The 141635-nt window shown below is 50.2% G+C and overlaps 4 protein-coding genes and 2 long non-coding RNA genes across 12 annotated transcripts in view; 4 read left to right on the forward strand and 2 right to left on the reverse strand.

Moving 5' to 3' along the window:
• Nucleotides 1–3434: 3434 nt before the first annotated feature.
• col5a3a (collagen, type V, alpha 3a) lies at nt 3435–59667 on the reverse strand. Of its 5 annotated transcripts, none has more exons than XM_035525797.2 (67): nt 59422–59666; nt 44813–44977; nt 44356–44569; nt 43287–43449; nt 37005–37127; nt 34823–35242; nt 33854–33973; nt 33648–33776; nt 33340–33393; nt 33213–33254; nt 32831–32893; nt 31846–31920; nt 31404–31487; nt 31217–31273; nt 30414–30467; nt 30189–30242; nt 29892–29945; nt 28885–28938; nt 28630–28683; nt 27854–27898; nt 27176–27229; nt 26606–26650; nt 26300–26353; nt 26165–26209; nt 25300–25353; nt 24476–24520; nt 22628–22681; nt 21524–21568; nt 21205–21258; nt 20991–21098; nt 20778–20831; nt 20424–20477; nt 19793–19837; nt 19666–19719; nt 19442–19486; nt 19000–19053; nt 18847–18900; nt 18544–18597; nt 18314–18421; nt 17977–18066; nt 17668–17721; nt 17440–17547; nt 17227–17334; nt 17070–17123; nt 16904–16957; nt 16517–16624; nt 16356–16409; nt 15508–15561; nt 14427–14480; nt 14220–14273; nt 14027–14134; nt 13686–13739; nt 13518–13571; nt 13369–13422; nt 13235–13288; nt 13025–13132; nt 12828–12881; nt 12659–12712; nt 12347–12454; nt 12149–12202; nt 11974–12009; nt 11355–11408; nt 10748–11057; nt 10247–10359; nt 10057–10125; nt 6924–7157; nt 3435–6044 (listed from the first exon to the last, which is right to left on the reverse strand). In XM_035525797.2, exons 1-67 carry the CDS (start codon nt 59504–59506, stop codon nt 5898–5900), a joined length of 5646 nt encoding a protein of 1881 aa, XP_035381690.2. In that variant the 5' UTR covers nt 59507–59666; the 3' UTR covers nt 3435–5897. The 5 variants fall into 5 exon arrangements, with proteins under 5 accessions (XP_035381690.2, XP_035381689.2, XP_081572567.1 ...); XM_035525796.2 differs by having other exon boundaries at nt 44813–44980; XM_081716441.1 differs by lacking the exon at nt 32831–32893 and having other exon boundaries at nt 44813–44980; nt 59422–59667.
• A 42-nt stretch (nt 59668–59709) lies between these two features.
• LOC145658622 (uncharacterized) lies at nt 59710–63394 on the forward strand. Its single transcript, XR_014124277.1, has 3 exons — nt 59710–59835; nt 62417–62539; nt 62694–63394. It is a non-coding gene; the product is annotated as an uncharacterized LOC145658622 (long non-coding RNA).
• A 2421-nt stretch (nt 63395–65815) lies between these two features.
• On the forward strand, nt 65816–71112 carry rdh8a (retinol dehydrogenase 8a). Of its 2 annotated transcripts, XM_027017307.3 has the most exons (6): nt 65818–66139; nt 67967–68128; nt 69171–69350; nt 69558–69651; nt 69756–69939; nt 70293–71112. In XM_027017307.3, exons 1-6 carry the CDS (start codon nt 66034–66036, stop codon nt 70518–70520), a joined length of 954 nt encoding a protein of 317 aa, XP_026873108.1. In that variant the 5' UTR covers nt 65818–66033; the 3' UTR covers nt 70521–71112. The 2 variants fall into 2 exon arrangements, with proteins under 2 accessions (XP_081572570.1, XP_026873108.1); XM_081716444.1 differs by having other exon boundaries at nt 65816–66139; nt 69171–69651.
• A 31591-nt stretch (nt 71113–102703) lies between these two features.
• On the forward strand, nt 102704–135115 carry notch3 (notch receptor 3). The gene is made up of 33 exons (XM_035525042.2): nt 102704–103053; nt 104797–104857; nt 114997–115139; nt 115379–115714; nt 116210–116332; nt 116465–116698; nt 116790–116945; nt 117261–117446; nt 118552–118665; nt 119675–119788; nt 122166–122399; nt 122498–122608; nt 122903–123095; nt 123315–123460; nt 123847–124080; nt 124190–124342; nt 124586–124814; nt 125358–125559; nt 125866–126022; nt 126150–126334; nt 126440–126572; nt 126671–126925; nt 127056–127168; nt 127321–127856; nt 128273–128599; nt 128688–128836; nt 129095–129320; nt 129415–129505; nt 129594–129762; nt 130080–130384; nt 130516–130663; nt 130759–130856; nt 131005–135115. Exons 1-33 carry the CDS (start codon nt 102993–102995, stop codon nt 132514–132516), a joined length of 7434 nt encoding a protein of 2477 aa, XP_035380935.1. The 5' UTR covers nt 102704–102992; the 3' UTR covers nt 132517–135115.
• A 3953-nt stretch (nt 135116–139068) lies between these two features.
• shfl (shiftless antiviral inhibitor of ribosomal frameshifting) overlaps nt 139069–141635 on the forward strand; it is a 6501-nt gene continuing 3934 nt past the window's right edge. Inside the window, exons 1-2 of one of the 2 annotated variants that reach the window (XM_081716445.1) lie at nt 139069–139165; nt 141478–141613. In XM_081716445.1, the coding sequence (XP_081572571.1) occupies nt 141550–141613 (64 nt within the window). In that variant the 5' untranslated portion in view covers nt 139069–139165; nt 141478–141549. The other variant, XM_027017309.3, reaches the window with a different exon arrangement.
• LOC145658623 (uncharacterized) overlaps nt 141458–141635 on the reverse strand; it is a 2435-nt gene continuing 2257 nt past the window's right edge. The window contains exon 3 of the long non-coding RNA XR_014124278.1: nt 141458–141597. This is a non-coding gene — a long non-coding RNA (uncharacterized LOC145658623). The remainder of the gene's footprint in view (nt 141598–141635) is intronic.

Consider the following 141635-nt stretch of genomic DNA (forward strand, 5'->3'; position numbering starts at 1 on the left):
TCCCGAACAATTTACCTGGCAGTTGTAGCTGAAATTGTTGTTGGTTTACCTGACCTTGGCTTGGTTTCAACAGAATCCCTCATTTTCCACTTCTTAATTAGAGTTTGAATACTGCTGATTGGCATTCTCAATTCCTTGGATATCTTTTTATATCCTTTTCCTGTTTTATAAAGTTCAACTATCTTCTCCTGCAGATCCTTTGATATCTTTTGCTTTCCCCATGTCTCATGCAGGGGTCTGTCAGCAGCCCAGTAACTTACTGACTCTTTATACACACACACTGATTGGCAAGAAAACAGATCACAGGTGAGGATGGTTACCTTTAGTAGCCATTTAAACCTTTGTGTGTTAACTTGTGTGTATGTTATCATGTCAAAACTTGTAAAACTTTTGATCAGGGTCATCTGGGTAGTTTCTGTTGTCATTATGATTTTAAAAAGGGGCAAAAACAATTGTTTGATAATAATTGGCTTGACCCAACCACTAAACATGAATAGAATAATGTATTATCATTATTATTCTCTGAAAAATATCAAAAAATCACAAATTCTTCCAGGGTATGTAAACTTATGAGCACAACTGTATATCTTCTCTCTTGACAATTGTGTGCTGGTCTGACCTGGTAATAAAAAAAAAAAGGTTTCATTGTAAAATAACAATAATAAAAAAAGATGGAGCAACTATGCATGGAACCACACTCTAAAACCTCCCTTAAAATATCTACATTTAAAATAAAATGTTATGCATGTTCTTGTTGCTATAACAACGTTACTTACCTGGTAATGCTTGCGTAGCCTATTCATGACTTGCATGCTATCACAACAGATTAAAAGTGGGTATTGGTACCAAAACATACAAATAAACCAGAGAAAGTGATATCAGTATATTGTTTAAGGCTGAGCATGTCTCACTTTATCCACGTGTCTTATCTGTCTACAGGACATTGCTTCTAGGTTGTACTTAATCTGTAAAAAAATAGAAATTCACTGATATGTGCTGGACTTCGTACTATTTTTATGAGACTATGCCTGCCTGGCCCTGCAGAAAAAAATGGGGGAATTTCAAGCCTTCCAGTCACGATGGGAGTCCTTTTCATCTGGTCTTCACTATTCTCACCGATACCAAATTCATGTCTCGACTTCACAGTGTGTTATCAATTTATTTACATTCGATTGCAGTGTTAATTAACTTTTCCAACTTTTGTGTAAAACGTTGAAAGCAATTTGGCCACTTTCGAGGCGCTGTCCATGGTGCTGAAGCGCGGGCTCGTCGTACCGCCACGGCACTTGTACTGCACACTGAATTCGCCTAGTTTCATCAGCGGAATAGTAAGGTCTGGCAGATCGATCGCGCTTTCTGCCAAGGTTTCTATCATGTTTCCTCCATGTTTTAGAGTTGTTCAATCGACAGGAGTGAAGAAGGAGGAAGGAATGAAAAACAGAGGGGGGGGGGGGGGGAGAGACAGATCACTGATGACCAATTCTGGCCATTTGTTCCAGGGCCAGGGTACAAACGCGTGGTCGTAATCAGCGAGCTGCCGTGTGATGCCTTTATGAACATGCTGTCTCCATGTTTTAAATTGGTCTGAGTGATGCGTGCGCCGTTTTCGTTCCCCTAGTTAAAGCGAGCCACATGATTACTGTGCTCCGAGACGTTGCTCCCGAGGACTAAATTAAGTGAGAGTGACACACCGACGCCAGGCTGCGAGAGCTCGAACAGACGGTACACGGCCAGCCGACTGACCCAAGTACGAGGCCCCCTCGTCTCAGAGATAATAATTCGACACTCTCCCTGACAGCGGTGCTGTCCGCGACACGGAGCTGCTGGCTCACTAATTCCATTTTTCAGCACCTCTTCTCTTTCTCAGCTAAGTCAGTGTTTGCTGTATTGATAATGAATTTAGATGGACCTTGAATTACTTTGTTTTCTCTCTCTCTCTCTCTCTCTCTCTCTCTCTCTCATCTCATATTAATAAGTCAGTTGCATCCACCTGTTTCTTTCTGTCGTCAATGTAACACTAACGAAAGTCAGCGGAGCTTCCCGGTTGGTGAGAACACACGTAGGAACACTAATGAGAAAATGCTCACTTATTTTTTTTCGATAATAGGTGTGGTCTCTTTTCAGAAGAGCTCATGTGAAATCAGCCCGCGATGAGTCTAGTGAGTTTATACTGTTCTCGTGTGCACTTTGGTACACACGCAATAAAATTCCTAATTGTAAATTCGTCTACATATACTACACAAATTAATGAATGATGAGTGATTTTAATGAGCTTCATGGTGAGTTTATTGGGATAACAGTTACTAATAAACATTGCTGGCCTGCGTCTATGGCTTATATGTCACTACTACTGATTAAAGAAAAAGAAATCCTAATTGTTATTGATACGCGTGTAGCTTTTAGAGACACAAAAGAACTGTTTAGGCAGGTGAAGGCCAGTGAGATTCTTCTGTCCATGCATAAACCCGGCTCAGATATTCTCTCTCTCTTTTTCTCTCATCTTGTATTAATAAGTGAGTTGCATCCACCTGTTTCTCACGGTTAGAATCACTGTTGCGTGCACATACTGCCTAGGGGTGCGTAGAGACAAAGAAACTTGCATGTGTTTTGCAGCAACAGTCAAGACTGGAGTACGTTGTCTCTTGTTTTTGCACTTACTGCACAGATCACAAGAGGTGTGTCAATTAAAAACAGGCTTACACCTCCATGTTTACCTTACTCAAGCAGCTTTGATTCACCCATGACGTCCCCAAACCCTTACAGAGCAGAGTCTGGTGTGGAGGAAGACTACAACACTACCAAGGAGGTGGATTCAATAGCTTGGGCGGATGGCTCAGATTAGACTAGCACCTGCGCGCTACACTAACTATGACTTGGGAATGAGCCGAGAGCACCTGGAGCAGTGGACAGCTCCCGGCTAATTTGTGGTGCCACTGGTTTTCGGATACCCAGGAGGGAGATCACACACTCGGATCAACTTGCCCAAGGCGTGCGCATCTGGACCTCATTTCTATTCCATCCCTGCCATGCAGCAAGACCTTTCTGAGCCCAGGGCTTAAGCTCAAGCTGAAATTTGATTGAGCCGAAGGAAGCCAAAAGTGTAGAAAATACAGCCATTCTTCCCAGCAGTGCCAACCCAGTGGAGAAGTCCCAGTAGAGACAAATGGCATGGCTCTCTCCAAAGCCAACCTGCAAGGAGCGAGAGAGAAAACGCCATGACCTAAGGCTCCTTTGACTGATGTGTAGAACGGACGTGTGGGTTTTTCTGTTTAGTTCTGCTACTCCCCAACATGTCTAATGTTGGTCCTGTTAAGTCAGGGAAAGGTAGTGAGAGAGAGAGAGAGACAGAGAGAGAGACAGACAGACAGACAGACAATGGGATAGAGAGAGATGTACATAACCACAAGGAAACAACTCAAAACCGACACCACAGGTGGTATTTAAGTGATTGGGTCTTTTATTTCCCCCAATTACATTGTCTACTACATAACTTCAGAATATTCCATGTCAAGACTGGGATGAGTCGCAGTTTTTATCTTGATTTCCGTAAGGATTTGTTCTGGTTCAGTATAATTGTGGTCAGAAAGTGACAGGAGTCAGGACTGGGCAGGAGACCCGAGTCAGGAGAGAGGAAGAGAAGGAGAGAGATGCCTAATTCCATGCTCTAGTTCCTCATGTTCCTCCACAGATATGGCTCATTCTCCTTGGCTCACTTTCTAATACAGAGCCATTTCATTATTCACACATACATACACACACACAGAGACACACAGACACACACACACACACACACCAGCCATGCAGTATGTCTGACTCCCTATCCTTGGTTGCACTCCTGGGGATGGAAACAAAAGTTAATTGAAATAAATGAACTGGGGAGTGAATCAGAGTTGATTACATCAGCGAGGTGGGAAGTAATGTTGATTACAAGTGCAGAAAAGAGAGAGAGAGCAAGAGAAAGAGAGAGAGCAAGAGAAAGAGAGAGAAAGCCAGAGAAGGAGAGAGAGAGCCAGACTGGAAAAGCTGAAGGAGGTTAGAGAGCATGAGACAGAGACGCACGCAGGGAGAGAAAACGAGGAGCAAAGTGAGAGTGGATAATGAGACATGGCCTGGCTGCAGCCTTTAAGGCACCTCAGCCTCCCGGATCCTGTCAAATCCTCGTGTCTCTCACCATAATGTACGATATTACAGTCTTTTTTTTAATGCGCTCATCATTTTTTTTCCCCAGAATTACACTTTTTTTTTTTCCCATCCAGGAAGCAGATTATTATTACTTTTTAACAACTGTACAATATATAAAAATTAATACCACAGATAGTGTACATAAAAGAGGACAGGAAGTGGGAGATGGAGCAAAACATTTTGAGTGGTTCGTTAAGAGCATCAGGAGTTACACTCCCCCTGTGCCACAATTACACCGCACAGCTACTGGATAAGGCGCAGGATGGTAGAGCTGTAGATCACGGCAGCACGCCTGTGGGTGTCTGTGCAGTATGAGTGATCAGTGGCCGCATTTATGGAGATCTGTGCACTAGTGCTGGGTCTCACCATCCACTCCATCTCCCTCCTCCGTCCAGCCCCGTCTCAGGAGGAGGCAAATGAAAAGTAATGACTTTTTTTTTCTGTAGCACCACAGCAGAACGTAAAGATAAATTTAACAACAGGACAAAAGAATGAGAGAGAGACGATATTTGAACACAAAACAAAAAAAAACATCCAAATGAACACCAAGCACCAAGGTACAGGACCAGGATGAGAAGTAAAACTAATTTACATGTAGGGAATTTAAAGGGATGCGTTAATGTTGCTACATTGTCTTCACTGTAAAGCTCTTATGGGATTTTTCAGAAGTCCTACCATGCTTGATGCAAACACATCACAAGGCACAGAGAATTTCAGCACACCACTCAGTAAAACCGCAGATACTAAAGCTTTCACTAACCCAGGATGAAATCAGAACCCGTAACACGGAATTTATGTCCGGCCGTGGGGCAGGACGAGCACACCATTCCGCCTGTTGCCGGCACACAAGTGAAGAGGCTATTCTGCATATCGGGGCGACGCTGGGTTCTCGCTCGGTCACACCTTACCCCGCCCACTCAGCCCTTGCCCATTCTGCTGGGGCACAGAATTCAAACCGTGCTTGATGCCGTTTATGAGGACTCGCTGATTAAAGATGGACAGCACCGTGAGTCCGACGCATGACAGGCACTGAGTAACAATTAACCGGAGCCAACGGCACGTCCCTGTCAGAGCTGTTGTGAGGTATAACTGTGCTCTTGTAGGCTCCCACTGAGGTGAGGGTGAGGGAAATTAGAGAACTTCAATATTGGCTCTCTGGCACTTAAGCTGGTCCCTCGAGTAGCAAATTACTTTAAAATAACATTACTAGCACACAAAACAAACAAGCAATACATGTCACAGACGATAAAGCCCAAAGTTGCACCTTGGTCTGAGCGGTCTGTACACGTAGGTTGACAGGCAAGATGCCAAACAGAAGGTGATGCGTCGGCCTTTCAGTGTGAGTTTCAAGTGGAGTCTATTAATTCTAGCCAGTCACACCACATAATTCACATCTTAGGTGAGCAGAGGAGATGAGGGGGAAGAAATGAAATCAAATTAAATGTCAGCATGGACAATTTCCCTCTGATAAATGTGCTCCGTTCTCGCAGGAGGGCTTGCCGGAATCTCTGTGGATTTAGTTCTCTCGCGACCATCAAACGGCGCAACGTTCTTTTGCACATCTCGAAGTCGCTTTTTTAAAAAGCCACGCCCACCTATCGCCCCCTCCCCCCCGCCACAGGCACATTACATACATAAATAAACATCGTGCGTGGCGAAGGCAGAGTCCGCGCTCGTTTGGATGGTGAATCCCCCAGTGTGGCGGCGTGCCCCAGCTAGCCATGGAAACAGACAGGTCCAATCTGGAACCCAAACTTCTGGTTGCTGTTCCCAAAGTCTGAGGCGGCGACGTCCATGATGGGGAGCAGCTCCGATCGCGGGGAATCGATCTCCAGCACCGTGCTCTCCTGGCCTTTGCGCGTCTAGAAAACACACAGCGAGACCCCGGTGAGCAAAAACCGGCTCCAGAGGCTTATGTCTCCTCTGAGCTTCTGTCACACTGGCCTGCTCTGATGTTTGCTCATTCTGTAGTGTTTTAGCTCCAAAATGATCTGATAGTTTTCAACTTCTCAGCTTCCCTGAGTCGGGGAATAATTGGGTGATCTGGTCATTTTCTCTCACTGTCTCCTCTTTTCCCCTCTCCTTCTCTGTCTCCTTCTCTCTATCCCCCTCTCTTCTTCTCTAACCCTGTCTTTTCTCTCTCTCCCGCTCTCTCTCTTTTTCTTTCCTCCCCATCCTTGTCTTTTTCTCTCTCTTTCTCTCTCTCCTCCTCTCTATCTCTCTCTCTCTCTCTGCAGTTCCTCTGCTTTGTGCAAACACACAGTGCTAGTGAGTTCACATTACCGTTTGTGTGCCAGTATCTAATGAAACAGTTAAAACATTGAGAACCTGGTGTGATTTTTGTTTTAAAAACCAGTAATAAATTGTTCTCCCCAAAACACAAAGGCTTTACAAGATGCCAGAATGGCCTTTAGGATCACACAAACGATCACTTCCCCATGCAGTGTATCATGAGACAACCAAATCTCAAATAAATGCGATCGTATTTATAGAAATTCTGATTTTTTTATAGAAATCTCTGATTTTTTCCCTGTGCACAAAGGACTTGCTACCATGGCCACTACTACATGATAATTACTAACACCATGTGGCATTTTGCAAATGAGTTCCTGCGAAGCGTTCTCACTGGGTTTCATTTACTGCTCGCGCCATTAGCATTCTGGCCGGCACCCCTTTAAGAGCGTTCCCATGATGATCCGGACTGCTGTCCAGGCCGTGGTCCAGGCCTCCGCTCTGCTCACCTGGCAGCCGTCGTGCAGCGATGAGATGAAGGGCGCTGTGGCGAGCTTCATCTCCTCGTCGTTGGCGGCGCGGAAGCGAACGGCATGGTGGTAGCTGCCGGCAGCGGCGTCATACCAGCCGGCCGAGTTGTGGCACACGTAGGTGAACGTCTGGCGGGCCGTGGCGCTCAGGAGCTTGAGGAAGGTCATCTGGACCACAGGCATGGGAAGGCCGTCGGCATCCGTGTAGGAGAACTACAGCCAGGAGAAACCGAAAACCGCACACATCATCATCATCGTCATCTTCATCATCATCATATACAGTGTTTTCCAGACACCCAAGATAATTTTATTAGGTATGTTACCAAAAAAGGCAAGGAAGATTTAGAGAGGAGGGGGAAAAACTTTGCGAGAAGTGAAGATGAACTGAGATCTGAAGAACGAAATAGAAGAGCTGTCCCAGAGAGGCTGGGCTGGAGATGTTCAAGGGCATGACCACTGAGGACCGCCGTGTGTATGCAGAATGAGCACTGAAGGGAGTGAGATATAAGGATGCAGACACTCGCAATAATAACTGGACCAGGAAGAAGAGCACGAAGGGCCTTGAACATGATAAATGGTCACTTTAAGGGCCCATGTCCTACAGTCTTTTGTTTTATTTATCTGGCTTTATGTTACATAACATAATTCCTTTTTACACCTTTTTCCAACCTGTCTTTATTCCTTAGGCTGCTGTTACTGCGCCTTTAAGACGGATATAAGCAAAATACGTTTTGTTCTTATTGGCTGCCTTGTGCTGCGCCTCATCCAAAACGCATTTAGAGCTGAAACTTGCCCGAGAACGGCAATGTAAGTGGGCGGGGCTAAACTGCTGTAGGCTGAATAGGCGGAGATATGTAAACGAGTTTTCTCGTGACATCAGAGAAACAGTGATTTCACAACGGGCTGTTTCTGCAGATCACGCCGCACTGTATGACTTTCGTCATATCATTGTACTGCTCACACTAGACAATTTGTAACCGGGAATCCTGAGGTCGTTGTGGTCTGCACACTACATGACTTAGCAAGGACGGGCGATCACACGCATTCACCGTCCGACGAGTCTGTCTGGTCTCGAGACTACGTTTCGTCACACAGGGAAACGACACGATGCCTTGCGCGAGACGGATTGCCGTCGTTTTCCCTTTAAAGTAATATCTTTACTTTTTTTAGTAAACAATCAAGCCGTCCCCCCGGGGTTTCTGCTCATGCCTGCGATCCCATGGGCTGCAGCTCGACACTGCATTCACTACCAGTCATAACACTTTCACAGTACAGGATTTTGACTCGCTGACAGGTCCAGATATTTAACACGCGGGACTCTGCGTGCGTCTCCGATCGCGTCTTTGATCAATTGACACATACAGAGACGATTTTCGAGCCTCAAGCGAATGCTGGTTTGGTTATGATCTGAGGTTTTACTCGGCGACCTGCAAAACCTTTCTGCGAGTGGGAAATCAGGGCTAAAATTATGTAGCCTGAACTCGGCATTAGATTTCATATATGAACTGTCAACTGAGAGAATGACTAGTGCGATTTGAAACTTTAACAATATTTTTTACATTTTACATTTAAAAGAAAATTATAATAAAACAAGGAAGAAAATTGTCCTTTAAACTGAATATGCTGAGCGACAGGCAACATGCGTAGTTGATAAAGCACGGGAGTTATATGTGCTGATCACGTGGTGCGCATCAGCACTCTAGCAGGTGAGCTAACGAATACATGGTCCGAACTTCCAGCATCTTTCATGCTGAGAAACATCGAGAAACGTGCAATATTGCAACGGTGAAAACGTGCAATGTGAGAGTCAGGTGTCCATGTGGGTTGAAGGAGAACTGGAATGTTCCCAGGAACCTGCACAGGCTTAGCAGCTCTACCCGAGAGAGAGAGAGAGAGAGAGAGAGAGAGAGAGAGAGAGAGAGAGAGAGAGAGAGAGAGAGAGAGAGAGAGAGAGAGAGAGAGAGAGAGAGAGAGAGAGAGAGAGAGAGAGAGAGAGAGAGAGAGACAGAGAGAGAGAGAGTCTATATTTGGGACCTTCTAGCTGCTTTTGTTTTATTTCTTGTTATTGATTCAGACTAGACGCCACAGGTCGCAGTCAAGGGCAGTGGTGTTTACACTTATTTGTTTCAATTCTACACCATGGCAAGTTCCACTAATCACATTCTCTTCTTCAGTGAGGAGGAGAACTCATTAGTGAAAACGTGTGGCTACATGCAGGGTGAGAACAAAATGATGTAGACTCTATAGCCTTCAGTGAACCCAACTGAGTGCTTCTGATCTATACTACAGAGAGAGAGAGAGAGAGAGAGAGAGAATCTTCTATTCTCAAGCGGCATGGCATCTGTCTATGCCAATCTCTGTGACAAGGTCACATATGTTAAGTTGTATGAATGGTCTCACAGTGAGGCAAACCCCCACTGCCATTCTGAACTGCTCTTTAACGATCTGGGTGTGGCAGAGCACTCTCGTGCACACTCACGAGGGTTCCAGCCTGGGGCGTGCAGTGTGGCAGAGCGCTCTCGTGCAGACTCACGAGGGTTCCAGCCCGGGGCGTGCAGTGTGGCAGAGCGCTCTCGTGCACACTCACGAGGGTTCCAGCCCGGGGCGTGCAGTGTGGCAGAGCGCTCTCGTGCACACTCACGAGGGTTCCAGACGGGGGCTTATGGGCAGGGCCACATACTAATTCCTCCATCAGGAATGCATGCATGATTTACTCCTTTGTTTCTTATTTTTAGTCCTTAATTTAGTCCTGTATTTCTTTATTTTACACAAAGAGGGGCTGGCAGTGAGCTATTTGTATCAGCCAGAGCACTGTGCAGCAGGCTTCAGCTTTCTGTTTCTCCCCTCAACAACATATCACGTAATGACTAACTTTCTAAGATTAACAGATCCAATAGCCCATTACTCTAGTTAAGCTACAATAGCCATCTATCATAAACATAACACTGTCCACAGTGTCAACAGCACAGGGTGCAATAAAAGGATTCACTGACCACCAGCCCATCCAGGTTAACTGAAAGGTCTTTGACAAGGGCATCGTTGAACTGATGCCTGGCCGACCATGTGGTAAACGGAGGATTTGGAAGGGGGCTAGAAAACAGTAAAATGGTACCTGTTTGCCCCTCCTGTACTGGCTGTACCACGTGCCCGGTTTCTCCCGGTTCCAGGCTGCTGGCTTCACCTGGGTTGAGTGATAAACACAGACGGATCAGATGGTGCGTGCTCTTCAAGGCTGGCCGCACCCCAGGCTGACAGGGGCGAGGGTTAGAGCCATGTGCGCGGGCGCTTTCCGGGGTACTCACCGTCTCAAACCGTTTGTCAGGGTGCAGGCAGGTCTCTCCGCCTGCGGTGAAGTTGCAAAACACCTTGATGGAGTCTCTGTGGCTGCCCTGATTTGGGTCGATCCAGTATTCGCCTAAAGAGGTGAGCGGCATGGTGACACTGCTAAATATTTCGATTTACATAACTGTTCAGTTCTCTGTAGTTCAGAATTTTTTATCGAATTACAAGTAAAAGTGGGATCGTTAGGATATATCATTAGTGGGATATATTCTTATGTATTCTTTGTGGTGTGCAATACTTGCAAGTGCATAGATTATCTGTTAAGCATTTATTGGTGAGTAGTCAGGGGTCCATTACTTAGCCTGCATCTAATGTAGCATAATAGTGACTCATATTAGATCTTTGGATGACCTGTTTAGCAGTGTGCTGGGTGTCTGTTTACACCCAGGTCAGGGAACCTCTCTGTGTGGTGGCCAGGTGTTCGAAACGTGCAGTCGCCTGGCATCGGATGCAGCTCGTACCATCATGGTAGTTAGGCCGGCAAATCCTCAGCTCCTTGCAGGTGCGCGCAGGGCTCTCGAACGTGCCCAGTGGCCTCCTCATCAGCTCCACCTCCGTCTTCATGGAGTTGAGCGAAGCGAACACCTCTTCCATGCCCTGGGCGTCTTCCAGGGGTTCGTCCGCCTGTAGCATGTCCTCCACGTTCAGCTGTGCCTCCTCATCCTGCTCCTCCCTTGTGGCCTCTTCCCCGTGGGTCTGGCCCGAATGCCTCCTTCGCTTCCTGCGGCCCTCGCGGATGGGGAGCGGTTCGATCATAGTAGCCGGAGAACCCTGGGAGAGGAGCGGTAAGGATGGAAGGACAGTTAAAATGGAAGGACAGTTGCTGAAGCTATGCGAGATGTCATCACATTTAGATGTAGAATGTTCCTTGACTTATTTACTCTGTACACCTCTTGCGCAGCTGTTTACAAACATCATAACCTATGATGTTCTTTAACTGTATGGAGATGTTAAATGTCACGTATCATCTGATGCCTTTCTTCAGCATTCAGGGCTCTGTGATGATGCCATTTCGACTTTTGATAGTGTTGACATTGAGAAGGTTCTGGAAGGGCTTAGGGAGCTTACAGGTGGTCCTGGTGGGCCGGACCGTCCTGGGTCTCCTTTTGGGCCGATTGGTCCCTGTGTTGGAGAGAGCAAGGAGGTGAATTCTGATTCAACTATCGCTCCGCCCCCAAACTCCCCTCCCACCCAAACCAGAGGCTTAGCCTGTGTCTGTCTCAGCAGGATTAGCCAGGGTTGAGTGACAGGGCTGCTGTCAGGTGCCCGACGCTACTCCTCAGTCATGTCATGACTGTTACGGCATAGTACAACTACAGACCCAAAGCCACACAGAGAGAGAGAGAGACATGGAGAGAGAGAGAGACACACACACAGAAAAACAGAGAGAGAGACATGCAGAGAGAGAGAAAAACAGACAGACAGGGGGAGAAACAGAAACAGAGACACTACTGCACTGCTAACACATGAATCAGGGAAAGAAAGATACAAAAAAACACTGCAGGGAGCGATATCAGGAGTGCAGGAGAGAGAGAGAAATGGAGTAAGTGAGAAAAAAGAATGAAGGAGAATAAGAGTGAGCAAGAGATTGCCAGTGTGACAGAGAGAGGAAAATTGATGTGTATCTTGAACAGGCATGAGGACAGGAATGAAAATATAGTGATCACAGAGAAAAAAAACTACAGACCTGTTCTCCTTTAGATCCTTTTTCTCCCATCGCGCCCTGTTGGGGGTAGAAAGAGCGGGGAAGGAGTGTGAGAGCGTGAGCCGAGACAGAAGGCGAGGCAGGAGACGCCCTGGAAGTGGTGACATGTGCAAAGTATGAGTGGTGTCGGATTGTGGTGCAGGGAGTCAGTACTCACAGACAGTCCTGGAGGTCCAGGGGGGCCCAAGGGACCAAGCAGCCCGCCCACACCCTGTGTGCCGTACAGAAAAAAATGTATGATGTAAAGCAATGAGCGCTAACATTGTGTCTGAAGTCTACAAAATGCTGCATCAGTGCATCAGCGAGTTATTCTGTGATGATAGGCTATATACTGCATGCTATATGCCATACGCACCGGGTCTCCTTTGGGTCCAGGTATTCCCTGATTGCCAGGCAACCCTCTGTCTCCTTTCTCACCGAAGTCCCCCGGAGGTCCAATGAGTCCAATCAGGCCTACGTGACCCTAGGGAGTGCAATTTTTTCAGCAGGGTGAGTGCTGGAGGACAGTGGGCTGATGGGCAATGGGCTGACAGTCAGCCCTAAAGGCTGCTGCACGGGGCATGTTCATGGTATGTTCAGCACAATTTGCCATGCATATGTGCAAGGGTCGTGCCCAAAGGTGCGAGCATTACTCATCCTGCCGGATGACCCATTCTGGGTCTCTCACCTTCTCTCCCTTCTGGCCTGGATCTCCTTTCAGTCCCGGCAGTCCAGCAGGTCCCTGCCAAAGCAAAGGACGATTAAAGGGGAAGTCTGCTTTGGCAGCGAGCCTGAATTTTCTGCAGCATAATTCAATCGGGCGGGTCAATGAGAGTGGGATATGCTGGAGTGCTTACCATAGGCCCCGGCGGGCCCGTCTGTCCAGGGGGCCCGTTTAAGCCCTGTTCCCCCTGCGTATGGAAAGAGATTGAGCAACTAAACACACATCGATTAGCAGGTACATCTATCCATAGTTTGGGTTTGTCTGCATCTTGTCTGTTTTTTTTTTTTTTTTTTCAGACACATCCATCATGGCATGCGCAGGGAAACTCACCGCAGAGCCTGGGATTCCACGCAAGCCCTCTGGACCAGGCTGTCCAGGCTGTCCCTGGGGTCCCACGGGCCCTCTCTTCCCAATCGGACCCTCTGTCCCTGGGGTGCCCTGTGGTGAGTAACGGAGCCTTCAGTCACCCGTGACAGAAAAGGAAGATGGCCTGATAACAGCACCATACCACACAACCATAAAAAGAGAGAAAATCCTCACCTTTGACCCCTTTTTCCCCTGTTTCCCTTCTTTACCGGGCATGCCCACATGACCCTGTCAAACGAGGAAAGCAAGATGGCGGTCGCAGTTTTTACATAAAGGGGCTAAGAAAAAGACGATGAAGAAGAACGCACCCTCCGTCCTGGTGGCCCCGGAGGTCCTGGTTCCCCAGAGGCCCCTGGTGGTCCCTGTACAAGCAAGAGGAATATAGTGGGTGAGAGTTGTACCATAATACCTTTATATCACATGTATGTGTACTGGCATGACATGTGTGATTACTTACAACGTTCCCAGGCTTCCCAATATCTCCCTTCACTCCTGGTCCACCATCAATGCCCTTTATGTGACAGTTATAGTGGCATATAATACACTGACAGCGCACTATAAATAAAGACATACAACAGTAAAATATCATCATTTATCCGTGATGGTAGCCGGTGATGGGACTCACGTTTGTCCCTGGATCTCCCTGGGGTCCTTGGTCTCCAGGAAATCCAAGGGGACCCTGTAAGGGACAGAATGTGTTAGAACGCTGATTGCTGTCCCACACTCATTAACATAGCTAGAACTGAGTGCCGTCAATTCACTCTGAATCAGATCTCCAGAAAAAAGAGGCTCAAAGTAGCGAGAAACAGGTTTGTATTCGTGTTCCCAAGGCCTCTGTGGCGAAAGCAATCCCTGAGGAGTATCGCAGAAGAACAGCTAGTGATTGGGGGGACAGAGAACTCTAGTGACAGAGAACTGTCGCAGCAGAGCGTCCCTGAATTCCTGGGGAGAATCGATCCCACTCACCAGGTTTCCTTTGGGGCCGTCCTCTCCCGGCTGGCCCCGCACACCTGGGGGTCCCGCGGCCCCGGGCACACCCGTATCGCCCTTCTCACCCACATCCCCTTTCTTGCCCTGAAAATAGGAGCCAACGGGGAGGTTAGCCACCAAACTCGGGGGACTAAAGACCCACAGCACTAAAGAGGAGGTGGAAACTCACAGGGGAGCCCGTTTCTCCCACGATGCCTGGACTGCCTGCCTCTCCATCTTCCCCCTTGGTTCAGAAAGCAAGTGAGAGAGAGGAACATGCATGCACATAAATGCAACATCGATCATGCCGAGTCACTTCGCATTTCAGAGAGCAAGCAGCCAGCCGACCTTCATTTCACGCCCTTAAGCAAACTGTATCGTGTTTTTCGATGCCTACCTTTTCACCCACTAAGCCAGGTTGGCCCACTCCACCAGGCAGGCCCTGAGCACCCTATGAACACAGGAAGACCCACAGTGACTTTAAGGCACTTGGCATGCAACTACGCACCCCCCGCCCCACCCCACCTCGACACACAACCTCCCCGCACAACCCACCTCGTTCATATTCATTTAAACTTGAAACTGAATTTGAAATGCCAAACCACATGCTTTCTCTTTGTACATAAAACCGGATTATGTGAAGCCAAAGCCCTGCCTTCTGCCAGTGCTGGGCCCGTTTCCTGTTTTTGGAACCTGAGGCTAAGCAGAGGTGAGCACTCACACAGCCGCTGACCCTGGAGCCTGACCCTGGTCCCTGGAGCCTGACCCTGTCTGAGTGGACGGCGGGTCCCTGTGTGCCCAGTTTCATTCCCACTCATGCCCTAATCGCCTGCCCACCTGCTCACACACTCCACTTCTACAACAGTCCACGGCACGCCAGGCTCGAGCGCGGAAACCCATCCTCTCCCAGCACAGCGCCCGCGGCCGCCTCGCCTTGCCTCGGCCCGCCTTGTCCCGCCTTGTCTCGGCGCCGCACGCACCGCGTTTAATAATTAACGTGTGGGGAACATCGAGAGGCACCATTAACAGAAGTAAATCTAACTCTCCCTCTCTGGGATGATAATCTAATAGCCCTTAATCATTCATAGCAGAGTAAATATAACTCATGAGCCAGGGATCGTGGCCCACTACTAGTTAATAATTGAAGGCTAAAAATCATCTGCTGGCCAGGGCAAGAGGGGGAGGTGCAGGAGGTGCAGGGGGTGTGTGAGGAGAAAGAGAAGGAGATGGGAGGACAGGAGGAGCACGGAGCTCACTAGCAGTGTATGGCAGTCGGCCAGCGTCAGAGGCCGATGGAGCCTAGCGCAGGGGCCCGTAAAGCACACATACCCTCATTAGGAGCCATCTGTGTGAGAGTGGAGGGCAGGGTTATTATTCTTAAAACAGCTCCAACCACCCACTACTGGCTTGGCCATGGGATAACCACGGCATTAGCCGCACACACACACACACATGCTGGGTGACAGTGTGACTCTTACCTCACCACCGATGGGTCCCGGGGGGCCATGAGGACCGTGCTGTCCTGGAGGGCCCTGAGGAAACAGGGACAAAACAACCACTTTTGTTACAGGAGCACATCATTATCCACACAATCGTCACACACACACACACACACACACACACACGCGCGCGCGCACACACGAGCCTGCTCAGTCTGCCTGTATCATCAGCACTTCCCTTCACTGATCTCAGAACAGTAGGGTTTTTCTCATCATTGCTTGCTGACACAGCGATGACAGGCCATTACAGATGACCTCATACCTCATTTCCCCTCCTTCCCTTCCTTACTGTCTTTTTTACTCTAATGCTCTCTCACTCGCTCACTCTCTCTCTCTCTCTCTCTCTCTCTCTCTCTCTCCATCTCCTCTCTGTCTCTCAAATCCCCTGATTCTCTCCCTTCGCTCTCTCTCAGTGAATTTTAATGAGGACCGTTTCACCCTCATTCTCTCCGGGTGAAATCTGAGAATCGCCCCGCTGAGCCATTAACCAAGCTGACTGGATCCCCATGGCATCAGGACCCATGGGAGCGCACGGTCCCCGTCGCCTGGCATCATGCTTCCACCTCCAGAAAGCTCCTTCCTCTTCATTCCTTCTTCCTTCGTTCCATCTTCCTCTGTCTTCTCTTTCTCTCCCGACTGTCACTCTCCAATCCGAAGGACGCGTCTCACACACACACACACACACACACACACTCGACCACATTTACTCTGATGCCTCACTCCCTAAGCCATGGTCACTCGTTCACGGCACGGTGTGAGAACGTGAGGCACACCGGAGGCAAACCACAGAGGATAGTAAAGAAGAGAAGGGTTGAGGTTTATTTTACCAGTGGGCCAACATGTCCAGTCTCTCCCTTCTCCCCAGGGGGTCCTGGCATTCCCTGTCCACACAGAGGTAAACTGTAAGGCTACAATGGAAGTCATTAGGGTTTCCTGATTCATGGCAAGTTTCTCAGACTGCAGGTGAGATGTGGATGAATGGCTTTACCTGGAGGCCTGCAGGCCCCGTGGCACCGACAAACCCCCGAGGTCCTTCATCACCCTTTGCCCCATACATTCCCTGCTGGCCCCTGGGACCCGGCTCACCATCCATACCCTGAGAGAGGAGCCGGCCATTTAAAAAAGCTAGCACACTATCATTTTTTCTTTTCTGTTTATGTACATAATGTACATAAAATGGTGGGATATGTGGTGGGACGGTGGGATGATGAGGGAGAGTAATTAGCTCCAGTACCTCCGCTACTCAAAAACAGTACAGGTGTGGACAGATGGGTTCATCGCTGTGGATGCTGGTGTATATCATGGATTAGCCACTAACATTGCTTATCAGCTAATGACTGGCAGACAGAGTTGTCAGATGTAGGGATGTACATACAGGTAAGCCAGGATGTCCAATGGGCCCCTGAATTCCGGTTGGTCCTGGAGGTCCCTGTGAAATAACACACCATAACCGAGTTTAAGGTTTATGCGTTTTCTGTCAAAAGTCACTATTAAACGATCTTATTCTCAGAATTGATGAATCGCTCGGGTGAAGGTCATACCGATTCTCCTTCATCTCCTTTGCTACCTTTCTGTCCTGGGCCTCCAGTCTCTCCCTTTGGAAACAAATACAACACCCACAAAATCAGCCGAGGTCAACCATAAAGAAAAAGGACGGCAACGTTTGTCAATGTAGGAATCTGAGGGTTCCGCACGCACCTTATCACCGTCCTCTCCAGGCGGTCCGTGCGGCCCAGCGGGTCCGGGTAAGCCCACGGGCCCCTGCTCCCCATCCTGGCCGGCAGGGCCCGTTAGTCCCTTTCCCCCCTGCAGACAGCCACAGACTGTACATGAGAGTCACGTCAACACCTCCCAAGAACTGCAGTCAGCACATGTCAGACAGTGGCACGTGGGGTCCTTTCAGGTTCTTACGGGTTCACCCTTCTCCCCCATCGAGCCAGGAGGGCCCACTGTTCCCGTTCGCCCGGGCTGGCCGATGCCGCCCGCTTGTCCAGGCGGTCCCCTCTCCCCAGTGGCGCCCTGCGGAGAGACACGGTACGTCTGAGTCGTTCGCTCGCGAGCGGGCGAGGTTTTAAATATCAGCTGCAGGCGACCGAGGGAGGTGACTGCGCGCCTCATGGTCCCATGAATCACACTTACAGTCGCTCCCGCAGGTCCGACTGGTCCTTCCTCTCCCTTCAGACCGGCAGCACCCTGAGAGCACACAAGAGCGACACGAGGAATCACTGGAGGAAGGGCAGCGGTTGAGCTCTCATCAAGCACCTACAGTGCTGCAGGTTGTAATGACGATGTCAAGGAAGCTGTGTGCACACGGCACGTTGTCAAGACTCCCACGTGAGGCACGTGACCCAGGCAGGAGGGGTATCGCCCACGCTTGACCGGAGAGCATCACCACAAAGAAAATGGGATCAGAAAAGACGGAATCCGACGGGGGTCGGGGCGTGTTACCGTGGCGCCAGGCGTGCCTCGGCTGCCCCTGAATCCGCGCTGACCAGCAGGGCCGCTTTTCCCAGGAATACCCGTGAGCCCCTGATCACCCTGGAAACCAGAGAGCACACATACCAGCATTCAGTGTCGCTGGAAGCTGACTGCTCTGGCAGTCTGTTCTGTACTGACCCAAACCCAGAGTCTGACTAGCAGCCTGGTCTACACTGACTGAACAGATGCACATGAACAGTCACATACCTTGTTTATAAACATGTACCATGATTATTGAACTTTCCTGACAACGATGATGTCATTTCCAGACAATGATGATGATGGTGACACTGTAGGAGTCACAAACCTTTGTGCCTTCTTTGCCCGCAGATCCAGGCAGACCTTGCTCCCCAGGAGGCCCCGGGGGTCCTGGGTGACCTCTTTCTCCAGCTGGTCCCGTCTCCCCAGTTTTACCCTGAAACAGGCCACACAAAGCCAGTGCTCCAATCCAACACAGTTGTCTTCAGCTGGAACATGAAACACTTAGAGGCCGTGGATAAACACTGTGGAAAAATTCCCTGCTGTCGGCACACCCACCTGAGGTCCGACCACTCCAGTAGGTCCCGGTGGGCCAGTTTTTCCTTGGAATCCCTGTGTGAAGAAATAGGACAGTTAGCGCCACCTACCTCTGACCCCATTTGCAAAGCAAATAGTAGATGGAGTCATTTTGTGTTTAAGGGTTAACAGACATGGAGCTAACTGCCTCAGAATTTACAGAATTTACACAACAATTTATCAAAGCAAAATTCATCCAGTTATAGCAGGAGGAATTAAGCACTACAGGGGAAAAATAGCTAATAATCAGTTCACCCTAGCCTTTTCTGAAGATATCTAACTCACCGGCTCCCCCCGTTGGCCTGGGTGACCTGGTAATCCATCTTTTCCTGGAGGGCCCTTGGAAAAAAGGCAAACAATAGATTGCAATGTAAAAAGCACAAGACCTTCTTGTTCCTACATAGAACGTCCCCCATGTGATGAATGCATGAGGCTTACATTCGGTCCCTTGGCCCCTGGATCTCCGCTCCGGCCCTGCGGTCCTTGAGGTCCCTGCAAGAGTAGAGCAGAAATGTGGGGAAAAACAGTATGGGAATGTGAGTTATTGTGGGTCATTTCGGTGCCCTGGTGCACTGACCTGAAAACAGCTTCATTAGCACAGCAGTGTGAAGATATATTACGTACAGGCACTTAAAGGAAATGCTGGATGTTTTGTTGGCAGTGTGTACTAACCAGAGCCTTGTGGTGTACTGAGGTTTACACTGTTAACGTAACGAAAGCACAGTGCAGGCTAACCCTAGGCCCAACTCAGCACCATTAAAGAAAAACCAAAAACTGGTGTTAGAACTCTGCAGTTACTCTGCAGTTACTCTGCAGTTGCGATGTATGAATATGTTTGTGGTATTGTGTAAATGCCTTTCATCTGTAGTTTAAGTTGTACCTTGTCTCCTACGGGCCCTGGCGGGCCGTCGTGACCAGTGGAGCCCTAGCAGGACAAAAGAAGTGGCAAGTGAATATTTAATACAACAAAGCACATTGCGTATTCTGGACCTTTTTCGTTGGAACACCAGAGCGGTGTTTTTCATGCCCACTTTATCCCTCACCTTTTAATGGCTTTTAGTTTTATTTATTTGTTCTTTTTTTTCACATGGCTGGCCTACTCACCTTGGCACCGGGCACTCCTGTTGCTCCCCTGGCTCCTCTGCCTCCTCGTGACCCCTGTAGCCACGGAAACACCATCACGCAAGGGCACCCCACATGAACAGAAGGTGCTTGGGATTCTTATACTTACATTCGGGCCACGTTCACCTGCTTCCCCTTGAGGACCCGCAGGCCCCTGTAAAGGAAGAAGACAAAGGGATAAGCACACTCACACACATACACACACACACACACACTCACACACACACACACTCACACACACACTCACACACACACACACACACACACACACACACACACTCACACACACACACACACACACACTCACACACACACACACACACACACACACACACACACACACACACTCACACACACACTCACACACACACACACTCACACACACACTCACACACACACACACACACACACACACACTCACACACACACACACACACACACACACACACACTCACACACACACACACACACTCACACACACACACATACACACACACACACACACTCACACACACACACACACACGCACACACTCACACACACTCACACACACACACACACACGCACACACTCACGCACACACTCACACACACACACACACACACACACACTCACACACACACACACACGCACACACACACACACACACACTCACACACACACACACACACTCACACACACACACACACACACACCATATGGAAAAGTGCATGGAAGAGTCGACTGAAACACTCTCTCACCCTCCTTCCTTTCTCTCCTGGCACACCCGCCACTCCAGGAAAGCCGCCCGATCCCTGCAGGCGGGTGCAGAAGCTAATCAATTAGTGCATTCCGCTCATTAATCAATCTCTACATTTAATTAACCACAAATTAACCTCAGAAATCACATTACCATAAATAAACCTAACATTAATTGTTGTCTCTGATAAGCTATTAATAAAACCATGTCTTTAATAGCCATTTATCGCCCTTTCTATAAATGAAATATTGAAATATTAATGTGCCAAGAATTTCCGTCGCCCATAATTCATGGTACTACAATCTATCAGCTGATTGTGAGCTTTGCACACAGCTTAGCATGATTGGTGACATACCTTCGGTCCCTGTCTCCCTGGGTAGCCTGGTAAACCAGGCACTCCTAGTTTGCCCTAGGAAGGAGATGCAAAAATTGGGGTAATTGATCCATTTAACCTGCTTCAACAGTGACCCAGATTGTCACTACAAATGGTAAACCTCTGATTTATATAGAACGTGTTTAACAAAATACACCCAGGCATGTGACATAATGTAGGAATGACCACTGCCACCTTTTCTCCAGCGATACCAAGAGATCCAGACTCTCCGGGTGGTCCTAACTGACCCTTTGGCCCCTCAGGTCCATCTTCACCACGGGGTCCGGCAGGTCCAATGTCACCCTACGCACACACACACACACACACACTTGAATGGCATCTTGGAGGAAAAATTTTTGACAGCTGACAGGAACCAAGGATGTCTGAAGCAAGGCCATAAATCCCTTACTCTGTCTCCTTCAGCTCCCATATCACCTTTGGACCCCGGGAAGCCATCCTCACCCTGACACAAACAGCAGAGAGGCCCTCATTCACCGGCCAGCCAGTCTCTCATCATACTACATACAGAGCCTCCACTTCTGGTTTTTAGATTTTTATTTGGGGTTAAGAATATGAGCAACTGTTATCAAAAAACTATTCATCTGGAAATGCCACGATCAGCACCACAGCTTATGTCCGCTATGAGGATTTGTTCTCCAGTTCTGAAGAAAACATAGCAGCCATACATGTACACGCACATATATGTAAGCGAGAGTCATTTCCTCTACCTTCTCTCCTTTGCTTCCTTTGAGGCCCCTCACCCCTTCAGCACCCTGTGGCAGAAGACCAGAAAATGTTAGCGATGGTCACAGAACCTTCTAAACACACAGAACCTACTTAACACACAGAACCTTCTAAACACACAGAACCTACTTAACACACAGAACCTTCTAAACACACAGAACCTACTTAACACACAGAACCTTCTAAACACACAGAACCTACTTAACACACAGAACCTTCTAAACACACAGAACCTACTTAACACACAGAACCTTCTAAACACACAGAACCTACTTAACACACAGAACCTTTTAAATACACAGAACCTTCTTAACACACAGAACCTTCTAAACACACAGAACCTACTTAACACACAGAACCTTCTAAACACACAGAACCTACTTAACACACAGAACCTTCTAAACACACAGAACCTACTTAACACACAGAACCTTCTAAACACACAGAACCTACTTAACACACAGAACCTTCTAAACACACAGAACCTACTTAACACACAGAACCTTCTAAACACACAGAACCTACTTAACACACAGAACCTTCTAAACACACAGAACCTTTTAAATACACAGAACCTTCTTAACACACAGAACCTACTTAACACACAGAACCTTCTAAACACACAGAACCTACTTAACACACAGAACCTTCTAAACACACAGAAACTTCTAAACACCCAGAACCTTCTAAACAGAATAGGCAATGGTGGCTAAACTTACAGATGCCGTGTGAATAATACAAAACAGTGCACAAGCCACAGAAACCATGTACGATTCCTACTGTAGTCCTTAAGTGGTCTAATTCTGCTAAGAAACTCTATATACACCCCCACAGACACACATAAACACACATGCCCAGGACACTGTTTCATAACTGTCTTGTTATTATTTCTCCTGTTCGTCTACTGCATCTCACACTGCCAGGACGTGTCCCCTGAGAGTGCATTGCTCTCTACCCGGACGCATCAGCTGACAGTCGGCCACATAGCAGCACCACTCCAACATCCGTCATTCCACACGTCCGCCGTCTCCGGGGGCGGGGCTGAATCAGCCGCTAGGAAAAAAACAAACTCTGAGAGCTGCTCTCACCTTCACTCCGCGGGGCCCCGGGTATCCGATGGGCCCTTGCGCTCCGGGTAACCCCTAAAAATAAAAAAAAAAATAATTTAAATGTGGGCACTCGTAATACCCCTGTTGTGTCTGCCCCATGCAGTGAAAGTGTACTGGCCATGTAACACTTAGCATCTGTGAGTGAACCAATACAGCCCACGGCAGCTGGCGCCGAGCTAACGTAGATGTGCAGAGAGTGAACGTGATGAAAGGGAGTGTCTGTGCGTGTGAGAGTGAATGTATTTAAAGGGAGTGTCCGTGTGTGTGAAAGGGAGTGTCTGTGCGTGTGAGAGTGAATGTATTTAAAGGGAGTGTCCGTGTGTGTGAAAGGGAGTGTCTGTGCGTGTGAGAGTGAATGTATTTAAAGGTAGTGTCCGTGTGTGTGAAAGGGAGTGTCTGTGCGTGTGAGAGTGAATGTATTTAAAGGGAGTGTCCGTGTGTGTGAAAGGGAGTGTCTGTGCGTGTGAGAGTGAATGTATTTAAAGGTAGTGTCCGTGTGTGTGAAAGGGAGTGTCTGTGCGTGTGAGAGTGAATGTATTTAAAGGGAGTGTCCGTGTGTGTGAAAGGGAGTGTCTGTGCGTGTGAGAGTGAATGTATTTAAAGGTAGTGTCCGTGTGTGTGAAAGGGAGTGTCTGTGCGTGTGAGAGTGAATGTATTTAAAGGGAGTGTCCGTGTGTGTGAAAGGGAGTGTCTGTGCGTGTGAGAGTGAATGTATTTAAAGGTAGTGTCCGTGTGTGTGAAAGGGAGTGTCTGTGCGTGTGAGAGTGAATGTATTTAAAGGGAGTGTCCGTGTGTGTGAAAGGGAGTGTCTGTGCGTGTGAGAGTGAATGTATTTAAAGGTAGTGTCCGTGTGTGTGAAAGGGAGTGTCTGTGCGTGTGAGAGTGAATGTATTTAAAGGGAGTGTCCGTGTGTGTGAAAGGGAGTGTCTGTGCGTGTGAGAGTGAATGTATTTAAAGGGAGTGTCCGTGTGTGTGAAAGGGAGTGTCTGTGCGTGTGAGAGTGAATGTATTTAAAGGTAGTGTCCGTGTGTGTGAAAGGGAGTGTCTGTGCGTGTGAGAGTGAATGTATTTAAAGGGAGTGTCCGTGTGTGTGAAAGGGAGTGTCTGTGCGTGTGAGAGTGAATGTATTTAAAGGTAGTGTCCGTGTGTGTGAAAGGGAGTGTCTGTGCGTGTGAGAGTGAATGTATTTAAAGGGAGTGTCCGTGTGTGTGAAAGGGAGTGGATGTACTTAATGGGTGTGTCGGTGCGTGTGAAAAAGAGTGAACATTCTGAAAGGGAGTGTCCTTGCGTGTGAAAGAGAGTGAATGTTCTGAATGGGTGTGTCCGTGCGTGTGAAAGAGAGTGAACATTCTGAAAGGGAGTGTCTGTGTGTGTTTAAGGGAGTTCCCACACACAGGAAGCGCTAAAGCTTAGCAGTGTGGACAGCATGCAGCTGTTTACGGGATGCTCTTTCGCTTTCCCACCCCGCATGAAATCTTGGCTCCGTGCATTTCCTCAGCAGAGTGATCTCAGGGAGTGTAGCAGCTGACCGGAACGCATCCACATTCAGCCTGCGTGAGAGTGCATGTTCCTGCATGGGTAACCTCGTGTGTGTCTGTGTGTGAATGACTCTGTGTGTGTGTATGTGTATGTGAGCAAATGAGCACATATGTGTACAAGTTCATGCATATACTTGTGTAATTGCGAACGAGTGTGTGTGTGTGTGTGTGTGTGTGTGCGCTCGCACGTGTGTTTGTGTCTGTGTGTGTGTGTGTGTGTGTGTGTGTGTGTGTGCGTGTGTGTGTGTGTGTGTGTGTGTGTGTGTGTGTGTGTGTGCGTATAACCCACCTGGAGCCCCTTCTCTCCTGGGGGTCCCTCTCTTCCTGGATGACCCTGTGAGCAGAATGACCAGGTGTTACAGTAACAGCAAACTGACTATAACACATTCTGTTTCCCTTGAACAGCTAACGAGCCACTGCCTGGGCCCAAATAATGCCCCCATCTCTACCGTCCACGCTGGTGCCCCCTCAGCTAATGCCCCCATCTCTACCGTCCACGCTGGTGCCCCCTCAGCTAATGCCCCCATCTCTACCGTCCACGCTGGTGCCCCCTCAGCTAATGCCCCCATCTCTACTAACCGCACTAGTGCCCCCTCAACTAATGCCCCCATCTCTACTAACCGCACTAGTCCCCCCTCAGCTAATGCCCCCATCTCTACTAACCGCACTAGTGCCCCCTCAGCTAATGCCCCCATCTGTACCGTCCGTGCTGGTGCCCCCTCAGCTAATGCCCCCATCTCTATCGTCCATGCTGGTGCCCCCTCAGCTAATGCCCCCATCTCTATCGTCCATGCTGGTGCCCCCTCAGCTAATGCCCCCATCTCTACCGTCCACGCTGGTGCCCCCTCAGCTAATGCTCCCATCTCTACTAACCGCACTAGTGCCCCCTCAGCTAATGCCCCCATCTCTACTAACCGCACTAGTGCCCCCTCAGCTAATGCCCCCATCTCTACCGTCCACGCTGGTGCCCCCTCAGCTAATGCCCCCATCTCTACCGTCTGCTCTGGTATGCAGCTTGTGCACGGAACATGAGGAGCTAATGAAATCAGCTACATGGATGAGCGCACGTGAAACCCACATGCAGCAGTTAGTGTAAGAATCAGATGTACTTACTGGAGGTCCATCTATCCCAGCAAGCCCCTGCATCCCAATATGCCCCTGGGGTCCCTGTGTTGAAAGAGAGAAACAGAGGAATCTCTGGTCAGGGAGTCGAATAGAACCTGTACCGGTCAGGTGGCTTCTCCGGGCAAAGCAGACACAGACCGACCTTCACTGCCTTTGTGTATATCCCACATGGCACAGTTCTGTCTACGTGACCTTTCTGTCCCTTGTTGAAGCAGCTTTGTAATGTGCAAACTAAAGTGGCTCATTCGCCTCATTTGTTTAGATTCTCGTTTCTCACCAAAAACACTTGTGGCCAAATCTGTTTACACCCTCCCTCTGCCATGTAGAAAAATAGCAGCTAGTGATCTAGGCATTGCATCACTCGTGAATATTAGTGAAAACGTGCAGTACAATTATGGCTTGCACTGCAGGGGATCTTACATGGACCACAGCCATTGTGGTTAAAGGAGACATTTGTTTGTGATAACTGATGCCATCAGTGTCATTATCGTTGATAGAAACCACATTATACACACACACACACACACACACACACATTCTCACACACCATTAACCTACAAGCTACAATACTAAAGTGCCCTCTGATTCAAATCACCAGACCTAAGCCTTATAATACCACCTTTCCAAGTTTGTTACTGGAATCGGCGGCTTTAATCTTTTCTCCTTTTTTTCTGCGGCTGGGGCTGCATCAGCACCTCTGGCTCCGAGCGGGGCCTCTCCCACTGCTGCCCGTCGGGACGCAGCGGGAAGCCCCCTAGGTGGGACGCAGTGGGAGGTCTGAGCCGATCCGCCTGGTGCGCACCAGAGGTCAATTCTGGCTGTGTTAACAGAGACGTGCTCGAGGGTGTCTTACCTTTTCTCCAGGCAGGCCAATGGGACCCTGAGGACCCGGGAATCCCTGTGACGAGAGTGGAACATTGCCAGGATTAGGAGCATGGTATGGTGAGTGGTTGCGTGCCTGGTCTGGGCGGCAGGGAGACACACGTACCTGGATGCCTGGGTTTCCCTGTTGTCCCGGGGGACCCGGCTCTCCTGGCGGGCCCTTTAAATAGCAAAACATGGGAGTCAGCATGTTTCTTATAATAATGTGTGTATTAATTGAAACACCCCCCCCACCACCACCCATTTAAAGTATCACAGAGAGATCCTCCTGCTTTTCAGTATCACAGAGCATGAAGGGACGATGGCAGTACCTTCATGCCTTCATCTGCCTGTAATATCAACATTGCCACTAGATTTAATTGGGTAATGGCCCTTCACATTTATTGCCTTGAACGTCCCCCCAGAGACCTACCTGGTTTCCCTTGAGTCCCTGAACTCCATCCACACCTTGAATGCCCTATGAGAAAATGGCAACAAGAGAGAGTCAAATTCTGTACGTGAACTAGATATGCGTTGGCTGAAAAACAACAGCTTTCAAACCGGGACATTTTTAAAGCTGCGTTTTTAAGTTGTTGGTTTTTTTTCATCCATCTGGGACAAATAGAAGGATCTCAGAGAAATCTGTCATTAGTGAGCACTCAGGCAGAAAATAGACTGACCCCCTGCTTGTAGCAGGGCTTTTGAGAAATGTGCAGGTCTGCTTGGCCCTGGGCTACAGCTGCTCATGAGCTCCACCTAGTGGACACACCTCACTTGACCACCTTCATCTTAAGGTGCTTTGAGAATAACGTACAACACTCCAAAATATGTAGCTCTTATGATCTTATGCAGTATTGGACATGAGTAACAAGCAATCAATTTGTGTCTTTTCCACTGCATGCTGAGTTAGACAGCAGTAGTTTGCTGATGCAGCTTTCTTTACTGTGTGACCTTTGACCTATGTGAATCGATTTGCATAGGAATCAATGACTTGCTAACTTACAGGCGGTCCGGGTGGTCCGTGTGGCCCTTTAGGCCCCACAAGTCCCCTGGCCCCCTGAAAATGACCACAATGCAACAGTCAGAATCTGTAGAGAAAGATTAATTTAAGCATTTAGGCTCGCACACGGAAACACTCCCTGCCAACGTGCATGTGCGCGCGTTGTGCATACACCCTTGCTGGTGCACTGGTGTACCCGCATGCCTGCCAAAGTGTCATCATGTATGTGTGCAACTGTGTTTGTGTTCTCGCATCAGTCTAAGTGTGCATGCATTTGTGAGGCAGTGGGGGCTGGGTGAGGTGGGTGAGGTGGGTGGGGTGCGGGGGGGGGCACACGCAGCTGCTGGCACGTGCGTGGTCCACTGCAAGCCAGCCAAGCCACCTGTTCCAGGGCCACATCTGTGATCTCCGGGGAGGTGATTGATATGGAAATATAATCATACAAGCCAGGATCTCATCCCCCCCCCCCCGTTTGCCAATCTTCCGCACCATCCATCTCCGTCTCGCTCCCGTGGCCCTGGCAGCACGAGAGGGGCGCCTTTAGAGAGGCGGACCCCTGCGGAGATCCAGCTCACCCGCAGAGCCCCCGAATGGAGCCGGAGTCCCAGCTAATCAGCCCTAGGGCAGACGGGGAGGGGCAGAGCGACGGAGGCAGGATGTGTGGACGTGTGCATGACTCACAGGTTCGCCCGGCTGTCCTCTCGGCCCGACTGGTCCGTCTGCTCCCTAAAACAAAGCGCATCACTCACTTTTTACTGTGGTCCCACATACGCAGAGCTGCAGGAACAACAATGCTATATTGCACATGCACATGCATATTGGTAAACACATGACAGCCTGCATTTTCTTCTTTTTTACCAGAATTATTTTCAGTTGATGAATAATGCGAATGCTCTCATTCAAGAAGTCGCCCACAGAACAGAACCCTTAATGCCTGCAATTGGTCAGCATGCTCACACCACAAATATTACACAATTTGTAAGTCATCGCAGATGCATATCAGTATCAGTATTGCAAAGGCCGGTATCATGATGATTAATGAATGATATATCGTACCACCCTAGCTACACCTCTGTCATAATTCAGTCTTGCCAGTGTGTTGGCATAATGCAAATACTGGTGCGGTGGGTCTTCTGTAGGTTTTGCCCGTGTGAGCCAAAGCCAGAGCCGGAACAATATAAGACTTATGCATGCAAAGATATTCTTTTTTTTCTTCCCTCTCTCCCAAAAGCTTTGATCAGCCTGAATTGCTACAGAATAAATTTTGCAACTTTGCATAAAGAAACCTACTACGCTGCTAGTTATGCATGTGCCTCTCACACCGTGCACCGCCACGGGTTACGCCTCGCACGGCGCAATCATACAAAAGCCTATTAGTGAGATGACGGAGAGTTTGATGAGGCTTTCCCATCATGCCACATGGTTCCAGTGGTGTGCAAATGCATGACTTCCATCACCTTCTCTCCAGGCTCCCCGACTGGTCCATGAGGGCCTGGTTTCCCTCTGTCGCCCTGGGCAGACAAAGCAGGAATGAAGCGCATGATAGCGGATCAGCAGACGGGTTTTGTGGGAGGGGGCAACTTTCTAAACTGCACATGGATGAATGAGATCAAAGGAGGCATGCAGCTGAACAGATGTGCTCCAACTGGACGGCAGGGATGGCGGGACATGAGGAAGGAGCTCCGTGTCTCCACGTCCGTGTCTTCACTCACCCTGTGTCCTTTGTTCCCTGGCAGGCCTGCGAGCCCATCATAGCCCCTGTCGCCCTGCGTCAGAAACACACACGCATGAGCAGGACGCACGGTATGTGCGGGACAGCGCGTGCATGACTTGAATGTGTACGCACGGATGCACACGTGCGCATGCACGGGACCTTCATTAACTGAGGTTCGTTTCTCAATGTCAGCTGGCTTTCATTAATACACACGTTGATGCAGGTGCGTGCAGAGAGGGATGGAGGGGCGGAGGTGTTTGTGGGGCGCCTCCATCTGCCGTGCGGCCCATGGGTGGAGTTGCTTTGGTTAATCTTGCCACAGGCAGCCTCTGCGGCTGTGTTGGGAATATATGCTATGTGTCTGCAATCCTGTCCTGCAGCTGAACATGTTCTCCGTCCTCCGCCCTCCACCTACTGTCCTCCACCCTTTGCCCTCCATCCTCTACCATCCACCCTGCATCCTTCTTCCTCCACCCTTCATCCTCAACCCTCCACCCTCCACCTGCTGTCCTCCACCTTTTGCCCTCCATCCTCCACCCTCCACTCTGCATCCTTCTTCCTCCACCCTTCATCCTCAACCCTCCACCGTTCACCTGCTGTCCTCCACCCTGCATCCTCCTTCCTCCACCCTTCATCCTCAACCCTCCACCCTTCACCTGCTGTCCTCCACCCTCCACCCTTCACCCGCTATTCTCCACCCTTCACCCTCCATCCTCTATCCTTTATTCTCCATCCTCTACCCACCACCCTCCGCCCTGCATCCTTCATACTCCACCCTCAGCCCTCCACCCTCAGCTCTATAGTCAGAGGCTCACTAGACAAAACCGGCCTACATCCCCGTCAGTGTTCCACCCACCGACCCTAAAACGATGTCCACCACTCACACTGACACAGGCGTGAGGATACGAGCCATTCAGCAGTACAGTGAGCACCAGGACCTGCAGTGTGATTAAAACGTTGATGTCTGCTTAACGCATTATGAACGCACACATGTATGAAACTTGCCTTTGCGCCTGGCTCTCCTGGAACCCCTCGAGCTCCATCTGTCCCTGAACGACCCTAAGGAGAAACACACTCTCCTTTGCCATGGTACTGCGCACTCCATTACGGGACTCATTTATCCATTAGACATGAATCAAAGAAACTCAGAGCCATCTGAATGTGCATGTGTCATTATCAACATCTCATATTCAGGACTATATTGTCCCTCTAAGACAGGGGAACTGTTTTTTTTCCCCTGTCCTTTGCAACTCACATCTACCAAATTATGGCAAAAGTACTGCAGTGGAAAAGAATTCCTACCCTCTTTCCTGGTTTTCCACTCGGACCCGTAGGACCTGGTAACCCTCGGGGCCCCTGCAAGAGCAAAACAGAGGAGAGAGAAAAGAAAAACAAAAGTGAGGATCTGAACACGTGCAGCGCGCCGCTCTCTAAGGCCACGAGCATCACGAGACTCATGACACCTTTAAGCATTCATTACTCTGCATGGCAAAGAAGAGTGGAGAAGTTGAACGTGAACTTGCTCACCGAAGGTCCGGGGTCCCCACTGTCCCCTTTAAGTCCATCTGGGCCCAGGAGACCCTGCAACACACATGCATCTCACGTGACACCGCATCCGAACAGGAGGTACAGTTCCACGGCCCACGTGCTATCGTTCATGGCCTATTGATCCAAAGCTTACGCAGTCCGCCAGCTGGCCACAGTGTGACTTCTTGATCAGATCACACCATCGTATAAAACGTATTATAAGTGGCAAAAAAAGTCTCACCATTTCATTATCATCACTGGCCAGTAAATTATGTTAAATAAAGGAAGTTAGTCCCAGAGTGCATTAAAGTCCCAATTACAATGCTGGGCAGAGCAACATTTGGTACTGCATTCAAATACAGAATGCAGTACCAAAAAAGCAATGAGCTGCTGGCTTTCTGTCCCCGGTGTTTCATTACCGCTGCCGGCCAGCAGACGGATGATCTTTAGCCAGATCGTTAGGTGGTACGGACATGTGGCTGCGTGTGCAGTCAGAGTTTAACATCAGGTGGGAGACGCAAACTTTATTCCCCCTGCACTCTGAGTTTCTCGTGCCAGCTGCATCAGGTTACTCGCTTCTGTACGCAGAGTTCAAGGGTTTGGCACGGCGCGAGCTGCAGTCAGGAAGCAGCCGTTGCTGAAGGCCAGCGGGATGTCAACAGGACTTCTAAACCGTCAATGACACAGGACAGGTGAGGAACTTGTCTGTGTTTTCTCAGAACGCGGCATTTCTGAGTGAGCGCATTGTTTCCACGTTTGAGTTTACCTCACTCCAACCATGCAAATGAAACAGAAACCCTTACCATCGGTCCTGGTCTGCCCATGAGTCCCACGGGCCCCGGAGGTCCGGTCAGCGAGAGCTGAGAAAGGAAACGCAGAGAGGTTAAACATTTGAGACTTCACAAACGGAGGAAAGGTGGAGCAGATCGGGGCAGGGTGGGGCGGGGCAGAGCGGGGCAGGGCGGAGCTTGGAGTAGGTGTGGTCCTTACTTTGGTTTGCTGCAGGATGGCTTGTGCCTGGGCTTCCTGGGCGGACACCACGGGGCCCTTCTGAGAATCACCGCCATACTGGAACTCAACGAGAGAAAGAGAGAGATACAGTGAAAGGGAGCAAATGTCCACAGGTCAGTAGGCCAGAAATAAAACCAGCCAAAGAATCGTGAACATATAAAACAAAAAGCTTAATATATGAAACACTTGATATATGAAATACTTATATATCATAAATACTTATATATGAAACAAGGGCCACTGCAGTGGAAAGAGTGAGGTTGATATCACAGCTCCCCCATGTGGCCGTGAGCTGCTACTGACACAAACGCATGGAATTGCATTTTTATGTGCAGCAGATGTGCTTTTATCTGGCAGTAGGGTCTCGGCAGTAGACATCCATATATGCCTGCGACATTAAGCAAATGTGTTTTAATCTTACTGGTAACATTAAAAGAGTGCCTGGAGGACCCGGTATCCCATCAGCCCCTGCAAGTCCTGGACGTCCCTCAGGCCCCTTTAAGAGAAGGCAAAAAATAGCATTTCATTAAGCATGCGCATGTCTACACGTGTGGTCCATGTGTGAATGCCCCATTCCCACCAGTCCATTAAAAGCAACCCACCATCTATGTCCTGGGGTGGGGGGGGGGGGGCGGCACGACACATCAGTCAGCATCAACTCACTACCAATTAGCTCGTCTCCAGAGTCCCAGAGCCCATCATGTGGCGCGTTCCTAATGCCGTCTTAAGCGCTGGCACCAACATTAAAGAGTCCGTTGGAGCTAATAACTGCCGTCCATCAGGCCAACAGCCATGCTGGCCACTGAGAGGGAAAGCATACATGTGGAGAAGCCCCTCGCTAGGAAATGTAAGGGGGCCCATCCAGGGGTGCAGTGACGCGCGGCTCGCGCTGCCCCAGCTTTCCTGTGGAGCTGAGATGGGACGCGGGAATCGATTCCAGTGACTTAACCACTGCACGCAATCAGAGGCAAAGCCTGTTCTGAGTACACTCTAGAGCATGGACACCGAGTCCAGTTCAGTGTCTGTGTTTACAATGCCTGATCACTCTTATACACTTATACACACAGGGAGTGCACTTGATTCTGCCTGAAACATGTATAGAGGAGGGTGTGTAACTCCACGAGGACAAAGGCAAACATGTGCACACACACACACACACACACACACAAGCACATACACACAAATGCACACACATAAAGACATGCACACCCAGACAATCAGGACAGAATGTATGAGTCATGATTTGCAGATGCCCGAGGTCATGAGGACCCACGGCAAGCTCGCGCTCAGAGGGGTCTGTACAGACTTGCTCTGTTCAGACCACTGGCTCCACATACTCCACACACTCCTCCCCGGGACCTCTTGGGTGTGTGAGTGTTTTGGTTGTACCTGGGGGATGCACTCACCACATCACCTGGATCTCCCATGTGCCCCGGGGGACCTACTACTCCTTGAATGCCTGGAAGACCCTAAGGAACAGATCCACGCCCTCATCAGACTGGCCTTAGCAGCAGATGGATTTTGATTCACAGTGAGGAGGAGAAGTGTGGAGACAAAGTGAGGAGGAGAAGTGTGGAGACAAAGTGAGGAGGAGGGGTGTGGAGAAGTGAGGAGGAGAAGTGAGGAGAAGTGAGGAGGAGATGTGTGTAGATGAAGTGAGGAGAAGTGAGGAGGAAATGTGAGGAGGAGACATGTGGAGAAGTGAGGAGAAGTGAGGAGAAGTGATGGGAAGTGAGGAGGAGAAGTGAGAAGAAGTGATGGGAAGTGAGAAGGAGAAGTGAGACTTACAGCAGGTCCTGGTGGTCCCGGAGGTCCTTCCATTATTGTTCCCTGGTAAACAGAACACACACCTGAAACCAAACGTCCAGTGAAGGACTGCAGGTCAAACTGTAGCTGGTTACCACGTCTCTCTCACCGGCTCCAGGGTGGCTGCCTCTCCTTTCTGGCCTTTCTCAAAGTTTTGCTTCCCCTGAGGAAATGCAGCGAGGATAAGATCTCAGAGTTCACTCACAAAGCACACATTAACCAAATTAATATCTTAACTAGCATTTTGGTTCTAGATCATTTAGCTCATATTTTCACTCATAAAGTTAAATTCTCCCAGTCTTCTAGTAAATAATTTTGCTTCTTCCTTCAAGCTATGATGCCTATCAGTAGAAGAGCAGGTTGCTGTAAGAGTGTCGACTGACTGCCGCTGGTTCTACTCTGAGATGTAGGGCCAACCTGTCCATCCCAGGTCCCCGCTCTCTCTCTCTCTGCAGGGCCGTAGCGTTCTACGAAGACCTCATACTCCTCGTACTCCTCGTACTCCGCGCTGTCCGTGCCATTCCGGTAGTCGCTGTACTCGACAAGCTGGAACCGAGTACAAGTGATCAGTGCTATGGTAACGCCAGCGGTAACCACCGGAAGCTCAGTGCAAAGATCCTCACCTCATGCTCACTGGCATTTGCTCCGGCCATCACCGTGGAGATGTCAAGGTCTCCATGCGGGCCACCATGAACGTTGGCCGCGTGCCCCTCCACATCTGGCATTTGGGTGGGCCTCTCTGCCTGTACATGAGCAAACCAGGGATCAGTACAGCGGCGTGGAGTGAGCCGGTTCAGGTCGATGCCGGCTTTGCTCCACGAATCCATGGAACAGGAATGTTAGTATGCTAGGCTCACGGCATGTGGGTTATACACACACACACACACACACACGCGTGCTGTGGCTGCAGAACACAGCATCGGGTGTGAGTTCTTAACAAAGTGGTGGATGTGGGGTTAGTTACTTCTCCACATACTCAGTTAATGAGGGCTGATGCTAGCAGGGGAGCCATATGGTGTAGCAGCAGCCCTGCCGACAAGAACGAAACGTAGGGCACACCGCGCACCTCAGGGTGGGCCGCAGAAGCCCACACCTCAGCAAATCACCACAGAAACTGCCTGCGTCCGTGTCTGTGGCGCTAGGTTTGCTGTGAGCTAATTTTGAGCAAATTTTTTTTTCAGATTTGCTTGGAGTAGGCATCGTTTGGAAAAAAAAAAAAAAGCCTTTGAACTGTGAAGTTCACAGAGAGGTGTGCAGTGTTTTCGCTGACCGTAACAAAGAACTGACACACAACATCATGCACAGACACACGCAAAAGAACATACGCATTATCACTCACTTTCATCTGCGCACATCAAAGTGTCACAGCTGAAGATGAGCCTTAATCCATATGTCATTAAATCTACACAACTAACTAACGACGTCTATGACCTGGTTAGTGGTGTGGGAGGCAGGCCTGGGGCGGGGCTCGGGGATGGGGGGGGGGGGTGTGGCATCTGCGGTTAGGAGGCGTTAAGTAGGACAGTGGGTGGTGGTGAGGGGGAGCAGGAGGAGAGTGGAGCAGGAAGGGGTAGACATGTTTTACAATCTACCTCCACCTCAGTCACAGAGGACTGGGGCGACGGAGTGAGCGTTATGGCAGGGCCCTCTGTGCTCTCGGGGGAAACAGTCATATCCGGCTCATGAGTAGGCATCTCAGGGATGCTGTCCGTTGGGTCGCCGGTCACAGGCGGAATTCCCGTGGCAGCCATGGGCTGTTCCGCGACAGGCAGCACAGTCCCGGGGGGGCCGTCTCGAGTCAGGTACTCCGGAGGTGGCGAGGACACCTCAAGAAACATCTCCTCCAGAGCGTCCAACTGCTTTCTCTTCTTGCGGGACTCCTTTTTGTCCCTTTTCTTGGATTTGTTCCTCTTCTTTTTGTTCTTCTTGCCCTTTCGATCTTTCTTGGAGCTTTTTTTTGGGACTTGCGGTTCATCGCCTTGAATCGTGGCCTCAAACTTTAAGGGTGGGATCTTTTGCATGCAGAAGCAGGTTGAGAGTTTGGGGAGGGGCATGGATGGAGAAGAGTAACAGAAGAGTGAGACACTTGATGATGCTGACAGCAAAAGAACCCCCTCCCCATCACCAGTAGTAAACAACCTTCACAGTGTACAGAGAGAAGACATTCCAAGAATTCCTAATTCCATTTTCCACATTCCCTGATGGAGGTATGGGGATGCAGACTGGATCTGATAAGCCCAGCGCTGTGGTCACTGTGTCACTATGGTCACTGTGTGCATCCGTGTATGTGTGTGTGTGTGTGTGTGTGTGTGTGTGTGTGTGTGTGTGTGTGTGTGTGTGTGTGTGTGCGTGTGTTTATGTGTGTGTGTGTGTTTGTTTGTGTGATTGAGTGTGGTAGTAACTATTGATAGTTTTGGGCAGTCATGAATGGGATGTGTTTGTGCAGTAGAAGTAGAAGTAATGCAAGCAATGTTGATGAGACCTGCTTTTACATGCTGTTCTCTCAGCTGTGGCCTAGCAAAGCAGAAAGCCAACTGGCTCTGTCTCTCTGGCTGCTAAAAAATAATCATACACGCACACACACACACACACACACACACACACACACACACACACACACACACTCATACACTAGGCATGGGAAGCTCTGTGCACAATGAATCTTCCCCCTGACCTTAGTAGATCCACCCAGAGGGTCCAAGCAAAAATGCTACCCACTGACACTCTTCGTCAGTGCTCTGACTCACACGTGCAGGCAGAAGCACACACTCTCTAATGGGTTCTCACAAACTCACACACACGTCGATGTCCAATGACACACACATAAACAAGAAACACAAATGATCACAAACACTATGCATTACAAACATTTTGCAGATACTTACACACACACACACCTACATACACACATGCATGCACAGACACACACACACACACACAAACACAAACATTTATGCTGTCCAACATTTAGAGCCTGCGACCTGCTCCCAGGACATACAGAACTGTTTTTTTATTGTGTTTGCTGGAAAGAATGCATCACCCAAATATGCAATCAAGGAAAATCCCTCCAGTGGACCTAGACTCCACTAGTGTATCTACAGCTATCCAGGAACAACCTTTAGTGGGTCTCTGTCTATCAAAGAATAAGCTCTAGTGGATCTCTAGCTACCAAGGAAGAGTCTAGCAGATCACACATCTCATGCTAAACACACCCTGTTAAAAAGTAACACTTTCAGGTGTTCCTTTAAGGAGGAACTAATCAGTGACATGCTGGAGTGTTAGAGGGGGCCAGTGTCAGCATAGCAGAAACAGCTTGGGCCAACAAGAACCAACCTTCTGTGGAGTTTAGTGGAGTGACTCACATCTCCTAAAGTTGCTGCACTTTTGTAAGCTGCAAGTTTTCAGAAAATAAAATACATGTATTTTAAAAATATATGAAGCAATAAATTGGCTTTGCCAGGAAGCGGAAGGGTGAGGGGGAGGTATGAGGGGAGTGATAAAAGTGGGGAACAAGAGGAAGTGAGGAGTGCTCACAGTCTGCCAGACACGCAGCAGGTCCGACTGACTGATGGAAGGAGAAATTCCTTTAGGTTTAAAATGCAGTCGGCAACTTCAGGGTGTAAACCAAAGGAAACTGAGCCAATTTAGAAATCTGAGTCAGGAGAAGTGAAGGGCTGCTGAGTGAGGAGGGTGTGTGTGTGTGTGTGTGTGTGTGTGTGTGTGTGTGTGTGTGTGTGTGTGTGTGTGTGTGTGTGTGTGTGTGTAGGCACTCACCTCCTCAGGTTCATGGTTCTTTGTGTGGTAAGGCAGAGGTGAGTCACAGTCTGGGATGTAGTGTAGACAGTAGTCAACTGCAGCCTGGGGATCCTCCATGATTAACAACTGCTGGATCTCTCCCTAGAACACAAACACACAAACACACAACTGCTGGATCTCTCCCTAGAATGCAAACACAGAAACACACAACTGCTGGATGTCTCCCTAAAACCTGAACACACAAACACACAACTGCTGGATCTCTCCCTAGACCACAAACACACAAACACACAACTGCTGGATCTCTCCCTAGAACCCAAATATGCAAGCATGCATAGACACACACGCACACACACATGCACACATGTATACTAATCAGATACTGTTCAGATACCAGCCAAACTGAACAAGCAAAGAGAAAACGCCTTTGTTCTTGAACTGTTGTAGTACTTTAATTGCTGGGTAGTGTAAAGAGCACAGAAGCTGGTTAAAAGAGCTTAAGCAGATTCACAGATCAAGGGTTTAACAGAAGACATGCGTTGCAACATGAAAAGCTCCAGTGTGCTGAATTAATTGCACAGCATGTTCCTACTGAAGCACGGGCAGATGCCATCAGCTGGTGCCTTTTAATCTTCCGCTGGACTTTAGCAGGGAGCTCTCAGAGCTGGGCTTCACCATCTATTTATCATGCATGGAAAGCAACCCCCCCCCCCTCCCCACCCTAGGACAGAGAGCCCCAGAACCCCTCACCTCACAGAAACACACTGAAATAAAATGAGAAATGTTAGAGTTACCATCAATACCTCATTGTCAAATAATGAAACGGTGCTATCTTTATCATCATCTACAAATGACTACAAATCTACGAATGTTACTACACCAAAATTTAAAACTGACAATAAAACACTCAAAGAAACAGTTTGGCAGCTTAAATTGCTTACATGCTGTCTTGACACTCTGCCATCTGACTTTCTAAAAAATATATTTGGCTGAGAAGCAGCTGAAGAGCAATGAGTGGTTAAGGGTATGGTTTCGATTTAGAAGGCTGGAGTCACGTTTTCTGAATCGGCAATTTTGAATCTGATATGATGGCTGTAATTTGCAGTACCCGTGTGTGAGATGTGTAAACACTGTGTGTAGTCCCTCAGGGAGCACTTTTAGGCAATCTGTATATGTACTCATTAGGCAAATTTGTACAAGAAAACAAAATCTCATCGCAGTTACGCACATGACACATAAATAACCTTAACTCTCTTCCCTGGTGATTTCAGACCAATAGATGCACCCTGTCTATTTTTGAAACACATAAACAAGTGGATGAGACAGAATTTCCTGCAGTTAAATAAGGGCACAGCAGGGCGGCGGAAAGTAGCATCTCAAAATCACTGCTCATCTCGAACGTAGGGATTTAAAAACTCAAGATCCAGTCTGAGGCCTCCGCATTTGAACAGGCTCAAATCTCACCTCTAATAACCACATCAAAACAATAATCAGAATAGCCTTGGACAATCTTCTACGAAACGTCGCATCAGTCGAAGGTTCGGTGTCCCAGCAAGACATGGAGAAGCCGGACACGTTCATGTCCAGCAGGGTGGACTACTGGGAGTGGTCTCATAACTGGTTTCATAACTGGGCTTCCAGACAGATTTTCCAACAGCAGATGCATCTTTCTTGCTATGCTACTGCATGAGTTTTAATCAGCACAAAAAGGACAGAGAAGGTTACTCCAGTTCGAAAAATCTCATTGCCGGCTTTCAAGTAGTTATAGAATCGATTTTAAAGTGCCACTATTAGTCTATAAATCACCGAATGGATTAGGACCAGAAGCCATTTCAGACAGGCTAAAAGAGTGCACACCAGTAGAGCTCGTAGATGTATGGGTGCAGGGTCAGTAATGGTGCCCACAACTCAAACTGAAATGGTGAACAAGCATTGAGCTTTTAGCCTTCACACACAACTAGAACACGTTTCAGGAAGGACTTAGCTGGGCCCCAAATGTAGCCATGATTAAATCCACATTTAAAACATTTGTTTTCTTGTGCCTATAAGCGTTGTACTTGTAGGAATCAAATAAAATCACTTACATTATATATGAAGGAGATCATGTGATTCAGGTGCAGACTGCCCATATCTCCTCTGATCTCATGATTTCTCACTCCCTGCTCCTCTTCGGTCCTTGCACAGTGCTCATGATCATTGGGAGCAGTTAGTTAACCTCCAAAGCCCCCAACCAACTCTTCACCAACTCTTCATCATCCTTCAGACCTTCTCTCTCTCTCTCTCTCTCTCACACACACACACACACACACACACACACCCTGTATCCCCTCCCCAAACCACTTGCCTCTTTATTTTCCCTCCAAATATATTGCTTTTGCTTTAGTTCATAAGTTAGAACTTCTCTGACTGGTCTCCTGATTTGGGGGCTGCTCTCTGTGCACACGTCGACAGAACAGACAGGATACTGAAGAGACGGCCGATGTCCCACAACTGCGCTAGGGTTTGACCAAGAAGCTACAAAACCTTTACACTACTTATATATTTTGCTCCAATTTTAAGCAGACATTCTTGATTCTGTTATGGGTTTTCATTACTTTTATTATTTTATTATTTCTTTGTTTTGTTGTGAATGATCCTTTCAGTTTAAATCCATTGTCTATAATGCGTTTCTTTGATGTGCTATATAAATAAACTTGCCTTGCCACACTCAAATGCACTCTCCCCGCTTTCCTAATTCAATCTCTCCTCTGCCGCCGTCATTTCTTAGATGTGTGTGTGTGTGTGTGTGTGTGTGTCTGTGTGTGTGTGTGTGTGTGTGTGTGTGTGTGTGTGTCTGTGTCTGTGTGTGTGTGTGTGTGTGTGTGTGTGTCTCAGTTCTTTCCCAAACAAGTGCTGTCTGTCAGATCTTGGTGCACAGCTTCATTCATGGGTATGGAGATCTAACACAAAGTAACTCTCTCTGAAAGTAGCTTCTCACAAGTCTTAGTGAGTCCATGTAATTCTGATGAAATCAGAGGTAAAGCAAAACTTCACCCTGGAAATGGGTCCTCAAGAGAGCAAAACACACACAGACACGCACACATACACACACACACACACACACGCCCACACACATGTGAGCGCACACACACACACATGCACGCGTGCATGTACGCACACGTACGCACCTTCAAAGTGTCATGCAAACAGCTCATGTGAACTCCCTGTCGTCTACATGTAGAATGCACAGAATGTACAGAACCCCTGGGCTGGACCACAGAAAGCGGTCTATTTAAGCTTCCGCTAGTCAGTCCCAGTACGTGTGCTCTCCAGCTCTCCGGTGTACAACATATGCTGTGTACAACGGTGCCCCCTGTTGGCCAGCCGGCATAAAGTCTGAGCTGTATCCAGCTTGCCAGCTTCTGTTCCAGAGAAAATCTTGTTTAGCAAGAGTACATTCCACTCATTTCCCACTGAGCGGTTCTTTCGTTGGACAGGAAGTGGAGCACCTAGGATTCACCACATTAGCCTTAGCAGCAGAAAGCATAAGAGATCACACACGTGCAGCACAGCCCCCAAGGGCTTCTTTCCACAAGGATGTTTTTACAGGGAAAATATGTCAATGTTGCCCTTAGTTGCACTCATCCAATCAGCCCGACATCACAGTGAAATGTCTCCCTTGCCTGAGTGGACACACTTGTCTTCTCCTTGTTTGACAGCTCAAGGACTCAATGAACAGCAATTCTCACACAGCTCTGTATGCTTTTAAATGGATCTCTCAAACGCAGACACACACACATGCACAACAATGTGTCTGGTTGAATCTTTTCTCAGCACCAAACAATTCCAAACCATGCAAATAACCCTTAGAAAGCTGGGCATTTTGCTCAGTCATTCAGACTTGACGGACATCGTGCTTAACGGGCTTTGAGCTGTGCAGCTCTTTCGCAATGTGCACTCGTCCTGGAGAGGAAAGGAGGCTGTGGTTCTGACCGCAGTCCCCAGGCTCAGAGGCTGCTTTCCCACGCCAGCGAAACTGGACCAGAACACAAATCCCCCTGGAAGCTGGAGCCCGGGAAACGACCCGGGGAGTGAACGTGCGCCATGGCCCCCCTCTCCCTGACTTGCCCCAGAGCCAGGCGAGCAAAAAACCATGAGCGTAGTGATTAAGGAAAGTTAGTCATTACTTCACATAGGCGGTTGCAGTGTGTGAACAGGGAGTAATGTGAGATTGTTTTCTTGTTTAAACAGTGGAGGGTCTTAATCATCGACCAGGCGGAGGTGTTCTGGAGAGGACTGAGGATTCTGTTCTGGGAAGGAATGGAGGTTTTATGGGTGTGTGTGTGTGTGTGTGTGTGTGTGTGTGCAGCAGGGTCTTGCTGTTGCCTAGAGGCATGCTGGTGTGTGACACAGAAAGGGCAAAGAAGGTTTTTTGAGGGCAGGTTTGAGGGCAGAGGAGACAGAGGATGTGAGGGTGTGTCTTAGTTGGTCTGATCAGTATGGGAGGGGGTGACCAGAGGGGGTTTGGCCTGGTCTGCAACAGATGCTTTCATCCGGTGATAAAAGAGAAGAGAAGCCTGTGTGACTTTATAGCTGTACTTCAAACAAAGAAGCCAAATTAATATGGCACATGAAGAGAACCCGGTGAAGAATGAACTCATTTGTACATCGCCACTGGCCCCCACAAGCTCTCAATCACTATTAGTCAAGAGCTTTAGGTGAAGTATTCCTTTAAGACACTGATAACCTTTCTGAAGGTTAAAACATGCACAGTTAATGGGACCACAAGGCTACACTGATATCCTGAGGGAGAGAGAGAAATAGAGAGAGAGGTGCTATGGAGTGTCTGACTATACACCACACACACACACACACACACACACACACACACACACACACACATGCACATACGCGCACACCCACGCACAAAGCAGATGCAGACACAAGCCCTCAGGGCCAGATAGGGATGATGGGATCTCTGCTCTCACCTGCATTTCAGACTCACCTTTTGGTGAGCAGTGCAAGCCATGAGTGCTTAGAGTGGCAAGGGTTAACCCACAGCATGCACAGCCACAAACTGGGTTCATACACAAAGTATGAGAGTATGCCCTCTGACACACAGCACTGGCTTCAAAGAGCCTAAATTATACAGTTCATTAATCTAGCAGTTTAATGGGAGCGCTGCCTCTCAAATATCTGGCCTCTGACCCAGTCCTGTGAACAAAACAGTGACCAGCACGGGTCGCCGTGGGGATAAACACGACAGGACTCATTTGTCAAAATCCAGTGTGGTGATGTGCGGAGCCACATCCGTCTTAGTCTGCCCCATAGAAACAATTTTGGTTATTCTGAATGCTTTTGTGAGTCAGACCACACGTGTTTGGAATGGGAAAGTTTCTCGCTTGGATGTGTCTTGTCATAATCCACAACCGAATGTATCAGCAAACAAGGCTGTGACACAATTAGCACGGTCCCAGCAGTGGGAAGATGTGGGCCCTGAATAAGTCTGGGACACCACCATGGTGGTGCACCTCGCTCGGTACACCACCAACTCCACGCAAGCCTGCGCACCACGACCGCTACGTCCCTATCACCCTCAGGTCCTGTGCAGCTAAACAGCAGTAATCAAGTGATCTGTCAGGAAAAACAGCAGCCCCTGTAAAAATCACCTATCCGAGTAAACAGGGCATGGCCAAAGGGTAGGTGATTCCCTTACGGGTCATCCAATAAATGAAGCCGATCGTAATTTCCATAAACACGATAACTCCATCACAGGCATATCTGAAGAAGATGCAGTGACAGCTGGAATGGCAGAATTCCATGCATCCACTTAGCTCATGTTCTGGCCTTCCTTTTCCATGACAAATGACCCATATGAGGTGCCATTCTTTATCCCAGCTGCGTGGTGCCAGCTCAGCATGGTGCTGAGACACAACCTTGCTCTTGATGAGCTCCTCAGATTGTTATGTGGTGACAATGACACACTGACTTTTAATATTTGCTAATTCATGTCTGGACTGTGTCTGACCATGTCCGACAGCTGGAAGAAGTTAAACACCTGCACACTAGTGTCTACGATGTACATCATGGAAATGTCATTCACTAAGCTCATTAAAAAAAATCAATTCTGGAAGATTACATCAGGAAAAAATTTAGATTTTTACATTTAAATTTAATAGGATTAATTGTCAAGGTTTTTTTGTGAACCAGTCATCTCTGTGTCAACCGACTCATCCACGAAACCATGCCATCCCAACACATCAGCGCACTCACTGTCCCAGGACAGTCTCGCCACGCCCTCAGGAAGCGTTGTGTCTTTACCTCGAACACCTCCTCGTCCAGCAGCCGCGTCCCGAAGACGGTGACCCCATCTGTGCTGACCACGGCGCCATCGCCACGCTGAAGCTCCAGGGTCTGAACCCACCTGCAGTCCAGGTACAGCGTGACCGATTTTCCCCGCACGCTGTATGCTATCCTGTGCCACCTGGGCAGAGGAAGCGGAGAGGTTAGCCATGCTAGTGGAGAGGACAATGTACAGGAACAGGAACATCTGAAAAGCCAAGCCTCCAGACACGCTTCCTGAACGCATTGTGAAGGGTCGTTATCGAATCTCGACTACCTCTCTATATTTTGAAGCAGTAAAAGAAAAAAAAAACTCCTCTGTATGTTTTCATGTCTTTATTATATATATATTATATGCTTTGTATCACCTTTGGTCATGTAAGATCGCTCCCGTTTAGCAGTATCAGTATCACACCATTTCTCAAAGTCCCTTCAAATGAATGTAACATCTTAGGCATTAGTAAAACACCACTTTCAGTACTGAGGGAGTAGCCGGGACTGCTCTGGCCTGTCTCTGGCACGGTAATCTACGCTGAATGACTGGTATGAGGTATGGCTTCTCTGTAGCTGTGAGTGAAAGGCAGACATTTTCTTGTCCAATTTTCAGTCTTCTCCCACAACACTCACAAGCCTGGTACTCTGTCAACTGACTTCACCAGAACGAGTGGCTTTACCTGTCTCGATATTTATTTTGTGAGTGACCTGTTTAGAATGAAGAGCAGGTATTATCTGGATGTATTTAATATACACTTATATTTGCATGTATATCTGTAATCACAAAAATATGCAAATATGTACAATCACAACATAAACTTAAAAAAACATAAAATATATGCATTTGAATATAGCTGAAATATCCAGATATCCCCTGCCCTAAATTTAAATGATGAAATTGATGAGTGGCCACTGGAAACATGGCAGAACTGTGGTACACACCAGCTGTACACCCAGATTACTGGTGCAGCTACAGAGTAGATTTGCCTAATAAAGTGATGAGTCAGGGGCATTTGAGCAGCTTTACTAGTTACAGAGATCAGAGGGCACTCACTTCCCATCAGCCAGGTTGATCTTCTTGAAGGTGGGGTACTGGTCGGGTGTCGGCTGTCCCCACTGGTCCTCATAGAGGAAGACGGGCGACTTGCCCAGCTCCAGGCCCAGCTGCTGGACACCCTGCTCATCATATACGGATAGAAGGAAGACATGCGCATTCTTCCGTGCCCGCACCGTGGCTGTCAGCGAGAAGTCCTCAGGAAAGGCAGAGTCTGTCGGAACAAGGAGTTGCACACGGGCTCGATCACCATTCGCTCATCAGCCCACAGAAATCACAGTCAAAGCACATACCACAGGAACAGAGTTGGACATGTATTGATTGCAATAAAGTATATTATGATGTGGTGTCCCCACCAGGGGACAAGTCAATAGTCTCAGCTGGACATTTCACCTACTAAAGAGGAAGCAGGTCAGACAGAGATGCATTGATGTGTCCCTACGGAGAGGACACATACCTGGGAAGAGCTGCCTGGTTGGAGCACTGAGCTGAATCTTCTTGTCTATCCGGAATGCCATGTCTGCTTCCCCCGTGCCCTGCCTATGGGTGCACAGCCCCGCATCTATGGACACGCCCTCCAGGCGATCTGAGATCTGCAGGCCACCCAGGACGTCAACGGGATCTGCTGGGCAGGACAGAGGAGACAGGAAAAGTGTTAAGATTTTGCGTATGCCAAAAAATACCATAAGCACCCTTCGTCCCCATCCAAACACGAGCATCTGTGTTCCATCGGAGTTTTGTGAGGCTGGGCCACTGGTTCCCAGCAGCAGTGACGTGTTGTCCCTGTACTGGTCAGTGTTAGCTCCGTGCAGTTGAAGAGTATCCCCAGGATTTGGAGCAAAGCGCTCTCAAAGCTGGTCCCTTCAAGACTGTGTTGGAGGACTGGTGACCGGCAGGAGTCTGGAGGTGACGTGGTGCTGTAGGCCTGCCTCTTACCTCCTGTGAGCCCCAGGGGCTGCAGATGTTCTAAAATCTGCAGGTGTCTGGCGGCGACTGTCATTAAGGGATAGAGCCCCGGCGTGGTCTAGCTAAGCCACACCTGCCACCTGTCTGTGGATGCTCTCTCCCAGACCTGCCTGCTCCTCCCCTTGCCTGGCACACATCCTCACGTCCTCTTCTCATGTTAGCTCTACTGTAAAGCTCCTTCATCGGGACATTACAACATGACACCTTACAGCTCTCTAAAGCCTTTTCTTGCCAAGTGACTGCCCCTGACGCCCGGGTGTAGCAACAATGGCTTATCAGTACTTAAATAAATCATGTGTCAACACTCACAGGCTTTCTGGATCCAAGAAAGGTATCTGGGGTATTTGGGGGGGGGGGGGGGATCTGGGGTATCTTTGTGCTGAGGTGCAAAGGGCAGCTCGGGGCACCTCTGCACTGTTATCCAATCCCATGTAGGTCTTGGTATCTAAACATTTTACAATGGAAATCAGCACCCTAATCCTAATGCCACCCCCCTCACCCCCTGAGCGTTCCTTTCCCCTGGCAGTAATTAAATATGTGGGAAGTGTTTGCCCATGCAGACACTCCTGGCTGCGAGGACCACTGCTGGATTTTTATGGCTTTATTTATTTGCTTAGCACATGCCTCTTGTTCCAGGCCTTAGCACTGGGTGACGCGAGGCATAGCAACAGGAGTCTTGGCAACAGTGCTGAATGGGGTGTGGGGGGGATGCCGCCCAGCAACACCATGGCAAACATCAGGTCGTGATTTAAGAGTGTGTCAGACGGGGCTCCACTTTGACATGGTGCCTATAAATGCTTAATCACAGAGCTTCTTCTATACAGAGCGATCAGCTTCACACCTGCTGGGCTCACACACCAGATGTCAGCACTCCCACACGTCATCTGACTGTACTGGTCTGTGATCATGGGTTTAATTTCTATCAATCCAGCAGGGAAAATGTTGGATGCTTGTGCCAGTCAAGAGCTCCACTGTAGACAAAGGGATTAGAGATGAGGGGTTAAACTATCGGAAAACATACGATGATGGCTTCCTTCTCTTTCGGCTTCTTTCATACGCATGTGTACACACACACACACACACACACACACACACACACACGCACACATAGACACACACATGCTTATGCTCACACAGTACAAGATAGAAGGTATTAGGACCCTGAAAGGCCTCATAATCTGCTGTAATCTAATAATTTTCTGTACTTATTGTTACACAAAGATTGTTACACTGAGAGCACCTGACACTTCTGCAGATGCACTAAATAAGTGAGCACCGGCACAAAGAAACAAAACAACCTTGACTCCATGGGACGCGTTTAGTCGGGACAATAAAGTTATACGGCCATAAATCATGCGCTTTTCACTCTGTTCCGATTCACAGAAAGAGAACGCCATTTAGGGAGAAATGGCTGACCAAGTGACTGAATGAGCTCAGACTAACATGGCACCATTAAATGTCTGACCTCTGACCTCTGCAAATACGCATGCCATTAAAAACAATGTCCAACAGAACTGGGAACCAGAGCAGGAATGCCATCTCTCTGAGGGACATTTTACTGAGGACTCCCACCATGTTTATATATTCATAGAGGGTATGGGGGGTTTTTTGGAGGGGTGTCATGTTTTTTTTAAGATGGAAATGGACATATACACCTTGTCTTGATCAATTATCAGCCAAACGATTAGAACCCTGAGGTTGGTTCAGTTTCTGGTTTTCAAATGAAAACAGTCATGTCAGTCGATGTGCCAAACTACTTTTGAATGGTCTAATGGGGATTATCTGATGTCTAATATCTGTCTTAAAATAATTTTTTTTTAAATTTGCTGTCCTGGAAGTTCTTCTCATTCTGCAATAAGATACTGGGTTGTGGGATTTGGCACTGGGATGAAACAAGTCTCCCGCACTTCCCAAGTCTCCCACACTTCCCAAGTTGCCCGCACTTCCCAAGTCTCCCTGTGCTCATCAGGCTGTTTGCACAGGCCCAGCGAGTTCTCTTCTCCCTGGTTTCATAAAGAGTCTCTGGGGCAGGTGGCGGGGTGCCAGGACAAGGGAGGGGGTGGTTGGAGCCAGCCCAGCACTCTGTTCTCTCTTCCCTCCAGATGCAGCAGCACGTATAGTCTGCTTAACGCTTCCGGGCAGCCAGAGGCAGTGCCGGCCTTGCGTCTCCTTCACGCAGGTCTTCAGTTTCAGTGCACGAGGCCATGTCAGGCAGACATGTCTTCCAGGGGGATTACCTCACCTGGCTGCACAGCACCTGCATAGAAGGGTGTGTCGGTGCAGGTCTGTGGACTCCGAGGGGTAAGCCGCTGTCCAAGATCACCTCAGATAACTCACACCAGCCATCAAAGATTGATGGGGGCTTGAGAAGAACATTCCAGTCCTTGTATGAAATTATTCAGAATGCATAAAACAACATCTATAGTGGAGACTCCCACTGAATACCAAGTGGAGCACGGTTGTAAATCTCGGCTCCTGTGTGCGCGGCGAATGGAGGTGTACTTTCATCACCTCTGTCACAATAAACCTCACGCACCCCTCATAAAGAGAAGACAAGGGGTTAAATTGAGATGTCTCTACTCATCAACACAAATGCCCCGGAGACTCTCCTCGCCACAGCCCTGTTGTCCAACCTCTCTGCTTTTAACAACAAAGAATCAATCCTGAACTTTGTTGGTTGACTGTGTGTGTTGGTTACAATTAATCGCAAAGGACTGCAAGGTTGTAGCAAACATTAGCTCTTACAGCCGTGAACAGCAGCATTTACATCTGGACCGCCAATCTAAACTCAGTTAAAAACAGTGGATGACCAGTCAGTCATCACTGCTGGCTCCCAGAATAAAGGTGAAGTGGAGGATCTACACATCCCAGAATAAAGGTGGGGTGGAGGATCTACACATCCCAGAATAATGGTGGGGTGGGGGGGATCTACACATGCCAGAATAAAGGTGGGGTGGGGGGATCTACACATCCTAGAATAAAGGTGGGGTGGGGGATCTACACATCCCAGAATAAAGGTGGGGTGGAGCGATCTACACATCCCAGAATAAAGGTGGGGTGGGGGGGATCTACACATCCCAGAATAAAGGTGGGGTGGGGGGATCTACACATCCCAGAATAAAGGTGGGGTGGGGGGATCTACACATCCCAGAATAAAGGCGGGGTGGGGGGATCTACACATCCCAGAATAAAGGTGGGGTGGGGGGATCTACACATCCCAGAATAAAGGTGGAGTGGAGGGATCTACACATCCCAGAATAAAGGTGGGGTGGGGGGGATCTACACATCCCAGAATAAAGGTGGGGTGGGGGGATCTACACATCCCAGAATAAAGGTGGGGTGGGGGGATCTACACATCCCAGAATAAAGGTGGGGTGGGGGATCTACACATCCCAGAATAAAGGCGGGGTGGGGGGATCTACACATCCCAGAATAAAGGTGGAGTGGAGGGATCTACACATCCCAGAATAAAGGTGGGGTGGAGGGATCTACACATCCCAGAATAAAGGTGGGGTGGAGCGATCTACACATCCCAGAATAAAGGTGGAGTGGAGGGATCTACACATCCCAGAATAAAGGTGGGGTGGAGCGATCTACACATCCCAGAATAAAGGTGGGGTGGGGGATCTACACATCCCAGAATAAAGGTGGGGTGGAGCGATCTACACATCCCAGAATAAAGGTTGGGTGGGGGATCTACACATCCCAGAATAAAGGTGGAGTGGGGGGGATCTACACATCCCAGAATAAAGGTGGAGTGGGGGGGATCTACACATCCCAGAATAAAGGTGGAGTGGGGGATCTACACATCCCAGAATAAAGGTGGAGTGGGGGGGATCTACACATCCCAGAATAAAGGTGGGGTGGAGGATCTACACATCCCAGAATAAAGGTGGAGTGGGGGGGATCTACACATCCCAGAATAAAGGTGGAGTGGGGGGGATCTACACATCCCAGAATAAAGGTGGGGTGGAGGATCTACACATCCCAGAATAAAGGTGGAGTGGGGGGGATCTACACATCCCAGAATAAAGGTGGAGTGGGGGGGATCTACACATCCCAGAATAAAGGTGGGGTGGAGGGATCTACACATCCAGACCTCCAGGGCTGCGATTGAACCCCTTCTGTCGTAGATGCGCACCCATTACCAGATCAGTGTTTTGACATCATTTCACCCAACCTGCTGATTGCTTACCTGTTGATTTGTTAATCTGTGGTTATGCATATGGTCATATGCTGCGGTTTAATTTAATGCCCACAAAATATAAAATGTTCTTGAGTTCTCAAAAAAAAAAAAAAAAATTTATAAAGAAGCTCTCTGCTCATGTTTTCATTTAGTGTACTATGTCACCCCACAGCCATCAACCACAGGAGATCCTCCAGTGGAGAGATCTTCTCCAGGACCTCCGTTCTTTGCTCCACACCCTAATCTACACACACCAGAATGCTGCATCCCCCCCCCCCCCACACACACACACACCGATCTCGTACACTGCCATAAAATTAAATCACAACCGTATGAGCTTGTCTCCTGAATGCACAGTAAGGCAGCAGCAAAAAGTCTAAAAAAAGATGCCCACTGACAAACGCAAGAGGAACGCAAGCACAAGCTTACACTGCATCGAGCGGCACCTCTAATGTAAGGTGATATGCAGGCATCAGGCCTTTACGGGGCAGTTTCCAGATCATAAAGCGGTTGTGACAGGGAGGAGAGGTAAATGAGATTGCTTCACTGATGTAATGGAGTAGACGTGCCAGCACGATTTTCACCGCATTAGTCTCAGTGCTTGATCTCTGTGCTGAAAAACAATTAGAAATGATTTGCTTTAGAAAAGCTAAATGTTGCATTTTTGTCTGAATTAAACATGATGCATCTGGAAAAAACAACGCTGCCCGTTTCCCTCTGTGGTGGTGAAGCCCTCAGAACTAAATGCTCAGCACATAATTGTTTTTCTTTGCATGACGCCACCATCTTTGCTGTATCTGTGTCAGGATTGGGCCAGTGTAGTTGCTGTCCAATCACAGCTTTCTACCGAACCTGGGGGCGTGATGTAACAGTCGGTGAGACCTCAAGTCAGGCATACCACTAATCAGGCTTAACGCCTAACAGCTGCGCTAGGCCTATATAAGCCCAGTGACCCGCTCTTTGTCAAAGACTTTGGGTATTGAGGTCTGTGAGTGCTTGTGCTGCAACTCACTTCTGTGCTTTGAGGGTGTCTGTGTTTTTGCATGTCTCCTCTCCAGTTTTCCCCCTCAAATCTGTCTCTCTCCCAAGGCTCCGCTTAGCCATTGTTGTTTCTACCTGTTTTCTGGTTTTGTTTGGGAAGTTTTAGTTTGGTTTTCCCCAGGGCATCAGGGCTGCCGTTCTTCCCGTGGCATCCTTGGTTCTCCCTTTTCCCATGCTCGGTGTGGTGTTTAGTTTTTTTTCCCTCTAGTTTTCTCTTCCTCCATTCCTCTGAAGGGTGATATACGCACAGGTAGTCTGATAGCTGCTGTGGTCTAGTGGGTCTTTGTCTGCCTTGCAACAAGTTGGCTGGGGTTCAACTCCCCTTTAGTTATTTACTTTTTTTGTTTACCTGTTCCATGATCTAACTGCACACGGGCCCACCATTAGAGCGTGGTTGCTCACCCAGCCTTTTGGCTTTCGGGGTCCTTTTTGGGGCCTTTTGGGGTCATCACCTAGCTGACCTGGGTTCGAGCCCATCTTACAGAAAGACCCAGCCATGAACCCAGCTCTACAGTTAGACCTAGAACAGGTAAAGGTGGCTTTGACTAATCAGGGGGTGACAGTTGTTCGACATGAGCAGGCCCTGCAACAGATCACCTCTCAGTTGTAGGTCCTGACAGACCTCCTGACATGAACACCAGTGCCTCCAGCTGCCCCGATCGGGGGGCAGCTGGAGCTGTGGCAGCAGCAGAGCCTGCCCAAATCCTGCCCACCTCGCATTCAGAGCCGTTGCTCCCTGCCCCTGAGCGCTATGCTGGCGAGGATTGTTGTAGGGGGTTCCTCCTTCAATGCTCACTGGTTTTTGAGTAGCAGCCCTCCTGGTTCTCCACTAAGGGCATACATCATCTCCCTTCTAACTGGCTGGGCTCTAGCATGGGCCACCCCAGTCTGGGAGCACCAAACAGACGTATGTTCCACTGCGGCAGAGTTTGCTGCTGGCTTTAAGTGGACTTTCGACCATCCAGTCGCTGAAGGGGAGGCGGGTTCCTGTCTCCTTAATATACGCCAGGGGAAAAGAGCGGTGCTGATTACGCAATCAAATTCCGCACTATGGAGGCTGAGAGTGGATGGAACCCCACAGCGCTGATGGTTGCTTTCCACCAGGGCCTCAGCAAAGAGCTTACAGACGAACTGGTCCACCATGCTACTCCCGCCTCTCTCGACGACCTGATCAATCTGGTATTGCATATTGACAATCGCGTAAGGCAGAGGTGCAGAACACGGGGACCAGAGATCAGTCAAGGCTCTCGCAGAGCTCCACGCACCCTTAGCCCTGTTCATGTGCCTGACAAGCGGGGAGAGTCCGGATCCCACCCAATGCAGCTCAGGCACACCCACCTTGAGCACGGGCGTGAGCGCGATGCTCGGATGCGGGAAGGGAGGTGTCTGTACTGCGGAAGCTCAGGTCATCTCCACCCAGCTTGTCCTGAGCTCCAGGGAAAAGATAACGTCCATCAGGGGAGGGAGGACCTCTGATGGACTCAGCCAGTCCTCCCCGAGCTCAGGTGTTGCTCAGTACCACAATGGCTTGGGGAACGTCTGAAACACGTCTCCAGGTATTTGTGGACTCTGGGGCAGCGGGCAACTTTCTCGATGCTGGGTTGGCCAACAAGTTAGACTCAGGTAGACTGGCTGAGCTGGTCGGTGCTGTCTTGGGGTTCGATGTGTCAGACCTCCTGCCTGCAGCCACCCAAACCTCAGTTTGGGGCTGGTCACAAACCCAATGGTCTGGACCTATCTCGAGTCCCCCAGAAATACTGGGACCTTAGGGAGGAGCAGACAGAAGGCCCAACTATTGCCCCCCACCGGGCATATGACATGGCCATACACCTCCACCCAGGCTCCAGTCTCCCTAGAACCTGCTTATTCTCCCTTTCGGGGCCCGAACGTCAGGTAATGGAACAATATATCCAGGAAGCCTTAGCCTTAGGATTCATCTGGCCATCTGCTTCCCCGGATGGCGCAGGGTTTTTTTTTTGTCGGGAAGAAAGACGGCGGGTTATGCCCCTGTATAGACTACCAGGGCCTTAACAAAGAGACTGTCAAAGTGTGTGTGTTTGTGTCTGTATTGCCATGCCCTCTCATGTCGTTCACTTGATCCTTGTGTGTAATTGTCATGTGTGTGTATATAAGTCTCATGTCATATCATTGAAGTTGTCGGTGTTTGTGTGTGTTGAGTCATGAATGTTAAATTTAAATTAAAACTTGTTTTTAAAAATGTTTTTGTTTAACGTGCCTTGTCCCCGCATCCTGTTTAACCCTTCAACGTCACAGAAACACTGACCTACCGAGGATGCCTGGGAAAGGCAAAAAGAAGAAAGGGAGGAAAGGAAGTCAACGCCCTCCCACAGCACGTGCAGCGAATTCTCCCATGTTCTTGGGCACCCTACTGACTCCAAGTGCAGGTCCATGTGCAGAAGCAGGGGAGTCATACAGAACCACGGCGGGCGGCTGGGACTGGTATAACGATTACCAGTCCTCGGAGTCAGACTCTGTGGACTCCTACTGTCCAGCGGAGAGAACTTCCCTCATCCTGGCCTTGCTGCAAGGAACTACAAGGAGGGAGGATCCCGCTGAGCGATTTTCAGGGGACCCTGTGTATGGTCCTGGATCAGACATTCCGGAGTCCTATGGAGACCAGCCGGACCATGAGAACCGGCACTCGGAGATGGACTCTGCTGGGTCCTAGGACCCCTGCCTGGACGATTGTCGGGACTACACAGATTATGGAGAGACAGGGGAGTGTAGCAATGTCTGTCTGCTGTCAGATATGGGTTCTGATCGTGAGGAAGACACTCCAATGGAGGTAGAAGAGGACCCTCATAGGGATGTTCCCTCCCATAGTGACGCCAAAAGCTCCGAGAGCAATGAGCCTCCAGCGCCTAAGGCACCACCCAGGGCACGCCTCCCAGGAGCAAGCAAGCTGCCCCGGGTGGCTAGCAGGGAGGCATCATCATCAGAGGAGGACACTCCTCCACCTAAGGCGAAGAGCCCCAGAGCGCATGCGCCTACGTCTAAGCCTAGTGGAGGCAAAAAGGCAGCAGTACCAGTGCCAGCACCGGAACCGGGCAACAGAGCTGGTGTGCTTCCCAATGCGCATGCGTCCCTGTGTCTGTCATCGTCTTGGTCCCTGTCCTTCCCTCTGTCCTGCCCTGCTCGCGCTGGCCTGTGGTGGATTGTCTAGTCCTCCAACATCACCTTTTGGCATTGGTCTCGGGGCCGCAGCCGGATTGGCTGGCGCGCCGGGAGTCGCACCCTTGGGGGCCGGGCCTCTGTCTTTAGTATGGCCCCTCCCCCCTCAAACTTGTGTGTGTGTGTCTGCATTGCCACGCCCTCTCGTGTCGTTCACTAGATCCTTGTTGTGTGTAATTGTCATGCATTTATATAAGTCTTGTGTTGTATTATTGAAGTTGTCGGTGTTTGACCCAAGTAGCATGTTTGTGTGTGTTGAAACGTGAATGTTAAATTTAATTTAAAACGTATGTTTTTGTTCAACGTGCCTTGTCCCCGTGTCCTGATTAACCCTTCAATGTTACAGTTGGAGGTCTCCTGCATGCCGTTGCCTGTGAATGCCAGCAAAGTCGGATGCTGCTCAATTAGCATGCACCATACCCTAGCTACATTCAGCGTGGCTCCCATTGTAAGGGGTCTGCAAAGCCTTGTGTATATTGTCGGTCTTTTAGGATTATGATTACACAGAGTAATCCCTTAGTACCTCCCAAATCTTCTATAACCTCTCCCACGAGATCGGCGTGAAAGGTAAGAAGGTAAACAACAATATGCTTAGTATTACTTAGATTTGACACTGAAAGCACTGCACAGTAAAAAGCAATGTAGCAACATGGATTGCTTTTCAAGGTGGGGTGCACTCACTTTTGAATTAAATTAAGCATGGATTCACATGAATTCAGCATATTGTTTTTGGAAGATAAAAAAAACATCTTGCTAGCAATGATTGTTTCCATATTCCTTCACCCACTCCATCTACACCAATAGATCAGCTGCAGAAACAGCTCACCCACCACTGACCCATGGGACAGGTGACCCACATGCTGAACTAACTAGCTACATGGACTATATAAAGCAATGGGTCATGGCTGTAAGATAGGCGGTCTATGGAGAACGGGTTTCCTCTTGGTCCTCCCAACCTTTCTCTCTTAATCCACCCAAGGAGATTTGCCTTGCCATCGTTGCCACTGACCTGCTCATTAGAGATCTGGACACATACGTGTGTGGAGCTGCTTTGTGACAATGTGTGTTGCCATGACAGAACAATTCACCCAGGAGCTCCCACAGCCAAAACCCGGACCACACCCAGGAGCTCTCACAGGCCAGCCCCCCTCCCCCGATACCCTTTGCTAATGCCCCAACCTCTGCTGCCTCTCAGCTGCTCACTCCCTGGAACAGCAGGACCAGAACTCCTTTTTCATAAAGTCCAACGTCCTTGCTGATTCCAATAAAAAAATTCTCTGCTGCTTTCCAAACCAAATCACCACTTTCCACTGTTTGCAGAAGCTCGATACAAAAACTGGCTGATTCAGAGCAACGTCATATGGGATCATTAAAGATGTTGATGGCTCTTCAAGGACGAATCTGCTTTAGGTTATCTCTGACAGTGATGTAGCCGTCGAAACTGGAGACCAGTGTATATGAGCCTGGAATCTCAAACAAAGCACTTCCTCAGTCTTCTGTATGTTCCAGTAAATGGAAGTGTCTGGATAACAGAATGGTCTAGTGAACTGTTTTACATACTGTAAAATGTTCTGTTTGTTGTTCTTTATCATTAAAGCAAAGCTTCCCCCAGATTAACCCTTGATAAGTGATGGAAGTGGTTGCGTGAGTCATCTGTATCTGTGTGTGCAGGAGCGTGTACGTGTGCCTTTTGTGCATATCTGTGTAGGCGTGTGCATGAGTGTGCATGTGTGCATGTGTTTGTGTATCTCTGTGCATATGGGAGCGTGTATGTGTGTGTGTGTGTGTGTGTGTGTGTGTGTGTGTGCGCATGTGTATGGAGCATGTGTGTGTGTGTGTGTGTGTCTCTGTGCAATTGGGAGTTTATGTGGGTGTGTTTGTGTGTTTGTGTGTCTCTGTGCATATGAGAGTTTATGTGGGTGTGTTTGTGTGTGTATGTATGTGTGTGCCTGGTGCATTTGTGTTTGTGTGTGCGTGGTGCGTGTGTGTGTGTTTGTGTGTGTGTGTGTCTATAAATATGGGAGTTTATGTATGTGTGTTTGTGAGAGAGAGAGAGGCAGACTACACTGCAGCAGGGGTGCTGGGCATCATTACACATCACTCTCACATTCTTCTCTGTCCCCGGTTTGTACTGCTGATGTTTACTCACGGCGAGGGGGACGGACTGCACCAGAGCTGCCGGACCCACAAAGGAAACACCTGCAACCCTCAGCCCCAGGCACTGTCCACTAACACACTCACTCCCATCAGCAGAGCAGAAGATCCAGACCCTCGCTGAAGACCTAGTCTGTTCTTCACAGTAATGCATATCAACACCTAAATAGCCATGATTTATAGATGACAGGCTCATCTGCGTTCATTTGTGCTACTCGACACTTTAGGGCAGGGCAGGGTATGAGAAACAGATGCCATTTCCTTTTGGTAAGTAAAAATACAATCTAACATGACTGGCCTGGCCAAGCTCAGTGTAATGTTGCTAGCCTTCCTCCAGTTTCCAATATGCACAAATTCTTTCAGAAATGGTACATCCCGTTGTCACCGTGGACCTTGGGACTGCGGGATTTGGGAATACCGCCTACATAATTCCAGCATCACCGGCTGTTTCTCTCCTGGCTTGACCTCGTGTTCCACAGGATTTCCTGCCTTAAATGTGCACACGCAGGGTGGGCGGCGTGCCTTGGATCGTAAAGACAACAGCGCCGCTTGTCCTGCCGCCGAGCGTCCAGAGTCCGCTCCAGTCCGGCGGGGCAGCGCACATCGTCTTTGTGGCCTGCGGGGAAGGTGGGCGTGGCTCAGTTGGGGCGGAGCATGAGCCATGACACATGGGCGTGGTTTATGATTGGTCTGGAGGTCCAGAACTGTGCTTACTACATATGCATGAGAATAACCAACTGTTTTCCTTGTGCACAGGACAACACCTGCAGAAGGAGACATTTTGGGAAGATTTTGGACAAGCCTAGTCCTGTACTATAAAATACTGTTGGGAGGGAATTCTAATTTACATGTGTGAATTAGTTAAAGCCTATGCTTAATCCTAGTCTGCTCAACCTGAGGCTTTTCTCAAGATCTAAGGCTACAGCAAGGATCAGCCTCGCTAATCTCCAGAAAGGAGCCTGCAGGCTGTGATAGAGTAATAACACGGACACTTGGACACTTGCAGAGAGAGTGGTCGTGACTCTGCGGGCCAGATGTTTGTGCTGGGGAGGGTTGCTGGTCCAAGCCGCCCATAGCTACCAGCATGCAAGACGCAGGCAGTGAAATTCCACACTGTCCGGAACGAAGACGTAATTCCCAGCGTGGCAGAGAGAGCTGTCCGCCGAGACATGTCCCCCCCCCCACCCCTCGCCCTCACGTCACCCCCTCCACTTCCTCTGATCCCAGGCATGCTGCTTGTTTTGCTTATATTTGTAAGTCGGTTGTGGCTGGATCAAAGTGGATGGAGCGCCACTGTGGGATGCCCGGGGGGGCGGGGGGGTGTTGTGAAGCTGCAGGATCAGACAGGGCAGGCAGGCGGGGGGCTCCGTCGCGCCGCCTCTGTGAAAAGAACATGCCAAACATTGACATAAAGGAGGTGGGAGTTTGGTGAAACATAAACACTCCTCCTTTGTCCTCGACGGCAGCATTTGGAAGAAGAGAGAGAGGAGCTAAACTGCAGAAACGTGGACCAGAAGAGAGAAGGGGAGGCTTCCGGATGCTCGCAGGAGCGCCCGACTCACAGCCGCCGCCCGCCGCAACGAAAGCGTGCTGCCCTTCCGCATGTGCGGTCGTGCGTGAGCGGCGGAGAGCAAAACATTCTCCACGCTATAGAACAGGCACTTGGCTGTTTACAAGTTCAGCAACATCTGGACTGGTCATAAGGACCGACGCCATGCCAGCACCTCATATCGCCGTCTCGCAATCTGCTAGTGATTCTCGTTTTTGGCGTTGCGAGATCTCACAGGCCCAGACAGTGCTCCAGCAGAGTCCGATCACACCGCACTGCACAAATTAAAGATGAATACATATCCAGTGACCCAATTTAGAACGGACTACACATGCTACATATATGTGAGCACTGCAAGGGAAAAACCTCCCAGTGAATCCTTCCAGTGTCTGGGAGTTTCCTCCAGGAAACTTCCCTGACAGCGCCGCCAGCTGCTTCCACGGCTCAGGCTGAAAGGGACCTAAATGAGCACGCCTTATCCAAAAGACTAATCTCCATCGAAGGTACGGGGTTTCCAGCATCTGACATCACAGCTTTTAGGAGTTCCGCCGGCAGTCTGTAAGCGAGTGAGCAGAGCCCTGCAAGCTCAAGCACAGCAGCAGTGCACTGGGTTCAGAGGAACCACTAAACCTCTTCTGTACTTACTCTGTTCAAATAAATAAATGTCAGTGACTTTTGATTGTTTTTATCATCACATTATCAACTGCTTTACAATACCTCCAGACATTTTAGCCTCATGAAAAATGTTATTTGAATATGTATATTTTTATTTATGCAGTGGAGGTAAAATTGATGATTTCTCTTAAATGTCTTAGTCATGGACAATACAACTAAACTTACACATCTGAGGTTTTAGATGGAACATTCTTGCTGGACATTTTCCCTCAGCCACTTCGGACAAAAAGATGTGGATATATGCTGGGATATATGCTGGGATATATGTGGAGAACTGTATGTGGAGAACTGCAGCAGCTGGGGAGGTGCAGACTCTCCTCTGCTTGCTGACGTCCAGTTTAATACCAGGTTGAAAAACAAGCTGACATAAGGTGTGAACTGTGTCTGGGATAAGAAGAAATTATTGATGGCTTTATCAATAGGTCACAAATGAACAAATTGCAACAGATATGTCGTTTAAATCAAAATCGGGGTGTAACAGGTTGCTACTGAATTATTATTCATAGGAATGTTACCTGATGGGGAAAGCTGAGGAATGCTATCTCTGTGAAATATTTTACGGCTGTCAGGACAGGATGTTACCGCTGTCCACCCGCTTCTGCCCACTCACCTATTTCTCAAGACACCGTTAATCATTTCTCGGTAAACCAACATGGGTAACGAGCAAACTCGAACATGACATCAGTCAGCCAAAGAAAAAAATCCGTTGTGCTCGGAAGTTGTTTGAACGCTTAATAGCAATATTTAACATATCAAAACCACAAACGAGAGAAATGTTTCCGACGTTTAACTCAGCAATTACACTGTATAAGTTGTGAACATTTCTGCATTGTGCAGTAGTACTTCCATTTAATAGCAACCTAAATGTTATAGTTGAAAACCATGAAACAACTACAAACATTATCGTGTGCGGACCGAAAAATTTACTGGATGGGAAAAAATATTTCGCTTCTTTCAAAATTCTTTCATCACTTTTAGTAGCCTCTAAATTTAGTCCCGAAGCAACTCCGTAATCGAGTGCAAACCAGCAGCATCGCTGAAGAGACAATGAATGTGTGCAGAGGATGTTTTACCAAACCAAACCGAATAGTTAATGAAACACATGGACAAAGAGGGAAAAAAAAGCACCGTCTAAATAGTTACTCAGTCAGAGATTAGCATTTGATCAACTTTACTGAAGTGTTTTCGAATGTAATGCAATAGTCCAAGAAAACTCAAATAAGATCTTTCGTGTGGTGCACGTTAAAACTTTACAATTATAGTAAAATAACTGAAAATATTCAAACTTTCACAGATACTTTACCCCCTCGCGTCGCGGAGGTGTGCAATAGGATGATGAGAACCAACGGCAGTGCTGAACAAACCGCAGTCCCCTTTGAACGATCCATCTTCCAGAGCAGAGAGTCGGAGTGGTAGTGGTAGGACCCACGGATTACAGGCGCAGCAGCCCAGAAGCCATGCGTGGCGAGCCGGGGGGGAACCGAGTGCTGTCCGAGCCTGCCCGCTCCTCAGTAGGACTCAGACGACTTTTCTGGAGTATCCTCGTCCCCGATCTCTAGTCAACTGTGCGGCTTGCATCCAGTTTCGTCTTCTCTCACTCCCTCCCAAACTTTCTCAACCTCCTCTCCCCTCCCACGGAGCGGTGTCTGGCGATTGCTAAAAAAAGGATGAGAAACGCTGCCTCTAGACAACGCGGGTCAAATTGCACGATCCTGAAGTAAGTGGCGTTTAGACGCTTAATAAGCACTTACTACGGAGTAATAAGCGTTTGTTGGGCCTCAGCGGTACACCCATCCGTTACGATGCTCTTTTCAGCCGGTTTTCAGGTGTATGAATGTAATTAATGCGTTAATGATGATTAATGTCGACTCTTCCTGCCCAGACAGATGAATTGCCTAAAGTGATAATTATGAAGAATTAATTATACGCAGCATAATCTACCACATGCAAGTACATAAACAGAGACGCCTGAATCATCCCATGCGTGCACTCAAACCATAAACAAGACATAAACAAGAACTTTACATGTAAAAAATAGACGGTGAGCTATAACACCTTTGGGCAGTCAATACTGCGTGATGATGGAATGACAGGGAATTCCTGCCGTGTCTCTGTGTTCCCTGCTGCACTTGCTACAACAGGACTAAGACACCACTATCACCAGAGGGCATCTTCAGTGATGGACCTGTTACCTAGACGACTGAGGCCCAGTCATGCAGAAGAGTGAGAGGATCACATACACAGGGGGCTTTGATCGTACCTGGTACCTGTTCCTGCAGGGCACTGCAGGATGAGTTTAGGATATCTGAGTTCCACGTAGTAGAGGGATGAGTCTATCTCCACTAGAGGGTCTGTAGAGGAGAGAGGACAGGCCGTATCCCTCCTTTTTTTAAATTACATGTACACGTCAAATATTTCATCAGCAAATCAGGACAGCCAGATTTGCATAAAGATTAGACATGCATGTTGCACTTGAATTGTTGATGATGTTACTATTATGATATTGCTAAGATCACAGAGAAATTAGGACTCAATTTTAACTGCACTCACAATATACAGCATTAAGTCTTTGTGCTCGCTGACCTGATTAAGGCAACATTAAGCCAGTGTACAGGCCTTTCCATCCTCTGTAGCCCAAACCCTGTAGCTTCAGCCGACGGCCCTGTACAAGTTCTGGCTGCAATTGAGAAGTGAATGGAGCTGACATCCCCATGACCCAGGCCGTTGTCAAGGTGCCACATGGAGCACCCTTCGAGAACAGGGGCCAAAGACAGTATGAGAGGGGAGCTTGGGAAAAAACACAGTGAGTGATGAGACATATCCACATGCCGTGAGAGACGAGACATATCCTCGCAGTGTGAGCGATGAGACATATCTGCACTACGTGAGCAACGAGACATATCCACACTCCGTGAGCAACAAGACCTTTCCACATGCCATGAGCGATGAGACATATCCACATGCCCTGAGCGATGAGACATACACCAGAGTTTTACGATGCACATTTCGCCCACGCGCATTTCCATGCACGTGCATGCAGGGAGGTTCTTTTTTAAATAAGCAAACATCGGAAGTGGAACTAGGGCCTTCTCGCCCGAGGAAATGATCACAGTGTGTGTGCATGTGCGCTACCGATTAACCGCCGATAACTCTCCGAGAAGCCCACCACCAGTCATTTTTCCGCCTTTTATCTTTTATATTGCCATCAGAGATGCCCAGCTATTCCTCACGGAATAAGTAAACGGGAGACCCTCACGCACACTCGCCCACCGCCTCTCCCATCCACACTAAGATGTCCCACGTTTGCATTCGCATTCCTGCCCGCTTTTAGCAGCCAGTTGCTAAGGGGGCAGCGAGCGGTCAGAATTCAGAGAGGGAAATTCTCACAGCTAGCTGGAAGGACTCCATTTTCCCTGCCTGCCACAGTCCAAGCCCCCGCTGTAGACGCAGCCCCCGAGCCAGCCCGCTGCCTGAACAAAGGGACCTCCTCGCATCCCGGTCCCAGCATGCCTTTGTTGTATCTCGTTTCTGTTTGAATAATGTGCTTCGGACCACCACAAAGGAGCCTGGCCATACATTCTTCTGTGAAAAGGGCTTTTCCACACATATTCTTCACCTAGACACCCTCTTCAGTAAAGTTCTTCAATAAAAATTCAATAAAAATTCAATTAAAAAAATAAATAAATCACCCGTCTAGCGCCAACCTCATGAGCCCCGATGTGTGATTTATGGTGTGCTATTTTTTAAAGCAAATATTTCTTGAAAGCCCTGAAGGGTTGCAAACATTTGGTAATTGAGAGCCACAGTGCCAGAAACAGATCAGTACCGCCTGTTAACTGCTCCACCCATGCCGATGTCTGGATTAAGACATTCTTACCTCTGCTGATATCCAGGCCATTCTAGCTTCCGTATATTTATATTTGTATTCTAAACATTAATTTCAGTGAAGCTAGCACCACAAGAGTCAACAAAGTGCAAGAGGCTTGTTTTTTCATACTCAGATTTATGTTAAACTAGATTAATATGTAGATTAAGTGAAATTTGCATTGTGGCTTTCCCATTGGTAATAGTTAGAACAAAGCTCAACAAATGTAATATATTCAATGTGTCTTTATAGACCGTACCCAAAAGCTGAAAATAACAAAGCAGTAATGAAAATTAATTTAAGTCCGTGTTTTTCAGATGTGACGGACATGTGAAGGTGCACTGCAGCTTTCTGCGTGCATCGCTGGTTCATGTTGTGGCTCATACATACAGCACAAATCATAAAGGCTTCTGTGTCTCCCGTGTGCATTCAGCATTCCCAGGATGTGGAGTTCAGGTTTTACTGTGACAGAAGGAAAGCCCAGGAGCCCTTATCTGCGGAAGCGCCATATCCAAGCACCCTGTGAGAAATCCCTCCCCAGCTCTCTGGTGCAGGGGTGAGTAACGGGATCTCCACTCCATGTTACCGCCATCCACCTGTGCATACGTTTGTGCCGGTCCGCTCTGTCCTGAGTCGTATCCCACATGCCGGCGCGTAGAGTCAGCACAGGCCGGCGTCTGACATCGTTGACCCGCTTCCTCTGTTTCCAGAAGGCCTACTTCCGGTAAAAAAATGAGAGGTCAGAGCCTGACAGCGAGGGCTCAGTCATCACACGCCGTTGGATGGCAGGGTAGGTCCCGACCCACCGACCCAGGACCACCATTCACGACTGCGCTTCCTCCTTTAGAACATGCCGGAACAGGACCGCAGACTCTCCAGCAAAACCTAAATATGCCTGTGAAGTTTCAGAGTGATGGACAGACTGACTCTCTCTGCCTGCCAAAAAACAAGATCTGTAGGGATTTCAAAGAGAATATATTTTCAACAGCTAATCAATTCTCAGTGATTTGTCTTTTGCCAAGAGTCATTGTACATAATATTTCTTCTGACTGCGGTGTTGTTGAAGTTGTAGGTGACATCCTGTGTTTTCTGCGTTGCAAAAGTAATTTATAGGTTGACCATTTTGTAAAATCTGGACTCATCCTCCTTATCACGGTGATGGTACTACCTGCAGGAAAACCTGCTACTGACGTCCTTTAATACTCTCTGTGGATTCATCTTTAAATGCTTTCAAGTAATCAAAACAAAATAAGCTGTTTTAGGAAGTAATCCTACACAAAGCATTCAGCTTGCCTGAATATCAAATATAACAACTGATATGCACACAGACACACACGAACGCACACACGCATGCATGCACAAACCACACACACACACATCAATCTGCACATCCGTCTCTCCAAGAACTCAGTGACTGTTGGCAGTAACCTTGATGAGAAGCTGCAGTGATCGTCCTCTGCATATGTCAGCCAGGCCCTGTGATTTATCCCATTAATAAGGCATTTTAGATTCACCCACCTGCTAATATAAATTCAAATTCCATCAGAGAGGTATTTTTAGGAATATTCTCTATGAGACTGTTGTGCTGTGCACCTCAGTAATGAAAATGCATTAGTCACTGAGCTATGAGGATCACTCACCATAACTGCGTATAACAGTATAATCTAATCAAACGAAACCTTTGTACAGTTTAAAGAGAAACAAATGCCGTGGAAACTGACAGGAGCAGAGGAGATTTTGTCATCAATTACAGCTCATCGTTAATGTGAAAAATGCATGCAGTACTCTGAGAGTTCTCGTGGGGGTTGCCAGATCCTCAGGGGGAGTTCTCAGTGTGGTGTTAATTAAAGTAATTGCTGACGCTGGAGTGCCTCCGCTAATTGATATGAGGGAGCACGTCTTTAGTTAAGCCACACAAACAATCAGTAACTGTAGCCCCAGCGCGCCATTTCCCGCTCTCTTTCTTTTCCTCTGTTTCCATCCTTCATTTCTTCTCTTCTCTATCTGTCTTCCCCCTCATTCACTTCCTATTAACGTTTTCCTCCTCTTTATTCTCTCTCTCATTCTCCCTGTTGGTCTGCTTCATTATTAGAAAGACATTCTCTCTTTCTCTCTCTCTCTCTCTCTCTCTCTCTCTCTCTCTCTCTCTCTCTCTCCTTGTGAAGTAGTTTGCATTCCACACCTACTCAGCAGACAGCACACAATAGAAGAGAAAGAGCCACTCCTGACCTACAGCTAACATTCCATTGCATCAGGCCCTCTCTGTGTGTGTGTGTGTGTGTGTGTGTGTGTGTGTGTGTGTGTGTGTGTGTGTGTGTGTGTGTGTGTGTGTGTGTTTGTGTGTGTGTGTGTGTGTGTGTGTGTGAGTGTGTGTGTGTGTGTGTGTGTGTGTGTGTGTGTGTGTGTGTGTGTGTGTGTACATCCCTCCCAGAGAATGGGGTTAGTGTCCAGACTGCTTTTATAAGCAGGGGACAGAAGTGAACTGTCTCACGCTCTGCTGGGGCACTGGGAGAGAAGCACACTTCAGCATGTCCTTTCCCAAGCGAGCTGGCCTAGCCTGATTAGCATAAAAACTATCAAGACAGAACAGGCTTTCTGTAATGTGCATGCCGTGAACACAGGAATTGTCATTATTTGCACTGTCATTACTTTCTGTCATGGGCTAATGGCCACACTGAACGTGGTCCAGTGTCCAACGCTGTGACCGGACGAGTACTGTACATCTCTAAGGCTTTTGAGTGTTTCCTATTTTTTAAGCATAAATTATTCCATGAATGAAAATCTAAAGGTGCAAGATGGATTTTTGCATGTAGATGTAAAAGATGTCAAAAATACTAAAAATGATTATCAGGAGTCATATATAATATGAGTATGACTATGAAACATCACCACTGGGTTTTTTTCTTAAACTGCTTTGGAAAAGTCATGCCATGGCAGTGCTTTGAGGTCATAGCTAATCTACATTTAATATTAACCTTTGTTATTTTGGGACACAATTTCTTTAATAACACAACTAGTTAACTAAAGAAATGTTTAATAAGCCATTGAAAAAGCAAAGAAAAACGTAATATTTACGTAAAACCTTCAACCTTCATTCATTCATCTTTTTTTAAAGAATTTAAAAATAGTCATTTATTTCCATGCACAACTTCTGTTCGACAGCAGAGGGCAGTGCAGTGCCGCGTTACCTCTCTCAACCACAGAACTGTCTGACTGACGGCAGTGGCTGAAGAATTGAACATTGGCCTTCTGTACTGAGCATAAAGGAGAATGCTGAGAAGTCTGGTCGGCATAATTAATTGGCCCAGGCAGATAATGTAAACTGTCAATCTGTATGAGGAATAAAATAGAAAAGTGAGAGACTGGTCAATATTACCCGATGAGGGTCAATATTACGCCTGATGGGGTTTTGTGGCAATTGCAGCTATGATTTTTAGTTTCATATCAGTTAGCACAGGAATGCATTAACATCCCTTTACTCCTGGATCATTTTGCTTTGCAAGTTTTGTTACTCACATATCAGGTGAAATAAGAAAATCCATGAAACAGGAAAAATCCGAGCATGTCTTGAACGTTACAGAAAATTATATTTAAGCATATATCTCTAAATATTGTCTTATAATTTGTCAACATTTGAAACCAGTACTGAATAAATGTGTGTATTTGTTATTAAACATTCCAGCCTTCCGGATACCGCAATTAAGTGGTCTATGCATGTCTACATTTAGCTTTAGTACTATGAGAAATTTCCCGTAAAAGAGTACAGCTTCTAAGTGTGCGTGCGCCCGGGTGTGCGCGAGCGCGCGAGCACACACACTTTTGAACTTCGGTAACTCCCGTGTTTACGCTTCTCAAGGCAGCGCACTAAGCTTCGGCCTGGTGTCAGAAGCGTGGAATGGGCGTCTGTTATTACTGATCTCCTGAATCCGACGTGTGATGGGATTACCGACTCACGCGCGCACCGTTCTGCGCGATCCGCTTTAGCCTCGGACGTCGCGTGATCACGCTCGCTCTGTCACAGCTGCCCGGGGCACAGAGGCGCGAGGACGCATGGCGAGCGGAGCGCAGAGAGTGGTGTTGATCACCGGCTGCTCCTCCGGCATTGGACTGAGAATCGCCGTGCTGCTGGCCAAAGATGAACAGAGACGTTACCATGGTAAACGTGCTCTCCTTATTTTACGCCTGCTTCTTCTCAGCTAAATCGGGTTTTTGTTGTTGTCGTTTTCCAGCGCTGCGAGCAAGGCGAAAGATTTGGCGGAAAGTTTAGAAAAGTTGCGCGGTCATAGTTTCAATAGTGATCGTTATTATTAGCTTTTGTCGGGGGTGGGGAACAAAAACAGAAACGTTGTCTACATTTTGCCGATACATTTCAAACGTCCGTTCAGCTCTGAGTAGAACAACGCGTTGAGTAGCGCAGCCCGGGGCTCCGGAGCCCTCATCCAGCCATTACCATGTGAAAGCGCAGTTTCTAGGCCACAGCTCCGCGAGGATGACGCTTGCCAGGCGGAGATCATGAAGACACTGCCAGCTCTCTTTCAAGTGACTTCTCCCGCACAAAGCGCCCTTTATGGCTGCGATCTGTAGACCGCTGCCCGGGTTTAGTGGCGTGCCTAATGCGCCTATAGTTCACCCGCTGAAGGGAGTGTTGGGAGAAGGACAGAGTTGGGGACCTGTACAAGAGAGGGTGCACTCCGCAACGAAACCCGCTCGAGGACCTCGTCTGGATTCGCGCAGCGGAAGGTTACCGATCATTTCGTTTGTTGTTATCTCGCGCTCAGCCGTGCCTACGACCTCGTTAACGTCAATCAGCCAGCGCGCTTCGGTGTGTAATGTTTCGGCCTTTAAGAGGCAGCACCTCCGTTATGATTGAACGCCCTGAAACAAGCAAAACAACCACATGTTTACTGTAACTGCACGCTCGACAGTAGAAAAATAACTCCTGTTGAACTTTGACCCATTTCTGGGAGCCTTGCAACAGAGGAAGAGCTTTTCTTTAAAAAAAAAAAAAAAAAAGCAGAAAATCCGAGATTTAAGATTTAATTGCCCCTGGTCGTAATGAGTACCAGTAACCTACAGCAGCTAAACGGAGGCCAAAAGCTCCCAGGGAGAGCAGCTCCCAATGGGCCGTGTTTAAGCGCTGCCACAAATCTTCCTACACGACCACGGCAGGAACAACAAAATGGTTGTTCTCTTTGACTCCTAAAGGCTTGGCCTGGTGTGCTCACTCAGGCAAAGCCACGTGTCTGAAGATGTCATATCCTGTCACTTCAGGTTACGTTAATCCATCCTGTGGCGATGATTATGATGTCATCCACACTCTGGGTACTCACGCTGGGCCTCATGGGTAATCGGATCACGGAGGACAGGAGAGCTCTTGGTTTGTTCTGAACGGCACGTTCAGTTCCTTATGCCGGATGAACCGAACAAATGAGCAAAATCCAGTGGCAGTTTGTGTGCAGAGAAAGGAAACCACATAGCCGTGTCATCATGTCAGAGGGCCAGGGATTTGTGGTCTGTGTGACCACTGACCTATTGCATACTGACGTGATGCATGAAGACAGAGCAGGACTGACATTGTTAACTCCTTCCTCAAAAGACAGCTGGACTGACTGGTTTAGACTGGATCACATGATTTAGGTCAATGTCTTCCAGAGGTCCAAAGTGCAAAAGGGGATCCATGGTTATCCACGGAGTTCATCTGTTTATCTTTTAATGAGCATTACTGACACTGGCTTCTGCACTGTGCATCTGTGTGTGCGTGTCTGTGTGTGTTTCTGTGCGTGTATATGCCTGTGTGTCCGCGCACGCACGTGTGCACACGTAAGTGTGTGTATGTGCTAGAGACAAAGAGGGATAAGCAGATGTGGAGGGCCAAGTGCGATCATTTTTTTGTACCAGACATTGCTCTCTCTCTCTCTCTCTCTCTCTCTCTCTCTCTCTCTCTCTCCCTCTCTCTCTCTCTCTCTCTCTCTCTCCCTTTAAGTCATCGCCACCATGCGTAACCTGCAGAAGAAGAAGGAGCTGGTGGAGGCAGCAGGGGAGGCCCTGGGGAACACCCTCACCCTGCAGGCTCTGGACGTGTGCAGCGATGACTCAGTCAAGCAGTGCATCAGCAGTGTCAAAGACCGCCACATTGACATCCTCAGTGAGTCACGCACGCCCTTCCACCCTGTACGTTTGAGGCCTGGGCTGCATAAACATTCCGTTTATGCTCGGCTTGACTCCGTGCTGCGGAGTTTTATACGCATTCGGAATGTCTGCGGTTTCCGGTACAGGTACCGCACGAGCAAAACCGTGGCAGACCCGTCCGGACGCAGGATCACAGAGTACCACAAATTCATGGGAAGGCCTTGTTTTCCGTGATGTACATTAACTTTGATAAGCTTCCATCATCAAACTATGCCGGCCTTGGCATTTAGAGTTCTTGTGTCCAACTGGCCTTTTCCGCCCATGCACGGCCGTGCAGCGTTCTCACAGTGTGTGTCCCTGCCGCCGCAGTGTTCTCGCAGTGTGTGTCCCTGCCGCACAGCGTTCTCGCAGTGTGTGTCCCTGCCGCGCAGCGTTCTCGCAGTGTGTCCCTGCCGCGCAGCGTTCTCGCAGTGTGTGTCCCTGCCGTGCAGCGTTCTCGCAGCGTGTGTGCCTGCCGCCGCAGTGTTCTCGCAGTGTGTGTCTCTGCCGCGCAGCGTTCTCGCAGTGTGTGTCCCTGCCGTGCAGCGTTCTCGCAGTGTGTCCCTGCCGTGCAGCGTTCTCGCAGTGTGTGTCCCTGCCGTGCAGCGTTCTCGCAGTGTGTGTCCCTGCCGCCGCAGCGTTCTCGCAGTGTGTGTCCCTGCCGCGCAGCGTTCTCACAGTGTGTGTCCCTGCCGCGCAGTGTTCTCGCAGTGTGTGTCCCTGCCGCGCAGCGTTCTCGCAGTGTGTGTGCCTGCCGCCGCAGCGTTCTCGCAGTGTGTGTCCCTGCCGCCGCAGTGTTCTCGCAGTGTGTGTCCCTGCCGCCGCAGCGTTCTCGCAGTGTGTGTCCCTGCCGCCGCAGCGTTCTCGCAGTGTGTGTCCCTGCCGCCGCAGTGTTCTCACAGTGTGTGTCCCTGCCACCGCAGTGTTCTCGCAGTGTGTGTCCCTGCCTCTGCAGCGTTCTCGCAGTGTGTGTCTCTGCCGCCGCAGTGTTCTCACAGTGTGTGTGCCCGTCGCCGCAGTAAACAACGCGGGCGTGGGCCTACTCGGGCCCCTGGAGAGCATCAGCGTGGAGCGGATGAAGACAGTATTCGACACCAACTTCTTTGGAACGGTGCGCATGATCAAAGAAGTCATGCCTGACATGAAGAAGCGCCGGGCAGGCCATATCATCGTCATGAGCAGCGTCATGGGCATGCAGGGTAAGAGGGTCGACACCAGAGGGCGCCAGCGTACACTCGATTCCCTGTTCCTTTACTCTCAAGAGTTAAAGGCTGGGGAGGTCGAGAACGTTGGCTCACGACGATGGGAATTTACTCTGCTGCTTAGGCAAAGTAAGTGTGAGTGTGAGTGTGTGTGTGTGTGTGTGTGTGTGTGTGTGTGTGTGCACGTGCCCGACATGTCCACAGGGGTGGTGTTCAACGACATCTACGCAGCCTCGAAGTTCGCCATCGAGGGCTTCTGTGAGAGCATGGCCGTTCAGCTGCTCAAATTTAACGTGAAGTGCGTATAACTCCCCCCAATGTCCGTGCGGGCGTGTAAGCGCAACCAGGTGACAGCCAACCGTGTCTCATCCCCCCTGCCCTGCTTCCCACAACCCCCTCCAGGATGTCACTGATTGAGCCGGGGCCTGTGCACACGGAGTTCGAGGCGAAAATGATGGACGAACTGGCCGAGATGGAGTTCAGCGGGGCGGACCAGGACACGGTCCGATACTTCAAGGACGTGTATGTGCCATCCTCGTGCGACATCTTCGAGGCAATGGGGCAGACGCCAGAATATATAGCAAAAGTAAGCAAAGACTCCCAGTCTTCCCCCGCTGAGTCTACCCACCACAACACTATACTGTTATACAAATGGTATACAAACCTGACCTTTGATGTTAGAAAGTTCAAAGTTCTATTGTCCTAAAAGTGTTTTTGAGATCGGAGGTTGTCTTGTGATAGCAACAGTGTGCAGAAAGGTTCACATTCACTTTCCATGAAACAAAGCACCTTACTTCAGTAATTTAATCATTGTCAGGGATATGTCATTTGAAGTCTTGAAGCTCTCATAAGCCAGTGGAGATTAATTAGCAATCCGTTAATTAGCCATCCATTAATGTGCCTAATATGTTATCCTTTCGGGTCCTTCTCTGGCCCCAGTGCACTCAGAAGGTGATCGAGTCGAGGAGTCCCCGTTTCCGGAACCTGACCAACAGCCTGTACACGCCGATTGTCGCCATGAAGTACGCGGACGAGACTGGCGGCCTGTCTGTTCACGCCTTCTACAACCTGCTGTTCAACTTCGGCTCTCTGATGCACGTGGCCATGGCGGTTCTCAAGTGCCTGACCTGCAGCTGTCTGCGCAGACGCACCGTCTCGCCCGACTGAAGGGGGCACTGGCGAGACGCCGGCAGAGCCGCACTGTACCTTGGCACGTCCGGACAGACCCGGATGGACGGACTGCTGTGCGCGAGCCCCTGGAGCCATGTGTCCGGGGGCTCCTAGAAGGTGTCATAGATTAGCGATTCTCAGCTCTAGTTCTGGCTTGCCTGTCCTCTCTGATCCAACTTACGCTGACTAATTCCCCAGTGGGGTTTGTGCAGAGCAGAGAGCCAGGCCTGGAGCTTAGGAACAGTGCCTTAAGCGAATAAGTTACTGCCATTTATGTTCTGTGATTCTAACCATATCTAACCAAAACTCAGGCAGAAAGTGTCCAGGGGCAGGTCAGGAGTGGATCAGTTCTTGTGTAAGGCTAGAGATCGAGTTGTAGTAGCGGTTCTCTTCTTCGCTCTGATTTCAGTGAAGTCTGTTATGAAGGTTTCTTTAAGCCTCTTTTGGTGGGGTTTTTTCTTTTCATTTTGTAAAATAGGTTTTTCTTCTCCTGGCTTAAAAAAATATGTAATTAATGTGAATATGTAGGTTATAATACAAAATCTAATTGTGTTTTGATTTGGAAATAAAACAAGTTACTGTCATTTTATCAGACAAGTTGTGATTTTGAGATGAAGTCTATTAGTTATTTGAAAGTGTACAATGTGTTGCTATTCTGCTAGTGACTTTCTTCAGCTGTAGCGAATGTACACTAGTCTGAAAGAAAAGAAAAAATTGATCTTGCACTTCATCTCATTCAGTATGAATAACAGTACCCAATTTGAACAGCAGAGGGCAACATTTTCTGACATTTTGCGCTGTGAAGCAATTTGAACTTCCCAAACAGAAAAGAACTATTCCTACAGGAGAACGGAGAGGCATTGTAATGGAGGGCTCTGATAGCTTGGATTGTATGTTGGACTATATCAGTGCTCTCTTTGGTGGAGAAGAAGTAATCGACCAATGAAACGGAGGTGCTGTGCTCAGCCATGGAGATGTTACGGAGTCCGTCCCTACTCCCGTTAGGGCAGATCCGGAGACAGACGGGAGGGATAACGTTCTCTGGGAATCAGAAGCCCGCTTTTTTTGCACACATTTAACTGACAGACTGCCAGATAGGCAGCGACAGTAAAAGAGTGAGTGAAAGAGCGAAAATGAAAACGAAGGCCCAGGACAAAACGGCCCATGAGTGCTCACAGATTGCACTCCATGCGTCTGGCCGGTGATACGCCGATGGCAATAAAGAGGTCACGGCCTGCTCTGCACACCCCCGCCCTCCTCCACCCCTCCTCCCTCCGCCCGTCTTTGTGCCCGGCAGGAGAACGTGACCTGGTTCTCATCCCCTCGGAGCATCTATCGCACCTGCCCCAGCCTGTCCAGGCGGCAGGGACTGCGTGACAGCCCACCCTGGCGCACGCGCCCCCGGGTACCACCCGCCGCGCTATCGTGTGGGTGAACGGCCTTGGCCCTTTCCAGAGCCTGACTCGTCCGCCTGGAGGGGACCGGGGCGTAGTACACTGGTCATGCCCGGTCAAGGAATGTCGGTGCAACAAGTGAAGTCTCAGCGTGTGTGTGTGTGTGTGTCTCTGTCTGTGTGTGCATGTGTGTCTTCATCAGAGGCGACAGCTTCGTACAATGGGACAAAGGATCTGTCAATCAACAACCCATAGAGAGAGGTATGGCAGAGCAAGGGGAGTAGGGAGGGGACCGTGTGTCCTGCATCCCTAGGGGGCATGGCAGTCTCCATGCGGGCCGTGGGAGGGGGTTGGGAATGGGCTACGGCCCTGACGAGCAGGGGTGTGGCCAATTTAAGAACATGAGCGTAAGGATACTCAATGATCTCTTTATTAACTGAGCGACTAGAGGTGCTAGAAATCTCATAAAACAATCCCAGCATTCCTCTTTTATCCACTGTAGAGTTGTAAATTCAGGAAACTTATGACATAACCTGTTGGTAGTGCTGTCTTGAGGCAGTCATGGGAACTCGTGTACACAGGCAACCAGGCCCACCGACACACACGTTCACTCACAGTCTCACAAGGATTGGACGGGTGCGGTGGAAGGTGGCGTGGGGTTGTTTGCACAAAAAGGAGGGGTTATCTCGGGCACACGGGGAGCGGGAGGTGCTCCCGGAGCGTCCGCTGGGGCTGATCCGTGCCAGGTCCAGCTCTGGTCCAGCCCACAGCGATGGGGGTGGGGGGTTGGGCAGGGTGATGACCGTCAACACCAACAAACTCACGCATCCAGTCTCACGGCGCGGACTGGCGAACAGCATGTTCCGAAACCCTGCCGGAGAATTCCTTCACGTTGGAATATCGATCTCAAATCAGAAGCGCTGGGAAGACGGAGAGCGTGTCCGTTAAAGTGGCGCTACACTCAAGGAAGTAGAGGAGGGAGGGTATCCACGTTGCCACGACGACACCTGGGAAATGATCAGGCTCTGATAGCACACCACAGACCAACCTGATTCTCCATGGCCCTGAACACACAGAACCTGCTATTGCTGGCGCTTTAACACTGGTATGCACCTGATTCGTCATCGGGTTCGCTGCCATCGAGCTGATGGAACGGAACGCTGCAGACGGCCTGTTCTACATGGTCTCCAAACACGGCAGGATGATACGGGCGCAGAATCAACCCGATCAGGCCAGAGTCCTGACCGGACACCTGCGTTGGCGAGACATGGCGCGATGGGGTGTTTAAGCCCCTCTACCCTGTCTGCCGCAATAGACCTGCCGGAATTTCCCCCTGTGTGCCAAGGGAGAGATCCTGCTGGATACGCCGTTCCCGGAGACAAAGGGAAGGAAATCCTGCCCGGTCTTTGCCCTCCCTGTCCAATGAGCGTAAAACGCTGGTTGAAAGCACCAACCTTGTATCCCTCGGTTGACCTCGTCACAGCTCTGACTGGAAGCCGATTGTGGCAGGGCCGGGTGAGGAACCTGAGATGGTTTTGTCGCCTTGGCGGAACAGAAAGTTGATCTGTTTTTGCCAAAGTGGTTGAATCGAGATGGGCCTATAAAGCCCCTCCCCCCACACACAGGCACACACACACACACACACACACACACACACACACACACACAACACAACACAAGTACCTCAGAAGAGCCTTGGCTCCTGGAAGAATATGGGAGGGGTGAATTAAGGTGAATTAAGGTGTCAGAGAAACAAAACCGCTATAATGGCCTTGTCTCAGGGGCGTGACAGGTAATGGGTCAAGGAGGAGCTTGTACTGGGACTCAGCCTCCATCTTCCCTGCATCTCTCACTGTGTCTCCCACATACATGCGCTCCCCGCCTTACCCCACCTTACCCCGCCTTACCCAGCCGCTGACTCCCTGGGTGAGGCTTGGCAGCACCTCAGCTACCAGAGCAGCTTGCTGGCCTCCAGACAAACCACAGTTTCAGTGGTCCCAGTGAGTCTCTCCCTCCCTCCCTCCCTCCCTCCTCTCTCTCCTTCCCTCTCTCTCTCTCTCCCTTCGCTTTCCCAGCCACCTGGTGCGGAGTCCTCCACGTTAATGAACTGTCTGCTGTCCCCCCGCTCCACCCTGTCCTCTGGGGCGCTCCACCTCTCTCTCCTACTGCTCATAATAGCAGAAGAACACACCCAGTAAATCGTGGGTATCAACTGCCTTTCCCAGTCTCACCGATGGGCCACTTGTGTTTCCAATCTAGCGCGCCCTTTGTGCTTCTTTGTCCGTGGAGGCGGGCGAGTTCGGGACGCCGCCGCTTCCCAGATCATTACCCCGCGGGGGCCGCTTCCCTGGCATCGTCTCCACCCGCTGCCCGTGGAATCCGTGCGACGCGCCAGGGCGTTTGCGTGGATCCTGCACCCGGGGCAGGACGTGGCACCTGCTCTACAGGGGAGGGGTCCCGCAGTGCAGAACCAGACAGGAAGCGCAACACTCATCCAGGCAGCCCTGCCACATCTCCAGCAAGGTGGGCGGAGCTCCAAACGCTACACAGAGGTGTGAAAGTGCCAGGACTCTTAATCACCCTCTCTGTCGGGCTCTCTCTCTCTCTCTCTCTCTCTCTCTCTCTCTCTCTCTCTCTCTCTCTCTCTCAGGAGGGCAGGGCATCCCCTCTTTCTGCCAGCACACTGCTCTATCATTGTTTATTCATCTTGAGAGCACAGTTTCTTGGCAAGTGGATGCAGGCCTGGCCAATCACGATGCTCCATACGACAGAGGTGTCACAGTCACACACACATACACACACACACACACACACACACACACACACACACACACACACAGAATGTGGACTGCTGCATCAAAGCAGTCAGGGTTGGAGTGTTTAGTTTTATTCCTTCAGTATCACGTGCTCTCTTCAGTGGGTGGGGCATGCGGAGATGAAGTCAGATTTGCCTAATCAAAGCCCTCCGTGGGCGGGACCCAAACAAAAGCCGCCTCCACTTGGCACAGTCCAATCAGAACACAAACACGCCTCTGTGATTTGGCCTATGTTTGTCATTCTCGCAAACACACACACACACACACACACACACACACACACACACACACTCACACACACTCACACACACACTCTCTCTCTCCATTCTACATCTTTTTTGCTGTCTTTTCCACCCTCCCAGTTTACATTCACTTTTCAAATTCAAGTACAATTTACTTGTAAACAGTTAGCAGTCTGGTCTCCCAGTGGATTCCCACACATCCCTACTCTCTTAACACCTTCTGCTCCTTCCTGCTTCCTTCTTCACACACACACACACACACATACACACACACACATCCAGCGTCATCATCGTCACACTCCTCTTCCCTTCCTCCATGTTTGTCCTCCACTCCGCCCTCCGCTCCCTGTCCTCCGGTCTCCGTCCTCCGGTCTCCGCCCTCCGCTCCCTGTCCTCCGGTCTCCGTCCTCCGCTCCCTGTCCTCCGGTCTCCGCCCTCCGCTTCCTGTCCTCCGGTCTCCGTCCCCCGGTCTCCGTCCTCCGGTCTCCGCCCTCCGCTCCCTGTCCTCCGGTCTCCGCCCTCCGCTTCCTGTCCTCCGGTCTCCGTCCCCCGGTCTCCGTCCTCCGGTCTCCGTCCTCCGCTCCCTGTCCTCCGGTCTCCGCCCTCCGCTTCCTGTCCTCCGGTCTCCGTCCCCCGGTCTCTGTCCTCCGGTCTCCGCCCTCCGCTTCCTGTCCTCCGGTCTCCGTCCCCCGGTCTCTGTCCTCCGGTCTCCGTCCTCCGCTCCCTGTCCTCCGGTCTCCGCCCTCCGCTTCCTGTCCTCCGGTCTCCATCCCCCGGTCTCTGTCCTCCGGTCTCCGTCCTCCGCTCCCTGTCCTCTGGTCTCCGTCCTCCGGTCTCCGCCCTCCGCTCCCTGTCCTCCGGTCTCCGCCCTCCGCTTCCTGTCCTCCGGTCTCCGTCCTCCGCTCCCTGTCCTCCGGTCTCCGCCCTCCGCTTCCTGTCCTCCGGTCTCCGTCCCCCGGTCTCTGTCCTCCGGTCTCCGCCCTCCGCTCCCCGTCCTCTGGTCTCTGTCCTCTCCCACGTGAGGTGTCTCAGATTAGTGGCGTGTGCTATGGCTTCTCTCTCTGCCTCGCTGACGAGGTCACTTCCTGCTCTCGCTAAAGATCACCACGAAACCAAGGCTGTCAGAAAATAAAGGCCTGGCCTAACCAACAAAGGAATGGAAAGTCTGGATCACATGCACTTTTACACACACACACACACACACACACACACACACACACACACACACACAAACATGCACACACTCTGTGTGGAACTGAGTTTATATGTATGTGTGTGTGTGTGTGTGTGTGTGCGTGCGTGTGTGTGTGCATGCGTGCTCTGGAATCCAATCGTATAGTGCTCCTCGGGCCTGTCATTGTTTGACAGAAGCCAGAGTGTTCCCTGGATGCTGTGGGCTGGCCTGAAGGAGCGGAGCCGTGCCCTGAGACAGGGGGGTCACCGGCGGCCCAAGAAGCTCGCCCGACCCCTCTCATGTGAACACCCACTTTTTTTGGGCCTGAGCCAGGAAAGAATAGAGCTGCACGTTTGGGATTCGGTGGGAAAGGCGTCTGGCGGAATGTGACAAGGGGAGTGGGGTGGGGCTGGTTGGGGGTCGGTGGCGTGACTGTTCTTGTCTCTCTGCACGCTGCTCTGGAAGCTACAGGAGAACCGTGGCTGGTGTTAAGAGATGCTGTAGCCGCCCTCTCTGAGAGCCGGACCGTTCCATTTACACACATACTGCAGCGCACGTCCGACCACACAGTAACCCCAGAACACACAGCCCTCACACTGTCTGCACACAAACGGCCTGTGCTGGGCCCGTTCCCAGCCGAACAACGACCTCTTTCCTCCTCCCTGTCCAGAAAGTTCTGGATCGTTGCTCGGGACGAAGTGGAACGACGGAAATTACTGCCGACCCTCCGAGCTTTGTTCGCTCTGTGGGAATGGGTTCCGCTCCAGTTCGAGTTCCCGATTCTGAACCGTTTGGTGGTGCATTTCCACCAAAAATAAATAGGTTTCTAGAACCTAGAATAGTAGGTTTATCAGTGTGACCCGTGACGACATCCGTGCATTGTGCAACGCCCTCCGCTGATGACACACCCATGGTTCCAGCAAAAACCGGTGCCAATGCGGGCAGGTTCTCTGAACATCACCAAGGCTCTAAAAAGCATGACTGGAACCCCATTCAGGAGCCGGGTTCTTGAACTATTTCGGGCGAGATATTTTGGCTGAACAGGGCTACCTGTAAGCGAGCTCCGAAAACACGCACGCGAGACACAACGGAAACAGCGTGACCAAAGACACCCAGGATGTGATGCAGTCGTGAATCTGTATCCTGGATTGTAACCCTGTCCCCTGTCGCCTGAGGCTAGCGTCTCAGTTCTTGCTCACTGAGCTGGAGTCTCCAACCAATGGCTACTTGTGCTGGCCTTCTGAGGACCAGCCTAACGGACAGTGACTGGGATTGTCACCGCGAGTCTTTCGAGTGTCGGATTACCTGTCGGAACCCGAGAAATGCGTCCGGCTAAGTAAATACGCAAAGATTATCCGAGGATCTGCATGGAACAGCATTAAGCCTGTCGTGTGTGTGTGTCACTTTACTTTAGCTTGAAAAAGAAAAGTATGCCTTTTAAAAACAATTAAAGGTTCTCCCTTTCTCAGACTATCGTTTATGAAATTGTACAATATTCTCCATTATGTTTGCGCTAACCCCGCCCCCAAGCCTCTGGGCCCCCGCCCCTTTCGCTCTTTTTTCCCCTGTAACGCTGCAAGTCTTTGCAGGAATATAATAAACAGATGAGCGGCAGGGGAAGAGTGCGGAGACGCGGCACGCCTCCAGTTCCCACACTCCTTGAGAAGAGCAGCCAGGGCAAGCCGCTACCTGGCGTGTGGCGCTTGGAGAACAGGAAAAACCAGGCGCGCCTTACCGTTACCCGTCACTCACGCGTCCACTCTCCTGTGCACTCAGCAACCGTTTGTCTCACCGAGAGAACTCATGCAAAGCGAATGACGTTGGCAAGTCCGTACACACACTCCGGCGCACTCAACACACTCATCAGTCACCGCTGGCCTTGGGGCCGAAACCCACTGGGATGGGGGGGAAGTGTGGTTCACGCACACACACACACACACACACACACACACACACAAACACACACACATAAACATAAGGATGTGATGGTTGGGAAACAGTGAGGTCCTCTTGTGTGTAGACTTCTCTCTGGCCTGTGTGTGGTTAGGGTTGCACCATAAGAGGTGACATGCTCCAGGACTGTTGAGCAACACTGAGAAAAACATACACTCTCAAAGTGGGGATCAGGAGAACGGCCAGAGAAACTACAGCCGAGCACTCACTCAGCAGAACACTCACTCACGTGCGTGCACACACACACACACACACACAATTTTTCTCTCTCTTTCACTCAACACACACATTCTCTCTCACAAACACACATACTCTCTCTCTCACTCAACACACACACATTATCTCTCTCTCTCCCACACATACGCACACACATTCTCTCTCTCTTTCTCACACACACACACACACACACAACCACTAGTTACATGGATGCAAACATGCAAAGAATCCAAAGATGTAGAACAGCAATCACACTCTCTCAAACACCACTTTCTTTATTTGTGCTATTCACCCTGAGGCGACGTCATCCACCCAGGACGCTCACACACACAAGAAAGTGATGTTCCACGCTCTGCATTCAAGTAGTGGGGCTTCCCGTCCTTGCGCTGCTGTCTTTCACAAAGTATGGCCAGGTCTCCCACAGTCCTGCAGACTGACAGCTCTCACTGTGCCAGGGCCACATCGGTAGGAACATGGAATTAGCCCAGCTGGCTGGGAGCAGGGCGACGCGCCTCCCACTTGGCTGTCTCGCCCTTTCTTCGCATTGTGGGGCCTCCGGTTTGGCAGCGCCCAGGCGACGGGGCGATTCATGCGGTCCGTTGACGCACTCCTAATCCCCGAGGAATAACCAAAGAGTGTAATCTGGCCCCATCGGTCCGACGGAGCTCTGGAGAGTGTGGCTCTCTCACGGGCTGAGCGCCTCGCCTTTGTACACAGCTGGTTGTTTGATTATCAGTGCTAAAAATGTTCATTATGAAAAGGCAACCAAATGATTTACAGCAAAGCACAGGTCTGCTTCACTCACACACGCACGTCAATACACTCACACGCATGTCGATACACTCACACATATATCGATACACTCACACATATATTGATACACTCACACGCACATCAATACACAAGTGCGAGGTGCAGAGTGTAATGTGAGGAACTAAAATGCACCTTGACTCAGTCTAAATCACGTTTCATAAGTTCGGTGCTTGACTGAGCAACAGTATGAAGGTCAGTTCACATCAGAGGAGTAAACAGCTCCAACAGGTTCCCGAGCGCGTGGTCTCGTGGGACTGCGGGGCATGCCTGCAGCGGCACACGCGACAAGGATGACGACCAAGCGGGCTATCTTGAACGTCTCACAATTCATCAGGACATTATGCAAATTAGCGACCAGCGGGGGGGGGGGGGGGGGGGGCGGAGCTTAGCAGTTGAACCTTCAGGGCCACAGAGGAAGAGAGCACCGCTCCTTCTGATGGACAAACCAACCGGGGAAGTGCCGAGGGTCCGGTACAAACCAGCACCGTGACCCAAACGCATCACAATGTTACAATCATCAAACCTGTTGGAGACCAGAAGTTGCCGTGCTTTCGAGGAAACTTGGACAGGTTGTACACTGCAAATCCCCAGTGTCACAGTGCGACTGTGGTTATCGATGCTGTCTGTCTTCCTACACTGTGTTGCAAAGAACCTGGATTACATAGAAACTACAACAAGCAAACAAACAGAATGAATCTAAACTAATGGAAACTGTAGAAAATCCTTCCTGTAACTTAGATTCTGATATTAAATTGTCTCTGAAAAAAATTGCAAAGATAATCGACCTATTATTAGTAAAAAGTCCAGCAGTGTACTGTCTGGTGGAAAATGCCTCTCCAGTCATGGGCTGAGTTCAGGAAAACAAGGGCGTAGACCACGGGCGCTCCTGGAACTCCACCCCCTACACCCTGCGGAGACCAGCTGTTGTCTTGGGGCAAGTCCGAACGTTGGAGATTAGGGTTGGGGATAAAGTGCCTCAAGGTGACGGGTCCTCAGCAGATCATCTGCTGGCACTGAGGAACCTTCTCCGACCCGCCGAGATATTCTCCTCGAGCGCAGGGCAAGGCGTGGTGGGCGTGCAGGGGAGGATGGTCCAGAGACGGGACCTTGTATGGTGAAGCAGCGCGGATTATCCCGGCTCATTCCTCTACCCTTACTAAATGCTATTTTAAGGGCCCCGATCTCTCCCACGCAGGACAATGGCTTTCGGGGTCAGATCATTTATTTATCCATGGCATTTTTCCATCTAACGAAACCCCAGAGAGAGACGCGCCGGAGTTGTTCTTGGCCCGGAAGACCAAGGGGGTGGACTGCAACATGGGCGATCGCGACATCCAGAGAATGGAGAGAGAGAGGGAGAGAGAGAAAGAGGGGGGGGGGAAGAGAATTAGATGACAGGGCCCCTGCCATGCCCTTTCACCCATTCCCTCAAGGTGTGCTGCGATCTGTGCACCATCAGCCCCTGGAGCTATGGCATGTTCCTACTAGCTGGCCACACAGCGATTTATCACTCCATTCATGCAGAGAGGAGTGGAGAGGTGGGAGAGAGAGAGAGAGAGAGAGAGAGAGAGAGAGAGAGAGAGAGAGAGAGAGAGAGAGAGAGAGAGAGAGAGAGAGAGAGATTGACCTTTCTCTCTCCATACTCACAAGCACTTCAATGACTTTGAATTGGTAAGACCACTGTGAAACTGTGAATGTCCACTGATTACGTTTCATCAGATTAACGTCGCGTTGAGCACTGTGTCAACTTTGTGACAATTCTGCAGTAGAATGCGCCAGTCGACAAGTTCCAGCCTGCTTGTGTTCGCAGGCTGACAGTCCGTTACCTGACACAGGACACGTCAGCTTTGGGCCACTAGGAACACTTTCCTAGCCAACATTACACCAAAGGAAAGTCCCATTTCTCTAACAACCACTTAAGGCAACAAAGATACATAAGCTTTATTATTTTTTATTATAAATGTAGTGGACAGGGAGAGACTGAAGGATCTGAAATCCTGCTAAGGTGCAATTCTTCAATGGCGTCCAGTACACCGTGCATGGCAGTTCATGTGTGTGCATGCGTCAGTCCTGGATCTCAGTAGGCTTTGCTCTGACTTAGGGCTCGTCAAATATAAGACGCGCTGCGATAGTTGTTTGCATATGTATAGCCTCAGCTTGTACCACGTCTACATTGCTGGCGGCTAACGTGCGGTCCGTCACCCCTCCACTACACAGTCCTCTATTTATCCCAAGCCAGCAAAAAAAAAAAACTGAAAAAAAGAGGATCTGTCACGGAGCTCAGTGATGTGTACGTTCCACCACCCATGAAAGCAGTGTAAACAAATACCACGCTTTTATAGTTCAGATAGTTCAAAGTGCCGCAGTGTAATCTGTGCGCCACGTCGGAGGGTCTCCGGAGGGTCGTCCTTGGATCCGGCTCCGTTACCCTGGACTTCCTCTCGTCTTGTTTATATGAAGCGAGGCTGGCGGGCCGTATGTCGCTGCAGCGCAGCCCGTGGTGTCACAGAGTGCGTGCGCTGGGTTGGCAGTCCATGATGAATGGGTCACAGCGGGCCAAAGGAAGTGGGAGTTATGGCTCATGGCAGGCGTTAAAAGGAGGGGGAGAAAAAGTGACTTCGCATCAGAGCTCAAGATCAGCAGGGAGAGACCAGAGAGACGGGACATGTGGTGAGACGCGGGACAGGGCACATTCCCTGCCAGCCACCTTCAGCTCGTAATTTGACTCATGTCGATGCTTGTCGATATCATGACGCACTCATGGGTGTGTGGCTAGCGTGTCAGAAGCACGCGAGCCGGATGCCGTTCCAGGCCACAGAGGAAGCGGATTGGCACAAGCATGATGGGTCCCTCTCCAGCCCAGACAGTCCGGGCCTTTGGTGTACCAGTGTACATACAGAACTGTACACCCATAAATACGAGCCTTCACTTTCCGGATCAGAAAAAAAGAAAAACACTTTAGGCAGAATGAAGCTAATGAATGATGAAGTGCTCTTTCTCAGGTAACAGGGTCTTTATTTTTCCCATGGGTGTCACGTGGAGATCTGGGAACCTCGCCTCCACATGACTGCATGCAGCGCTGCAGCGCATGGCCTGCAGCGTTCTCACACACTAACATTCACACAAACATACACACACACACACACACACAGAGCAAACCTGCACAGGAAACAACACAACAAGAGCATGTGGCTCTGTGGGAGGCCTCCTCTGACCCCCCGTCAGCCACAGGCCACAGATCCCACCACACAGGCCCTCTGACTCCATCTGAGCCCCCTTTCAGACTTTCACTTTACCTCTGTTGTTTGTTTTCACGGGTCAGAACCTCCACTTCTGAATCCGGGCCTCTTAAAGCCTGGCACTCCTATGTCTTATTTATACTCTGCTGTTAATAACAACAATAAATGAAATCTGAAGTGAGCGGGAATTGGTCACTTCATGGAGGGTGACTTTAATTGGGGAGGGGGCAGGGCCTATGTTAGTTCCCACTGTTTAGGGTCCCAATAGGATCATAAGTGAGAAAAAAGAGGGTTGGAGAAACCTCTGGTAGCAATTTGAAGATGCTTTTTTTAGCCGTCTTTAAATGTGGGAAGTCAAAGGCGGCGAGCTGGGGGCGTCTGTGGGGAGGAGCAGGGTTGGGAGCGGGAAAACCTTCCATGTGTGTGTTTCTCACATAGGGTAGAGAGAGCTTAAAGCACAGACACATCAGAAAGCCGTGAGGTCATTTACATTAGATTGATGCATTTGGTTCGGTGCAGGGGCGCTAGCGCGATGAGCTAATCTCCAGGAAACTAAATGTGGGAACTCCGCACAGCACACTGCCATAAATGCTGAAGAAGCTCGGTGCAGGACCTCAGCTTCTAGCACTCTGTCACACCAAAAATGTAGTTCATCGCTAACTATGAAGGAATCTCCGGGAATTAGGAATTATCCGCGACCCTCCAGTCCCATCACAGTCCATGGTTCTGACTAAGTACCCTTTCGGAGTATTCAGCGTATAGGCCTTGCAGGTGCTTCTGGAGGGCTCCAGCATTCCCGTTCCGTACAGCGTGTGCTGGTACATGGCTCTGTGTTGTGTCTTGCTGGGTCCGAAGTTCCCGGAACCCTGGCCAGCTGGGAGCAGGGCCATGGGCCATGAGCCTCGGGCTGCACAGCTGCAGGTCAAAACCGATTAGATAAGGCACCAGTACACTGCTGGGCCATTGTTTCACTGGGTTTTACTGCTCTGGAAGGCTAACACTTCATCTGCCGTGGATCCCAGAGTCAGAGAGAGACGGGAAACTAGAAGAAACAGCTGCAGGTGAAAGGGAAATCAGAATTCCAGTCATCTCATAAATCTGCATATATAACTTTAAATAATAAATAATTATTTAAATTATGTCAATACAAAAGCTTATTACTATTATTATTATTGTTGTTCTTGTCAGGGATGGTGTGCTAGCTCCAGCACTGGCAGCATGCACGAAACGCGGTGTTCTGTCCACACACGGCACAACGCTGGCCCTCCGCTGCCGGTCTCCAGACAATCGTGCTGGACGGGGCCACTATCGAATCCGCGCGCTAATTCCCAGAAAATTCTCTTCAAAGGAGGCAGCCCCTCCAGGCCAGGCTGCGGGCAGGCGGGGTCAGGACCCCTGCGGCTGCAGCGGAGAGCACTTGAAAGGGGCAAACGTGTGGCCCAGACAGCTCCTCAGGCCACGGCAGACACCCGATAGCCATGAAACTCCGGGAGAGAGGAAGACAAAAAGAACGGCTTTCGGGACGATCCGCGGAGAAGCACGGAGAGGACGTTTGAGGGGTTTACAGGAATCGTTTAAATGCGGAGTGGGACCACCGGCTGAGGGCCAAGTCCATTTCCATGCATGTTCTGGAACAGGTGGCTGCAGCACTCACACGCTCATGAAAAGCCCTGTTGCCCCTCTTCCCTTTTTCCTGTGATATCCTGCCCAGCTATGGAAGGGCACCCATGAGTTCTACCCCTTCGGAATTCCTCATTCCAGTGGACACCTTACTGCTACTGCTGCTGTTAACATAACAGCTGAAAACATATATGAAACAAAAGCTATGTGTACAGTATAAATGTTGATAACATTCTTTCTTTCAGATGTTAGTGATATGCCTTACTCACACACACACACACACACACACACACAGATGAAATGGGGCATTCTACAGCTCCATGCTCCAGTGCTGTAGCAGTCTGCTGGGGGAGTAAGTTCGGCAGGCGTGAGCACTGAGCACTTCCCTTTTCGCCACTGTGGGAAAGCACTACTCTCCTTTCCTGAGCTTGTTTAGACCAAGCGGTGGGGGGGGGGGCATTTACATCCCGGTCTCCAGGGGCCCCAGCTTGCAGGGGAGAGGTGCTGAGGGCCACGAATTTTTCCATTCATAACATGAGAAAGGGGGAAAAAACACGACTGGCAAGCATGCACTTGACTTTTAACCCCAGATGTTTACAATAGCGGCCTCTGTTGAGAGTCGGCCCGAAACATTCCGTCCATGGGGACTGAGATTGTGCCAATACAACTGTGTGTGAGTCTCACCCAAAATCTTTGCAAATCGTCCAAAGCGGGTGACGTTGTTAAATAGCTGCTGATAGTCACAACATAACCTTTGATTTTGAATTTTCATTTCACATTTTGTTTGGAAGAGAAAAAAAAACCCTGGCTATGCTTTTGGGCCGAGAGTCAGAACACCTTTTCTCTGTGGAGCCGTGATGCAGACACAGCACCTGAAGGATGGCGAGCGATCAGGACAATAGTGTGCTCTGGAAACCTTCAGTGATTGCCACATTGCAATCTGGAGACCCTGAAGACCCTGTTATGGGCCCATGCTGGTGTTTCCGGCCGGACCACAGCTGCTTGTGATGGAGCCAGGGCTCAGTTTCAGATACAAGTCCAGACAGGTGCTGCATAAAACTTCCCGCGAGCCTGGTTCTGCCAGTGAAGCCAGAGCCCACCAGGTGCTGGTGCAAGGCCTCGCGCCGGTTCTTCCTGGGCCAGGCCAGAGCGCTACACCGTCAGAGGCAATACTGGCTCCTCAGCTCCAATCCTCGTGGGCCCCAATTCTTTGCAGGCAAAGGGAGGAACCTACCGAGGATCCTAAAAGACAAACTGGGAACGCTAAATGATGATGACTGAGGACTGAGCCTGAGCCTGGAAAATGACTGCAAGATCTCTTTTTGTGTACGCGCCAAGAACTGTCGTAGTCAATTCCCTCTTCCCACCTCCACAAGAGAGCCAAATTGCCCTTTACTTTCATCCTCTTTCATTCGTCCTGTGTCTCCTTTTCAAACTGGCCAATCCAGTTTGCCCCCGCCCCAACCTCGATTTCATTCTCTTACTTCACCTCCTCATTTGTTCCCCCATGGGTGCCATATTTCTTTCACCATCTTGAAGCGATCACAGACCATCACAAGCTCTGGAAGAAGCACAGAGAAATTCACAATAGACTCTGTTCTTTGTCCATGCGGTTTGTGTGTGTGTGTGTGTGTGTGTGTGTGTGTGTGTGTGTGTGTGTGTGTGCATGTGCTTGTGTTCTTGGATCCACTCCATGAGACATACCAGCAGCTGTCACTACTTCAGTGTGTCTTGGCTCAGCCGGGGGCAGCATTAGCCTGTTAATGACTGATGGGTGTCATATATCTCCCAACTGTGGGAAATAGGCGTGCTGGGGGCACCTGATCTGCGTCTGCGTTTAGGGTTTCCTCAAGCTGGCTCCGCAAATTAGCGCAGAGAGCACAGAGAACCGGGCAAACCGGACTGTGCTCAAAACGGCGGTGCAAGCGAGCACCTCTCCGTGCCGATAATCACAGTCCCCCGCCGTACATGGACGTCGTCCAATCCCCCACTGCCGAACGAAAGGGAACAACAACACACACACAAAAAAAACAACCACTTTTGGAGCAAATCCTCTCTGGTTAAATCCTGTTCCCAGCATGACGGGCACAGCTTGGAGGGGAGGCCACACCGGCGCCACGGGAGACTGAAGGAGAGTGAGTGGGATTCACAGGTGGGTGAAAAGAACGTTAACGAGAAAATTCAGGCAGACACCGCGAAGAGCAAAGATGAAGTAAAAGGCAATACTGGATGCGTCCGTGGGTAATGCAAAATCCTGGTGAAACTGTGAGTATGTTGCGTTTTTTTTAACCAAACCAGTTGATCTGAAGGACCGTTAGCTCATGCCAAGGCATAATTCAGAGGCAGCAAGTGAGAGACCAGAGAGACGGGACATGTGGTGAGACGCGGGACAGGGCACATTCCCTGCCAGCCACCTTCACACTAACGGTTTCTGTTAGATCCTCCATTAGTTCTGAAAATCAGACATTTCATATTCACTCGGATCAAAACATATTTGAAGACATGCTGTAATTGTTTTCATAATTGATATATTTGCAGGAGAAAATGGCAAATAGCCCGCAGCCCCACACCCCATATATACCCCATTATCCCCCCTACCCCATATATACCCCATTATCCCCCCTACCCCATATATACCCCATTATCCCCCCTACCCCATATATACCCCATTATCCCCCCTACCCCATATATACCCCATTATCCCCCCTACCCCATATATACCCCATTATCCCCCCTACCCCATATATACCCCATCATCGGCCCCTACTCCATATATACCACATTATCCCCCCTACCCCATATATACCCCATTATCCCCCCTACCCCATATATACCCCATTATCCCCCCTACCCCATATATACCCCATTATCCCCCCTACCCCATATATACCCCATTATCCCCCCTACCCCATATATTTACTACCAGCTCCATTCAGTTTAGGGGACTTGGCCAGGTGAGTTGGCTTCATGTGCCTCTAAGATAGGCCAGCCGTTCCATAAAGACTGCTGGGCCAACAGCTGATGACTGCTTGGAGGTCTCTTTCGCCTCGCAGCAGTTACCTGCAGAGTGATAACTGCCAAATGAACGGGCTATTATTGAGAGTTACTTTCTCTCTGGAATAAGGCAGAGTCCAAACCATAATAGAAGAAGAAAAAAATGTGATGACAGAAGATCGTGGATGGAATATGACTACACACGTCTTATGAGATCTTTCTCACCATCCATCCATCCCTCCCTCCCTCTTTCTTCATCTCTTTTAGTTTTTCTCTCTCTCTCCCTCTCCCTCTCTTTCTCTTCTCTTTATTTTCCTCTCTCCATCCTTCCCTACTGTTGAAAGGAGGCATGAAAACACCCAGACTGCCGTGGCACCGAGCGGCCTGCCCACATCAGGCTCCGTGCCTGTGGCAGGCAGAAGAAGCCGGGGAGCACGGCCCCGCACTGGAGCGCCGGCCCCTCCCCTGCGCGGAGACCACACAGGCTGCCGCGCGATGCTACACGTCGCTCCCACTAAAGACAGCACTCGCACTGGTGTTTACAGTTCCACACCACGTTCACTCCCTCTCTCCTCTCTAATCCGGCTGCCTACACACCACTCACTCCCACCATTCACCCATTTCTCTCATTCTAAGGGACAAGGAAACACTGCAAAGCCGCCAACATTAAATCAACACGTAAAACTACAACAACAAGCTGCACAAGCTAAACAGAGTAGGCTTACTGATCTGCAATCAGTGCCTCTCATTTAACCATAATTTCAGGAACTGATATTAAAGATAGGGCCTGACCTGAAATCAGCAATTATAATGAGGGTTATGATGACATAATCTCAGGCTTAGTGTACCCAGTGTACTTAACCACCCCTCTGTTACCTCCCACCTCCACCCTCCGCCCTTCTGTCCCTTGACAGGCAGGTGATCTTGTTAAAGGTGACGTATGCAGCATTAGGGGCTATAGGGGTCCTTGTCTCACATGGAAGGATTCAGCAGACAGCTCCACTCTGAGCCGCGAACAACCCATGCAAGCACGCCTCATGACAGGAGCAGGAGCAGTGAGCGCATCAGGCTGAGAAACAGTGTGTGTGTGTGTGTGTGTGTGTGTGTGTGTGTGTGCCATGAGAAAAGTAAAATTGAGAGAGCTGATTGTGACAAGCATGATAAGGCTAAGTACAGGATGTTGACGGGATCAGGTAGAGACAGGTTGCTTTTATCTATAAATCTACACTAGTTCCCATAAAGCAGGCAGCATCAAACGCACAAGCACTCGGGATCTGGGATTCATATCGGGGCCTCTCAAGGGGGGAATGCCATTTAGTTGTTTGGATTTAGTGATGTGCGTACCACATCATCCAAGTCTACTGAACTGCAAGCATCGGGTGGACCCCCTGAGGCCCCCACTCCATATCCACGTTTCTTATGCTTTGTGTACATCTGTGACAGAGGATACTCAGTCTCCCACATCCTCTCATCCTCTGCCCTTGATTCCCACGCTGGAGGGCCAGGCCAGCTGGGAAAATTCCGGATCGGGACCCCGTTAGTGTCCAGAATACTTGTGGTGGAGCTCCGAGATGGGTGAAAGAGCGGGAAAGCAAAACGGGTCAAGTTCCCATGGCAACCCGGCCTCGGCCTCTGCTGTACTATCAGGGAGGACGTTCTCACAGAAGAACCCTCGCCATCCGTGCCCATCCAAGGACACTACGCTGTCTTATCTCTTCCCCATCGATCCCCACTTTGGACAGCAGCTTTCCCACACTAAACCCCACCCCCACACCCTGGTACACACACACACACACACACACACACACACACACATACAGGAGCCACACAAACAAACACCAAGCCTGACATCTGCTCCTGAGGTTGCGACAAGAAGGGTTCCCCTCACTGTCCGAATCTGTTACTGATTTACCAAGGTCACACAGCAGCTGGGGCCAGATGGGTCTGAGAGAGAGAGGGAGAGAGAGTGGAAACAGTGGAGGTGGAAACCAGAAACAGTAGAATCCTGACAGCATACAGAACCCAGCAGGCATGCGAGGCAGAGCTGGGTCTCAGCATGGAATGTGTGAGTCAGAAGCAGGGGCCGGACTGTGGAGAGTGGTGGGGCCGGACTGTGGAGAGTGGTGGGGCCTGGGACGAGCTCACCAGGGCCTTTCACATGTGGCCCGTGTGTTTTAGTCATCAAAAACATGTGCAGAGGCACCTCCTCCTCCCTATCTCTCTCTCTCTCTCTCTCTCTCTCTCCCTCTCCCTCTCTCCCCCTCTCTCTCTCCCTCTTTCGCTCTCTCTCTCTCTCCTTCTCTCTCTCTCCCCCTATCTCTCTCTCCCTCTCTCTCTCTCTCTCCCCCTCTCTCTCTCCCTCTCTCTCTCTCCCTCTCTCTCTCCCTCTCTCTATCCCTCTTTTTCCCTCTCTCTCCTTCTCTCTCTCCCTCTCTTTCCTTCTCTCCCTCTCTCTCTCCCTCTTTCTCTCTCTCTCTCTCCCTCTCTCTCTCCCCCTATCTCTCTCTCCCTCTCTCTCTCTCTCTCTCCCCCTCTCTCTCCCCCTCTCTCTCTCTCCCTCTCTCTCTCCCTCTCTCTCTCCCTCTTTTTCCCTCTCTCTCCTTCTCTCTCTCCCTCTCTCTTTCCTTCTCTCTCTCCCTCTCTCCCTCTCTCTTTCCTTCTCTCTCTCCCTCTCTCCGCCCCTCTCGCTTTCTTCCACCTTCTCAAGTGGCGTGCCACTTAAAACGCCAAACACCACAAACCATAGACAGGAAGACTCATCGGGGCCGGAGCAGAGGGGGGCGGAGGACCGGGACATGAGTCAAAACCACAACAAAAGGGGTCAAAGCCGAGCCACGGCTCAGCCGAAGGAGAAGTGCCAACCGACTCTCCAAGTGGCTGTCCTGACCTTTGAAAGAACTCCAATAGGAAGAAAATGCGAGCCCCCCCCCCCCCCCGCGTGCGCCCCGACCCTCACCTGTTCCCAAGGCTTATTCGACACAAAGCCACTTAACTCCAGCTTGGTGTAGAGTGAGACAAAACAAGCAAGGGTTTTATTATTGTTGTTTTTTTTTATGACCTATCCTAATGACACAGCACTCCCTTGAAGCCATCGAATTATCTTTTGTCCGTACAGAACCGCAGTAACCAGAAGAATCCTTGGAGGCCGGTGACTTGCTTCAGCCTTTAACTGGCCTGCAGTTCCAGCGCTTCCTCCACCAGCCTCTCTCCTGTAAAAGTCACCCAGCGGAAAATACCTCATACCAGAAGTTGCTGGCAAGACGCACATCCCAACCGCCCTGACCGCAGACGAGCAGGCTGTTTGATCCCGGGTGAGAGGGGGTGCAGGAAACACAGCGCTGCACTTTTCTTCTCGCCCGTGTCACATCTCATCAGCGTCTGCCCACGAGTCCATCCGCTCGCCCTGTCGCCAGGGTTTCAGGAGAGTCCCACCAGTGAGGTGCAGACGCCTTTGAAGTCGAGCCGGGGAGCACCGCCGGGCCCCTCGGAGCTTCTCTCCCACCAAGCACCACGCTCCTGCCCTCCAGCTGTGTTCAAGCTGGAAGAGGGGTGCGCGGATGGGCCCAGCGCATCACTGGGGGGGGTGGGGGGCTTCGGCTTTACCACAGCAACCACCGGCTTTGCCTCAACAGCTGGATCAGGTTTCGCGCCGGACATCAAACGACCCCCGGCCGTAGATGCCGGAATCTGGAAAACCACAGAATGTACCCCGCCGAAAGAGGAAACCTCTGAAATACAAGAGGGTACGGATAACCACCACACTTTGATTTGTGTAATCCCGCCACCGCCCTACCCCCTCCACACACACACACACACACACACACACACATTGACACACACGCTCCACCAGGCCTATGTTCAGCTGTGATGAAGTCTTTTCCTGGACCTGCTGCAGGGCTGATCTGATATTTGGAAATGATTTTCATCTTGTTCTGTGGGGCTGTAAAGAAGAGACTGAATGGGAGCAAGCTGTGGAAACACATCGGAGAAAATCAATGACATTCCAGTTACAACATTTAGACACCAGGAGGATCACACAATTTAGAACATTTGCACCAAGTATTACAGATATTAGAACTTCAGGAGTGTGTATTAGAACTTCAGGAGTGTATATTAGTATTTTGGGGGTTGATATCAAAGGTACTCAGCTTTGATCAGTTGTTTTAAGAAAATTCACACTGAATACTGCTGCTTAATACCAGATTCCAAAATTTAGAAAAAGTAAACAAAAAACACTGGCCAACCTTTAGGACAGATGTCATCCATAGCCTCACACGTTCTTCTGGAGTGTTTCTGTCTCTTGCTGAAAACTCTGGGCCTCCAGATTTCTTGTTCAGAGAGATCAGGCTGTCACTACTTCACCAGTTCAGGTTCCAGCCAATTTGGAAAATGTTTCAGTTGCTATTGGCTGTACAAACTACTAAGAGCCTTCAGGACCCATACAGGAAAGAAGGAATTTTTTTTCCCCTGTGTCTAAGATCGCCTCTGAAAGTGGTGCAGAGGGACAGATGGGGAGACATAAATCAATCATTGCACACTTGCCAGGAACGGTACGCGATTTCCACTAATTACAACCTGTAATGGAGTCAATAGTGTAATTAAAGGTTTACATGGAGCAGAAAGCAGGCCACATCTGGAATCCCCAAGAGTACCCACACCTCACGGACAGCTGACTGTGAGAACCTGCACTTTACCTGCCTGCATGCACTGAATCACAGGTTCTGGCCCACTGAATCCCAGATTTCTGTGCCAGGACTGTTACTTGAAGCCCTCTGTGCAATTTAGGTGGATACATTCCATATAGAACCATCTGTTGAGGTTTTTTTGTTTAACTGTTTCTTTACGGTAGCCCAGGAGGGTCACACCTCTAATCACTTCATCCCCTACCCGAACGCAGGTGTTGCACTGCGGAGATGACCCGCGGAAGGTGGAAAGTGTGTCAGGGGCCGAAGAGTAACCTTCAGGGCTAAACTCACTACCCCCCACCCCCACTCCCCAGATCCTGACCCTTCATCCCTCAAGCTCCCACCCCCATTCCTGGCTTTGATGGTTGAGTCCTTGCAGAGACCAGCAGCTGCTCCCAAATTAGAGACCAGGAGACAGCACGACAAGGCCCTGGAATGCCAGGATTGTCCCAATGCTCTCCACCCTCGGAGCCCTGCCTGGGATAACAAATGCACTTCAGTGCAGCTTTTCCACAGATAGCCAGCAGCGCCTGGCAGATTCCTTCAAAGTGAACTTACAGATTCCAGGTGGAACTGGTTCACAGCTGCAGAAGACAGAGACTGGTTTACAAAAATGTCCACCAATCGGAGGCTTTCCGTGATGACATATCACTGCTAGTTCACTAATAGTATTAGAAGGTAAGAAAGAGGCCATCCTGAGCTTCTGAGCTCAAGATCAAGAAGATCGCTCCTGCATGTTCCGCTCTCTTGTTAGACAGTCGCCACGGAAACACACCGGCCAGGTCAGGAGGGTCAAGATGGCCAGAGGCTCGGTTCCTTAGTCACCACGACAAAGGAGGTGTCGGGATGGCAGGACATCGGTGAGGGAGTATTATGGGGGGTCAGTGGAATGCGACTCCTTGGTGCTGTACTGCGAACCACACCCAGAGCAATAACTCTTACCTGGGGGAGAGAGCTATTGTACTGGGGCAGGAGGCTTAACGGGTTAGGAAATGAAGGGTTACGGACTTAGAACGCTGGGTCTGAAAGAAAGGTCATGTGAGTGGATATGTCTTGTGAAAGGACTGATAAAGGACAGAGAAACTGGTGAGGCTTCGAGGAGGGAGGTCAGATAAGGGGAACACCGGGGACAAATGGTGAATGCCTGAATATGAGAGAGAGAGAGAGAGAGAGAGAGAGAGAGAGAGAGAGAGAGAGGGAGGGAGAGAGAGAGAGACAGGCAAAGAAAAGAGAAGAAACATGGAATGTGGAAGTGAGAGAATGCTAGGCACACAGAGAGAGAGAGAGAGAGAGAGAGAGAGAGAGAGAAGAGGGAGAAAGAGAGGGTGAGCGAGGGGTAGGGAATGAAAGAGGGAAACAAAAAGAGAGAGAAAGAGAGAGACAGAGGGAGGAAAACAGACAGCGAGAGAGAGAGGGAGAGAACGGGAGGGAGAGGGAGTGGGGCTGTATGTTGGGAGCGGGGGGCTTCTGCCTCCAGGCAGTGGGATCTGTCATGCTGATTTTCTCAACCCCACAGACAGTGTGTCTCCTTGTTTGCCTTCAATATATTTTAATAAAAGCGGCATTACAGTGCTGCCCCCACCCTGACCTAAGGCCAGTGTGGAATGTCTGCCCCCTTTTACCCCTCACCCATCCCAATGGCACAGTGGACCCATGGGACCCCAACACGGGAGACGAACCAGCTTGTGCTAGACTTCCGAGCTTCCTTGTCCAACTTTTTTCCTTGTTTGGCAGGTCTGGAAGTTTTGCAAAACACTGATAGAGTCGGAGTTGAGAAAACATTTTCCAAGTAGAAGATACTATCTACAGTGGAGCGGATCGCTCACAATGGCCGGTTGTCTTGGGAATTGTGCGTTCACGTTTCAAGACGCCGGGCCAAGGGCCTCGACAGTCTTCTTTTGTCGTCTCGGGTCTCACGGTATTCCAAGTATCCAACCACAGCTCTTCTGGCCAGCCCAGCTCGATAGGCAGTCGCTACCCTCCTGGCCAGCCTGCCTCAGGCCCTGTTGATTTAAAGCACAATACCATCGTGGACCCTGTGACCGGCTAGCCCATCACTCTCTTACGTTTTGCACTGAGTTGGTCGACTGTGGTTCACTCCCGGCTCAGGATTAGGGAGCCCAGGAAGGAGCCAAGCCTGTCACAGAACTCCCCTGTGATGAACTTAAACAGCTGCCGCAGTGCAGAAGGGGAGGTGCGGTTGCGGGTGCGGGTTGGGATGTGCATCACCACAACCCCTTCGCCGCACTTCAGGATGGGAGGAGGAGGTGGGTGGGGTCTCGGTCCGACGCGGTGCACGGGACAGCAGGCGGCCACCACAGCCCGTCCCCAGGGCACACTTCAAAGAGCCCGCTCGGGCCCCTTCCTTTCTGAGCCGCGTCCATGCCAACCGTATCACGTAGAGTCTCAGTCTGGAGTGTGGTGGAAATCGTAAGACCCTCCTCAGCGCCACCTCTGCATGAGGGAAGACTCTGTGTGAAAACTCCACAGTTTAGGCCCAAGATAATTATCCCGTCTATGGCCCCGTTTGTTTTAATTACAGCCTTCTCATAGTGGCGGAGCGGCGCTGTGAATCTCTGGCTGCTGTTTAGACAGAGTCCATGCCAATTTTGTGTGTGTTTCTGTGTGTGTGGGTTCGTTCATGCATGCATGTGTGTGTGTGTGTGTGTGTGTGTGTGTGTGTGTGTGTGTGTGTGTGTGTGCGCGTTTGATGTTGTCCCCTATCAGGCTGTAAGCAGCAGCAAATCTGGGGCTTAAGTGTATGAGCTGCAGGGCTCTGCTCAGGCAGGTAGGTGCAGGTGCAGCCGTGGGAGTGGTTTCGCTGGTGTGGGAACCGCAGGGCTGTCACTGGCACATGAGTAACAAGAGCCGCAGGGAGTGTGGTGTAATCCCTGCTAACGCTTTTCTTTTCTCCCTACCTCCTTGGCGCACTCGCACACGTGCGCACCAGCATACGCATGCACACACACGCACACACACCCAAAACACTTAATCATTTTTAAGCAGAAGTCCATCAATCTGTTCTTTCTATCTTCCGCACCTTCCCTGTCCTGTCCATCTGTTTGTCATACTTCTGCTCTTTCTTGAACACTCACGCACTCACACACACACACACACACACACACACACACACACACACAAGCACAATGATAAAACACTCTAGACTTAGTTTCTAGTCGCATAACGTCATGTATTGAAGGGTTAGTTAACAAACTTGAAAAACCGCACAGATTTGGATTCAGATGAATGGCTTTCCAAGGGTGGTGCTATGTGGAATAAAAAGGCCGGCGTCCCAGAGATCCTCCTATCAGACATGTGACCCCAGCACACACGGTAAAGGAGAGGGAACGGCACATTTTCTGCGTCTGGGTCCTGTGAGTCCGGATAAATGCATCACTATGACAGTACCAAAACGCTCTTTGCGGTGTTTTTAACACGATGTGTGTTTATAAGGCACACTGGCATAATGAGTTTTTTGCAGTTTCCTAATGGTAACTGTTGTAATCACACATTTATCCAATTGCATTGCATCATGCACCTGTTGAACTGGATGAGCTCATGACTACAACCAAATGTGATTCATGGAAACCACAAATATACGCAGACACACACACACACACACACACACACACACACACACACACACACACACGTCAGAGGAAACCTTGAGCAGATACCTTCATCTCATTTCAGCACATTGGCTCAGCCCTCAATGAGAAGATATGAATGGACTCAAGACAGAAGAAGTACCATAGACTGTAGCAGGGGTGGAGGTGGGGTGGGGGTACAGGCGGAGTCTCTGGGAGGCAGCGGGCCGGCAGCTGTCGCTGCTGCCTGGGGCCCTCGGGTGTGGGCCTGGCCCAGACCAGCTGTCGGAGTTGTGTCTGCTGGGACGTGGGGCAGGGGGAGGTGGGGAGGGCATGAGAACCACCACCCCCCTGTCCTGGGGGGCGTGTCCCCAGCCTATCCCCCCTCCTCTGAAAGGGGGTGATTGATGGCACGGGGTGACACCAGGCTTCGCCAACAATTGGCCCGGGAGGGTCGGAGTACTAGCAGAGGCCCCTGTTCCCCACACCCTTTTTCTTCTCCTGGTTTTCAGAGGCAAATGTGAGATCAATTGACGTTGTAATTCAGTCATTTTTCTCAATATGTCTCTTTCGGGCATTTTAGTTGAACATATGCTGCTCTTAACGCGGCTCAAAGACCGTTTAACCACTGGCCAGCGAACGAGACATTCCGTAATTTATTTGTTTTGTGATTATTTGGTCAAATTAGGCCGATCCGGTCCAGCCTGCGACGCCTGGCTTGATTGACCCCAGACATTCCGTTAGATGGGGGCCCGGGGTCGGGGGCTGCCGCGGCTGTGGTCCGCCCGGGGGACCTGTAGAGACCGGCGCCCCCCGTGGTTGTTGTCTAGCTGCAGCGCTCCACGGCCGTAAGACCAGCCACATCCGCGCTGCAGCCTCTGGCCGGGGGGAGGGCGCAGCGGTGGTTATCAGCTGGGTGTCAGTCCTGCCATGCACCTCCAGACCCTTTTCCGCGACCCTCCCACCCAGTGCCGAGCCTCCCAGGAACCCTTTCAGCAAGTGACCAACGCCCGCCGCCTGCGTGCTGATTTACTGCCAGTGGAGGAGGGGCCATCGTGCTGGCCGGCAGCTGTTCACGGAGGTCTTAACGAGATATGCCTGCTCTGCTCCAGGGTCCTCCTGACACGCCCTCCACACCATCCAAGCTCTGTCGGGAAAGTTCTGTCAAGAACACTCTGTCAGGAACATTCTGTCGTGAACGCTCTGTCACGAACGCTCTGTCGCGAACGCTCTGTCGCGAACTCTCTGTCGGGAACATTTTCTCGCACGCGCTGTGTCGGGAACGTCCCATCAGGAACGAGTCCCCCTCCTGTCTGGCCGCATTGCTGACCCCTGATGCACGCGATGCTAACAGGATACTGAGTGTTTTCTCCTCAACTCGGAAAGAACTTTTAGTGAGTTCTCATAAGGTTCAGGGGGCACCGGGGCCAGCGGTTTACCCCGGGGCCGGAGATTAAAACCCACCAGCTGGGCATGGACTACGTGCCCACAGAGCCAGCACTGGCAACAATCCGTTGGTGGAACCCAGAGAACAGAGGGCCTGAGAGAGTGGGAGATGGTCCAGGAATGTCCCCTTGGTCCCCAGGCGTAAATCTTCCCTCTCTCCCACACATCTGCAGACACAGATACACTGCACCGGTTCGCAGAGTGTAACAAGCGCTCAGAGCACTGGTGTGAAAATCAAACACCTTGTACCACAGTGCAGCACGATGTCCATCACTCACACTTATTTACCCAGATAGTGATAGGAAGCAGGAGGACAGGAAGTGCACTTTTGGCCCTTATACCTTCCCTCACTTCCTTTGTCTCTGATAAAGCGACAGAAAACCAATGCTGGAAGCTCAGTGCCCGTTATTACATCACAGCATCTTACTCTGTGTTTCCACAGAATAATATGTGAACAATAGTACAGTACAAGCTCTTGCCAAGACAAAACCGAGCATTACACTACTAGCTAAAAAGCCTCCAGTGGGCTCCAGCCAGACTACACGTTGAGGGAGTCGGAGGGGGGATGCTGGCCTTTTAAAATGAATGAAGCATTTGGGTGAACCGCAGCACTGGAGACAGAGGCACAGACCAACTTGTTTTATTGTTCTGAGTATGTAGTGTTGGGAAAGGCAGAGGTGGAGCTGCACTGGGAACTGACCCCCGACCATCCAGCGGCCAGAGACGAACAACCCCAGACCACAGATGCCTTTCTGCCCTGGGGGAGGGCGGAGGAGCACAGGGGGTAGGTGTGAGAGAGTGTGCTGATGAGGGAAAGTCCTGACCTGAAGATAAGAACGCTTTCATTGTGCATTCTTAAGATGTGATTATATTATTTGATAACTTGTTTAAATTAAAACCAATCATCCCAGTTTCAAACAGTTGTTGTTTGGTAGGTAAGAAGATATATTCTTATATATTCTTAAAAAAATCTAAAAAACAAAAAACAGATTTTAAGATATATATATATATATATCCCCATTTTAAGGCATAGAAACACAGTTTCTCACATTTTTGTATAATTCTGTGGCAAATTAAAAGCAAGGGTAATCAGTGTTAAATGATCCGACCTCTTCCAAAAAGCTGCCCTGATACACATCACAAAAAAACAAGACTTGGGTCTATAGTGTGAAGCGGTTTGTAGATCCTAGTAGACCTGGAGCACTGATACAATCTCCCAGTCCTCACCATGGAGAGATCACAGACTTACACTTAAGGACTAAGGACGGCAGACATAAATGGTGCCTTCAGATTGGCCGTTTGTCAACAGGGGGTCCACTCTGCTTATTGGCCATGACACAGTTTGTGGTGGGGGCTGTAATCCTTTCCACACTCTCTGCGGGCGCTCTACGGAGTTTTCCCACATAAATCATACGGCACTGGGGTGGTAAAGTCATCACTGGCCATTCAGTTCACACACACACACACACACAAACACACACACACATTCAGCCTTTCATCACTGTAATATGTTTGTGTTACATGCTAGCCTAAACAATTCACACACAATATGCTCAATTTCTTTTTATTAAATTATTTAATTACAGGTTATGTATTTATTATATTCATAAATCTTATTATTAAAGTCATGAGAATCTAAACTACCAACAAGGAGATTGAGGATTAGTAATGTATGGCTGTCATAAATTTGGTCCCATGCAAAAATACCTGTTTCTTATCAACTTTTGCATGCTGAATCATGCAAATATGCAAATATGTCTTTATCACCCATAGTTTTTTTTCTTGTTTGTTCCGGTATACTATCGTATCATTATGCATCATATAGAAAAGCGGTATTAATGAAAGTGGAGTTGGCAGACTGCTGCTGGACACTGAAGAGGGATGTTCTTGAGGCCAAATCTAGGCACAAATCATGCCATGTACACTCTAGAAGTATGTTTGGACATAGATTATGTGTAATAACAGCTTTATTATAGCCTTAATAAGTAATATACACTATACATGTTACTTGCTCTGTCACTTAAAAACCATGTCAAATATTCTCCATTGAGTATAAAAAGTAATATAAAGTGAACTTAAATTGGTTTGTGGAACATAAAAGTACAGTTTTTGCTTTCCAGTGATATCAAAGATTTATAAAATAAAAATTAGAATAATTTTTCTAACAGTTTTTAACTCAACAACCACAAAAAGTTCTTATGCACTTTTGCCCTGTGTTTGCTCATTGGGACGTATCTTACTTGGACGTAAGCAAGTTCAGTGTTATAAAGCAGTATCTCTGGGTTTAGGTGTTCAGATATGTCGGCAGGGCTTGCGATAACTCCAAAGGAACCCATGTCTTGTTTCGGTTGTTAATATCTTATCTAACACAGCAATGCAAGGCTCACCACCGACTCCCACATCGTTAGCCTAATTATCTTTACGGTCATGGCCTGCGTTATTTTTTCCCAAGGGCCTCACACAGGGGTATCAGCTGTGTCCCCAGGGTCCCGAGGGGAGTGGGGTTGGGGGGGTTAAGAGGCTGCTGGTAGTAGACAGTGAGGATGTGTGGCTCTGCTCTCTGTGGGGTGGTCCTCTTTCACAAAGTAACTCTAACCTTCTGCTTTCACTCTCAACAAGGCAAACATACAGTACCATTGACACTGCACAAAAGGGCCCAGGGACCAATCGGAATGGCCCTACAAGGCAACGGTGCTTTACAATGGCTCCAGGAAACCCGTGGTCCGCGTTTGATGTGACCCGGTAGAACGCACGGTCTCAGCTGCACAGCTGAGCAAACCGCTCCTAATACGTGCGGTCAGTGATGCAGGTCGGACCTTCAAAGAGGCCGAGAGTGAAGCATTGGGCTTTTTCATACGTAGCCGTGTGTATGATTGGGGCAGGGTTCTAATTCAGTGGAGTAGGAGCTGGTCGTCGGAACAAGAACAAGCATCCGTCGGAATGAGAACGAGCAACGGGAGCGTTGTCCTCTTTGTGCTGCTCCTGCCCGGCAGGAGTCGTGTAAATCACAGATGCCGACACCTCCTCGTTTGCCTGGTGCTGGATCCCTGTGGAGCTGACAGAGGAGCCTCTCACCTGCCTTTCCCTACACACACACTCTGTGCTCACAATTTATTGCACACTCACACACACATACACACACACACACACACACACACACACACACACACGCACACACGCACATACATACACATACACACTATCATACAGACGCTTGCACAAATACATGCAGAGTTGTTCACTTTGCGTGGGAGACTTTAGCGGAGCAGCAATGGACAAAGAAAGACGCAAACACCTGAGCCAATCATATTCTCTATTCATGTAGTTTCACATAATAATACAAAGGGCCATTAATGGACAGTCATAAATAACACAGAAATGAGTACAAATCGTACAAATGACTGCAAATGACTACAAATGACTACAAATGACTACAAATGACTACAAATTTTGGCTGTGCTACAAATCGTAGCACAGTAAAAGAATGGAAAAACACCTACTACTAAACTACTAAACTAGTCATGAGCCCATTTTGCTGCCTTGGTTACACTGCTTAAAGCTAGACTGGCAGGAATAAAAACAAGGAATGACCCACATTTGACCCACACGCTTCATACTTACGCCATTATACAGTCCCTGATAATGTGACCCATGCATAACAGCAGAGAGAAGCAGGGAGCTACAGGCCCCTGGGCCCCGAGCACCACACCCCGGGCCCTGCACTCAGCACCCTTCATCTTTGAGGACCCAGTGAATGCCACTCGCCTTCTACACATGTCGTCGGCAAAGCCAGATGAGTGTCCGAGCACAGAGCACCAGTGGTGCCCGCACATCACGGCAGCGAGCGTGCGCAAGGCGCGCGGGCCGACCTTGCAGACACAACAAAAACAACAGCAACAGGACATTCAGGCTCTCCAGAGAGCAGAAGGCACCAAAGGTCACATGTCTGAGGCGAATATAGGTTTCAGCATGTGTCATCCTGCCTCAGCTCACGTTCCGTTCCCTCCGCATGAACCACACATTCCACTGTGTACGCTTGTCCCTTGGTCGTTAATGTGTATTAATTAAGGCCTTCAATTTCCTGCTTTCCTGGTGACATAGGAAGAAAGAAACAAACGAGCACACACAACAGAGAAAGAAAGAACAAAAGAAAGAAGAAGAGAAAGATCGACGCAGATTCGTTGCTAGGGCCCTGTTACATTTGCTTTGATGTTGCTTAGCCCTTCCACCCCACTTCCTCTCAAACAAACCCCACTTTGATATGGCATTCATTTGAGGGAAATGGCCACAGTCCCTATGATGTTGAAGACAAACACGACTGGTAATGAAGGCCTACCATAAAACTGAGTAATCTCAGTGACTCGCATATAACAGTGATATACTTCTGTACTACAGGAAAAAGAAATGCCCTCATTAAAATATTATGGTCCATGTATACCACTACAATGTTTGGACACAAACTTTGACTGACAAGACTGAATATAACCACTAATTATGTGTTGGATATGTGGAATTAGCATTGTCAAAGTGAGTTTTACTCTCGCAAAACCATGAAGAACTCAATAAATAGTATTTTTCTGTTCCATCCGGACAAAACGGAGTTCTTGTACTTTCTAATCTGTTACACTGAATTGGTCTTGGAAGGCAAGATGATAAGGAAAGCTGGCTGGTGCTCCCAAACATGTTATCGGGTTTATTAAGTGTGTTATGGCTGGAGAACGTATAAGCTAACGCACTGCACATTCACACTCGTACTCACTCACTCCTGTCCTCGCCTCGCATCTATTTAATGAACAATACTCTTACATTGGGCCAAAATCTCCAGGTGTCTGCTGAGTGCAGACAACCTTTCAGTCGCCCCCGAACATGACATCACTCTCAGTAACGAACTTCGCTCAAACTGGCCTTGTTATATTCCCTGTTCTTTGCTTGCCACTAATTTATTCAAGGGCCGTCGAGGGACGGCTGTGATGGTGGTGGGGGCTACGCCTCATCTCTGAATGTCAGCGCACCCCCCCACACACACACCCCACCAAATCCTGCACCTCCTGTGGAGAGAAACTGTGTCATAATGCAGCAACTCCTTTCACATTCAAATGGCTGCCATTGTCCCTGTAAGCAAGCAGCTATGCTCTGTGCCAGCGAACAAGTGCGGCTTTCTGTGCGCCGGCGGAGACAGAGCACAGGGAGGCAGACTCGGGAGAGGCCCTGCTGCTCCACGGCTATCGCAGGGGGAAACGTCTGTGCCCGCTTCCGTCCCACAGACACAATTATAGCATCTTATCCACTCAACGTATAACCTAAGCAGCAACACCAAAATAGCTTACAGTCATACTTAACAGTAACGTGGAGGGCACGAGGACCCATTTGGAGAGAAGAAGTCAATGTTTCACTATTTGGTAAATGAAGCCGATATATTTAAAACCAAAGAGATAAAGTACTAAAGCAGATCCAATTACTCCGATTATGGGGGGGGGGGGGGGGGGGTTGTTGGGTTTTTTTGGTTTTTTTAAGGAGAAGTTTAAATTTAAATTTAGAAAAGGTCAAATTAGGAACTTCTTGGGTGTTTCTCATGGGTACTCTTTGTAGAACCATCAGGTCAAACCAAAGTGGTATTTTTTTTTTAATCATGTTGCTGAATAATCAAGTTTTAGCAAAGTTTGTGGTAATTGGTCAAATTAGTAATTGCTCTTAGTTTAAATAATTTGCATTTTAATATAACCTTACTAAATATTTTAGAGTTATGCTATTGTTTTCATGAGAGAAGTGGAAACCTCTCTCTCTCTCTCTCTCATAATCTCCTGTTTGTAGTTTGTAAATTGTTTGTAATTTGTTCTCCCCTTTTAGGTTAATTGAATATTGATGGGCAGGCTTTCCCCACGTCATCATGTCATGTCCACGAAATCTTAACTTAACTCCTTTACAATCACATACTTGGGAGTCAGCACTATTCATTCAGGCGGACGGATAGCCTTCAGTGTTTGTGGGACTCAGGCTTGCGAGGGGGCGGAGTAATACCACGTTGGCGCTCGGCTCAGACCTGAAGTGGAGTAGGAAAAACTTTTTCAAAAGTTTCTGGAAGTGCTCGAAGAGGCAGCCGCGTCCGAGCTGCAGAGGGAAATACGGAGTTGGACTATCACACAAAACATTTTAGGTTTCTACGAAAAAACACTCTATGACGCTGCCTTGTCTTACTGTGATTCCTTGGAACTTCAGTCTTTGTGTCATTTTTTAAAGGATGTATAATTGCTAATACTTCAAGAGCGGAGTTGGATCAGATTTCCACAGAAATGGGGGATTACACTATTTGGATATTCTTGTCAATTTTATATATTGTGCAGAACTGTGAAGGTAAGTCCATTCGTTTATTTGCCATTTAACGGGGTTACGGGACATATAGATAACCTGCTCCTAGAGTAGGCCTGTTAGTAAGGTAGAAAAGCTTTACTCGCGTTTTTTCTTTGCATGTTTAACTTATTCGATCTTGAGAAAATCCCGCGTTTTGGACCATGCCGTTATTTCGGAAGTGTCCTGAGTACTACGGCACCGACTTACGTAGGGTCCTCAAATCCTTCTGTTCATCTTCCCATGGTCCTTCTGCATAGAGGGGAGTCCGTCTGGGAGCCAGGCGATGCGAATTAGCGAGGTGCACCATTGTGAAAACCGGCGACATCGCTTGTGAACTTTAATACCTCGGACCGTCGTAGGAAGTCGCGCACAAGTTCTTCTGAGAGCACAAGTTATTCCTTCTTATACCAAATGACACTTTCTCTGTGTTTGGTGGAGTGTTGCAATGTTAGGTTGCTGTTTGATGTGGCGCTCGTAATGGTGCTGTGAAACTGGAGATTGTGTAAAACAGAAGGCACTTTGAGAAGTGTCAGCGTACGTTTGGTGTCTTCGTGTTCGTGAGTGGGAATGTAAGGGACTGAACCGTGAGAAAATCACGAAGTGCGTTAGGAATCGTCCCGCTGCGCTTCTTCCCGGCGAAGTAAGCCAGTTTGGATCGGCAACGTGTTGAACTCGCAGAATTTAAAGTGTTGTTTTTGCGAGATTTTTATACACAAGGCTACACTTTTAAAGTCTTCTTTCAGCTGTAGGCCCATTGCTCTGTCGATCGTTTACTTTATGCATTCAGATCTTTCACGCGTCGGGTTTTTGCGCATGGAGGCTAGTCCATGCGCAAAGCCTAGTCCCTACGGCCCTTTCTTTAAGACAAAGCGCTATTAAAAACTTTGTATTACAGATGTTTGGGGGATGGGAAAAGAGTATGAGAAAATTGTTAATATTGTTTACAACATGGTTAACCTTAAGATTCAGTTAGAAAGTCACATCGCTGCTGCAAATGTCTGCAATTTTGTTACAGTCCTCTTGCAGTTTAATTGGACCGAAGAACAAATATTCACTTATAAATTACGAACAACGAGATATGCCTTATAGACTTGATATTTTCCCTTTAAGATTCGACTGAGCTTACTGAATGCACCCTAATTCTGGAAAATATTTTTGAGATCGTGAGAAAATATGGCTCTGTTAACCTGTTACCATAGTCTCACCTTTCTTCTAAGCAACCTTGCACAGATCAGCAGATGTATAAGAATGGGCGATGGGTTTATCTCCTTTGTAGCGTAGTGTTTTGGCCAAAGACTCAATACTTTACTTTTGTAGCCTAATAAGTGGAAATGCGATTTAATCAGAAATCACGTGCTGAAATCAGGGCCGAGTCTAACAAAGCCAGGAGTGTGTGTGTGTGTGTGTGTGTGTGTGTGTGAGAGAGAGAGAGTGTGTGTGCGCGCGTGCGCGCGCGCGTGTGTGAAAGCATCTGAATGGTGTCTCGTTTCCACGTCTCTAATCACCGCGGCACGCACCTACGTTCCCACAGATAAGGCATTATATGCGCATTATATCTGAACAAAGTAATCACGAACTGGCCCGTTTTGTTGTATGATTGCTAAGAATAACAAAGGCTCGTAGACCAAAAAAAAAAAAAAAACCTGCACGTGCTATAACGCCTAAAATGAAAGTCCTCGTATGTGTTAAAGGTGTATCATGCATGTATGGGAAATGGCCCGTTTCACGCTGTTCTCTCCCCGACAGGACTGCGATGCGCGGACAGACCTTGTGAACACGGCGGAATATGCACAGACTCAAGATGCATGTAAGTGCTCGGCTGTGATTTTACTCCACACATTCTCCACTTGCCTTTCGTCTTCACAGTCTGTTCATCTCTGCGCTACCCACATCGGTATCTGGGAAAGGACCAGCATACATTCAAGGGAACGCCTTCTCTTTGCGGAGTTGTGAGAGAGAATATCGCTATGGTGTGTTTAGCCTTGGTTGTAATTGTCACATTGTGTTATTTGTTGGACACATTGGCAGCTGCGCGTTGGATTGGCACGTAGCCAAGTGCAAGGCAACGGTTATCACCTTTTCTCCCCTTTTTGGCGCAGGAACCTTTTTTCTGTTGTTTAGAGCGAACGTGCTGTGTGGCTTTGAGCTTTTTCAATCCGAGAGGCTCGATCGGTTGCCAGGCACAATGAGCAATAACGTTGCTGAAGTCTGCACATGTCTGCTGGGTGATACATGGCTCCCTTGCACCTGTCTTCTAGATTTCGGCCGCTTAAATTTATTGGATTACAAAAAAAGGAAACAAAGCTCTCATCGTGAAACTATGCAGCACAAGTCCAAAGGTCATCACAAGCGTGTGGTGCTGGCCTTCCCCAGTACCTTCTCTGACACTGCTCACAGCCACTGCCTAAACTTTGTATGCTAATGCACAGTGATTGTTATCACATGAAAGCCCAGGGCTGTTGTTTTAAGTTTCCCGCCTGATGTGGAAAGCTCTGTGTGCACGTGTGTGTGCACGTGTGTGTGCACGCACGTGTGTGTGTGTGTGTGTGTGTGTGTGTGTGTGTGTGTGTGTGCATCACTCTATCCTTTACTTGTTCTCATTACTTTTTAGGCTTTTATTATCCCTGGGTAGGCACAAGTCCATGGGAAACATTCTCTATGACTAAGTATAACAACATGCCATAGCCATTAGGCTGCTATTCAGACCCAAAGCCCTGCATGGCCTTGTTTGGATGGTGTGTCTCTGCTCGCTGATGGTCACACACTGGGCAGAAACATTAATAATGTATGGCTTCACTTACAGTCCCCTTCATTACTCTGTGACGCAAGACCGGCAGAAGAATCAGACAAACATGTGCCAAACCAGAAGAACATCCGAATGCATTCTGCAGCCCACCAAAAGTCCAACTAGCTTGGGTTGTTTGTTAAGTCCTTTAAGGAGCGAACACCTAAACGTTTTGTTTTATTGGATGATCACATACTTCTCTTTATGTCTGCGTGTCGAACAATAGCTGTATGCTGTCATAATTCCATGCTGCCCAAAGCCAGTGTTTTATGGGCCGACGGAGACAGGGAGCTGGAATCCAGAGAAAGACTGCGGTCAGCCATCCAACATTCAGCTCCATGCATGTCGCGGGAGGCAAGTTCTCATCTCAGCAAAGCGGCTATTTCGGCGTACCGCATCTTCAAGCATCCTTGCAGTGTCTTTGCGGCAGTCCCGCTGGAAGCACCTCCCGACGTGCTATTTCTGCAACGCGTTTGCCCGTCTTCGACTTTTGCTCCTCAAGGCATTTTGGCTTCCTTCTAGATGCAGCCTGAGAATGAACTCCCAAGTCAGGCTCAGACCCTCTAATGTTATGCGGCCTCACACCTGCGAGGCAGGTGACCGTGTGGGAAAAGAGAACAGGCGTGTTTATTTGACCCGGATCTTTCCAAGATACAGATACAGGCCACAGAGGCAGAGCGTTTTTGTTTATTGTTTTCCAAAGCCCCCGTTGTGAAAAACATAAACAGAAAAGGAAAAGAAAAGTTGCTAGCGCACTGCAGTAGAACTTCACAGGACTCACAAATACACCTTGAGGCACTCATGCGAAGAAGGTGTACAACAGAGTGTGACTGGCTGACTCTGCTCTTTAATCATTATTCATCTCGCCGCAGGCTGAGGGGGCATTAAATCAGCATGGAGGTAAATATTTAACCCGGTTTATGGCCCCCCTGGCGCTTCAACTTGCTTCCTCCATCACCGGACTGCAGCACTGGAAGCCGCTGCTTGCGTTCTCCTCGGATGATACGTGAGCCAGGGGCACGTGAGGCTCCGCACCAAAGCCAAGCGTGGCACGCCCCTTTTAAAAGTGCACAGCTCAGCGATAGCCCCCGCTGCTCATGCCGGAGGAGAAATGGGACCGCAAATGTGGAGCGGCGCGGGAGAGCGGTCCAACCGGTCAGGGGGGAGGTGCTCCACCCTCCTGCAGCCCCGACTCCGCCCGCGTCCCCCGGGAGCCTGACGAAACTAGAGCCTCCAGAGCAGCAGAAAAGGTCCCTTTATCCCTGCAGATACCAACCTGTAACCTGGCACCGCAGGAGAGGCAGCCAGGGGAGAAAGGGTGGAGGAGGGTGGAGGACAACCAGAGAGAAAGGGCCAGTAATGGTAACTTGCGCAAACGGGGTCAAAAGGTTCAAATCGGCCCACGCAAATGTGGGGCGAAATGTCCGCACGTGGCACGTCGAACGCGGCCCATGTGCGGTGGTTTACATGGTAGGCCCCGTCAGACGCACCTGCTTTTATTCCCTCACCTCCTACTTCTGCGTTCTCGAATAACCATAATATTATGTGAAGGCCGGCCCTGGGACGGCTAGTGTGACCGGCCCAGTTTGTCACGGTATCGGCTGTTCTGGCCTTAGCAGGTCTTGTCGGTTTTTTTTTGTTTGTTTTTTTTTTGGAAGCGCCACTCCCTATTTAGCTTGTCGTCTCTTTTCCCACTTCACGGTTGTGTGATCGGAGGGCTTTAGCGGCCGGTGTAGTCCCGGACAGATTACAGCAGTAATCCCCGTCTAGAGCGTTCCCATGAGTGCTGTCTCACAATGGCCCCTCAGTCCTGTGCAGAGGGCTGCTCCGGCGAGCAGATGCAGGGTTAACATCTACAGTACCCATAAGTGGACGTGCTTTAGCTGAGCCCATTCCCTCGAGCTCATTCCCTCACATTGGTATCCACCACACCGCCCCCCAGCACTCACGTAATCCGGGTCACGGTGAAGCCTTTTCTGGACATACGTCTAAGTTGTCTGGGCATGAGTGAGGAAGTGGCGTTGGAGGGGCTGGAGCAGGGCTCCCTTTCCCATCCCGCACCCTCGTGGAGCACGTGCGGCGCCCCGGAGTGGGGTAAAGTATTCCCGGCTGAAGCACGGAGATAATTAGGCAGCTTCTGAGGGTGTCATTCAGGGAGGCCGCAGCTGGAAGATGGTGGGGGAAGGTGGAGTGTGTGTGTTTGTGTGTGTGTGTGTGTGTGTGTGTGTGTGTGTGTGTGATGGGGGCGAGGAGGATAGGCTGTGTGCCGGGAGACAGCTGGTGGATGTTGTGATGGTAATCCAGTGAAGTCAGACCTTCACAAAGGAGGGCTGGAGAGCCAGGTGCTGCCTTTGAGTGGCCTGCTGCCCCATACAGAGACAGACAGGCTCGTGGAGGAACACACACACACACACACACACACACACACACACACACGGAGTGAAGATATGTGGAAGCTCATTTTCTCACACAGGCGAGAGCTTTGGTCCCTCTCAGTCTGTAGGGCCCACCATTCACAGTGCTGGACTGTAGGTGAAAGACAAAACCACATGGTGGTTCCTGCCTTTCTCCTCAGCTTGTGTTTCTCGCTATCTCTTTCTCACACTCTTGTGTTTCTCATCACAAGTGTAAAGTGAGCTCTGGGTGTGCTGTCAATATTGCCGTGCTGACCTTGGTAGCGGAGTGGGACTATAAATTGTGAATGTTGTGTTTTAATGACCCATGGAAGCATCGTGTCTCTTAAATGATGGATACAGCCAGAGAGACGTGATACAGACCCTCCAGCCAGTGGTTTTCTCAGGAGAATTCTTTATGGCTTATGTATGCTTTGTAAAAATAGAAGGAAAGAGTCATTTTTAGCACTTACTAGAACTTATTACTTGCTTATTACATTTGAGAGAGATATGTGTTGCATTGCTATCTTGCTATCAAATTTTCCACTCCTAAAGAGGAAAAACCACTGTTTTCACACCCCTATAGGGCATAGGTTTTTTTTCCGTTCTGGACTATTTGTGATGTATTTGATTGGAATACTTCATGAGATCTTAACTTTGTCTCGAGCACTGTCTTCGTCTCTTTACTTTGAGCATATTAGCCCTGACTCCATGGACTCTGACGGACGGCTCGGGTCACGTGACTTCGCGTAAGAAGAGCTCTGATTGGACAGTCACCCCAGGCCTGGGTTTGAGTGGGAGAGCGGAGGTGGCTACACCACCAAGTGTTTCCCAGGCCCTGCAGCAGGAAGTGATGACTCTCCCTGACCCCCCCGTTTCACTCACATCCTGTCTGCATCTTAAACTGCCCTGATATGAGGATCAGGGCGAACTCCTGATTCCCTTTCAGCCGCTGGCCTCCCTTAGCGCTCATTCCCAGCCTACATGACCTGCCCCAGACGAGCCTTACGAGCGTGGCACGCCTGCGTGTGTCCTGGCACCGCTGCCGACGTCGGGCCACACCTAGCCGGCGGGAATCTCACGCGCCCACGTCTGAGCGGCAGCTCCGCCAGGGTCAGGTTTCACACGGCGGTGCTTGTTTGTTTTGGTCTTCATTCTACGGCAGAGGAGATGAAAGAGAATGCACAGCGCTCACGTGTGAACACCTGAGCAGGTCCTGTGCAGCGGCGTGGTTGATAAGGGCATGCCGTAACTCTTGTGCACGTGCAACACACTGTGAGCCAGGGACTGTTCTGTACTGCCACTTACCCACCCATGTAATGAGGGGGATTTTCCTTTTAAAAAAGGAGTCTCTCTGACTCAAATCATCATGCCTTTGTTATTTTTCTGGTGTTCAGAGTTCTTCTTCTCCTCTTCACCTTCAGTAAGGTATGGGATGAAAAAGATTTTCGGAAACCAAGGAAAAGAAACATTGTGCTCCAGTGGGGAAGGGATGCACTGGTTTTGTAGACTTTCCGTGTCCTGTCCCACTCAGGAGTGGGTGCATGTGTTTCCCCGGAGCGCTGCAGTGGGGCTTGGCCGGCTCTCCGCTCCCAGGGATCTGGTTCTGTTTAGGTTGCGGGGTGGGGCGCTGTGGTAAAGCACTCAGAAACGCCTCTGCAGGCTTACACTTCAGGGTGCCTTCTGCGCGGTGCGGTTGCAGCCTGATTGTTAGCAATAGCGGAGATTCCGAGCGCCCTTTTTTGTCTCTTCTTCGTTACGTTGGCCCAAACAAAGCAGGATGAAAACCAGCGAAGCGGAAGCTCGGCGGTCGTTCCGTTCACCTCCTGAAGGAGCGCTCCCCGCTGCCGGGCTTGCGTACGGAAGCTCAGCCGTCCCATAAGCCATTATCACATTAAACTACAAAGTTTAATCTATAAAACGGAGGTAGTTGTGTGACGGTGCAGTTGCAATGAACAAAAGCAGAAGTCTAGAAGATTCCAGCAAATTCTGCCACTTTCTCTGTGTCTTGCAGTCAGGGAGCAAAGAGGGAGGTTTGTCTAGGCCACCGGTGGAGAGCTGACTGCATTTGTAATGGTTTGGTGGTGTGCGTACCATGGGTGGAATTTTAACGCTCCCTGTCATATCAATAGGCGCGTCGTCTACAAAGGCCTATTGTTACAGGCAAACTTTGGACTTTTCTTTGGCCGGAGTCGCGTTCAGTTTTCATGTTTCAGTTCTGACTCTGATGTCTACTTTAGCCAGGCAGGGAATGAGGGAAAATCTTGTAAAAGTGCTGGAACTGCCCTTATAGAACCCTGTCTCATGAAGCCACCCCCACCCCTGCCCCCAAGTCTCTCCTTAGCCCTGGGTTACTGTTGCCAGGCTACAGCTGAGGCCTGTTGGTTTGTATAAGAACATGCCTGAAAGCCTGGCTGTTTGGGTCACTGCCCCCCCCCCTTTCTCACACAATGGGATTCTGACTACTTTAGCTCTTTTATATGGGCCACAGAATGCTCCCCTACCCCCACTTGGGTTGCTCTCTGAGAAAAGTGGGGGGGGGGGGTCTCTTGTTGGCAGTGTGGTGTCAGTATGGACTCTTTACAAAGGAACAGAGCTGTTCCCCACTTATGGAGCTCCGGACCGTGGGGGTTGTGCTGTCTGCCAGACATTTCCACAGACCTGGTTTTGCAAGGACTTTTCTACATTCAGATTCCCCTCCCCTGAAATGGCCTCCAAACCCATATCATATTCTCATTGTTCTAAAACATATATGTATTAAAAAAAAACATTCAGGTTTTACTGACGCTAATAAGTGGTGTCCCAAAATCACATGGATTTCTGCTGCACCAAGGAAAAGGTCTTGGTCCAAGAAGTGTACCTTTACTGGTTTTCTGCCTCGGCGTGTGACGTGCTGGCTGAGGAGCTGGGATCCTTCATCGGGGGAGTTCTCCCATGCTCGGGGGCTGGTGGAGCATGGCGAGCCCTCCTTCCAGGGCCAGGGCTCTGTTTTTGAGCCTGTCCCACAGAGGTCTCGCAGCCTCACTTGGGATTGCACCAGGGAGAGCGGTGTCCGGTTACCGCGGCAATACAGGGTGGTTGCAGTGGTGACCCACAGAACAGGAAAACACAGTGTAAGGTTCTCACATTGAGCCAATGCAATGAGACTCAGCATCCTGGAAACGTCTCGTGTCTGCAGAAAGTCTTGGAAGCCTGTCACTTACCATCAAACTCCTTAGATTTTGTGCTGCAGATTTATTTATTTATTTATTTTTATCGATAAACATACAGCATATGTGTACAATTGGTTTTTCACTGTAAACTATGTACTAACTTCAAGTTTTGTCTTACTTTGAATGTTCTTTGTGGTTTCTTAGCAAGCTTCCTTTTCTTTAATGGGATGTGTTCCCACCAGCGCCCCCCAGAGGAGCAAACCGAATTCGTAAGTCTCTTTGGGCCACGTTCATCAAACATCTCTGATCGAGAGTGTTGGTCTTGAGACAGGCCATGTGATCACAGTGAAAAGGATCGGAAGGGCAAAAAACTGTTCCTAGATCAGCGCTCTTGGTCCGAGAAGCATGGTGAACGTGAGCCTGTGTGTGTTTGAGCGTGTGTTCGTGTAGTGAGAGCCTGTGCATGGGAGTTGCTGCAGTCATGTTTGGTTTGCTCTGCATCGATGCCTGGGGTTGTTTGCATTAAACTCACTCTGATATGGCCTCAGAAGGCAGACTTCTACGTTAACTACGTTATCTGTTGACAGACCAAATATTTTCATGGGAAATGCTTTGGCATATTCGCATGCGTGCGCGTTTGTGTGAGTGTGTTTGTGTGTGTGTGTGAGGGTTATTGCTCATCTCAGAGGCAGAATAGTGCCATTGTTAGGTGCTTGAGCCCTGGTGGAGGCGACCAGCCAGTGCAGTGCTGACAGATGTGGACAGATGCAGGACTCTGGGCTGCAGCTGGTGCAGGCCTTCACAAGACCTGAGACGGGCCGGATTACAGGATTACTGCCTCCACCCGTGCTCCGCCCACGCTCTCCGCCGCCCTGCTCCTCTCTCTGAAATCAGGGGGGTCACAGGCCCCGAGGTCCATCACAGCTCCCACGTGGTGCAGCGGCAGACACCTACCCCGAAACCACAAACAAACAAAGGTCGGAGAGCATTAGCAAGACCGTGTCCCTCTCAGAGAGGTCCGCTGGGTCTCTGCTTGTGTGCAGTAGAGGTAGAATGATAAGAACGTCCAAGGCCCAGACAAAAGAATGTGTGTTTTGGCTTCAGCACTCATGAGGACAAATAACCTTTTCCTTTCCTGTCCTCCCTCCCGTGGCTGCCTGGCCAGTATCTGCAATTTCACACACACACACACACACACACACACACACACACAAACTTTCACCAGGGGCCTTACACAGATACCAACACAGATACGCCCACAAACATGGACAAACACACCAACACACAGTAGGATTTTAACAACACACACACACACACACATATAAACAAACACGCTGGGGTTGTTGTTTTTTTTAATTCTTCTTTTTAGGACATCCTGTAATTCCTCCTGTCCAGTCTGCTCATGCTCCATTTTCACCTCACAATTTTCGTCCCAAACAGTCATTTTAATTCTGTTATAACCAGAACCGAAATATCAAAATACAGTCTGAAGGCACACATTCTGTGCCTCTCTGCAGGCTTTGGGTCTCTCTCTCTTGCACGTCGGCACACGCTCCAGCTGTGATCCCATGGGGGCTGGACACACTAGGAGCTATGTGGAGACTTCCTGGAGAATGACCGGTCGTAAAGATGGCTGACATTGCCTTTCAGTATATTAAATGGCTGCTGCACGCACCTCAAGGAGCCGAGGCGTCCGACCGTATGCCGGTGGAAAAAGCAGGCCCTGGGTCCCCTTTCCTCCAAGGACTCTCTGTGTGCTTACACCCCCCCCCAGCCCACCCCCATCCCCACCCCCACCCCCACCCCCACCGGCATCACGTTGGTTATTTTTTTTTTTTTTTTTGTGACAGCCAGAAATTCCAGACATAGTTAATTTGCCTCTAAATAAACCTAGCCAAGCCATGACAAATAGCCAAAGGGATGAAGAGTTGGGGCTGATTGGTGGTGTGTCAGGCTCGCTCGTTCGTCTGTGAGGTTGCCTGGACAACGGGGATCTGGGACTCGGAGGGGGGAGGGGGGAGTGTTTTCAGAGCAGGAGACGGGGGGGATTACAGGAAGTATGACATGACATTCTCTCCGTGCCGGACCCCAGCCCACCAGCCATCCCCTTCCCCCACTGACACCCCCCCCCCCCCCCCGCCCAGAGCAGATGCCCAGACCCTGCCCCCATCATTATCATGACAATCGGACTGCTGACCTCTGACATTTGACCTCCCAGCGTGTGAGAGGTTTCATAGGGAAGGTGGCGCGGTGCTGCCGGGGTCCTCGGGAGGCGTAGGAGTAGCCCTGGTAACTGAGCAAGAACTCCGCCTTCCGCCAACGACCCTGCACCGTGGCTGGGCAAATCAGAGGAAGACTCCGCCTCTGGGAGCTGGGCACAGTTTCGGCAGCGATTGAGTTGCAGATAAATCAGGGCAGTGGGATGGGGCTGTCTGGGGTTTCTGGACGGCCCCTGCCGCGCCGGTTCCAAGCATCGGTACTGCTGAATGTTCAGAAAACACCCTTCCTGTGAGCGTGCCGCGCCTCCCGGCCAAAGGCTGTGCCATCTTTGTTGGGCTGGGCGAGACGCCGTCACCACAGTCGGGTGTGGCCATTGTTTGGAAGAATCGGGCCGCCGGCGCTACGTGGGCCGTGACAGCGCCCCCTGGAGTACAGGGAAAGAGCAGCCAGAGCAACAAAGGACGAGAGAGTTTATCGTTTGGGGGTTGGGGAAGTGCATCCTATAAGAGAGAACAGAGGAAGGACCATTGTCGTCTCCGTTCAAGGGTTAGGTTTACAGTGAAAAGGCACCAGGGCCCGAGGGTGGGAGGAACCAGCCATTTGATGTGGGAGCCATTCTGTGCCGGAAACCCCCCCCCCCCCCCAAGTCAGGTGTCGGGTTACCCCACAAACACTAGCCCCTCAAACCCTGCCATGGACCCAGCTTAGGGCCCCGAGAGGTGACCTTTAAAAACACGGAAGGCAGTTTTGTGTGCTTGTGTTATCTCACCTGGGCAGTTTCAGGTCACACTCAGCCTTCCGTGAAGACAGTGTTCAGCCTCGGGAGGACAGGAAAGGGAGACGCACTGTGCGTCCCTCACAGGACGGACCACCCACCTCCTCCTGTCTCCTGTGGGCGCTCCATACCTACTGCCTGCCCGGCGCTGCTGTCTTCACTTGCTCGGGACTTTGGGTCCTGCTTGTCCCACGAGGAAAGGCCTGGCGTTGGACAGATGCGGGTCTCCTCAGGCCGGCCCGTCAAGGCGAGCGGCAGGCCCCAGTTTTGCGGAGGGAGTAATGACGCTGGAATGTGGACTGGCACACGGACAGAGGGAAAACTACGCAGCTGGGAATACTGGGGGAATTTCGAATTTCGTGTTGTGTGTGTCCCAGACCGTGTGTGTGTGTGTGTGTTTATATTAGCACGAACCAGCTCAGACATTTAGAATTAAATTGTAGTCGGTATGTTTGCACTGGCTTGCACTCATATTCAGAGCTCGGGGACAACACTAGGAGGAGACTGGATTTGGAAATAGAGGAACATTTTGGTTGGTTTGTTTGTTTGTTTGTTTGCTGTTTCTGGTGTCTGTCCCATTTCCACACTCCTCATACCTCTGCTTTGGTGTTCGCTCCGCAGGTGCCGGCCCGGCTATATCGGACCGCTGTGTCAGCACCTGGACCCGTGCCACCGCTCACCGTGTTTCAACGGAGCTGCCTGCAAGAGTCAGGTGGCCAATGGCGTCCCACAATTCACCTGTGTGTGTCAGAGAGGCTTCAGAGGTAAGCCAGAGGCACCTCAGCATGGATGTTACATGGTATGAGGTGTTACGTGGTACAAGATGTTATGAGACTCCGTATTGGCATGTGAGATGCTGAAATGTCTTAGTTACAGTTCTAATCAGCTATGTCCCTATTTTCCCTTGTTCTCTTAGTCTGTCACAGTCTCCTGTTCTTTCTGTTTGGGAAGTTAATAGTCTGTGTGTGTGTGTGTTTGTGTGTGTGTGTGTGTGTGTGTGTAGGTCAGGACTGCTCCCTGATTGACGCGTGTGCCACAAGTCCATGTGCCAACGGCGCCCGCTGCACCAACTGGAACAACCACTACAACTGCTCATGCCCTCCGGGCTTCCAGGGCAAGAACTGCCGCAGTGACGTGGACGAGTGCCGGCGGGCGGGCAAGTGCCTGAACGCTGGCATCTGCATCAACACGCCCGGCTCCTTCCGCTGTGATTGCCCGGCCGGCTACAGTGGGCGCACCTGTGAGGTGCCCACGCTGCCTTGCGCCCCCTCACAGTGCCTCAACGGAGGCACGTGCCACCAGACGGGCGAGCACACGTACGACTGCGCCTGTTTGCCAGGTACACGTACACACGTGCACGCACACATATGCTCCCACAGTCAGGTTCCCACGCTGACGTGTTTTCTGCGGGTCATGGCTCTGCGCTGACCTCTTGTGCTGAGCGCGGTAGGCTTTCTCTGATGGCCGTGGGTCAAACCGCTCTCCGCTATAAATAGCTTTGGGCAGGGGGGAAGAGGAAGAGGACGCACTCAACATCAGGGAGGAATTCAGTCTATGACTCTCTCGCTCGCACTCTGGAGAGCAGACAGGAAGTGGCTCTTGCCCTAGAGGAAGTCGTTGAAGCGTAGAGCGAATGTAAAACAAGCGAATGCCCCACGGAGGGGAGCCCGCACACACCCAGACCCCCCTGCCCCTCCCCCGTGGGAAGTGCTGGGGGAGAATGTAAAAACACGCACAAGCAGGCGAGAGTTATGAGCTGTGTGGAGAAGGCGTTGGAATTGACCCCCCCTGCCCTCAGCCTCCTGCTCACGCTGCTGCGGTTCGTCTTTTGCAGGCTTCAGTGGGATCAACTGCGAGGTGAACCTGGACGACTGTCCCGGCCATAAATGCATGAACGGAGGGACCTGCGTGGACGGGGTCAACACCTACAACTGCCAGTGTCCCCCTGAGTGGACAGGTACCACAGCATTTACAAACGCTCATTCATACGCTTGGGAAGTTTCCTCAGATGGTCAATTTAGATATGTACCAAATTGTGTGTGTGTGTGTGTGTGTGTGTGTGTGTGTGTGTGTGCGTGCACGTGCTCAGGTCAGTACTGCGCAGAGGATGTGAACGAGTGCCTCATGCAGCCCAACGCCTGCCACAACGGTGGGACGTGCTTCAACACCATCGGCGGTCACACGTGTGTGTGCGTGAACGGCTGGACGGGCGACGACTGCAGCGAGAACATCGATGACTGTGCCACGGCCGTGTGCTTCAACGGCGCCAGCTGCCACGACCGCGTTGCCTCCTTCTTCTGCGAGTGCCCCGTGGGCAAGACCGGTATGACCCCCTGCCCCATCGCGCCGCCCCGCCCCCTCGTCCGGCACAGCTCCGCCCCTCATCTGGAATGCGCTCTTCTCTCTGGCCACAGGTCTGCTGTGTCACCTGGACGACGCATGCGTCAGCAACCCCTGCAACGAGGGCGCCGTGTGCGACACCAACCCACTGAACGGCAGGGCAATCTGCACGTGTCCCGCCGGCTTCATAGGCGGAGCCTGCAACCAGGACATGGACGAGTGCTCTATCGGTGCGTGGACAGCAGGGCCTACACCTCTCTCTCCTTCTACCTTCCTCTACCGCTCTCTCTAATCCTCTGGCCGGCTCTCCCTCTCTGTGACTCCGCCTCTGTGTGACTCCGCCTCTGTGTGACTCCGCCTCTCTGTGTCTCCAGTGCTTGTGTATGTCACCACCTCTCTGCATTTCTAAGTTTCGCCATTTCAGTAAATTATTGGATATTTTTGTAATGTTAAGGAGAATTCTGATATGAATATTTTTGAATCTCTCTCTCTCTCTCTCTCTCTCTCTCTCTCTCTCTCTCTCTCTCCCTCTCTCTCTCCGGCAGGTGCTAACCCATGCGAACACTTTGGGAAGTGTGTGAACACAGAGGGCTCGTTCCAGTGCCAGTGCGGCCGTGGGTACACGGGACCGCGCTGCGAGATCGACATCAATGAGTGCCTGTCCATGCCGTGTCAGAACGACGCCACCTGCCTGGACCGCATCGGCGAGTTCACCTGCATCTGCATGCCAGGTATGGCCCCAGGGGCCACACATCCCACACCGCAGGGGTCACACACCCCACACCGCAGGGGCCACATACTGCAGAGGCAACCGAGCAACAGGTTTGGTAAGGGAGCAACCCAGGTTTATGTACAGAGCTGCTGTGATTACCTCAGGATGAGCTGTTATGTAATTTCCTGTCTCTCAAGGAGGGAGGAGTGGGGTGGGGCTTATTGGGCAAATGTTCCAGCAGCTGACACACACACACACACACACACACACACACACACACACACGCACACACCCTTGGCGCCGCGGCGTGCGGAGAGCAAGGCACGGCAGGCCAGCGAGCTCCTGGTCTCCAACACACGCGCCCAGAGCCGTGCGTGCACACGCCCTCCAAAGTCCAGCCCTTGCCATCAACATGCATCCCAGGGTGCGTGGGGGTGAGGGGGATGGGTGTGGGGCTATACAAACGAGGGGCAGGAGCGGGAGGTCTATAGGGCCAGTGCAGGGAGAGGAGAGTGGAGGCGGGTGGGGTTGGGTGGGGGTGTGTGTGGCGCATGATAATCAGAGCTAGAGGGGTGGGAATGGATGACAACAATAGGGCCCCTCAGCGGTCCTCTCCGTGCCCCTCAGTCACACACGCAGAGGCAGCCAAGTTTTTCCCAGCGCTTTTTTCCCAAATGAGACCCCCCCACACACACACACACACACACACACACACCTCCCTAAAACCCCTTTCATTTCCACAGACGGCCTCTCCGTTTCCATGCTCTTCGTCGTAGGTTGGCGTGGGGCCTAGTTCGCCCGGAGGGTTTTGTTTACTTTCGATTCGGCGCTAGCGTGCTCCCCCTGACGATGGGACATGCTTCTATCTGTCCGCCAAGAGGCGGGACGGCTTCACAGACAGTAGGGACACGGAGTTCTGCTCGAGGTAGAGGCCCCAGTGAGTGCAGACAGAGGCCTTGTGCCTGACGTCCCAGGCATGGGTTTCTCACGTATCAGAAGGGTCCCTCATGGCATTGTGGGAAGGGCCACGACCTGCTTGGGGGCCTGGGACTGGATAAAGCCTAATTCTAAAGCCTTGTGTGTAACAAGTGTGTGTGTGTGTGTGTGTGTGTGTGCCTGGCCAGGATACACAGGTACACACTGCGAGGCGGACATGGACGAGTGCGAGAGCAACCCCTGCGTGAACGATGGCATCTGTAGGGACCTGGTCAACGCCTTCACCTGCACCTGCCAGCCAGGTAGGAGAGCAAGCTCCACCCCCAACCCACCACCTGACCCCGGTGTCCGCGCAGGCCTGGGGGGGGGTGCCGCTCGTGGAAGTCAATTCATATTAGGTTTGTGCGCCGTCTGATACCATTCCAATGGCACTGTGTGTAATTACCCCACAGAGCCCAGCCTCTGGAGCTGGCAAGGCTGCATCCCAGAATAAAGACACCATTGTGACCCAATCACACACACACACACACATACACACTCCCCCACTCCGCCATAGTGCAGTAGAAGGCGACTGCAGACTCCCCCGCGCCCACTCACTCTTTATGATTTAGTGGCTGGTGAGGGGGTTGTAGCGCCGCTAATGAGATTCTTTTCCAGGTCCGCAATTTACATCTGGGGCAGACAACCCCCCCCACACACACACACACAAACACACACCCACACACACCCGTTAGCTATTGAGTCGGCGGAGCTTGTCCGAGGAATGGGGTGGAGGTGGCGGTTGTTTCTGGTGCATGAAGAAAACAATTTCGACGTGCTCACCCACCACCCCACCCCACCCCCACCCACCATCGGCACAGGTCACATTGCAGCACTCTTCATCAGCGTGGCTCCGTCTGCAGACACAGAAATGACTGGTCCCGCAGGGGGGGCAGGCCTAGAGATCGCCAAGGCTCCGCCCACACACGTTTTCCCAGGCCATGAATTCCAGCCTGGAACCGAAGCTTAGCGCCACCATTACGTTCGGCAATGCGCACCAGCTCAGAACAGCTAATCACCGCGGCAGGCATGTTGAGGACGCTGTGGGGGAGTCCTGGCCCTTCACTTCGGAGGGAGAAAGATACCCAGAGGATTTAGTGTTCTGCCATAGTCATCCGCTGGAAACCATAGCACAGTGTTACATATAACTGTGTTATATGTCCTGGCTTAGCTGTGGCCCATGGCCCACGATCCGTCACAGTAAAGGAAAACTACATGCAGTGTGCTGTTCTGTGACCTTTGACCTTTGACCTCTGTGTTTGCCTGTCCCAGGCTTTACAGGCAGCATGTGCCAGATCGACATTGACGAGTGTGCCAGCACGCCCTGCCAAAACGGAGCCAAGTGCATCGACCGACCCAATGGCTACGAATGCCGATGTGCTGAAGGTAGTCCCACCGTGTGTGTGTGTGTGTGTGTGTGTGTGTGTATGAGCATCAGTACAATATCAGCATCCACAGATTCAGTTAGCATCAGCACCCGCCAGCCCATACATACCTGCAAGCACGGTCTGGAGGTCAAGTGATCAGACCAATGACAGGCTCCTAACCCCCCCCCTTCTTGCCCCATTGGTAGACCCCAGGGATCATGGGGTCACCCAAGGTCAGCAGCTGCTGAAGATGGGGGTTGGGTGCCGTCGTCACCCCGACATCTGTTCATCCGTACCCCACAATGACACAGGCACGCAGCGCCGTATGGCACAGTCCAGACTCCCAGCAGCCCTACTTGCGTGGCCTCCTCTTCAGAAATAGGCCATATGTGGTCCTCACGTATCCCACTCGCCACCAGTAGGAGTAGGAGTAGTGTGTGTGTGTGTGTGTGTGTGTGTGTGTGTGTGTGTGTTTTAATTTACTGATAATATGTGTGTAGACGCGTGTTCAGTATAAACTTATTCATGTAACTGGAGAGTCTATGTGAATATAAATACATTTATGTGTGTGTGTGTTTGTGTCTGTGTGCGTGTGTAAGGGAAGTAGCGTGGTGGAGGAGTGCGTGTGTGAGGGAAGTAGCGTGGTGGAGGAGTGTGTGTGAGGGAAGTAGCGTGGTGGCGGAGTGTGTGTGTGAGGGAAGTAGCGTGGTGGAGGAGTGTGTGTGTGAGGGAAGTAGCGTGGTGGAGGAGTGTGTGTGAGGGAAGTAGCGTGGTGGAGGAGTGTGTGTGTGAGGGAAGTAGCGTGGTGGAGGAGTGTGTGTGTGAGGGAAGTAGCGTGGTGGAGGAGTGTGTGTGTGAGGGAAGTAGCGTGGTGGAGGAGTGTGTGTGTGAGGGAAGTAGCGTGGTGGAGGAGTGTGTGTGTGAGGGAAGTAGCGTGGTGGAGGAGTGTGTGTGTGAGGGAAGTAGCGTGGTGGAGGAGTGTGTGAGGGAAGTAGCGTGGTGGAGGAGTGTGTGTGAGGGAAGTAGCGTGGTGGAGGAGTGTGTGTGTGAGGGAAGTAGCGTGGTGGCGGAGTGTGTGTGTGTGAGGGAAGTAGCGTGGTGGCGGAGTGTGTGTGTGTGAGGGAAGTAGCGTGGTGGAGGAGTGTGTGTGTGAGGGAAGTAGCGTGGTGGAGGAGTGTGTGTGTGAGGGAAGTAGCGTGGTGGAGGAGTGTGTGTGTGAGGGAAGTAGCGTGGTGGAGGAGTGTGTGTGTGAGGGAAGTAGCGTGGTGGAGGAGTGTGTGTGTGAGGGAAGTAGCGTGGTGGAGGAGTGTGTGTGTGAGGGAAGTAGCGTGGTGGAGGAGTGTGTGTGTGAGGGAAGTAGCGTGGTGGAGGAGTGTGTGTGTGAAGGAAGTAGCGTGGTGGAGGAGTGTGTGTGTGAGGGAAGTAGCGTGGTGGAGGAGTGTGTGTGAGGGAAGTAGCGTGGTGGAGGAGTGTGTGTGTGAGGGAAGTAGCGTGGTGGAGGAGTGTGTGTGAGGGAAGTAGCGTGGTGGAGGAGTGTGTGTGTGAGGGAAGTAGCGTGGTGGAGGAGTGTGTGTGTGAGGGAAGTAGCGTGGTGGAGGAGTGTGTGTGTGAGGGAAGTAGCGTGGTGGAGAAGTGTGTGTGTGAGGGAAGTAGCGTGGTGGAGGAGTGTGTGTGTGAGGGAAGTAGCGTGGTGGAGGAGTGTGTGTATTGTCTACTGGAGCCAGCTGCTTGGTATTCTGCTGCGCTGTTCTCCTGCTCAGAGTTGTCCCGTTAGCAGGGGCGCGGGGTATTGTCCCTCCGCTCTCGGGACAAAAGCGGTTCTGTGAGGCTAGTGAAAGGCGCTCTCTACCCCCAACCCCCCCCCCCCCACCCTCGGCGGCACGGCCCTGTCCCGCTCCTCTCTCCGCCGCTGCCTGACAACCTGTCGGCATGGAAACCACAGGAACCCAGGCACCACACTGCAGGACCTTTCACCAGAGGGAGAGAGTGAGAAAGAAGGGAATGGGGGAGATAGAAAAGGAACTTTGGAAAGAAGGGAAACCTCACGCAGACGGGGGGGGGGGGGGGGGGAGCTGGAAGTTTTTGGCTGAAAAAAAAAGAGAATCTGGGAAAGCGGTGGAGGCTTTGGGGGGAGATGGGGCGTGCGAGTGATGGAGAGGAAGTCTTCACATCAGGGACAAAGCGCTCCGAGCCAGTTGGGTGAAATGGACAAGCCTTGCGAGGGCAAAGGGCAAAGCGTCCCCCAGGAGTGACTTAGGCCTGGACACATTTCACATCTCTGCCCTGATCTTCCTTTTTTCACTCTTGCGTATTCTCTCTTTACTTCCTCTCCTGCTTACATCATCCCCAAACCCTCAGCCAATCAAAGCCATCCGCGTGTCCGCCCCTCCCCCCAGGTTTCGAGGGCCGCCTCTGCGAGAGCAACATCGACAACTGCCAGCCTGACCCGTGCCACCACGGGACCTGCGTAGACGGCATCGCCAGCTACACGTGCAACTGCGTGCCAGGCTACACAGGCTACCGTTGCGAGAACCAGCTGAACGAGTGCCATAGCAACCCCTGCCAGAACAGCGGCAAGTGCGTGGACATGGTCAACAGATACCTCTGCCGGTGTCAGCATGGCACCTCAGGTGAGGGGGGGACAGAATGCGCCGGACAGCACGAGCATGGGTCAACCCGCCGTGAGCGTTGGGACTTGATTGTTTAGCGAATGATTTTTCCCACGCAGGCATCAACTGTGAAATCAACTTCGACGACTGTGCCAGCAACCCGTGCGACTACGGCATGTGCAGGGATGGCATCAACCGTTACGACTGCGTGTGCAGGCCTGGCTTCACCGGTGAGTGCGCCCCTGCATCCGTCCGTGAAGGCTGCCGTCACGTTCCCAAAACTGCTCAGGGCTCGGGATTACACGTGGTAGTCTTTACAAATCGCATGAACTGTGGATATGTGAGGTTGACTCAGCACTCTGAGACATGAGAAACAGGAGACGTGAGAGAAGTGAGAGACGTGAGAGACATGGTCCAGCTGCCAGAAACAGTAGTCAGGGCAAGAAGAGGTCACCAGTGCGGGCTGACTCATGTCAGACTCATCTATTCTCTCTCTCTCTCTCTCTCTCTCGCACATCCCCCAGGCCCCCAGTGTAACGTGGAGATGAACGAGTGTTCATCGAGCCCGTGCCGTAATGGCGGCACATGCGTGGACGAGGAGAATGGCTTCCACTGCCTGTGTCCTGCTGGCTTCCACGAACCCTACTGCTACTCGCACGTGGACGAGTGCGGCAGCAGCCCCTGCGTGCACGGCTCCTGCAGGGAGGACCCCAACGGGTACGTCGGCGCCGCACCACACCGTCTGAGCCCCGCCCTGCCCCAAGCACCTGCCCTCAGCTAACACAGCGCTTAGAAGCAGCTGCCAGAGTTCTGGACGTTACACTGCACGTCTGCACGCAGCTAGTTTTCCTTCGCCGTCAGCCGCGTCCGCGTTGTTTGTCGAGCTGCTCCTCTGCTCTGAGCCAATGGCAGGCCTCTGGATTTGTGTTGATGCAGGTACCGTTGTGACTGCGAGCCAGGCTGGATAGGGAAGAACTGCGACATGGACCGCAATGACTGCCTGCCAAGCCCCTGCCAGAACGCCGGCACCTGCATCGACCAGCTCAACGGGTTCACCTGCAAGTGCCGGCAGGGCTTCCGAGGTGGGCGTCCTCTTCCGGACACTTCTTTTTATCTCCTAATGAACGATGTTCCGGTAATGGATGAAGCCTGGGCCCCATGTCCGGTTTCCTGAGGTTGAAATCCCTCGACAGTGTAACGTATTCCAAGGCTCACCAAACGCAAGTGACGCCAGGGACGTCCAAATGCGAGTGAATCCGCGGGCAGTGTGCTCTCGGAATAGACAAAGCCCCCACAGGTCCCATGCGAATCCCATTTGTGCTAGGAATTAAAATGTCTGCCCATCACAGCTCTAAAGACCTGAACCATATCTCCCCCTTCTGGTCGCTTCTGTGAACTGCACCTTTTGTGTCGAGTCCTGCGTCTTCTTGCTTCGCTCACGCGTTCTCCCTCCACCCGTCGTCCACAGGTAACCTGTGTCAAGTCAACATCAACGAGTGTGCGTCCAGCCCCTGCCTGAACCAGGGCACCTGTGTGGACGGCGTGGCCAGCTTCACCTGCATGTGTGAGCCGCCCTATAGCGGACCCACCTGCGTCGAGGTGCTCACGCCCTGCTCGCCAAACCCCTGTGCCAACCACGCCCTCTGCACCCACACGCCCGACTACCTGGACTACCAGTGTAACTGCCAGCCCGGATGGCAGGGTGAGTGCTCATGCTCCACCGCCCTCCTCGTCCGAGATTCCCCCCCCGCAGGAACGACGGAGCCCGTCGGAGGTTGGCTAACGCTACACCTTCTGTCCACCTTCTGCAGGCCAGCTATGTAACATCGACGTGAACGAGTGCACGTCGAATCCGTGCAAGAACCGCGGCACCTGCACCAACAAGCTTGGCGGCTACGTGTGCTCCTGCCGCAGCGGGTACGTGGGAACCAACTGCGAGACTGACGTCAACGACTGCATGCCAAGTGAGTAACGCAAACTTGCCACCCTGCCTCTGTGGTGCATGCGTGTGCAGTTCAGCCCTGCACCTGATCACCAGGCCCTCGGAGAGACAGTTGGGTGTGTTGGGGGCGTGAACGTGCTGGTGTGCACCACTGCGCTTTATCGCCCTACGTTATCCCTGCTTGCTGGTCCTTTACGCCCATCGTTAGTGGCGCTAGTGTTCTGCAATGCTTTGACCCTCCACCCCTACCTCCGTCCGCCCTCAGACCCATGCCTAAGCGGAGGATCCTGCACAGACGGCATCAACACGTTCCACTGCACCTGCCTACCCGGCTTCGCGGGCCCACAGTGCGCCGTCGAGGTGAACGAGTGCCAGAGCGCCCCCTGCAGGAACGGAGGCACGTGCACCGACTACGTCAACAGCTACACCTGCACCTGCCGGCCAGGATACACAGGCTTGCACTGTGAGACCAACATACCAGACTGCACTGAGAGGTGAGAGGACTGAACTGAAGTAGTGAAGTACTAAAATATCATTGCAACTGAAAAGTGTAGTCGATTTGGGAGGTAATTTAGTTTAGGTAGTAAATTCTTACTTATTTCCTTTTTCACATTTTCACATATTAACATTTTAAGTGGTCAAAATGAGAGAATTCCAAATCACTAGGGTTAAAAAAATATTTTACAGAATCATTCTTGAAAAAAGCAGGTAAAATAGGGCCATTTGATTATAATATATAAGTATGGTAAACCAGAGATATTGTACTATGCTATATTATTATCTAGATATCAGAATACCTGTCATAAATGCAAGTCATAAATATCATAAATGCCAAAAAAATTGAGCACGCTTTCATTTTTCATTAGTAGTGCTCTCCTCCAGGCAGCATGAAGTCTGAATGCGTCCATGCCACAGCTGTGTGTGTGTGTGTGTGTGTGTGTGTGTGTGTGTGTGTGTGTGTGTGTGTGTGTGTCTGCGCCCGCGATGCGGCGCCGTTACACGTGTCTCACCCACTGTGCCCTGCGTCGCCCACCCAGCTCCTGCTTCAACGGCGGCAGCTGCGTGGACAAGATCAACGGCTTCGCGTGCACGTGCCGCTCGGGCTTCACAGGTGACCACTGCCAGTACGAGGTGAACCAGTGTGACTTGCAGCCCTGCCTCAACGGGGGCGTGTGCCAGGACGGCCTCAAGACGTACCGCTGCTCCTGCCCCAGGGGCTACACCGGAGACCGCTGCCAGGTACCTGGCCCTGCCCACGCCTGGGTTCAGTTAGGGGATTAGAACATAATCAGCTATAATGAAGAGGGTGCAATTACGTGGTAGTCACCGTCTGATTTTCCGCGTAGTCTTTCATTTTCCTCCCAAAGCGGCATGGCGATCACGCCTTCCCTGTCTCGCTTTCACGGTTTCATGAAAGCACTGTAGAGGCTGAATCAGCAAGCCGGCAGACTTTTCCGGTCCTCCTCTGCCACCTCCTGTTCTTTTGAAAGCCGCCCGCTGGTGTGTGTTAGTCTGGGTGGGTTGACCGTCTGTGTTGCCGTGCAGGTACTGGTGGACTGGTGCCGCCACCCCAACCCGTGCCAGAACGGCGGCTGGTGTACGACCAAGGATGGCTCGTTCACGTGCGACTGTGTGGGCGGCTGGTCCGGACGCTACTGTGACATCCCAGGGGTCTCCTGTGAAGTGGCCGCAAGGCAGAGGGGTGGGTGTGAACTCTTCCCAGCTGCAGTGTGTGTGTGTTTGAGTATGAGTATGTGTGTGAGTGTATGTGTGTGTGTGTGTGTGTTTACTGGTGCCTGGTGTAATTTCTCTCCTCGGGCTGATCTCAGGCCTGCAGACCGAAAAGCTCTGTCACAACAGCGGCCACTGCGTGAACACGGGCAACACGCACTACTGCAAGTGTCCGTCTGACTACACAGGCAGTTACTGTGAGAGCCAGGTGGACCACTGCGAGGACAATCCCTGCCTCAACGGCGCCACCTGCAGGGGCTACGTGGGAGGATACACATGCGACGTGAGTGGCCGCACAACATCCGGGCTCATTTGCTCGGCTTGGTGCAGACGGCTGCATCAGGGCACGCGCCAGGCCTCTTGCTCAGTGCCCGCCGTCTTTTCTCAGTGTATGCCAGGGTACGAGGGCCAGAACTGCGAGCGGGAGATCAACGAGTGCCGTTCACACCCATGCCAGAACGGAGGCACCTGCATCGACCTGGTGGGCCACTACATCTGCTCCTGTCCCCCTGGCACGCTGGGTAAGTCCAAGCTGAGCGCCTCGGTAGCGCAGAGCGTTGACATTCAGGCACGGGTCCTGATGCTGTGCCTTCCCCCCCCCCCCCCAACACACACACAGGGGTCCTGTGCGAGATAAACGAGGACGACTGCGCGCTGCCGTCCAGGCCGCGCGGCGTGCCCAAGTGCCAGAACAACGGCACTTGCGTGGACCGTGTGGGCGGCTACCGTTGTAACTGCCCGCCAGGATTCACGGGCGAACGCTGCGAGGGCGACATCAACGAGTGCAACTCGAACCCCTGCAGCCCGGCAAACAGCCTGGACTGCATCCAGCTGCCCAACGACTACCAGTGCGTCTGCAAGCTCGGCTTCACAGGTGAGGAGAGAGCCCCACGCGGGCGGGGGCGAGAGGAAAGTGTGTAGGGTTTGGTGGGTTGGTTGGGGGACTGGGTATACAAACAGACACTGACCAGGTTGTGTGTGTGTGTGTGTGTGTGTGTGTCCAGGTCGGGGCTGTCAGAACAGGTTCAGTGTGTGTGAGTCCCAGCCCTGTAAGAATGGTGGAGCGTGCTCAGTCTCCAGTAACTCCCCGCTGGGCTACATCTGCACCTGCCAGCTGGTAACTACTCTTCCTCCTCTTCATCACGTTACTTCAACAGAGCTCGGACAGTCACCAAAATAAGCCAGTCCTACACCAGTCATTCACCTCCCTCTCTCTCTCTCTCTCTCTCTCTCTCTCTCCCTCCCTCCCTCCCTCCCTCCCTCCCTCAGGGTTACGTGGGGATGAACTGCGATCGCAGCATGTCCTGTCGTGAGCTTTCCTGCTACAACGGCGGGAGCTGCATGCCCACGTCTCGGGGCGCCCGCTGCGCGTGCCCACACGGCTTCGCCGGGCCGCAGTGCCAGCACCGCAGCAACGAGAGCTGCTCGTCGCGGCCGTGCCGCAATGGCGGCGTGTGCACCGAGGAAGCCTCCTTCCCCTTCTTCAGCTGCCAGTGCGTGCCGGGCTGGCGGGGTAAGCGCTGTGAGCAGGAGGCCGGGCCCCCAGGGGCCCCGGCCCCGCCCCCCGCCTGCCCGCTGGCCGAGTGCAGCAGTAAGGCGGGCGACGGCGTGTGCGACAAGGAGTGCAACACGTTCACGTGCCGCTGGGACGCCGCTGACTGCTCGCTGGCCGTCAACCCCTGGGCTCGCTGCGCGGACCCCCGCTGCTGGCGCGTCTTCAACAACAGCCAGTGCGACGAGTCGTGCAACAATGCAGACTGCCTGTACGACAACTTCGACTGCCGCAGCAAGGAGAGGGTCTGCAAGTAAGCACCCGCCTCGTGCCAGCCGCTGCTGTAGCGCTTTTAGAGTTCTAACCCCAACGTTCTAGAAAACAACCGATACACGATTCGGATGCATCAGGCTTGGTTGATCTTAGCGTAGAGTCAGTTACGTGATTTTTAGCGTAGAGTCAGTTACGTGATTTTTAGCGTAGAGTCAGTTACGCGATCTTAGCGCAGAGTCAGTTACGCGATCTTAGCGCAGAGTCAGTTACGCGATCTTAGCGTAGAGTCAGTTACGCGATCTTAGCGCAGAGTCAGTTACGCGATCTTAGCGTAGAGTCAGTTACGCGATCTTAGCGTAGCGTCAGTTACGCGATCTTAGCGCAGAGTCAGTTTTTTGGCCCAGAGACATCGACGTTCCAGCACGTTAATCTGCCGCTGCCCTCCCCTACGCCCAGTCCCATCTACGAGACGTACTGCGTGGACCACTACGCGGACGGCCGCTGCGACCAGGGCTGCAACAACGAGGAGTGCGGCTGGGACGGGCTGGACTGCGCGCGGACCGTGCCCGAGCACCTGGCGGACGGTGTGCTGGTCATCGTGGTGCTGTTGCCCCCGGACGAGCTGCTGCGCACGGGCACCGCCTTCCTGCAGAAGCTGAGCAGCATCCTGCGAACCTCGCTGCGCTTCCGCCTTGACAAAAACGGGGACGCCATGGTGCACCCCTACACCCGCCGCGAGGCCAGGCTGAGACGGGAGCTGCAGCCCCAGCAGGAGGTCATCGGGTGAGCCCCCGCCCGCCCTCCGACCGCCCCCGCCCCTCCCCTCCACCGCCGCGGCTGACGGCACGTCCTTTCTTTGGTCCCCACGCAGGTCCATCGTCTACCTGGAGATCGACAACCGCCTGTGCTCCCAGGACTCGGACAACTGCTTCCCCACTGCGGACAGCGCTGCCGACTATCTGGGCGCCCTCTCCGCCCGCGAGATGCTGCGATTCCCCTACCCGCTGAAGGAAGTGCGCAGTGAGTAGTGACCCCTTCTGTCCCGGGCTCAGTACAACATTTCCACCGTCTGCGTTTCTTTATATGTCAAGAAACATGAGCAGTCCGAAATGTTAAGGCCTTGTTTGCAGATAGAGTGGTTAATATTAAACTAAGAGAACGTCTTCTTGGGAGCTAATTGCTTGTAGCTCGTGGCCGTCCTCTTGGACCTATGAACATTTCTCACCAGCAGAGGGCGATATGGGCGACATAATGTGTTGTGACCCTCTCTGTGGCCAGGCGCGAAGCTGGGGGGATCGACCTATGTGCCCGATTGGGCCAAGCTGCTCCTGGTGGGCGTGGCAGCGCTGTTCCTGCTGGTCATCCTGGTGGTGGGCATGCTGATCGCCCGGCGCAAGCGTGAGCACAGCACGCTCTGGTTCCCCGAGGGCTTCTTCCTCAAGAAGGACACCAGCAGCAACAAGAACCGGCGCGAGCCCGTGGGGCAGGACGCACTGGGCATGAAGTGGGTGCTCCGTGTGACATGCGACACGCCTCACACCGGCCAGGTAGTAATCGCCCAGGTAGTAATCAGCTCCACCTCTGTCCCTCTGCCCCAGACACATGCCCAAAACGGTGGAGGAGTCTTTACTGGGAGACCACAGTGACCAGTGGATAGACACGGACTGCCCCGAGGCCAAGAGACTGAAGGTGAGCCGTTTTTTGTGATTGGCATGTTCACCGCGGGGAAATGAGTGCGAGGGAGGTTCCAAGCACGATGGCGTTCCGTGTGCCGCAGATGGAGGAGCCCAGTATCCTGTCCGACGGCGAGGATGCCGTGGACAGCAGGCAGTGGACGCAGCACCACCTGGCAGCAGCCGACATCCGCATGACTCCCTCCATGGCCCTCACTCCCCCACAGGGCGAGTTTGACAGCGACTGCATGGACGTCAACGTGCGAGGACCAGGTCAGTCTACACTATATAATGTAATCTACACTGTATGATAGATATAATGTAGTCTACACTATATAATATACGATATAAGAGTCCATAGACTTTGCATTTATAAACCTTATATAATGTAAAGTACAATATTATAATTAACATATTTTTATATAACAAAATAACATAAAATGATGTAAAACTATTACTGTAAGTGTTCTTCAGATACACATGACAACACGATCTGATGTGTTAATGATATATGCAAATATTCGTGATGAATATTTATGAGGTTCTAGTACAGGTTGACTAGATTAACTGAGGGGCTTGTGTCACTGCAGATGGCTTCACGCCGCTCATGCTGGCGTCATTCTGCGGTGGAGGCCTGGAGCCAGAGGTGGCGGAGGACGACGACTCTGAGGAGTCTTCTGCCAACATCATATCGGACCTCATTTACCAAGGTGCCTCGCTGGGAGCCCAGACAGACCGCACAGGTGAGACGGCGCTGCACCTGGCAGCTCGCTACGCCCGTGCCGACGCCGCCAAGAGGTTGCTGGATGCCGGCGCCGACGCCAACGCGCAGGACAACACGGGACGCACACCCCTGCACGCTGCCGTGGCCGCGGACGCCCAGGGTGTCTTCCAGGTACGCCATGCACACTCGCCTGTGGTTCTAGCCCCGTGGGTCCCATGGATGCCCTGAGTTAGGCAAATCCGAATGATGGATTTTGGATTTGTTATGGATCTGACGTGCACCTGTCGCTCCTCCCCTTGCAGATTTTGATCAGAACGCGGGCGACGGACCTGGACGCACGCATGCACGACGGATCCACTGCCCTGATCCTGGCGGCGCGGCTGGCCGTGGAGGGCATGGTGGAGGAGCTCATCACCTGCCACGCCGACGTCAACGCCGTGGACGAGTTGGGTGGGTGCAATCTCCTCTTACACTTTTACATTCATCAAGAGTTCCTGTCGGTTTCTTTCATTTGCGTGATGGCAACTCTGTTCGCGTCTCTCCAGGGAAATCCGCACTGCACTGGGCAGCGGCTGTTAATAACGTGGAAGCCACCATCGCCCTTCTGAAGAACGGAGCAAATAAAGACATGCAAGACCTCAAGGTAGAGGTCTTTTTCTTTTTTTGTACTACAAATATGCAATCATATATGCCATATAGGAATTGTTGGTATTGATAATGGAGACATGAACGGTCTTATATTAAGCCGGATCCGTCCGCTGATTCGTGTGTTTTTGGGCGTGTGCTGTCAGGAGGAGACGCCTCTCTTCTTGGCTGCCAGGGAGGGTAGCTGCGAGGCGGTGAAGGTGCTCCTTGCCCACTTCGCCAACAGGGAGATCACGGACCACATGGACCGGCTGCCGCGCGACATCGCCCAGGAGCGCATGCACCACGACATCGTGCAGCTGCTGGACGAGTACAACACGGCGCGGAGCCCCCCCAGCCACACCCACGCTGCCAGCGCCCACCACCTCGCCGCCGGCCACACGCTCTCGCCGCTCATGTGCCCGCCAGGCAGCTTCCTGCCCGCGCTGAAGACCACGCCGCAGGGCAAAAAGAGCCGTCGGCCAACCACGAAGGGCCTGGGCACCCCGCACGCCACCAGCCTGAAGGATTCGGTGAAGGCGCGCAGCAAGAAACTGACGCTGGACATGCAGAGCGCGCTTCTGGAGAGCTCCGTCACACTCTCGCCCGTCGACTCTCTCGACTCGCCCCGCGGGGGCGGGGGCGGGGCCGGGGGCGGAGCGAGCAACGCCGGCTACGTCACCAACCCCGCCTCTCCGGCGGCCATGCCCTCGCCAGGCATCTTCCACTCCTCCATGTCGGTGCCCGGCACCCCCATGGTGCACAGCGGCCTGCTGGACGGCACCGGCCCCTTCGCCGTGTCCCTGGCCGGCCTGAACGAGCTGACCGACGGCGGCCTCCCCATGCAGGGCCGCATCGCCATGCCGCCGGGCACGGGCGGCGTGGGCCAGGCCGCGCACGGCTACGTCCTCAGTGCCAGCCAGATGGGCCTTGGCATGGGCCTGGTGAGCCCGGTCAGCGTGCCTTTCGACTGGCACCGCCTGCCACCCTCGTCGCAGTGCGGCCCACCCGTGGTCGGCATGGTGCACCCGGCAAGCAGCCAGGCAGGCATGCTCCTGCATCAACAGCAGGTGTTCCGCAGCGCGGCCCAGCAGCCCATGCTGCAGCCCACGCCTGTCTCGGGCGCGCCGGCACTCAGCCCCGTCAAGCTGCCCTCCATCGCCGAGCAGCAGCAGCTCCACAGCCACGCCCTGGCCGGCATGGGCTCGCCCACGCCCTCCACCCCACAGCCACAACCTCCTCCGCCCTTCTACCAGCAGCCCCAGCAGCAGCAGCAGCAGCAGCAGCCTCCGCCCCAGCAGGGGAACCCCCAGCCCCAGTCCCAGCAGGCCTCGCAGGCACCCGCAGCCCCGCAGGTCTCGCAGAGCCAGGCTGCGCCCTCCCAGGCTCCCCCGGCGCAGGCCGGCGCCGGCACGGGCCTGGAGGATTACCCAACCCCGCCCTCCCAACACAGCTACACCTCCGCCATGGATGCCACGCCCAAGCATTACTTGCGCCTCCCGAGCGAGCACCCCTACCTAACACCCTCTCCGGAGTCGCCGGAACCCTGGTCCAGCCCCTCCCCCCACTGCGTGTCTGACTGGTCTGACTCCACCCCCAGCCCGGCAGTCTCCGCCCCAGCCCAGACCCAGATCCCTCATGTTCCGGAGTCCAATGGGAAGATGCAAGTGTTTGCGTGAGCAGCGGGCCGTGTTCCCGGGACTTCTGCGACCTCGGCAGAGTAGATGAGAAATCTCACTCTAGGGCTCGTTTTACTTGTCAGCCCATTTCCAAGATTTTAATTGGATTAGGATTGACTTGGTGTTTGTCGAGAAGACATCTACTGGTGTTGTCCACAAAGAGTAAAGGAAAAATTGTTGTCTTAAAAAGAAAAGACAATTTAATGAAGTAAGACATTCTGTCACAAAGGACTTGTTTTTTTTATTATTAAAAAAAAAGTATATGAAGAAGAAAAACCATGTCTTTCATTTCAAAGGCTTGGGGATGCTTTCCTGAAACTAACAAACTTTTAAAGAGTAGAGTAAGAGAAAAAAAGCGAAACGTTGAAGGAAGTTCCTTTCTTTTTATTTATTGTCTCGACGTGTTCCTCGTAAATTGCCTTGTGGGTGTCCTGTTCCTCCACCGGTTGGCAAGTGAAACATGCTCTCTCAACGGACCCCTCTGTGCCTGTTACACAAGGGACCTATTCCTGCCGCACACGATTGTTACAGCAACGGACAGATGAGTCTCCGATTATCAGTGATGGGTCAGCGGAACCCATATGTTTGAGTTCCAGACAGAACCAGCCGGACATTCTCACCTCTGAGTGACATTATTTATTGAGGCCAACACTAATCAACAAAATCGGCATCAAAATTCCTAGGCATGTATGAATTGGCCGACATTAGCGACACACATTAACGTGATGAACTAAGCCGAGCCGGTACATTCCATAGAAGTCCTCTGTAATAATGTCAAGGGGCATCTCTGAAGCACTTCTTAGGCCAAGCGTGTTACGTGACAGCTACCACTCCAGAACAGCACCGGCGCCGACATGGTTATTCGGCTTGACACGGGACATGCCAGCGCTCTGGTGTTTTTGCGTCCATGGTAGTGTTCGGTTCTGGGTGCTGTAGGGTTGCTTTCCTAGTGCCCTCCCCTGCCGACTAATGTCGAGGCCATGTGACCATTTGCTCTCTGTCCCCTCTCACCTGGCCCCCACCCTTACTCCAAGGTCATCTGTCACCACTTAAAACTGTCACTGGCTGCTCTTCAATTTTTCTTTTTTTTCTTTTTTTTTAGTTGTATGATTTTATTTGTGTCTTTGTTTTCTTATCATCATTATGTTATAACCATAGTTACCTTCGGAGCGTCACTACGATGTGCTAAGCTGTGTTTTTATAGGCTGCTGCTGCTTTCCTCCGCCCCGCCCCCCACGGCGATGCGTAGCTCTCTCTCGCCTGTGACCCCCCCCCGCTCCCGTTTGCGGGGTCGTGTGCCACCGCGGCCCGTCTTCCCGTCCGTCGTCTCTGCGGCGGAGCAGCCGGGAGACGGCCCGCCCAACCCTCCTCGTGCTCCGCTGCGGTCCAAGTCCCGGTCCTGCACAAGCACCAGACTATGACATCAGGACCTCACAGAGGTCACGCTCGGTCATCTTCCGACAGGCAGCGCGATGGACCTCCAGACTGCGGTTTCATTTACGTACTCCATTACACATCGGTTAATTTATGTATGGCCAAAAATACAGGCCAGAAAAAGGTTTTAAAAAAATAAATACATTTCCCGGGGCTGACTCCTCTTGGCATGTTGGTGTGTAGCATGCATGTGATGTGAACTCCGCCTGTCCGTGTGCAGTGGGGAGGTGTGTGTGTGTGTGTGTGTGTGTGTGTGTGTCTGGAGAGGTGGATAACGGACTGCTAGCGCTCGGTCACTCCTCAGGGAGGTGTTATTTAGCACGCAGCATCGTCTGCGTCCCTAGCAGCGCCGCCCCACCCCAACCCAGCCAGGCAGGAGGATGGCATCTGCCCTGTGCATTCTGAGAAATGCAAGTGGCACAAACACTGCTATGTAGTGCTGCCCCCTGTTGTCTGCTACAGGTACAGGCGCTTATCTCTGCAAGATCCCTTCCCAAGCGTAAGTTGTTTCTGGGGAGCCTGACCCACAGTATGCAGTCCAACCCAAATGAGGATGCCTGTTTCACAAGACTGAGACGTTTCTGCAGTTTACTCTTGCATTCATCCCTCCATATCAAAGCAAGAATCACTGCCTCTGCAGGAACACACACCTTCCACACAGAAGATGATAAGCTGAGCAAAAAGAAATGAGTTATTATTGCTGGGTTTGGGAAGATATTTTTGTTATGATTTCTGTTTCCTATAAAAATGTGCTAACAATAAACCATCCTTTAAAATTCTCTTTTAAACACCCTTCCCCTTCCAATAGTATCTCTCTCCCAGTATTTCAGACATTTTGGAAATCCAGCATCCTCTTGTAAATACGATTGTTTTGTTTAGGTTTATTTGTGTAAGAGAAGTCTTATGTTTCTAAAAAAATGATTATGTACTAAAAAAGACAAAATGTGTACTTTCTATTAGCATTATTTTTGAAACTGAGATTGTGACTGATATATATTGGTCTTGCATTACTAGATCAGCCATAGATATTCTGTCTTTATTATTAATTCCTATACTTGTTTAAAAGTAGTTTAAAAGCATTGTATATAAACACCTTTTCATGTTTCTTTCTACAGACAAAAGTTGTAAAATAAGGTTACTTCTAATAAAACAGTAGGGAACTACATTTCTGTCACGCGTCATTTGTTGTGACTCACACCTGCGTTTAGGAGCGAGCAGGAATCAAGACAAGGACGAGTAGGAGGAATGCACATAAACCGCCTGTGCCCACACAACTCGCTCTCTGTGCCAACATAGGAGAGCGGCCTTGGTTTTCCCTGCCAGGATAACATGGATCTTATTTCAAAATCAGAAAACCAAAGAAACAAAGTCATGAAGAACTGTGGTCCAGGAACTGACCCGGGAAAGCTTGGCACAGACAAGAATCACTTCAACACAAATGCCATCTTTAATTTAAATCTTAAATCATTCACAGACAAACATTTTAGAACACTAAGATTTTCTTTTTAAAGTTGTTCAAGCCCGAGAACTCTTCAAATTGAAGTTCTGAAAGGCATCGTATTAGTGTTCAGTACACTCCTCAGCTACTTCTGCACAGTGTCCAATATGATGGTATGAATTAAATCCATGATCTAGATGCAGTACATCTGTGTTTGTTCCACTAACACATCACACAGGGTTCACAAATGGATGCAGTCACCACCTGCATCTAGAAAAACCAACAGTCACCAAATCAATTTCTCCTGCATGCGTGTAATGCCCTGGTATATTCTTTTGGAAAGTCACCCTGTAGGAGACGCGGGTGCCCCCTAGGGTCAACATGCTTCACGATCTTCATGGCCCCTTCCACTCCAAGGACCTCCAGGTGGGGCGACATTCTCACCCTAGTAACTACATACCTTTCATGTTAATTCCGGTGTAGTTACCAAATAGTTCACAGTAGTTACTTAGTAATGTGCTTTACGGTTGTCAGCTAAATAAAAATGAGTCTAAGCAGTTATCGTTGGCACCAAGAAATGAAGAGCTACTCCAACCACAGCTGCATATGAGTGCATCACCTCCGATGCCTCCTTTTGGCCTCTGGCCCAGAGACGACAGCTGCTTTCCTCTTGAACCCAACCACCGCTGCTCCTGGCTCCGCCCACCTCATCCTGGTGCTCACAGGGCAAGTCCACCAAGAAAGAAAAAAACTAAATAAAGATTTCTGCTCTTCTGCAATTATGGAAAACACAGTCACAGATTAACTTCAAAGACCAACAGAGGCTCGCATTGCACGTTCAGCTACTCCTGGTCGTCATTCAACTTCTGGACTGGTGGAAGGGGGCTAAACTAGTGTCTGCTGTGACTCATTAATGTTAAACTTCACAGCTTTGCTCAGCCCAGCTCTCACAGAAGTCTGAGGCAGAGCAGTATGTTCTCAGTGATGCTCCTGGAGAAGCACTCAAGGCCATCTTGGCTCTCCTTAGGGAGCAGGGGCACCGTTGAGCTTTCTTCCCTAACGACGCAGGGGTTAAGGGCCACAGAAGGCCGTTAGGGATGTGCAGTCCTAGGAATTTGACGCTGTGCACTGTTATCACTCTGTTGTGCAGAGGAGTGAGAAGTCCACACTCATCTCATTTGTTTTACTTACATTTAGAGATTGTGTTTGCATCAGGACCCCAGCTACCTCACCTCACTCACCTCAGTCTCCTCGTTGCAGGTGACCAGTTCCACATCCGTGGTGTCATCAGCGAATTTAATAACTTGTTTTAGCTGTGGGTGTACAGGATGACTCGGCACGCGGTCGCGGGGGGTCCGGTGTTCGCCTGAAGAAGCTGGACCACCTGTTGTGTATTTTCTCAGTCCAGGTGAGTGGAGTTTGCTTACTGGCTTCTGGGGAGTGATTGTGCCAAACGCTCCACTGAAGTCTCGGAACAGCATTCTGATGTAAGTGTCCTTATTGTCTACGTGAGACAGGGCCAGGGGGATGCCAGACGTTATGCAGACATGCATGCAAAGCATATCGGTGGGGCTCCAGTGTTGGTGGAGTGAAGTCCTTCATGTGAGCCATGACCAGCTGCACGAAGTGCTTCATGACAATTTTGGCAAGCGCAATGTGGCAATAGTCACTGAGGCACGTGCCTGAGGACTTTTTCATCACTGGGATGTTAGCTGTTGTTTTGAAGCAAGACAAAAGCCAGGGAATTGTTGAAGCTGTCCCTAAAGACGTCAGCTTGCAGGTAGGCCCGCTCCTGGTGTGCACGACTCGAAATGCCCACACTCCCAGTAGGTTCTTCCTCACATCAGCTGCATACACAGACAGTACATTGTCACAAGCAGGAGGTGTGATCCTCACTGCTGCTTCCATGTTGGATGCTTCAAAACTGGCACAGAAGGTGTTCCGAGCATGTGGGAGGTGGTATCATGAGGTGACTCTTTTGGTATTCTGGTGGTCTGTATGCTCTACCACACATATTGAGGGATCTTGTTTGTGAAATTACCTTCAATTTTTATTTCACAGGTTTACAACTTTTTCAAAACACTGGCCTATGGCTGGGCCTATGATCAAATTTGCAAGCATCATGCCCCGCAGTTACAACTGCACCTTTTAATTCCTACTCCTATGCAGACTCGAGCAAGCACCCACCAGAGTTGACGTTTGAGTACCGCATTTCAGTTGTTTTCAGTTACTACTCCACACACGAGGATGGGGGGATAACTTTTCCAGAATTGGACCGAGGACAGAAAATTTTAGATATGTAAGCTGTGTTACTACAGTTTCATTAAAATAATACGCCTAGAAATTAAATATATATAACTGATTTATTCTTGATACTAGGTAAATCACTGGTTAATCCCCGGTTCAACAGTCTTTCTTAATTTCATTGGTTATTTAAACTTTCCCATGATTAAGAAAGATAAAATGACTATGTACTTGTTGGATGAATTTGTAATTATCTATATATCATGCCCAGGTTTGTTGTATTGTGTATACACATGTCAGATTTGTTAATGTATGAATGCATCTCAAATTTAAAAAACGTGACAATCCTGAGCGGTGTGGAGACTGGCGTGGCTCAAAGCAGTCTTGAAGTTCTTGAGAATCGTAATTGTGCATTCCTCAGAAACAATTACCCAAAACATTTAAATAATAATTCTAAAGTAAAACTCCAAAGAGGGCAACTGAGGGGATTTTTTCTTGGGTAGTTTAACATGTAAGACAGATGCCTCCAGTAATAGGCCTAGAGGTCAGTGTATGTTTCAGCAGTCTATGGCGACATCTGCTGGTAGTTTACCGAAACAACTTTCTGTATGAAAACTGAAAGTGAACTTGAGTGAGTGCATCGAGCCGCAGTAACCGTCCACGTTTTCCGTAACATTTGAAAAGAGCTGATGAAAAACGAGTCCCACAAAGCAATGCGGCCAACCAGGTACTTTCCGGCCGTTAAAGCGGTCCCAGCGGAAAAACACGAATGTACTTTCAAATGTATGCTTACTATGTATGCGTAGACTGCACGGGGAGCATAATGTAGACCAAGTCTATGGGACCAAAAGGGAGCATGTTTTTTTTTTGTTTTTTTTTTAAATCAACTACATATTACATTTACTTTACTTCAAACTTTTTTTTTTACCACTACTTCTCTTTTCCAGATACCACACATATACACTATACAACATCTTTATTATTTTTGATGCACGTTCTCGTTATTGTTTAAGATATCCTGTCATTTCCTATACAAAATATTAAATGTTAGCTATCTGCATTTTAAACTAGGTTGTCATTTTTAATGTTATAAAATAGTATATTTTATACATTATTGTCTAGCTGGTCAGGATGACACGATGACAGCTAGCTCCCTAGCATAGCTAGTTTTGATAGAAATCACCACAATCCTGTACGTCTTGTCTTTCATACTTGCCCTGAGAGAACCAATAAACTACACTCCACTACACTCCAGTGATATTCACCCATCCTAACACTCTTTTCTTCTCTGAAAAGCACATATCCGTCAATGAAACTGCTGGAGTAAGTTCAGAGACGTATGCTGGATCTGGTATACTGCTGCTAGTCTATGAGGTTCTAAACCAGCTGTTTCCATGGAAACGTGCTGTAGGACTATGGGTATTGTATTTATTTGCGCGGAACGGGAGAATAAAAGGCGATTTGAAACTGAAACCAAACTGAATTATGACCAGCAGTGTTAAATACTAACGTCTCAGAACCTCGTGGCACATAGTAAGTCTGTTTTTGGCTGGTTAAAACTGTATGGTTAAAAAAACAAATTCTCTATGGTGACTTTAAATGCGATTATTACTTCCGGAACCAAAACGTTCAGCGCTATGCCAGGAAAACGGAGATGAAGACCATTTCTGGGTGAATTTATGACGCATCTATGTTGAAATAACTTTAAAAGTCCCAAGGAAATGAGTCGCTGTCAAGAAGAAGTGGAGGTAGGCTAAAGACTGTTTTAAAAATAGTTCGTACTTCAATTACTTTGGCAGAACATATGCAACAGGTAGAGGTGGCACCACACCTTCAAAAGTGGTGGGGCGAAATGCGTGTTATTTGAACATTGACAGTAGTTTGCAAAAGTTAGCTAGCTAGCTAGCTAGGCTATTGAAACATGTTTAAGAGTAGATTCCTGGTGTTTGCACAAGCTTATTTCGAAATACTTATTTCTGCATTTAATCCTTATAGAGTTCATTCTCGATGGATAAGATAGTAGGCCTGAACAAAGTTCTTAAATGTAGATTTGTTCACGCGGTTATCTTGGCAACATCCAAATGATGTCAAGTTCTACAAAGCAGGATCCTAACTAAGCTATATTAATGGAGAGAGAGCATGTCTCAAAAACAGAAAAGCATGGCATGGCACGCAATTTTCAAATGTTTCAATTACCATGTACGCACAAAAAGTGAACCCTTTTTGACAAAACATCTTCGTAGTCTGTAGTATTGACTAAATACAACTTTAGCACATGTAAGCTACTACAATGCTATAACCTGTCCTATCTTGATCTTGAGCCTAACTCAAATAATCAATGCCTGCTGTATGTCAATTTGTATTACTCATTACCACAAAAGTCCAATGTACACACGTTTAACCAGCATGTTGTAGCTATGTTAGCTACATTAAACTTTCAGTGACATGCTACTCGTAAGCTGAATAAACATGGGGAGGGGGGTTGCTGTTTGTTTGTTTGTTTGTTAACGTGTGCCGCTCTTATTGGTTCTAAAAAAGACAAACTTAATCAAACTTTGTCCTCTACTGGTAAGACGGACTGAAGGGCGACCCCGCTTTGGCCGCGCGCTGGTCACAGCGACGTTCGGTGTCATTGCCTCGCTGCGATCAAATCTGTATAAGCCAGTGTAATTATTATACTTTAAGTAGCTGGCTAGTGGATAGGACGTAGTATTAAAAGTGTTCACAAGCTCCTTGTATATTACTTTATATATATGTTAGTACAACCGAGGTGGTGATGTGTAGGTGTGTTTAGGTATCCTGTGCATATGCTTATACAGAGGTAATTATCACGAACAAAACGTTGTGAGGGACATATATGGATGCGATTGGTGATACATAAATATATAAGGTTTGGTTTTGATATCTGTACCGCTGTAAGCATTGTGGTTGTTATTATTTTCCAATACAAGGGGAAACACACAAATTCCTGTACATATTTTAAGAATTTGTTAAAAGTGAACATTTTTATGATGCATATTATGAATTTATTTCTGCTTCTACACTTACTTCAGATAATTAGGATTGTAATTAGTAGAGATGGACATTTCAGATAAAAGTGGCATTCGGTATTAAAGGCATCATTCAACATATATTTGTCAGTGTAGCTACATGCATGAATAGGTCTATTGTGTGTTTCTGAGCAGATATGAAAATAGAAACTTGAGCACCTGGCACTGTGTGACCATAACAACAGTCTACTCGCTTCTGTAAGGCCTGTGTACGATCACAACAGGATATTTTTTTGTTACCAATTTTTAGTAACAACTATTCTAAATATTTATGGGCTGTAAACTGTTAATGTGCAACTTTTCATAACACAACAATCTTGTTTCGTATTCTCACCCTGATGCGGAAGAATGACACATGGCACAAATGACAGATCTAATTGCTTATACACTACCAGTCACATTCTCAGCACAGATTCTGATGATGGGTTTATGGATACTGAGATCTTCACCTCTGAACACAAGAACACAGTCTTCTATCTCTCTACCCTGGGAACCGTGTGGTCACCTGTTGGCGTTAACTTCAATAAAAACTTTCCCATTTAAGTTTTAAGGTTTTTTTTGTTGCTGTTGGTTTTGTTCAAGGCAACATTCCCCATGAGAATTTTCATAATATGTACGAATACGAATGCAAATAGAATGCCTTCCAGGATGCCTTCCACTGACCACATTGCAACGCGGCAGGCTGGTTTGGACCTTTGCGTCTAGCTGGCCTTTAGGGTGTGAGTACCGTTGCTGTGGGAGAGCTTGTGCTGTGCCCCGTCCAAACACGCTGTGCTTGTTGTTCTGCTGCCTCAGCTGGAAAAAAGCGTCAGGCAGCTGAGAGAAAGGTTCCATGGCAAGATTCCCATCGACAAGGCAACTTTGCTCATGCGACGCTATAGCAACGACCACCGGATGGTCGCCACAGAAATTGTCCTGATGAAAGACAGAGGTAAAAGGAAAGTCACTCCTAA

The sequence above is a fragment of the Electrophorus electricus genome, chromosome 6 (genome assembly GCF_041902795.1).
Source record: "Electrophorus electricus isolate QZ-2024a chromosome 6, ASM4190279v1, whole genome shotgun sequence".
Lineage (NCBI taxonomy): Eukaryota > Metazoa > Chordata > Actinopteri > Gymnotiformes > Gymnotidae > Electrophorus > Electrophorus electricus.

Bases quoted from the DNA above. Each gene is read 5' to 3' on its own strand.
- col5a3a (XM_035525796.2), bottom strand. From the start codon at position 59,506: ATGGATCGTTCAAAGGGGACTGCGGTTTGTTCAGCACTGCCGTTGGTT. The intron at 28,684-28,884 runs GTGAGTGAAGAC...TTGTCTGCCCAG, and splicing joins CAGGGAACAAAGGACACAGG to GGCGACAGAGGGAAACCAGG. The intron at 16,625-16,903 runs GTATGTACATCC...CTCCTCTCTCAG, and splicing joins TTGGACATCCTGGCTTACCT to GGTATGGATGGTGAGCCGGG.
- rdh8a (XM_081716444.1), top strand. From the start codon at position 66,034: ATGGCGAGCGGAGCGCAGAGAGTGGTGTTGATCACCGGCTGCTCCTCC. The intron at 69,652-69,755 runs GTGCGTATAACT...AACCCCCTCCAG, and splicing joins CTGCTCAAATTTAACGTGAA to GATGTCACTGATTGAGCCGG. The intron at 69,940-70,292 runs GTAAGCAAAGAC...CTCTGGCCCCAG, and splicing joins CGCCAGAATATATAGCAAAA to TGCACTCAGAAGGTGATCGA.
- notch3 (XM_035525042.2), top strand. From the start codon at position 102,993: ATGGGGGATTACACTATTTGGATATTCTTGTCAATTTTATATATTGTG. The intron at 104,858-114,996 runs GTAAGTGCTCGG...TTCGCTCCGCAG, and splicing joins TGCACAGACTCAAGATGCAT to GTGCCGGCCCGGCTATATCG. The intron at 130,857-131,004 runs GTAGAGGTCTTT...GTGTGCTGTCAG, and splicing joins AAGACATGCAAGACCTCAAG to GAGGAGACGCCTCTCTTCTT.